The following is a 144,179-nucleotide window of genomic DNA, read 5'->3' on the forward strand; positions in this document are numbered from 1 at the left end:
TCGAATCAAGGTTTTATAGAAATTATTTTTAAAATGTACCTACACTTTGTTTTTTGCTTTCTTTTCATAATTTAATATATAACTGTTCGAATAGGTCGTCTGCCCTTAATTATCCTACAGATGGTGAGCAAATTTGTCCGTAATATAAAACGTTTTAAATATTACACCATGTATACCTTATGCCGAGTTTAGATAACGTAAATTTTATTAACAATAAAATGTCAATAAAATTGCTTCCTCTTATCAATACATCTGTCATCTGTCTGAAGTATTCGTAAGAGAAAATCAATTCCAATTTTGATGACCGTAACAGATTCATTTATATCATAAGTGCGTTGCCATTTATTAGGCCAATAAAACTTATGACATAAATTGATTTGTCACACATTTGAAACAAAAATATTTTTATGGTTTTTAGGGAAACATAAAAGGGACACATGTGATGTAACAAATTTTATTGAACACCGATAGGCTTCAATTGAAGTTATAAACAAATGGAATTTCCATCTTCGTTTATTTTTATGAAAGGAAAAAAATTACTTTAAAGTAAAATTGAAACATTTTGGGGGAAAACACAATTTTGGCAATAAATGTTTTTAAAACTAATTTTTTATGGTCCTTTAAATAAAAACTTTTAACAAAAAAAGCTTTTACAAGCACCCGCAGTTTGAAGAAACATTTCTAGTTAAAATACTTTTAGGGCCACAAGTTTTTTTTACGGAAAATTATTTTCAGTATCAAGTTTTCTTGTATAATTTCTTTTCTCTCTCTCTCTCTCTCTCTCTCTCTCTCTCTCTCTCTCTCTCTCTCTTTAAAAGAAGAGTCCCTGTATAGATATTTCTCTTGGCTTCAGTCAGGCTAAATTAGAAAATGAGCTACAGGGGCCAAAGTTTTCGTGTAGCCCTCATATCTTTGTACCTCCCCATATTCGATATTTTTACGATTTTAGCCACACTTTCTAACATAATAGTTTAAAATTCGGTATTTAAAGTTTATATTGGAGTATATCTCCTCGGACAGAACTTTGTCTTTACTGATCAACTTTCTCCATATAATCGTACCACCCGAAATTGTGTACCTCCCTATATTCAGTAATTTGACAATTTTAGCCACACTTTGTGTATACAGTTCTTAATATGTTCTATCTCCCGTGGCATTACATTGCCTTATAGGTCCACGCTTTTCTCAGTTTCAGTGGAATAGCTTCAAATTCGATATTTAGAGTTCATATTGACTTCTACATCCCGTAGCAGAGCACTATCTCTATAGGTTAACGTCCAATAAACATACTTCCCATACAAAAGTACTTTCCCTACATTCGATACATTGACGATTTAAACCACATTTACTAACAATTATAAAAATCAGAACTATGATTCCGTCATGGGTTCTTCGGTATATAGGTACAGGGTGAGATAAAAAACTGTAACAAGGCCAAACGCCATAATTTTTATACTTTTTTGTTTTTATGTTATTGAATGAAAGCAAAAAATGTCGGAAATAGCATCAAATTTTAGAATAAGTTCAGATTTGTTCGAATTGGTCATCTTTGGAACGAAATCAATGAAACCGTCACTCACTGCCCGAATGTTGCTCTGCGGTATTTTCCATTCCCGGCGAAGCGCTTACTTGCTTTCCAAAATACTCCAGACACAATAGTCCAACGGATTGGTATCCGGAGATTTTGGTGGCCATTGTGCGCTGGATATGATTTTTCATTTTGTAACCATTCTTAGGTGGCGCGTACTGAGTGCAATGGTGCTGAGTCCTGTAGGAATGTCCAAGGTCTGCGGTCAAAATGTCTGCGTGCCCGAGGCTTTAATACACCATCCAAAATATTTTCGTGATAATATTCGGTATTTATTCTGATGCCACGGTCAATTAATACGAGCGGAGATCGACCATCGGCTTCATCACCATGGCCGCCATCCACACCATCACCATGGCCGGCACTTGAGTTTTGGTTGCTAAAATGCAAATTTTCACATGACCTCTTTGGCAAGTAAACAAATTCATTTTGTTTGTTTACAAACAGCTGGACGACGAATGTTTTCTCATCGGAGAAAGCCAACTTGAGCAGTTCACCACTTTCGGCCAAGCGAAGCAACTCTTTAGCTCTTTTGAGTCTATTTTCTTTCTTTTGCGGTGGGAGTTCTTTGGAATTTCAATGGCTATGTTCAGCACACGAGCCATTTTCGGCCACTACGGCGCGGGTTTCGATTAAGTCACTTCATTATTTTTCGAACCATTTCTGCTGATGTTGCTGTTTTCTTCCGTCCACTTCCTTGACGTCGGACTACGCTACCAGTATCACGGTAACGATGGTACGAGACACAAACGATTTATTCACATTTAAATGCTGGAGTGTTCTAACAATAACCACTTGTGGTTTTCCAGCCAAATATAAAGAAATCACACGATCACGCCTGAATTCCATCACGAATAATTTTTTTTCGGGAAAATTCTTACCAAAATGCTTTTTTGCACTTGTAAACAATATAATGAGCTGTCACTGGAATAATTTTAACAGCGGTCGAACGAGTGGCTTAGAAATGACAGTAGTCTGAAGTGGTTGCAGTTTTTTTCATTTCACCCTATATATCTAAATTAAAACCGACTCTCACCAATTTCAATAGGGTTGGTCCTTGGGCCAAACATATATTGTTTGTTGTTTTTGGATAGATTGACGGACTGACATGCATAAATCAACTCAAAAAGTGATTCTGTGAAGATCCTCAAAAGTAAATATGGGTCAATCTCGCTTCCTTCTCCATGTTACAAAAAAAGCACAAAGATGTAATACCTTTACCACTGGTATAATGAAAAGATGATGGACCGAAAATACAAACTCGTTTTGATGAGTGCTATTCTGGTCAAATGCTTTCTCACTCAGATGAAATTTGCCACCTCTACCAAATCCATCAAATAGTTTCATTGAAATATTTATGGCGTATACAGTAGATAAAAAAAGCCCTCTTCACATTTCAATCTGTACCATGACAAAAAATATATTACAATTTATTACCTCGAACAAATAATCATAAATATTGTATGTGATATAACATAGCATATGATTTCATTCAATTACTGTTTTTAATAAAATTAATTGAATATGATTTTATGTCCAAACGCAGGGCAAATAAAATATATTTATATGTCATATCTTGTTCTTCTTCGTCGTCGTTGTCTTTGTCGTCTTTTTTGCTTACAAAAGGAAACTCCAAGAGAGAGCATAAAAACAAATGTTTATTGCATAAAAATTTTTATTACAAAATTTGCAAAAGCACAAAGTGTACTTAAAGGCAATTGACAGACCAGCCACACTTGTGGTCCGGTTTTCGGCAGCAACATACCGCAATGTCCCCAGAGTAGCGCTGGACGGAGATTAAGTTAATCGCCAAAATAATAAAGGAGGCAAGCAGGCACAGAAAAAAAAAAAAAAAAATGACGACAACAGCAACAACAACACACACCAACACCAAAAATTCCACTTCAAATTAAGTTGAGGCTGGTTGGAGAGAGAGAGCACATTGGAGGCAATTGTTTTCATGGTACAGTGGGGTCAAAAAAAAAAAAAGAAAAAAATGCATATTTTCGGAGCACAATTTTATCAGTCATTGTAGAGAGATTCATTAATAATTTTCGGGATCAAGTCACAAAAAATATTTAGGATTCATGAAAAGTTGAAATATCTGCCTAAAATATACGCGAAGTTTTAAAACCCGAACGAATTCAAACTTATCTCTATTTATTTGTTTACATTGCACCACTGTGAATCACACGGCAAGGACAAAGAACATGGTTTGAAACAACAAAAAGTTTCACTATACCGACACCGCCACCGTCCATTTAATAATAAAAGGCAAGGCCGCAGGCTATATACTCTCGTACTCTTGCTCGGAAACAATGCCTCTGTTGCCGTATTACACAGGCAGGCCATCATACAACGAGGAACTTTGAAAGTTGGTAAACATTTTCAAGAAATTTTTGAGAAAGGATGGATGGATGGCTGCCTGCTGGCCTGCCTTTTTGGTTGGTTGGTGTAGCCAATTGTTTGCTTGGATGGTGTGAGCATAACAACAGCAACAACAATACAATGTATTCAGCAGAGCAAAGGGCAAGAGTAAAGCATATTGCTGCCGCCAGAAGACAGCGTAATAAACAAACGAATATTTTCGTACGAAAATATTCAAGCGTAAAATGAGTTATGAAAGATAACGGCTGAAAAAGACACCCCGAAAGAAGAAGAAGATAGCTATTTTTAAAAATAAACACATGGTATTAAGTGGCTTAAACTTGGCAATTTTATTAAATTGTCTCCTCCAGCGAATGTAAGACAATTTTTTTTGTATAAGCTTGGTAGTATCGTACCGTAAAAATTTGTCATACATTTGCCAGAGGAGACAATTATTTAAGTTGTAAAGAAATATTTTAATGAGATATGTGGTTGGTGGTGGTTGTGGATGGGTGGGAATTTCATCTAAAATTATAATGAACCTGTTTTCTGGAGGAAGAGGTGAAGATGATAACTAAATACAAATGTCTTTAAAGAAGGAAACTTCAATTGAATATTTTTTTTGTTTATCCTCCATAATAAGATTGAGGGCATAAATTTTTGGTAACTTTTTTCCCCAAACCTTGAAACATCCATTGAAGGCCTAATAAAGTACATATAATCGTGATCAGCATAAATGACTATGACGATTGCCGTCCATATAGCCGTCTATCCGAGGTTTGTTGGAGTCACAATTTTGAAGATAAGTTCACAAAAAATTTTTATAATCAATCTATATCGATCCACATACCGGTATAACCCCTTATAAAACAGAGCCTTCTCATTTGCATATATGATGGCTATATGAAGACCTGTATCTGCATAGGAACCTAAATTACGGAAATTGAAAAAAATCGTTGAATAATGTCGCTAAAATCAGAAAATGCCGAATATAGGAAGAGACCTGGACCTGCATAGGCGATTTTTGTCACGAGTTAAAGTACTCACCACGAAGTGCAAATACGAAATTTGAAACATTTCCGGTGAATAATATCGCTAAAATCAACTAAATACCGAATACAAGGAGGTTCCGATATAGGAGTGGCTATACGAAGATGTGGACCTGCATAGACAATTTTATGTCACAGGCTGTGGTACCCATTACTAAAACGAAGCCATTCCGAATTTGAAGCCATTTCGGTTAATATATATTAAGGGTCTACTCTTCCAGAAATGATTTTTAAACGACTCTTATTTTAAAACCAAGGGGACATTTTTTTAATAAGGACTTTAAGGACTCTTTCTCCACAAGGGGTATTTTTAAGAAATGGGAAAGAAATTTTCCCCTTTCTCCCAAAACGGACCCTTTCTTACAGAAATTAGACTTTTATGGACTTCCTATTCGTCATATTAAAAAACAAGGATTTCGAAAGGTTGCTATAAGGATCCTTTCTCAACATAGGGAACTTTAAGGAATCTTTCTTTTAACACAGACCTTAATTTAAGGACCTCTTTTCCGGAATGGATACTTTCAAAGGACCTTTCTTCTGAAAAGGATCCATTCATTCAAAAAGGACCCTTTCTTCCAGGACCCTCCTTCTACACAGGTTACTTTAAGGAAAATTTATTTTCACAAAGTCTGATTTTAAGGACCTCTTTTCCAAACTGGATACGTTGAAGGAGCTTTTTTTAGAAAAACCCCTGCCTTTCAGAAAGTATTTTCAGTACTATTTAAGAACTCTTTCCTTCCATATTAAGAATTTCTTCTATAAGAGAGTGTATTTTAAGGACTTTTTATACCAATGAACCGTTTTTAAGAAAATTTGACTTTTTCTTCACTGGAAGATATTTTAAAAAAAGTTCCTCCTGAAAGGGTAATTTTAAGGACGTAATTTCCACAAGGGATGATTTCAAAGAGCTTTACATACAGAAAGGAACCTTTCTTCCAAAAAGGACAAAAGTGGCACTCCCTCCTTCGCATATTAAAGATCTTCTTTTCCAGAAAGGATGTTTAATGACCAATAGGTCTTTTTCCGAAAGCATGCTTTTTGAAGCTCTGCATCACAAATTTAACTTTTTAGGAATATTTCCCCTTTCCATAGGAAGTACTTTTAACGACAATTTCCTTGTGTAAGGATACTTTCTTCTAAAAAGGACATTTTTTCTCGAAAAATCTCCTTTCTTTACAAAAGTATGCCTTAAAGCAACAGTTCTTCTAGAAAGGGTTTCTGAATGAGGCTTTTTGCCGAAAAGGAAGACCATCTCTTTCAAAGAGAATACTTTGTTTAAGAAAACATATTTTAATGGAACTTTTTTAAAAAAATCTGTGATTTGGAAGACAAACAAATCTGCTCCATATACAAAAGTTTTCTTCTGGAAGAAGTGTCCTTAGTATCCATTCTAGAAGAAAACGCGATTTTGAATATCCTTTTTACATGTATTAAAAAGTCTTTTTATCCAAATAAGTTGTAATGAATCCTTTAGGAAAATTGTGCTTCTAAGGACCATTACATCTAAACAATCCTACTTGTAATTCTCCAAGAAAGAGGACTTTCTCCGACAGACAGATGGACACACATAGCTTCATGGACTCAGCTCGGCGAGATAGGAAAATAAAAATCTAGGATCAAATTTCGAGGAGTTACAACCTTTTTTTCCCAATCAAACTTATAATATCCCAACAGTATTGTAAGACATAAATAGATACATGTTAGGTACCACTTCCGGTTCAAGAAATTAAGAACATGAAAAAAATACTTCTACGTTCCATCGATTAGAAATATACATATAATATTTTTTTCTGATTTGACTATAGATATATCGCGAGTTCTACTCTCGGCGAATCTGTTCTCCTGGGTTAATAATATACTGACCTTTGTCTTTCATCTTCGAAAGGAATTTTCTGCTTCAAAATCTTAAAATTATTAATTATCAAGGCTAGTTATTTAAATATAATTTTTTACAAAAAAAAAACAGAGAAAAATACTTGACCAGATTGTGAAGATATCTTTTTCATCTTTATATTGCAAAAACCAAATAATGAGTAGTAGTCTATAATGAACCATAAAGTATAATCTTGTGTCTAGTACTTGTTGCATAGTTTAAGGGTAACCTTTTCTAACATCACGAAAAATTTCGAATTCCATTTGCCTCCCCCAAATGACATTCATTATTTGCCGAACTCACAAAAATCCCCTCACAAAAATTTACCTTAAAACAACAACTTTACCCTCAAGTACGGATTATGGTGTACCATTTCTAAAACACAATATATTTTTGTGGGGTCACAGCTATTCTTCATGCGAATTACACTTGTTGAACATTATTCAAAAGTGGAATGACCCGCTCGAAATACGATCAAGGTTGAATGTACATAATATTTAAAAAACAAAAACATCATTATAAAAATCGTATAAATCACTGTAATTAATTTGAAGTTATAATGACCCGTAATACCCTATTCATTTGTCGGAATGTAACGAAATCTAGTGCAGCTATTCTCATTAGTGGGGGAATTGAAATATTTCTAAAAGAAATAACATAAATTGTCTGAATGCCAAACATGAATCATGATTAAGTGTTGAACTAAATGTCAAACATAAGTGGTGGTTGTGAAATTCATTTAAATGGCGAATGGAAATTTGAGGAGGACAAAGTAACAATTTTTTTTTCGAAAAAAAAAAAAAAAAAAAAATAAAAATGAAATGGGGTCCTTAATGTAATTTGGATTTAAATTAACTTGAGTTTTAATTTCATAGAAATGTGTTGAAATTACATAAAAAGAAGTAAAAAGAGCTAAACATCCACTCACTATTGAGAACCAACATTGTGAAGAGCTCAAGAAAGGGAGAAACTCGTAAGATTTTTTACCTCAATCCAGACGTAAGTGATAGGTAACTATTTTGTATTTGAATAAAAGTGCAAGCAACGTTGAATCCAAATATAGATCAGTCTGAGGTAAAATTAGTAAAATTAAAATAAAAACCCGTAAGGAAAGGTAAAAATTTGGGCCGGGTCGATTATATAATGCCCTACACTACTAAGCGTATTTAATAGAGCTCCCGTAGCAAGAAGGTCCAACTATGAACCTTATTTAAATGCGTATCGTGGCTTTAGAGTAGTCACAATTTGGGAACTATATTCAACTTAGAATCGAATTTTAGCAAATTTAATGGAGGCTTTTGTACATCTAGTGCCAAAAAAATTGCTGTACTATGACTTCCATAAGAATTATATTAATAAATATTTATAGAAGGGCTGATATTACATATATGGTGGACAATAACCGTAAGATCAGAGGGAGATGAATATCGAAGGTATATAATAATCTGCACCGATTTCGATAAAATTTGCAAAGGTATATCAGGTATCAAATATCATTGTTGAGGAGTGCATATTACGCATGTGAGGGACTTTAACACCAAATCGGATAAAACATAAATGTGGGAGCTATAGCTATATCTGAAACGATTTTCACACAAATACAAAGTACTTGCTTCTGGTTTGAATTCCGTCGAAAGTGTCAAAATTCAGTCAATTTGGTCTAATATTGGCCATTTGGTGCACAATAAAACTGAAATCGGATAGAGATATATATGAACCCACTTATTTCTGAACCCACTTATTTCTGAGCTGTATCTGCTATTTGATACCAAATATCATTCTTGTGGAGTGCATATTAGGCATGTGAGGGAATCAAAAAAAAAATATATATATATTGAATGAAAGCAAAAAATGTCGGAAATAGCATCAAATTTTATAAAAAAAAGTTTAGATTTTTTCGAATTGGTCACCTTGGGTACGAAATATGGCCTTCAAACGGCCAATGAAACCGTCACACGCTGTCCGAATGTTGCTCTGCGGATTTTGGCCCATTCTCGGCGAAGAGTTTGCTTGTGGTGATCGACGCTTTGTGTTTTTAGTGCCAACCTTGCTTTCCAAAATACTCCAGAGACAATAGTCCAACGGATTGGTATCCGGAGACTTAGGAAATAAAGCGAGGATCCTCATTTTGTAACCATTCTTGGGTGGTACAAGGTCTGCGGCCAAAAAGGTTTGCGTGCCGAAGAATACCCAGAATATCCAGAATATTTTTACGATAATATTCGACATTAATTCTGATACCACGGTCGATTAATACGAGCCGAGGGCGACAATCGGCTGTTATGGCGGCCCACATCATCACCATGGCCGGCGCTTGAGTTTTGATGGCCAACCAAAGGTGCACATTTTCAGCTGACCTCTTTGGCAAGTGAACACGACCATTTTCTTTGTTTACAAACTGCTGGACAACGAATGTTTTCTCGTCGGAAAAAATCAAATTCGCCAATTCACCACTTTCGACCAAGCGAAGCAACTCTTTAGCTCTTTTGAGTCAATTTTCTTTCTGTTGCGGTGTCAGTTCTTGCACTTTTTGGAATTTTAATGGTTTTACCCCGAGCTCATTTTTCAATATTTGTCGAATAGAATGTTACGATATGTTCAGCTCACGAGCAATTTTTCGGCCACTGCGACGCGGGTGTCAATCAAGTAACTTCTTTACTTTTCGAGCCATTTCTGCTAATGTTGCTGTTTTCTTCCGTCCACTTCGGTGACATCGGTTACGAGCGATGGTACGAGACAAAAAAGATTTATTCAAATTTAAATGCTGGAGTGCTCTAACGATAGCCACATGTGGTTTTCCAGCCAAATATAAAGAAATCACACTATCACGCTTGAATTCTATCGTGCATAATTTTTTTCTGGAAAATTCTCACCAAAATGATTTTGTCGCTTGTAAACAATATAATGAGATTTCACTGGAATAAGGTGTCGGACGAGTGGCTTTGAAAAGACAGCAGTCAGAAGTTAGTTACATTTTTTTTCATTTCACCCTATATATAGGAGCTATAGCTATATCTAAATTTGAACCGATTTTTACCAATATCAATAGGGTTCGAACTTAGGCCAAACAAATATTGTTTGGAAAAATTCATCTCAAATGGATAATAAATGCGGCCTACATTTTGTTCAGAAGAATACATAGACAGATGGACAGACGGACAGACACACATAAATTGACTCAGAAAATGATTCTTCGAAGATCCTCAAAAGTTATCATGGGCCTATCTCGCTTCCTTCTCCATGTTACAGACAAATGCACAAAGACATAATACCATTATGTGGTGTAGGGCATAAAAATTGGATAACGTGGGACTAAGTCATGATTATGCAAATTTTGAACCCTTTTATGGGGGGAGGAAGTGAAAGGAGTGGGCCGATATTGACCATTCCTACTCCTGACCTAGCAGTGATGCAAATATTCGATGTGCTATGCCTGCAACAATTCGGATTATCCCTTTTCTTTATATCAGGTTAAAAAATATCTTGGAGCATTTGGCTTTCTTTTTGGAAAGGTACAAGAAGGAGTATACCGAAGTTGTCCATCGTCTTGCTGGCCTTAGCTTTATAATAATATTACGATGTACCAAGGTGGACAAAGTCGGGTTATATCATACGGACGGACAACACTTGATCGGCTATAAATGTCCTGAAACAGATTTCGTCCAAGGTCAACTAAGGTCTAATACCACTGTTTGCTACATCAAATTTTGGCCTTATCAAATGCAATACCCTCTCTAGCCATAGTGGTGAGGTTATAATGTGAAGTGATAAGATAAGATCTGTTTTAAAATTCCGAGCAATTTGCACAGCAACCAGTCAGGCAGAGGCGAACGAAGTAACGAACCTTGCAATATTTATCACATATGTTTTCAAGAAGAGACTACTTTCAAATTATATACCCTCTGGAACCATTAGACTCTGGGCATAGACAGGCGTGAGCAATGCATGGCCCAGGATTTGGTATAGGCCGAAAGGAAGGGATGTGATTTAATCACATCGACTCTACAGGTCTCTAGAATATCAATTTATGTTCACGCCTTGTCGACATCCTCGAATTTAGTCATCCAAAATATAAAATCTCGAATTAAACATTTTTACCCAAAAAAATCGAAATCATCAGGAAATACCCGAAATATTTAAATTATACAAAAATTCCATTTACTTTTCGGCCAATACATATACATTTCGAAAGCGACATTTTTCTGCCTAAGAAATGAACATTGGAAAATACATTTTCCTTGCGCATTACTGCCATCGCAAAATCCTTACTGTAATCTGGAAATTTATCACAACTTTGTTCGCCCACCCCTCTCAACATTATTCTCATTCTATTGACAAGTGTACAAGAATCTTGACGGCTAGACGCTCTTTGCAGTTAGCGTTGAAGTGGCCGACAAGGATGACAAAAACAAAAATGCCTGCCTGCTTGCCTGCCAGCCGGCCGGGCTGCTTACGTTCTTGCATCTTAATAATCTTTTAAAGAAAATTTATTGGATGACTCTTAAGTACGCTTCCACTCAGATGACCATCAACAAATGATGTACTTTTAAAGAATTTTCAATAAAAACAGGAAAGCTGATATTAAAGGCAATAATTTAGTAATAATGGCAGGCATGCCAAAGTTATGAACTTCAATCAATTTTGTGGAGTGAAAGTAAAAAAAGAGAGAGAGAGAGAGAGAGAGAGAGAGAGAGAGAGAAAAAAAATTAATGCAGTTTAACATTCTTTTTTTTCGGAGAGATTATGGAAAATTATGGCATTGGCATTAAAGAGAAAGTAAATGTACTTGTGTGTGTTAAGCGGAAAAATAATCGGAAATAATAATAATAACGTTCCAATAATGATGTTATCAGCATAAATTTGTTGAAAACACAAGACCCCATAATTGGTAATCAGATAAGAGAAGAAAATCAAAATTTTAATTAAAGTATTACATTACATTCCCGAAGAAGAATGCCAGCTACTGTGGCCATTATCCGATGGAAGTAATAAAATTTATTGTCAATGAAACAGATGCGAACATTAAATTTATGGTGTGCTTTGTGTGTGTTCGTATTTTGTCATACCGGAAAAATCGATTTTATCATCATTGGCTACTTTTTTATTGGCAATAAAAAAGTAAGAAGAAAAAAATTGTAATACAAAAGAAACAAATCGGATAAAGTAAGTTCTTTCTTTTGAAAGAGTCTTTTAAGTGATGGTTCCTTTTGATAGTTTCCGTGATAGGATCTTATGACAGTATTCTAAGAAATAGTTAAGGGAGAATAGTTAAGTAAGTAATATTACATGAAAATCTCAATTTGTAAATCAAAACTTGTCGATATTATTTAGCTACCAGGCAATGAATTTGAGTGGCGTAAGATGTTATGCATTGTCTGCAGTGAGGAGAATGAAGTTTTATTGAATACATTTTTTTAAATATCTTGTGGAAAAAGAAAGATTATTTTTATCTCCCTTGCATAGGGTTCACTACTTATTTAAAGACCTTTAAAGATATTAGTGGGGTATAATACATGTCCATCGAACGAATTAATTCGATTGAACGATTAATTGAATGGAGCGTGTGAACTAAGTCTGTAAATCTACTTTACTGAAATAAGATCAATGATATTACAGGTGCAAATTTAGTTAAGCCGTCCTCTGCGTCACAGCCATTGGGCTGCTTAACAATTCCACACATATCATGCGCATGACCAAAATTTTAGCCATCAAGGTCAAATATTTCGAATGTTAGAGTTATTACCACAGACTGATGGGTTTAATTTAGAATTTTCGACTTATCAATAATTTATACTTTTTTTGATCTTAGGCGTTTATAACGATGTTTAACAAATGTAAGGAAAAAATAAGCAAAGCATCCACGCTCCAAAAAAATGAGATTTTCAAGCAAAATTCAATAAAAATACTCTTGTGAAATAAAAAATTGCCTTAAGAAATATGTGGAATATTAGTCCATATTTTGATATAATTCGCAAATAGTGTGTCGAAACGATTTCAGGTATTTCGAAGACGATAGATGCATTTTCCACAGAAAGTGGCTATACAGGGTGAGATAAAAAACTTCAACAAAGTCGAACGCCATAATTTTTACATTTTTTTTTTTAATTTTATTGAATGAAATTAAAAAATATCGGAAATAGGATCAAAGTTTAGAATAAGTTTAGATTTGTTTAGATTTTTTCCACAGAAAGTGGCTATACAGGGTGAGATCAAAAAACTTCAACAAAGTCGAACGCCATAATTTTTACATTTTTTTTAATTTTATTAATTTTAGAATAATTTTAGATTTGTTCGAATTGGTCACCTTTGGCACGAATTATGGCCTTCAAACGGCCAATAAAAACGTCACACGCTGCCCGAATGTTGCTCTGCGGTATTTTGGCCCACTCACGGCGAAGGGCTTGCTTGAGGCGATCGATACTTTGGTATTTTTTTAGTGCCAACCTTGCTTTCCAAAATACTCCAGACTCAGTAGTCCAACGGACTGGTATCCGGAGATTTTGGTGGTCATTGTGCACTGGAAATGAAGCGAGTAACCTCATTTTGTAACCATTCTTGGGTGGCGCGTACTGAGTGCGATGGTGCTGAGTCCTGTTGGAATGTCCAAAGACAAAATGTTTGCGTGCCCAAGGCCTTAGTACACCCTGCAGAATTATTTGCGATAATATTCGACATTTATTCTGATGCCACGGTCGATTAATACGAGCGTGTTATGGCGGCCCACACCATCACCATAGCCGGCTCTTAAGTTCTGATGGCCAACCCAAGGTGCACATTTTCAGCTGACCTCTTTGGCAAAATAAACACGAAAATTTTGTTTGTTTACAAACTGCTGGACAACGAATGTTTTTTCATCGGAGAAAACCAAATTCGGCAGTTCACCACTTTCGGCCAAGCGAACTCTTTAGCTCTATTGAGTCTATTTTCTTTTTCTTGCGGTGTAAGTTCTGCACTTTTTTGAAATTTCAATGGCTTTGCCCCGAGCTCATTTTTCAATATTTGCCGAGTGAAATATTGCGATATATTCAGCTCATGAGTCATTTTCGGCCACTGCGACGCGGGTTTCGATCAAGTCGCCTCTTTACTTTTCGAGCCATTTCTGCTGATGTTGCTGTTTTCTTCAGTCCACTTCCGTGACGTCGAGCTACGCTACCAGTAACACAGTAACAAGCAATGGTACGAGACATAAAAGATTTATTCACATTTAAATGCTGGAATGCTCTAACGATAGCCACTTGTGGTTTTCCAGCCAAATGTAAGGAAATCACACTATCACGCTTGAAGTCCATCACGAAATACTTTTTTTTCTGGAAAATTCTCACCAAAAAGCTTTTGTACGCTTTTAAACAATATATTGAGCTGTCACTGGAATAATTTTAACAGCTGCAGGACGAGTGGCTTAGAAATGACAGCAGTCTGAAGTTTGTTACAATTTTTTCATCTCACCCTGTATTAAGTTTAAACATTCCTTTTGATTAGAGACTCATAATTAAATTTAATGTAGATATTATATTCCTTCTTCCGACACTTTCCCTAAAGTACCAAATATTAAGGTAGATGTTGTGTCTTGTGGGAAGCATATTCGATTAACAGGAAAAAAGTGAACTCATTATTTCCACTTGTAATATATACATTTTGAAAGTAATTTTGTAAAATACTGCTATATCTAGATATATCATTTAATCTGAGTAAGTCTTAAATATTTCCTATTCTGTGTAGAATGTTTATTTATTAAATTCAATGCAACAACTCGAAAAATGACTAAAGAAAATCTCCAAAAAATAAGAAATAATTTCGCGTTTTTACGACGGTTAATTTTGATTACTTTCTAAGAAGTTATATATTCACACTAACTTATGAATAAACAGTTATCAGAGTGTATACCGTAACGTTCTTTGCTATACACACCTCTCTTTTTAAAATTGAATAATATCCATACATCGTCCTATAAAACCTATTAATTCACATAATAACTGAAAATTATGCATCGACATTATTATTGCAAATATTTTATTAAATTTTTCCCCCATTAAAATAAAGTCAACACATATATATTCAATAAATATCTCAAAAACAATTACCTCCCTACCTCCAACTCTAGCGGGCAGCAACAACACACTCATAGATGTGTTGCTACGAGTATTTATACCGCCTGCTATTCATCATTACAGCCATCATCCGCCGATAATTGTTTATTTTGCATTTTCTTACTGATTTGCATAATTTGAAATTAAACAGAAAGCTATTATTAATTTAATGACAACATTAAATATTGACACTAACTTTGCGAAAAGTTAACTTTCACTTTGTCGCGAGTCGAATCGAATCGAGTCGAATTGAGTTGTGTTGTATTTGTGTTAATTGAAAACAATCAAACAGTCAACTGACTGTCAGCAAATTTAGTCAATTTTTCCGAAGCTCAATTCAAATAAAATTGAATGAGACAAGTGAATGTTTTTAATTGTCTATCGATATGAGTGTGATGTGAGTAGATGAGTGAGTAAGTGATTGACGAAATGGGTGTGTGTGCGTGATATCGCATTTAAATTAAAATTTCAAATTCTAATTAAAGGGCAAACATGTCGATGACAGATGTCATTAAATCTCACTTGAGGCAATGATGATAAAAAATAAATAAAGATTTGAAAGATTTAGTTTAGATGGAAATATTAAATGGAGAATATACATGAATAAGGGTGGGGAAATGGTTTACACTATAAAAATTACTTACATAATATATACTAGGCGATTGTCATATTCTTTGATGCGTAGCTCATAGGAGATTTAAAAATAATGTTAAGGCCTAATTAGGCATGATGTTCAAGTCATATGTAAAGTGATTTTTTTTTTTCTAATTGTTTGAAGCATTTGCATAGCATATTTTTAGACGGGAAAATAATAGTGATTTTATTGAAATGTAGAGTTTATAAAGGGTGAGATAAGAAAAAAAAAACTGCAACAAAGTCAAATGCCGTAATTTTTAAATTTTTTTAAAATTTTATTGAATGAAAGCAAAAAATTTCGGAAATTTTAGAATAAGTTCAGATTTGGTCATCTTTGGCACGAATTATGGCCTTCAAACAGCCAATGAAACCATCACAAGCTGCCCGAATGTTGCTTTGCGTTATTTAGGCCCATTCCCGGCGAAGCGCTTGCTTGAGGTGATCGACACTTTGGAAGTAAAAACGATTATTTTCTTTGTTTACAAACTGTTGGACAACGAATGTTTTCCCATCGGAGAAAACCAAATTCGTCAGTTCACCACTTTCGGCCAAGCGAAGCAACTTTTTAGCTCTTTTGAGTCTATTTTCCCTCTGTTGCGGTGTAAGTTCTTGCACTTTTTGGAATTTCAATGGCTTTACCTCAAGCTCATTTTTCAATATTTGACGAATGGAATATTGCGATATGTTTAAATATATTTTGACTTGTGTTATGATTATTATTACTATTGACCCTCTGTGGAGTAGGTTCGGAATGAATTGCCCAATATTGTCCATTTCATATCGGGGCTAAATAAATATGATATAAATATTACGGCGTACCAAGTTTGGGCTATATTTATTATCTCCTTCACTTTATATGAGATATGTGTTAATTTTTAGGAAATGTGCGACAGGTACCAGATATAGTCAAATAAAAATATTGGTATGAAAAAAATAACAAGAAAATCGGACACTTATATCCAATTTTGTGCGAGATTATAAATTCCATATTCATCTCAGGTTTCGGGTTGAGAGAAATATTTAGGTATAGGAAGTTGTAAAGAATCGCTGACTTGTTTAGCAAGTCAAACAGCGGATAAAAGTATTGAAAGTTGTGACTTTTTGTAGGCGAGGTACCAAAAGGCGTTCGCAGATATATATCATCTTCACAACAGATCTAGCGTGAGAAAATTTTTGGCTGTGTGAAGCTTGAAGAGAGTTGGATGCTCATTTCGCATTCTTTTAGCGTTTTGATTTTCAAAATCTTGAACCCTATATGGGGGAGGTACCAGAAGAAATTGTACGATTTCTACCATATTTAAAGCAGATCTTATGTTGATGGAAATATTGAGACGTACCATGTCTGAAAAGAATCTGATGTTAATAGTGCGTTTTATGATTTTAACGGATATTCAAAATTTTGTCCCTTTGTGGGGGAGGTACCAGAAAGAGTGGACCGATATATTCCATATTCACAGCATATATTGTAGAAATATTGGTATGTGTGAAAAATAAAGAGAACAGAATGCTTATTTCGGATTTTACAATCGTTTTTGGTTATTCAAAACTTGGACCCTTTGTGGGGGAGGTACCCGAAGAAATGGTCCGATCTCTACAATCTGTATAAAAGATCTTGTGTTGATGGAAATATTGAGATGTACCACATCTAAATTGAATCGGATGTTAATTTCGCGTTTTATGAGCTACATGGGTATTCAAATGTTGACCTTTTGTGGGGGAGGTACCAGAAGGAGTGGACCGATATATTCCATCTTCACAGCAGATCATGTGTTAGTTTAAATATTGGGATATGTGAAATATGAAGATAATCGAATGCTTATTTCGGATTTTACAAACGTTTTTCGTTATTCAAAACGTTGACCCTTTGTGGGGCGGGTACCAGTAGGAATGGTCCGATCTCCACCATCTTTATAATAGATCTTGTGTTGATGGAAATATTGAGATGTGCCAAGTCTAAATGGAATCGGGTGTTAATTTCGCGTTTTATGGGCTTCATGGATGTTCAAAATTTTGACCCTTTTTTGGAAGGAGTGGACCGATGTATCCCATCTTCACATCAGCGTTAGTAGAAATAGTGGGATGTGTAGAATATTAAGAGAACCGGATGCTTATTTGGTATTTTATAATCAAATTCAAAATGTTGACCCTCTATGTGAGGGGGGGGGGGGGGGGGTGTACTAGAAGGAATGTTCCGATCTCTACTAAATTTATAATAGATGTTAAGATGTGCCCAGGCTGAGTGATGTCGTAAGTTAATCTCGCGTTTTATGGGCTTCATGGATATTCAAAATTTTGACCCTCTGTGGCGGTGGTACCAGAAGGAATGGTCCGATATCTACCATCTTTATAACCGATTTTGTGTTGAGGGAAATATTAAGATTTGGAACGGGATGTTACGTTCGCTTTTTATGTATTTCATGAATATTCAAAATTTTGACCCTTTGTGGAGGAGGCACTTGATGGAGTGGACCAATATATTCCATCTTCACATCAGACTTTGGTTAATAAAACTACTGTGAAGTGTCCAGTTTGAAGACAACCAGATTCTTTCATCACATTTTATTAGAGTTATGCTTATTCGAAATTTCGACCCTTTGTGGATGAGTTACTGAATGGAGTGGACCGAAATTGTCAATTTTCGCACTGAGGCAAATATTAGGGTTTGTTGGAACCATATCCGATAATCCTTTGCCTTTCTGCGCAGTAAAATATTTTCTTTGAAAATTTCGACCTTATGTGGGGGATACAAAAGGAGTGGACCGATATTGCCCATATCCGAACTCAATCTAAGTTTGATAATAATATTACAATGTACCAAGTTTGGATCAAATTGTATACTCCCTTCGATAGTTATCATGTGCACCAACCAGCCAGACAGGCAGACGGAAAGACGGACGGACATCACTAGATCGATTCCAAATGTCCTAAAACGTAGTTGGTCAATAGAGACCTAAGTCTCTAGGACTAGGTCTAAAAACGTTATTCCGATGATGCAGGTTTTGGGCGTATCAAATGATATATACCCTCTGTAGCCAGGGTATAATTACGACTGAACTTATAGAAATGTATAGATAATAGTGTATATAGTATAACGGTACTTTTTACTTAAAAAATATAAAATTTTAAATATGCCTTTAACATCATGTGTAATCGGGCGTTTAAGTGCTAATTTTCCCATCATATTAGCCGTAATTAAATTATACATATTTTTCAAATTTATATAAGCATACTTTTAGGCGCTGCCAACAAAAACGCTACATTTTTTACCCTGCTACAAAATAATATACCTACAATGAAGCGCCTATAAGTATGCTCTACAAATGTCAAATATAATTGTGAAAATCGTCTTATATACGACTTCCACATGATATGTAAACTAGCCTTAAAGAAGGTCGCTTTAACTTTTTCATAGCTACATATTTTAAGTTTCGAATTTTTTTAGTACATTTTCTATTTAAACAGCAGCTAGAAAAACCATTTTCAATTTACATAAACTAACCTTGAGACATTTGTCGTTCGGTCTGTGTGTCACAACTTTAATTGTCAACTTTGCTGGTGGCCACACAAAGCCAGCCAGGTAAACTTAATTAATAAGTCGGTTTAAGTTGAAAAGAATTTGTTTTGTGTTTTGCTTTTTTTTCCTCCATTCCGCTCAAGAATCCAAACAAAAGAATTAAAGTAGATGGGGGGAACACAAGAAAAAAAAATGGGAAAACAGACAGAATGAACAGAATTTATGAAGTTTGTGATTTCAAGCGAGTACACTTTAGTTTCTGCTTTGCAGTTCCTTTTTCTGTTTTTTTTTTCAAGCTTTTTTAGTCTTTGTCCATGAACCTGCTTTGCATAGTTTTTTTTTTTGCTTTGTTTCATGCATTTTTTTCTCTCCGGTTTTATGTTTGCAAACTCATTATAAATTATCCTTATTGTCGGTGGTCCTTTTAAATAAACCTCACATAGCCAAGGTCATGGAGTTTCCTATGCCAGAAAATGAAATGCAAGGAAGTGGGAAGGGGGAGGTTTTGTTTTAGACATTAACTCTAGCTTTGTGATTAAGTGGAAGAATGTTTAATTTTGTAATTAAAGATAATTTAAATTTTTTAATTCAACACAAAACAAGTAAGCATAGGCTATAGTCGTGCGGGGCCGACCGTTGAATACCCTACAACACTGTAATAAACGATACAGTTTATATAGGCGAGATACTCGAAAGAATTCCACAAGATATTGTGACAAATAATAAAAGAAAACCATCAGGTTTCGTTCTCTAATTTGCGAATAATAGCAACCTTAACTAATTTGCTTATTTCCAATTTATTGGTAGATGTTGCACTTAAATGGTCTTCCTAGATCTGGAACGAATATTTCCCAAAGACCTATAATCTCTCAGAAGTGGCAAAAGATTAACATTTATTATTGGTTTTTGACTGAAACGCATCTATATGAGATACAGTCATTTGACTATATTCTTCAACGAAATCAGCGTTAATGAAATAGTCAGAAGTGCGCCTTTCCTGTATTTGCGAATTCTCCAAAAAGTCACTGAAATGGACATTTTCGTATTTTGTCTACAAAAGTTGGCAGACTCCTTCACACATTGAATATTTTTGGATGACCATCCAAAACTGCTTGGCTTTTGCAATGTCCGGTAATCCTCATTCAAATGTGCGTGAGGATCGGGCGATAATTACGACCTGCTGACAATTTTGCAGTTTTTTGGTCCATTTCAACCCCTAAATATAGGGCGATCATCTCCAAAATGAGTAGTCTTCTATTCTGACCCTCATCTTATCCCCATGCAAAATTTCGTAAGGATCGGGCCATAAATGCGATCTGTATATGATATCCTAACTACTTAGTTTTGTTAGCTGTAGAAATATTGCCAAATGTTTAATTCAAAATGAAAATATGCCAAAAATATGACAAAATTGAAAAAATATGAGAAAATTTTAGAAAATCAATATTTTCATCTTTAGAGAGATATTTTTATGCGATTTTTTTTAGACGTTTTTCCTTTCCTGCCAAGAGGCCATTCTGAATTAATGAGAACTGTCGAAATCAATTCAGCCGTTCTCGACATATATGAGATCTTTCAAGCATATCTCCTTTGATAGACATATATATCGCACATATTTTGCTATATATCCGATTTGTTGGATCTTAACATCAATGTAAAGATCAGAAGTAACCTTGTCATGGCTTTGTGATTTCCGCAGGATGTAAAATATTCGCGGTTTAATGAAAATTTTTAAATTTTTTTTAAATTTAAAAGATATGGTCTATTTTACCCGCTAGATATTATCCGATGACCATCCAAATTGGTAGGCTTCTTCCCCGCCCTAAACTCTAGCTACATGCGAAATTCCGCGTCGATTGGTCTATAATTGCGACCTGTATAGCTACTGCAAAATCCGACATTTTTTTAGTATTTGGTCCATTTCAACCCCTAAACATTTGGCGATCATCTCCAAAAGAAATAGGGTTCTATTCAGACCCTAGCCCCACCTCCATTCTAAATTTCGTGAAGATCGGGCCGTAATTGCGACCTGTAGAGTGATTACAAATTAACATGGACAGACGGACAGACGGACGGACGGACATACATAGCTAGATCGACTCAGCTCGGCGAGATAGGAATATCTATACATACTTTCCTATGTGGGAAATCAATATTTCGTGGTGTTACATAATTTTTGGCCCAATCAAACTTATAATACCCCCAACACCAAGTGTTGTAGGGTATAAAAATAATTACAGGAAATACTCAGTAGACTATGAAATTAGGCTTAACAGGACAAGACAAGTGTATCGGTGTTTATATATTTTTGAAAAGTTGGAAAATTGTTTTGTTTTGAATTCCGTAAATTTTAGAACTTTGAATTCCTATATTGGTGACTTGATGGGTATGATTAAATATTGCGATTTTTGAACTATTTTGCTATGAGGGTACGATATGTACTAAATGGTAAAACCTTATTATTGAAAAAAAAAAAAATCAATAAAAGTTTGAACTTCAAAATTCATTATTTGCGCAAATCGGCTGGCATTTTCGGATCTTTTTGTTTTAAGGTTACGAAAAGTACTAAAATGTGAATTTTTTCCACTATTTTTCTATAAGTATACGAACTGTGCTAAAAGGTACGACATTATTATTGAATGGTCAGTAAGAAGTAGAACTTAAAATATAGCTATTATGCATATTAAGGGTACAAAAAGTACTAAAATGCACAAAATGGGTGGACATCAGTCCTGAAGTAGCAGTTTAAAATAATATGGACATTTTCTTCCTGTATTTTTGTGAACAAAATGCAGGTCGCATTTATTATCCAATTGAGATGAAATTTTCCAAACAATATTTGTTTGGCCCAAGAACGAACCCCAGTGAAATTGGTGAGAATCAGTTCAAATTTGGATATAGCTTCCATATGTATCTTCAACTGATTTCGGATAATTTGTGCACCAAATTGTCAACATCAGTCCAAATAACCGGAATCTTGGTACATCCGACCGAATTCAGTCTAAATGCAAGTGCATCAAATTAGGTGAAAATTGGTTCAGATATAGCTATATGGGAGCTATACATGTTTCATTCGATTTGAAGTTTAAGTCCCTCACATGAGTAATATGCACTCCACAAAAATGATCTATTATTTATTGTGCTCCAAATGGCTAATATCAGCCCAAATGGCAATTCCGACTACATTTATCCTAGAAACAAGTAGTTAAAATTTAGTAAAAATCGATTCGGATATACGTATAGCTCCCATACATATGTTTCATGCGATTTGATGTTTAAGTCCCTCACATGCGTAATATGCACTCCAAAAAAATTAACTTTGGTACCAGATAACAGATGCAGCCCAGCAAAACCTTTGCAAAATTTTACAAAGGTCTGTTCAGCTTTAGATATAGCTCCCACACATTTCTTAATACGATATGATTTTTATTTTGCACCAAATATCTAATATCAGCACAAATAGACCGATAAAATTCAGTCTAAAGGAAAGTACATCAATTTTGGTGAAAATCGGTTCGGATATAGCTATAGTTCCTATATACAGGGTGAGATAAAATAAGTAAAAAATCATTAAGTTCGGCCGGGCCAAACTTTTAATACCCTCCACCTTAGGGTAAAGGAAACATTAGAAGAAATGTGGCAAAAACCATTAAAATGCCGAATATGGGAGGTAGCATTATATGGGAGCTATACCAAATCGTGGACCTACACATGCAATGTTTCGCCAAAGGAACTAGAACCCATTATGACCTACATATACTAATTTTCAGACAAATACATGAACAAATGTGGCAAATTACCGAATATCGGGAAGTACCGTTATATGGCGGCTATACCAAAACGCGGACCTATAATTATAATGACTCGCCACACGAACTGGGACCCATTATAATCTACAACTACCAATTTTCATAGAAATTCGTGAGAAAAAGATGTCAAAAATCATCAAAATACCGAATATTGGGAGGTACCGTTATATGGGGACTATACCAAAACGTGGACCTATACATACAATGTTTCGCCATACGAACTAGCATCCATTATGACCTACAAATACCAATTTTTAGACAAATCAGTGAAAAAATTTGGGAAAAACAATACAAATACCTAATATCGGGAGGTACCGTTATATGGGGGCTGTACCAAATCGTGGACCCATACATGCAATGTTTCGCTACCGGAGCTGGAACCCATTATGACCAACAAATACCAATTTTTAGACAAATCCGTGAAAAAATGTGACAAAAATAATCAAAATACCGAATATCGGGATGCACCTTTATATGGAGACTATACCAGAACGTGGACCGATATATTTCATTTTCAATACCAACCATCCTAGACACAATACAAATTGCTCTGCTAAATTTTGGCGCTCTACGTCAAATAATGTGGGCTGTATCGTGATTTCAACAGACAGACGGAAATCGTTAAATCGACTTAGAATTTTATGCTGATTATGAATATATATACTTTATGGGGTCTACGACGAATATTTGAGGATGTTACAAACGGAATGACAAAGTTAATATACCCTCCTTTCCAAGGTGGAGGGTATAAAAACTGCAACAAAGTCAAACGCCATAATTTTTACATTTTTTTTTTTAATTTTACTGTTTAGATTTGTTCAAATTGGTACCCTTTGGCACGAATTATGACCTTCAAACGGCCAATAAAACCGTCGCACGCTGCCCGAATGTTTCTCTGCGGTATTTTGGTCCATTCTCGGCGAAGCGCTTGCTGGAGGTGATCGACACTTTCGTATTTTTTAGTGCCAACCTTGTTTTAAAAATACTCCAGACTCAATAGTCCAACGGCTGGCCATTGTGGCCATTGTGCTCTGAAAATGAAGCGGGGGGACAACGAATGTTGTCCCATCGGAGAAAACCAAATTCGGCAGTTCACCACTTTCGGCCAAGCGAAGCAACTCTTTAGCTCTTTTGAGTCTATTTTCTTTCTGTTGCGGTGTAAGTTCTTGCACTTTTTTGAATTTCAATGGCTTTACCCCGAGCTAATCTTTCAATATTTGCCGAATGGAATATTGTGATTTCGTAGGGATTATAAATATTCGCGGTTTAATGGATTTTTATTTATTTTTCTCACAGATGTTATGGTCTATTTCACGCCCTAAATACTATCCGATTACTATTCAAATTTTTAGGCTACTGCCCTTCTACTCTTAGTTCTATGCCCATGCAAAAATCCGCTTGGTCTAGAATTGTGGTCTGTAGAGAAACTTTAAAATCAACAATTTTTCAGGTTTTTGTCGATTTCAAACCTCAAATATTTTTCCATCAACTCTAATGGGAAAGGGCTTCTTTCTGTTTCTAACCCTATTATCATGCAAAATTATGGCTCTCTCGGACCAAAAAATGTTAGCTGTATCGTGATTACAAATTAACATGAACAGATGGATTGACGAACGGACATCCATAGCAAGATCGACTCAGCACGGCGGAATAGGAATATCCAAATGCAACATATTATGAGCAGCACCAATATTTCGAGGTGTTAAAAACTTTTTGACCCAATTAAAAATATAAAATCCCCAACACATAGTGTTGCAGATTAAAAAAATATAAATATAAAAAATATAACATTGGTATTATTCTTTTGTCTTCACTTTCCGTATTTGCAATTAATCTGAAAAAAAAAAAAAAAAAAAAATTAAAAATGTACCAAACCGAGCTTTTTCTAAGCTACAAGGATGCAATCTTACTCCAATGTTTGAGCTATCTGAAATAAGTCTTAATTATGTATTTAGCTGACGTAGACTGCCAATTCCAAAGAGTGGTTCTGTTAAGTTAATACTTAGAAAAACATGTATCTCCTAAACTTTTTGAGTTATGAAGACATTTTCATTCTCATGGTTATATTTCCGGCAAACCGTGTATTACACAAAATATTCTTTCTAAACTCCCCAAATATGTCTCCCATTTTACTAAAATTTAACATCTCCATTAAATTTACAAAAATTCCAACATTTTATATTCTTTGGTCATGCAAATGACAACGACCGTTAACAAACCCACATTTGTGTATTTCTACCGAAGAGAAAGGAAAATGTAAATGTCACAACTTGAAAATGTTTGAAACCTACTACCATTCATTCATGCACTCCACACAGACTACACCATTGCTAAGATGATAATGCGATTTGGTCTATGATAATGTGATTGACGCCTACAAAAATAAGAATAAAATCTCCTCGTTTAAGTATTTTCTTCTGTTCTTCTTGTCAAAGACCCCCGGTCCCTGCACACAAAACAATCCATTGTCAGTGGCTCGAGTCATTCAAATGTTTGATGTGCACAAAAATTTGCATGTCATATTGTTGTGGATATTTAAGCTGCAACAATATCCTTTTTTTTGTGGCGAGAAAACATCTGCTCTAAGTAACAGAATATGCAAAATAACTTAAGGATATGACAAGAATCGAAATTTGTAGTCAAAGAAACTAGAATTGTAGTATAAGACAGTTAGAAAATTAAAATGACCATAACTCCTTAAATATTGACATTTCGAGGAGAGGAGGAAAAATAGTATACCCTAAAATGGCCATAACTCCTTAAATATTGACATTTCGGGGATTTTAGCTCTTATTTGTGATCACTTTTTGAAAGAGGAAAAATAGCATATTTTAAAATGGCCATAACTCCTTAAATATTGACATTTCGGGGTTTTTAGCTATTATTTGTGATCACTTTTTGAAAGAGGAAAAATAGCATACTTTAAAATTGCCATAACTCCTTAAATATTGACATTTCGGGGTTTTTAGCTATTATTTGTGATCACTTTTTGAAAGAGGAAAAATAGCATACTTTAAAATGGCCGTAACTCCTTAAATATTGACATTTCGGGGTTTTTAGCTATTATTTGTGATCACTTTTTGAAAGAGGAAAAATAGCATACTTTAAAATGGCCATAACTCCTTAAATATTGACATTTCGGGGTTTTCAGCTATTATTTGTGATCACTTTTTGAAAGAGGAAAAATAGCATACTTAAAAATGCCCATAACTCCTTTTTGAAAGAGGAAAAATAGCATACTTTAAAATGGCCATAACTCCTTAAATATTGACATTTTGGGGTTTTCAGCTATTATTTGTGATCACTTTTTGAAAGAGGAAAAATAACATACTTTAAAATTGCCATAACTCCTTAAATATTGACATTTCGGTGTTTTTAGCTATTATTTGTGATCACTTTTTGAAAGAGGAAAAATAGCATACTTTAAAATTGCCATAACTCCTTAAATATTGACATTGAAAGAGGAAAAATAGCATACTTTAAAATTGCCATAACTCCTTAAATATTGACATTTCGGGGTTTTTAGCTATTATTTGTGATCACTTTTTGAAAGAGGAAAAATAGCATACTTTAAAATGGCCATAACTCCTTAAATATTGACATTTCGGGGTCTTTAGCTATTATTTGTGATCACTTTTTGAAAGAGGAAAAATAGCATACTTTAAAATGGCCATAACTCCTTAAATATTGATATTTCGGGGTTTTTAGCTATTATTTGTGATCACTTTTTGAAAGAGGAAAAATAGCATTCTTTAAAATGGCCATAACTCCCTAAATATTGACATTTCGGGGTTTTTAGCTATTATTTGTGATCACTTTTTGAAAGAGGAAAAATATCATACTTTAAAAAGGCCATAACTCTTTAAATATTGACATTTCGGGGTTTTTAGCTATGTTTTGTGATTAGTTTTTTAAAGGGGAAAAATAGCATACTTAAAAATGCCCATAACTCCTTTTTGAAAGAAGAAAAATAGCATACTTTAAAATGGCCATAACTCCTTAAAAATTGACATTTCGGGGTTTTTAGCTATTATTTGTGATCACTTTTTGAAATAGGAAAAATAGTATACTTAAAAATGCCCATAACTCCTTAAATATTGACATTTCGGGGTTTTTAGCGATGTTTTGTGATTAGTTTTTTAAAGGGGAAAAATAGCATACTTAAAAATGCCCATAACTCCTTTTTGAAAGAGGAAAAATAGCATACTTTAAAATGGCCATAACTCCTTAAATATTGACATTTCGGGGTTTTTAGCTATTATTTGTGATCACTTTGTGAAAGAGGAAAAATAGCATACTTTAAAATGGCCATAACTCCTTAAATATTGACATTTCGGGGTTTTTAGCTATTATTTGTGATCACTTTTTGAAAGAGGAAAAATAGTATACTTAAAAATGCCCATAACTCCTTAAATATTGACATTTCGGGGTTTTTAGCTATTATTTGTGATCACTTTTTGAAAGAGGAAAAATAGCATACTTTAAAATGGCCATAACTCCTTAAATATTGACATTTCGGGGTTTTTAGCTATTATTTTTGATCACTTTTTGAAAGAAGAAAAATAGCATACTTTAGAATGGCCATAACTCCTTAAATATTGACATTTCGGGGTTTTTAGCTATTATTTGTGATCACTTTTTGAAAGAGGAAAAATAGCACACTTTTAAATGGCCATAACTCCTTAAATATTGACATTTCGGGGTTTTTAGCTATTATTTGTGATCACTTTTTGAAAGAAGAAAAATAGCATACTTTAGAATGGCCATAACTCCTTAATTATTGACATTTCGGGGTTTTTAGCTATTATTTGTGATCACTTTTTGAAAGAGGAAAAATGGCATACTTTAAAATGGCCATAACTCCTTAAATATTGACATTTCGGGGTTTTTAGCTATTATTTGTGATCACTTTTTGAAAGAGGAAAAATAGCATACTTTAAAATGGCCATAACTCCTTAAATATTGACATTTCAGGGTTTTTAGCTATTATTTGTGATCACTTTTTGAAAGAGGAAAAATAGCATACTTTAAAATGGCCATAACTCCTTAAATATTGACATTTCGGGGTTTTTAGCTATTATTTGTGATCACTTTTTGAAAGAGGAAAAATAGCATACTTTAAAATGGCCATAACTCCTTAAATATTGACATTTCGGGGTTTTTAGCTATTATTTGTGATCACTTTTTGAAAGAGGAAAAATAGCATACTTTAAAATGGCCATAACTCCTTAAATATTGACATTTCGGGGTTTTTAGCTATTATTTGTGATCACTTTTTGAAAGAGGAAAAATAGCATACTTTAAAATGGCCATAACTCCTTAAATATTGACATTTCGGGGTTTTTAGCTATTATTTGTGATCACTTTTTGAAAGAGGAAAAATAGCATACTTTAAAATGGCCATAACTCCTTAAATATTGACATTTCAGGGTTTTTAGCTATTATTTGTGATCACTTTTTGAAAGTGGAAAAATAGCATACTTTAAAATGGCCATAACTCCTTAAATATTGACATTTCGGGGTTTTTAGCTATTATTTGTGATCACTTTTTGAAAGAGGAAAAATATCATACTTTAAAATGGCCATAACTCCTTAAATATTGACATTTCGGGGTTTTTAGCTATTATTTGTGATCACTTTTTGAAAGAGGAAAAATAGCATACTTTAAAATGGCCATAACTCCTTAAATATTGACATTTCGGGGTTTTTAGCTATTATTTGTGATCACTTTTTGAAAGAGGAAAAATAGCATACTTTAAAATGGCCATAACTCCTTAAATATTGACATTTCGGGGTTTTTAGCTATTATTTGTGATCACTTTTTGAAAGAGGAAAAATAGCATACTTTAAAATGGCCATAACTCCTTAAATATTGACATTTCGGGGTTTTTAGCTATTATTTGTGATCACTTTTTGAAAGAGGAAAAATAGCATACTTTAAAATGGCCATAACTCCTTAAATATTGACATTTCGGGGTTTTTAGCTATTATTTGTGATCACTTTTTGAAAGAGGAAAAATAGCATACTTTAAACTGGCCCTAACTCCTTAAATATTGACATTTCGGGGTTTTTAGCTATTATTTGTGATCACTTTTTGAAAGAGGAAAAATAGCATACTTTAAAATGGCCATAACTCCTTAAATATTGACATTTCGGGGTTTTTAGCTATTATTTGTGATCACTTTTTGAAAGAGGAAAAATAGCATACTTTAAAAAGGCCATAACTCCTTAAATATTGACATTTCGGGGTTTTTAGCTATTATTTGTGATCACTTTTTGAAAGTGGAAAATAGCATAATTTAAAATGGCCATAACTCCTTAAATATTGACATTTCGGGGTTTTTAGCTATTATTTGTGATCACTTTTTAAAAGAGGAAAAATAGCATACTTTAAAATGGCCATAACTCCTTAAATATTGACATTTCGGGGTTTTTAGCTATTATTTGTGATCACTTTTGAAAGAGGAAAAATAGCATACTTTAAAATGGCCATAACTCCTTAAATATTGACATTTCGGGGTTTTTAGCTATTATTTGTGATCACTTTTTGAAAGTGGAAAAATAGCATAATTTAAAATGGCCATAACTCCTTAAATATTGACATTTCGGGGTTTTTAGCTATTATTTGTGATCACTTTTTGAAAGAGGAAAAATAGCATACTTTAAAATGGCCATAACTCCTTAAATATTGACATTTCGGGGTTTTTAGCTATTATTTGTGATCACTTTTTGAAAGTGGAAAAATAGCATAATTTAAAATGGCCATAACTCCTTAAATATTGACATTTCGGGGTTTTTAGCTATTATTTGTGATCACTTTTTGAAAGAGGAAAAATAGCATACTTTAAAATGGCCATAACTCCTTAAATATTGACATTTCGGGGTTTTCAACTATTATTTGTGATCACTTTTTGAAAGATTAAAAATAGCATACTTTAAAATGGCCATAACTCCTTAAATATTGACATTTCGGGGTTTTTAGCTATTATTTGTGATCACTTTTTGAAAGAGGAAAAATAGCATACTTTAAAATGGCCATAACTCTTTAAATATTGACATTTCGGGGTTTTTAGCTATTATTTGGGATCACTTTTTGAAAGTGGCAAAATAGCATACTTTAAAATGGCCATAACTCCTTAAATATTGACATTTCGGGGTTTTCAGCTATTATTTGTGATCACTTTTTGAAAGAGGAAAAATAGCATACTTTAAAATGGCCATAACTCCTTAAATATTGACATTTCGGGGTTTTCAGCTATTATTTGTGATCACTTTTTGAAAGAGGAAAAATAGCATACTTTAAAATGGCCATAACTCCTTAAATATTGACATTTCGGGGTTTTCAACTATTATTTGTGATCATTTTTTGAAAGATTAAAAATAGCATACTTTAAAATGGCCATAACTCCTTAAATATTGACATTTCGGGGTTTTTAGCTATTATTTGTGATCACTTTTTGAAAGAGGAAAAATAGCATACTTTAAAATGGCCATAACTCTTTAAATATTGACATTTCGGGGTTTTTAGCTATTATTTGGGATCACTTTTTGAAAGTGGCAAAATAGCATACTTTAAAATGGCCATAACTCCTTAAATATTGACATTTCGGGGTTTTCAGCTATTATTTGTGATCACTTTTTGAAAGAGGAAAAATAGCATACTTTAAAATGGCCATAACTCCTTAAATATTGACATTTCGGGGTTTTCAGCTATTATTTGTGATCACTTTTTGAAAGAGGAAAAATAGCATACTTTAAAATGGCCATAACTCCTTAAATATTGACATTTCGGGGTTTTCAGCTATTATTTGTGATCACTTTTTGAAAGAGGAAAAATAGCATACTTTAAAATGGCCATAACTCCTTAAATATTGACATTTCGGGGTTTTCAGCTATTATTTGTGATCACTTTTTGAAAGAGGAAAAATAGCATACTTTAAAATGGCCATAACTCCTTAAATATTGACATTTCGGGGTTTTCAGCTATTATTTGTGATCACTTTTTGAAAGAGGAAAAATAGCATACTTTAAAATGGCCATAACTCCTTAAATATTGACATTTCGGGGTTTTTAGCTATTATTTGTGATCACTTTTTGAAAGATTAAAAATAGCATACTTTAAAATGGCCATAACTCCTTAAATATTGACATTTCGGGGTTTTTAGCTATTATTTGTGATCACTTTTTGAAAGAGGAAAAATAGCATACTTTAAAATGGCCATAACTCTTTAAATATTGACATTTCGGGGTTTTTAGCTATTATTTGGGATCACTTTTTGAAAGTGGCAAAATAACATACTTTAAAATGGCCATAACTCCTTAAATATTGACATTTCGGGGTTTTCAGCTATTATTTGTGATCACTTTTTGAAAGAGGAAAAATAGCATACTTTAAAATGGCCATAACTCCTTAAATATTGACATTTCGGGGTTTTCAGCTATTATTTGTGATCACTTTTTGAAAGAGGAAAAATAGCATACTTTAAAATGGCCATAACTCCTTAAATATTGACATTTCGGGGTTTTCAGCTATTATTTGTGATCACTTTTTGAAAGAGGAAAAATAGCATACTTTAAAATGGCCATAACTCCTTAAATATTGACATTTCGGGGTTTTCAGCTATTATTTGTGATCACTTTTTGAAAGAGGAAAAATAGCATACTTTAAAATGGCCATAACTCCTTAAATATTGACATTTCGGGGTTTTTAGCTATTATTTGTGATCACTTTTTGAAAGTGGAAAATTAGCATAATTTAAAATGGCCATAACTCCTTAAATATTGACATTTCGGGGTTTTTAGCTATTATTTGTGATCACTTTTTGAAAGAGGAAAAATAGCATACTTTAAAATGGCCATAACTCCTTAAATATTGACATTTCGGGGTTTTCAGCTATTATTTGTGATCACTTTTTGAAAGAGGAAAAATAGCATACTTTAAAATGGTCATAACTCCTTAAATATTGACATTTCGGGGTTTTTAGCTATTATTTGTGATCACTTTTTGAAAGTGGAAAAATAGCATAATTTAAAATGGCCATAACTCCTTAAATATTGACATTTCGGGGTTTTTAGCTATTATTTGTGATCACTTTTTGAAAGAGGAAAAATAGCATACTTTAAAATGGCCATAACTCCTTAAATATTGACATTTCGGGGTTTTCAGCTATTATTTGTGATCACTTTTTGAAAGAGGAAAAATAGCATACTTTAAAATGGCCATAACTCCTTAAATATTGACATTTCGGGGTTTTTAGCTATTATTTGTGATCACTTTTTGAAAGTGGAAAAATAGCATAATTTAAAATGGCCATAACTCCTTAAATATTGACATTTCGGGGTTTTTAGCTATTATTTGTGATCACTTTTTGAAAGTGGAAAAATAGCATAATTTAAAATGGCCATAACTCCTTAAATATTGACATTTCGGGGTTTTTAGCTATTATTTGTGATCACTTTTTGAAAGTGGAAAAATAGCATAATTTAAAATGGCCATAACTCCTTAAATATTGACATTTCGGGGTTTTTAGCTATTATTTGTGATCACTTTTTGAAAGAGGAAAAATAGCATACTTTAAAATGGCCATAACTCCTTAAATATTGACATTTCGGGGTTTTTAGCTATTATTTGTGATCACTTTTTGAAAGAGGAAAAATAGCATACTTTAAAATGGCCATAACTCCTTAAATATTGACATTTCGGGGTTTTTAGCTATTATTTGTGATCACTTTTTGAAAGTGGAAAAATAGCATAATTTAAAATGGCCATAACTCCTTAAATATTGACATTTCGGGGTTTTAACTATTATTTGTGATCACTTTTTGAAAGAGGAAAAATAGCATACTTTAAAATGGCCATAACTCCTTAAATATTGACATTTCGGGGTTTTTAGCTATTATTTGTGATCACTTTTTGAAACTGGAAAAATAGCATAATTTAAAATGGCCATAACTCCTTAAATATTGACATTTCGGGGTTTTTAGCTATTATTTGTGATCACTTTTTGAAAGAGGAAAAATAGCATACTTTAAAATGGCCATAACTCCTTAAATATTGACATTTCGGGGTTTTTAGCTATTATTTGTGATCACTTTTTGAAAGAGGAAAAATAGCATACTTTAAAATGGCCATAACTCCTTAAATATTGACATTTCGGGGTTTTTAGCTATTATTTGTGATCACTTTTTGAAAGAGGAAAAATAGCATACTTTAAAATGGCCATAACTCCTTAAATATTGACATTTCGGGGTTTTTAGCTATTATTTGTGATCACTTTTTGAAAGTGGAAAAATAGCATAATTTAAAATGGCCATAACTCCTTAAATATTGACATTTCGGGGTTTTTAGCTATTATTTGTGATCACTTTTTGAAAGAGGAAAAATAGCATACTTTAAAATGGCCATAACTCCTTAAATATTGACATTTCGGGGTTTTTAGCTATTATTTGTGATCACTTTTTGAAAGTGGAAAAATAGCATAATTTAAAATGGCCATAACTCCTTAAATATTGACATTTCGGGGTCTTTAGCTATTATTTGTGATCACTTTTTGAAAGAGGAAAAATAGCATACTTTAAAATGGCCATAACTCCTTAAATATTGACATTTCGGGGTTTTCAGCTATTATTTGTGATCACTTTTTGAAAGAGGAAAAATAGCATACTTTAAAATGGCCATAACTCCTTAAATATTGACATTTCGGGGTTTTTAGCTATTATTTGTGATCACTTTTTGAAAGAGGAAAAATAGCATACTTTAAAATGGCCATAACTCCTTAAATATTGACATTTCGGGGTTTTCAGCTATTATTTGTGATCACTTTTTGAAAGAGGAAAAATAGCATACTTTAAAATGGCCATAACTCCTTAAATATTGACATTTCGGGGTTTTCAGCTATTATTTGTGATCACTTTTTGAAAGAGGAAAAATAGCATACTTTAAAATGGCCATAACTCCTTAAATATTGACATTTCGGGGTTTTTAGCTATTATTTGTGATCACTTTTTGAAAGTGGAAAAATAGCATAATTTAAAATGGCCATAACTCCTTAAATATTGACATTTCGGGGTCTTTAGCTATTATTTGTGATCACTTTTTGAAAGAGGAAAAATAGCATACTTTAAAATGGCCATAACTCCTTAAATATTGACATTTCGGGGTTTTCAGCTATTATTTGTGATCACTTTTTGAAAGAGGAAAAATAGCATACTTTAAAATGGCCATAACTCCTTAAATATTGACATTTCGGGGTTTTTAGCTATTATTTGTGATCACTTTTTGAAAGTGGAAAAATAGCATAATTTAAAATGGCCATAACTCCTTAAATATTGACATTTCGGGGTTTTTAGCTATTATTTGTGATCACTTTTTGAAAGAGGAAAAATAGCTTACTTTAAAATGGCCATAACTCCTTAAATATTGACATTTCGGGGTTTTTAGCTATTATTTGTGATCACTTTTTGAAAGTGGAAAAATAGCATAATTTAAAATGGCCATAACTCCTTAAATATTGACATTTCGGGGTTTTTAGCTATTATTTGTGATCACTTTTTGAAAGAGGAAAAATAGCATACTTTAAAATGGCCATAACTCCTTAAATATTGACATTTCGGGGTTTTTAGCTATTATTTGTGATCACTTTTTGAAAGTGGAAAAATAGCATAATTTAAAATGGCCATAACTCCTTAAATATTGACATTTCGGGGTTTTTAGCTATTATTTGTGATCACTTTTTGAAAGAGGAAAAATAGCATACTTTAAAATGGCCATAACTCCTTAAATATTGACATTTCCTTTTTGAAAGAGGAAAAATAGCATACTTTAAAATGGCCATAACTCCTTAAATATTGACATTTCGGGGTTTTTAGCTATTATTTGTGATCACTTTTTGAAAGAGGAAAAATAGCATACTTTAAAATGGCCATAACTCTTTAAATATTGACATTTCGGGGTTTTTAGCTATTATTTGTGATCACTTTTTGAAAGAGGAAAAATAGCATACTTTAAAATGGCCATAACTCCTTAAATATTGACATTTCGGGGTTTTTACCTATTATTTGTGATCACTTTTTGAAAGTGGAAAAATAGCATAATTTAAAATGGCCATAACTCCTTAAATATTGACATTTCGGGGTTTTTAGCTATTATTTGTGATCACTTTTTGAAAGTGGAAAAATAGCATAATTTAAAATGGCCATAACTCCTTAAATATTGACATTTCGGGGTTTTTAGCTATTATTTGTGATCACTTTTTGAAAGAGGAAAAATAGCATACTTTAAAATGGCCATAACTTCCTAAATATTGACATTTCGGGGTTTTTAGCTATTATTTGTGATCACTTTTTGAAAGTGGAAAAATAGCATAATTTAAAATGGCCATAACTCCTTAAATATTGACATTTCGGGGTTTTCAGCTATTATTTGTGATCACTTTTTGAAAGAGGAAAAATAGCATACTTTAAAATGGCCATAACTCCTTAAATATTGACATTTCGGGGTTTTTAGCTATTATTTGTGATCACTTTTTGAAAGAGGAAAAATAGCATACTTTAAAATGGCCATAACTCCTTAAATATTGACATTTCGGGGTTTTTTGCTATTATTTGTGATCACTTTTTGAAAGAGGAAAAATAGCATACTTTAAAATGGCCATAACTCCTTAAATATTGACATTTCGGGGTTTTTAGCTATTATTTGTGATCACTTTTTGAAAGAGGAAAAATAGCATACTTTAAAATGGCCATAACTCCTTAAATATTGACATTTCGGGGTTTTTTAGCTATTATTTGTGATCACTTTTTGAAAGAGGAAAAATAGCATACTTTAAAATGGCCATAACTCCTTAAATATTGACATTTCGGGGTTTTTAGCTATTATTTGTGATCACTTTTTGAAAGAGGAAAAACAGCATACTTTAAAATGGCCATAACTCCTTAAATATTGACATTTCGGGGTTTTTTGCTATTATTTGTGATCACTTTTTGAAAGAGGAAAAATAGCATACTTTAAAATGGCCATAACTCCTTAAATATTGACATTTCGGGGTTTTTAGCTATTATTTGTGATCACTTTTTGAAAGAGAAAAAATTGCATACTTTAAAATGGCCATAACTCCTTAAATATTGACATTTCGGGGTTTTTAGCTATTATTTGTGATCACTTTTTGAAAGAGGAAAAATAGCATACTTTAAAATGGCCATAACTCCTTAAATATTGACATTTCGGGGTTTTTAGCTATTATTTGTGATCACTTTTTGAAAGAGGAAAAATAGCATACTTTAAAATAGCCATAACTCCTTAAATATTGACATTTCGGGGTTTTTAGCTATTATTTGTGATCACTTTTTGAAAGTGGAAAAATAGCATAATTTAAAATGGCCATAACTCCTTAAATATTGACATTTCGGGGTTTTTAGCTATTATTTGTGATCACTTTTTGAAAGAGGAAAAATAGCATACTTTAAAATGGCCATAACTCCTTAAATATTGACATTTCGGGGTTTTTAGCTATTATTTGTGATCACTTTTTGAAAGAGGAAAAATAGCATACTTTAAAATGACCATAACTCCTTAAATATTGACATTTCGGGGTTTTTAGCTATTATTTGTGATCACTTTTTGAAGGAGGAAAAATAGCATACTTTAAAATGGCCATAACTCCTTAAATATTGACATTTCGGGGTTTTTAGCTCCTTAAATATTGACATTTCGGGGTTTTTAGCTATTATTTGTGATCACTTTTTGAAAGAGGAAAAATAGCATACTTTAAAATGGCCATAACTCCTTAAATATTGACATTTCGGGGTTTTTAGCTATTATTTGTGATCACTTTTTGAAAGAGGAAAAATAGCATACTTTAAAATGGCCATAACTCCTTAAATATTGACATTTCGAGGTTTTTAGCTATTATTTGTGATCACTTTTTGAAAGTGGAAAAATAGCATACTTTAAATGGCCATAACTCCTTAAATATTGACATTTCGGGGTTTTTAGCTATTATTTGTGATCACTTTTTGAAAGAGGAAAAATAGCATACTTTAAAATGGCCATAACTCCTTAAATATTGCCATTTCGGGGTTTTTAGCTATTATTTGTGATCACTTTTTGAAAGAGTAAAAATAGCATACTTTAAAATGGCCATAACTCCTTAAATATTGACATTTCGGGGTTTTTAGGTATTATTTGTGATCACTTTTTGAAAGTGGTAAAATAGCATAATTTAAAATGGCCATAACTCCTTAAATATTGACATTTCGGGGTTTTTAGCTATTATTTGGGATCACTTTTTGAAAGAGGAAAAATAGCATACTTTAAAATGGCCATAACTCCTTAAATATTGACATTTCGGGGTTTTTAGCTATTATTTGTGATCACTTTTCGGAAGAGGAAAAATAGCACACTTTAAAATGGCCATAACTCCTTAAATATTGACATTTCGGGGTTTTTAGCTATTATTTGTGATCACTTTTTGGAAGAGGAAAAATAGCATACTTTAAAATGGCCATAACTCCTTAAATATTGACATTTCGGGGTTTTTAGCTATTATTTGTGATCACTTTTTGGAAGAGGAAAAATAGCATACTTTAAAATGGCCATAACTCCTTAAATATTGACATTTCGGAGTTTTTAGCTATTATTTGTGATCACTTTTCGGAAGAGGAAAATAGCATACTTTAAAATGGCCATAACTCCTTAAATATTGACATTTCGGGGTTTTTAGCTATTATTTGTGGTCACTTTTCGGAAGAGGAAAAATAGCATACTTTAAAATGGCCATAACTCCTTAAATATTGACATTTCGGGGTTTTTAGCTATTATTTGTGATCACTTTTCGGAAGAGGAAAAATAGCATACTTTAAAATGGCCATAACTCCTTAAATATTGACATTTCGGGGATTTTAGCTATTATTTGTGATCACTTTTTGGAAGAGGAAAAATAGCACACTTTAAAATGGCCATAACTCCTTAAATACCGACATTTCAGGGTTTCTAGCTATTATTTGTGATCACTTTTTGAAAGAGGAAAAAAAGCATAGTTTAAAATGGCCATAACTCCTTAAATATTGACATTTCGGGGTTTTTAGCTATTATTTGTGATTAGTTTTTTAAAGGGGAAAATAGCATACTTTAAAATGGCCATAACTCCTTAAATATTGACATTTCGGGGTTTTTAAATATTATTTGTGATCACTTTTTGAAAGAGGAAAAATAGCATACTTTAAAATGGCCATAACTCCTTAAATATTGACATTTCGGGGTTTTTAGCTATGTTTTGTGATTAGTTTTTTAAAGGGGAAAAATAGCATACTTTAAAATGGCCATAACTCCTTAAATATTGACATTTCGGGGTTTTTAGCTATTATTTGTGATCACTTTTTGAAAGAGGAAAAATAGCATACTTTAAAATGGCCATAACTCCTTAAATATTGACATTTCGGGGTTTTTAGCTATTATTTGTGATCACTTTTTGAAAGAGGAAAAATAGCATACTTTAAAATGGCCATAACTCCTTAAATATTGACATTTCGGGGTTTTTAGCTATTATTTGTGATCACTTTTTGAAAGAGGAAAAATAGCATACTTTAAAATGGCCATAACTCCTTAAATATTGACTTTTAGGGGTTTTTAGCTATGTTTTGTGATTAGTTTTTTAAAAGGGAAAAATGGCATACTTTAAAATGGCCATAACTCTTTAAATATTGACATTTCGGGGTTTTTAGCTATTATTTGGGATCACTTTTTGAAAGTGGAAAAATAGCATAATTTAAAATGGCCATAACTCCTTAAATATTGACATTTCGGGGTTTTTAGCTATTATTTGTGATCACTTTTTGAAAGAGGAAAAATAGCATACTTTAAAATGGCCATAACTCCTTAAATATTGACATTTCGGGGTTTTTAGCTATTATTTGTGATCACTTTTCGGAAGAGGAAAAATAGCACACTTTAAAATGGCCATAACTCCTTAAATATTGACATTTCGGGGTTTTAAGCTATTATTTGTGATCACTTTTTGGAAGAGGAAAAATAGCATACTTTAAAATGGCCATAACTCCTTAAATATTGACATTTCGGGGTTTTTAGCTATTATTTGTGATCACTTTTTGGAAGAGGAAAAATAGCATACTTTAAAATGGCCATAACTCCTTAAATATTGACATTTCGGAGTTTTTAGCTATTATTTGTGATCACTTTTCGGAAGAGGAAATTAGCATACTTTAAAATGGCCATAACTCCTTAAATATTGACATTTCGGGGTTTTTAGCTATTATTTGTGGTCACTTTTCGGAAGAGGAAAAATAGCATACTTTAAAATGGCCATAACTCCTTAAATATTGACATTTCGGGGTTTTTAGCTATTATTTGTGATCACTTTTCGGAAGAGGAAAAATAGCATACTTTAAAATGGCCATAACTCCTTAAATATTGACATTTCGGGGATTTTAGCTATTATTTGTGATCACTTTTTGGAAGAGGAAAAATAGCACACTTTAAAATGGCCATAACTCCTTAAATACCGACATTTCAGGGTTTCTAGCTATTATTTGTGATCACTTTTTGAAAGAGGAAAAAAAGCATAGTTTAAAATGGCCATAACTCCTTAAATATTGACATTTCGGGGTTTTTAGCTATTATTTGTGATTAGTTTTTTAAAGGGGAAAATAGCATACTTTAAAATGGCCATAACTCCTTAAATATTGACATTTCGGGGTTTTTAAATATTATTTGTGATCACTTTTTGAAAGAGGAAAAATAGCATACTTTAAAATGGCCATAACTCCTTAAATATTGACATTTCGGGGTTTTTAGCTATTATTTGTGATCACTTTTTGAAAGGGGAAAAATAGCATACTTTAAAATGGCCATAACTCCTTAAATATTGACATTTCGGGGTTTTTAGCTATTATTTGTGATCACTTTTTGAAAGAGGAAAAATAGCATACTTTAAAATGGCCATAACTCCTTAAATATTGACATTTCGGGGTTTTTAGCTATTATTTGTGATCACTTTTTGAAAGAGGAAAAATAGCATACTTTAAAATGGCCATAACTCCTTAAATATTGACATTTCGGGGTTTTTAGCTATGTTTTGTGATTAGTTTTTTAAAAGGGAAAAATGGCATACTTTAAAATGGCCATAACTCTTTAAATATTGACATTTCGGGGTTTTTAGCTATTATTTGGGATCACTTTTTGAAAGTGGAAAAATAGCATAATTTAAAATGGCCATAACTCCTTAAATATTGACATTTCGGGGTTTTTAGCTATTATTTGTGATCACTTTTTGAAAGAGGAAAAATAGCATACTTTAAAATGGCCATAACTCCTTAAATATTGACATTTCGGGGTTTTCAGCTATTATTTGTGATCACTTTTTGAAAGAGGAAAAATAGTATACTTTAAAATGGCCATAACTCCTTAAATATTGACATTTCGGGGTTTTTAGCTATTATTTGTGATCACTTTTTGAAAGTGGAAAAATAGCATAATTTAAAATGGCCATAACTCCTTAAATATTGACATTTCGGGGTTTTTAGCTATTATTTGTGATCACTTTTTGAAAGAGGAAAAATAGCATACTTTAAAATGGCCATAACTCCTTAAATATTGACATTTCGGGGTTTTTAGCTATTATTTGTGATCACTTTTTGAAAGTGGAAAAATAGCATAATTTAAAATGGTCATAACTCCTTAAATATTGACATTTCGGGGTTTTTAGCTATTATTTGTGATCACTTTTTGAAAGAGGAAAAATAGCATACTTTAAAATGGCCATAACTCCTTAAATATTGACATTTCCTTTTTGAAAGAGGAAAAATAGCATACTTTAAAATGGCCATAACTCCTTAAATATTGACATTTCGGGGTTTTTAGCTATTATTTGTGATCACTTTTTGAAAGAGGAAAAATAACATACTTTAAAATGGCCATAACTCTTTAAATATTGACATTTCGGGGTTTTTAGCTATTATTTGTGATCACTTTTTGAAAGAGGAAAAATAGCATACTTTAAAATGGCCATAACTCCTTAAATATTGACATTTCGGGGTTTTTAGCTATTATTTGTGATCACTTTTTGAAAGAGGAAAAATAGCATAATTTAAAATGGCCATAACTCCTTAAATATTGACATTTCGGGGTTTTTAGCTATTATTTGTGATCACTTTTTGAAAGTGGAAAAATAGCATAATTTAAAATGGCCATAACTCCTTAAATATTGACATTTCGGGGTTTTTAGCTATTATTTGTGATCACTTTTTGAAAGAGGAAAAATAGCATACTTTAAAATGGCCATAACTTCCTAAATATTGACATTTCGGGGTTTTTAGCTATTATTTGTGATCACTTTTTGAAAGTGGAAAAATAGCATAATTTAAAATGGCCATAACTCCTTAAATATTGACATTTCGGGGTTTTCAGCTATTATTTGTGATCACTTTTTGAAAGAGGAAAAATAGCATACTTTAAAATGGCCATAACTCCTTAAATATTGACATTTCGGGGTTTTTAGCTATTATTTGTGATCACTTTTTGAAAGAGGAAAAATAGCATACTTTAAAATGGCCATAACTCCTTAAATATTGACATTTCGGGATTTTTAGCTATTATTTGTGATCACTTTTTGAAAGAGGAAAAATAGCATACTTTAAAATGGCCATAACTCCTTAAATATTGACATTTCGGGGTTTTTAGCTATTATTTGTGATCACTTTTTGAAAGAGGAAAAATAGCATACTTTAAAATGGCCATAACTCCTTAAATATTGACATTTCGGGGTTTTTAGCTATTATTTGTGATCACTTTTTGAAAGAGGAAAAATAGCATACTTTAAAATGGCCATAACTCCTTAAATATTGACATTTCGGGGTTTTTAGCTATTATTTGTGATCACTTTTTGAAAGAGGAAAAATAGCATACTTTAAAATGGCCATAACTCCTTAAATATTGACTTTTAGGGGTTTTTAGCTATGTTTTGTGATTAGTTTTTTAAAAGGGAAAAATGGCATACTTTAAAATGGCCATAACTCCTTAAATATTGACAATTCGGGGTTTTTAGCTATTATTTGTGATTAGTTTTTTAAAGGGGAAAAATAGCATACTTTCAAATGGCCATAACTCCTTAAATATTGACATTTCGGGGTTTTTAGCTATTATTTGTGATCACTTTTTGAAAGAGGAAAAATAGCATACTTTAAAATGGCCATAACTCCTTAAATATTGACATTTCGGGGTTTTTAGCTATGTTTTGTGATTAGTTTTTTAATGGGGAAAAATAGCATACTTTAAAATGACCATAACTCCTTAAATATTGACATTTCGGGGTTTTTAGCTATTATTTGTGATTACTTTTTGAAAGAGGAAAAATAGCATACTTTAAAATGGCCATAACTCCTTAAATATTGACATTTCGGGGTTTTTAGCTATGTTTTGTGATTAGTTTTTTAAAAGGGAAAAATGGCATACTTTAAAATGACCATAACTCCTTAAATATTGACATTTCGGGGTTTTTAGCTATGTTTTGTGATTAGTTTTTTAAAAAGGGAAAAATAGCATACCTTAAAATGGCCATAACTCCTTAAATATTGACATTTCGGGGTTTTTAGCTATGCTTTGTGATTAGTTTTTTAAAGGGGAAAAATAGCATACTTTAAAATGGCCATAACTCCTTAAATATTGACATTTCGGGGTTTTTAGCTATTATTTGTGATCACTTTTTGAAAGAGGAAAAATAGCATACTTTAAAATGGCCATAACTCCTTAAATATTGACATTTCGGGGTTTTTAGCTATGTTTTGTGATTAGTTTTTTAAAGGGGAAAAATAGCATACTTTAAAATGGCCATAACTCCTTAAATATTGACATTTCGGGGTTTTTAGCTATTATTTGTGATCACTTTTTGAAAGAGGAAAAATAGCATACTTTAAAATGGCCATAACTCCTTAAATATTGACATTTCGGGGTTTTTAGCTATGTTTTGTGATTAGTTTTTTAATGGGGAAAAATAGCATACTTTAAAATGACCATAACTCCTTAAATATTGACATTTCGGGGTTTTTAGCTATGTTTTGTGATTAGTTTTTTAAAAAGGGAAAAATAGCATACTTTAAAATGGCCATAACTCCATAAATATTGACATTTCGGGGTTTTTAGCTATGCTTTGTGATTAGTTTTTTAAAAAGGGAAAAATAGCATACTTTAAAATGGCCATAACTCCTTAAATATTGACATTTCGGGGTTTTTAGCTATGCTTTGTGATTAGTTTTTTAAAGGGGAAAAATAGCATACTTTAAAATGGCCATAACTCCTTAAATATTGACATTTCGGGGTTTTTAGCTATTATTTGTGATCACTTTTTGAAAGAGGAAAAATAGCATACTTTAAAATGGCCATAACTCCTTAAATATTGACATTTCGGGGTTTTTAGCTATTATTTGTGATCACTTTTTGAAAGAGGAAAAATAGCATACTTTAAAATGGCCATAACTCCTTAAATATTGACATTTCGGGGTTTTTAGCTATGTTTTGTGATTAGTTTTTTAATGGGGAAAAATAGCATACTTTAAAATGACCATAACTCCATAAATATTGACATTTCGGGGTTTTTAGCTATGTTTTGTGATTAGTTTTTTAAAAAGGGAAAAATAGCATACTTTAAAATGGCCATAACTCCATAAATATTGACATTTCGGGGTTTTAGCTATGTTTTGTGATTAGTTTTTTAAAAAGGGAAAAATAGCATACTTTAAAATGGCCATAACTCCTTAAATATTGACATTTCGGGGTTTTTAGCTATGCTTTGTGATTAGTTTTTTAAAGGGGAAAAATAGCATACTTTAAAATGGCCATAACTCCTTAAATATTGACATTTCGGGGTTTTTAGCTATTATTTGTGATCACTTTTTGAAAGAGGAAAAATAGCATACTTTAAAATGGCCATAACTCCTTAAATATTGACATTTCGGGGTTTTTAGCTATTATTTGTGATCACTTTTTGAAAGAGGAAAAATAGCATACTTTAAAATGGCCATAACTCCTTAAATATTGACATTTCGGGGTTTTTAGCTATGTTTTGTGATTAGTTTTTTAAAGGGGAAAATAGCGTACTTTAAAATGGCCATAACTCCTTAAATATTGACTTTTCGGGGTTTTTAGCTATGTTTTGTGATTAGTTTTTTAAAAGGGAAAAATGGCATACTTTAAAATGGCCATAACTTCTTAAATATTGACATTTCGGGGTTTTTAGCTATTATTTGTGATCACTTTTTGAAAGAGGAAAAATAGCATACTTTAAAATGGCCATAACTCCTTAAATATTGACATTTCGGGGTTTTCAGCTATGTTTTGTGATTAGTTTTTTAAAGGGGAAAAATAGCATACTTTAAAATGGCCATAACTCCTTAAATATTGACTTTTCGGGGTTTTTAGCTATGTTTTGTGATTAGTTTTTTAAAAGGGAAAAATGGCATACTTTAAAATGGCCATAACTCCTTAAATATTGACATTTCGGGGTTTTTAGCTATTATTTGTGATCACTTTTTGAAAGAGGAAAAATAGCATACTTTAAAATGGCCATAACTCCTTAAATATTGACATTTCGGGGTTTTTAGCTATTATTTGTGATCACTTTTTGAAAGAGGAAAAATAGCATACTTTAAAATGGCCATAACTCCTTAAATATTGACTTTTCGGGGTTTTTAGCTATTATTTGTGATCACTTTTTGAAAGAGGAAAAATAGCATACTTTAAAATGGCCATAACTCCTTAAATATTGACATTTCGGGGTTTTTAGCTATTATTTGTGATCACTTTTTGAAAGAGGAAAAATAGCATACTTTAAAATGGCCATAACTCCTTAAATATTGACATTTCGGGGTTTTTAGCTATGTTTTGTGATTAGTTTTTTAAAGGGGAAAAATAGCATACTTTAAAATGGCCATAATTCCTTAAATATTGACTTTTCGGGGTTTTTAGCTATGTTTTGTGATTAGTTTTTTAAAAGGGAAAAATGGCATACTTTAAAATGGCCATAACTCCTTAAATATTGACATTTCGGGGTTTTTAGCTATTATTTGTGATCACTTTTTGAAAGAGGAAAAATAGCATACTTTAAAATGGCCATAACTCCTTAAATATTGACATTTCGGGGTTTTTAGCTATTATTTGTGATCACTTTTTGAAAGAGGAAAAATAGCATACTTTAAAATGGCCATAACTCCTTAAATATTGACATTTCGGGGTTTTTAGCTATTATTTGTGATCACTTTTTGAAAGAGGAAAAATAGCATACTTTAAAATGGCCATAACTCCTTAAATATTGACATTTCGGGGTTTTTAGCTATGTTTTGTGATTAGTTTTTTAAAGGAGAAAAATAGCATACTTTAAAATGGCCATAACTCCTTAAATATTGACTTTTCGGGGTTTTTAGCTATGTTTTGTGATTAGTTTTTTAAAGGGGAAAAATAGCATACTTTAAAATGGCCATAACTCCTTAAATATTGACACTTCGGGGTTTTTAGCTATTATTTGTGATCACTTTTTGAAAGAGGAAAAATAGCATACTTTATTTGTGATCAATTTTTGGAAGAGGAAAAATAGCAGACTTTAAAATGGCCATAACTCCTTAAATATTGACATTTTGGGGTTTTTAGCTATTATTTGTGATCACTTTTCGGAAGAGGAAAAATAGCATACTTTAAAATGGCCATAACTCCTTAAATATTGACATTTCGGGGTTTTTAGATATAATTTGTGATCACTTTTTGAAAGAGGAAAAATAGCATACTTTAAAATGGCCATAACTCCTTAAATATTGACATTTCTGGGTTTTTAGCTATGTTTTGTGATGAGTTTTTTTAAGAGGAAAAATAGCATACTTTAAAATGGCCATAACTCCTTAAATATTGACATTTCGGGGTTTTTAGCTATATTTTGTGATGAGTTTTTTAAGAGGAAAAATAGCATACTTTAAAATGGCCATAACTCCTTAAATATTGACATATCGGGGTTTTTAGCTATTATTTGTGATCGCTTTTTGAAAGAGGAAAAATAGCATACTTTAAAATGGCCATAACTCCTTAAATATTGACATTTCGGGGTTTTTAGCTATTATTTGTGATTCGTTTTTTAAAGGGGGAAAATAGCTTACTTTAAAATGGCCATAACTCCTTAAATATTGACATTTCGGGGTTTTTAGATATAATTTGTGATCACTTTTTGAAAGAGGAAAAATAGCATACTTTAAAATGGCCATAACTCCTTAAATATTGACATTTCTGGGTTTTTAGCTATGTTTTGTGATGAGTTTTTTTAAGAGGAAAAATAGCATACTTTAAAATGGCCATAACTCTTTAAATATTGACATTTCGGGGTTTTTAGCTATTATTTGTGATTCGTTTTTTAAAGGGGGAAAATAGCTTACTTTAAAATGGCCATAACTCCTTAAATATTGACATTTCTGGGTTTTTAGCTATGTTTTGTGATTATTTTTTTAAAGAGGAAAAATAGCATTGACATTTCGGGGTTTTTAGCTATTATTTGTGATCACTTTTTGAAAGAGGGAAAATAGCATACTTTAAAATGGCCATAACTCCTTAAATATTGACATTTCGGGGTTTTTAGCTATAATTTGTGATCACTTTTTGAAAGAGGAAAAATAGCATACTTTAAAATGGCCATAACTCCTTAAATATTGACATTTCGGGGATTTTAGTTATGTTTTGTGATTAGTTTTTTAAAAGGGAAAAATAGCATACTTTAGAATGGCCATAACTCCTTAAATATTGACATTTCGGGGTTTTTAGCTATTATTTGTGATCACTTTTTTAAAGAGGAAAAATATCATACTTTAAAATGGCCATCACTCCTTAAATATTAACATTTCGGGGTTTTTAGCTATGTTTTGTGATTAGTTTTTTAAAGGGAAAAAATAGCATACTTTAAAATATGGCCATAACTCCTTAAATATTGACATTTCGTGGTTTTTAGCTATGTTTTGTGATTATTTTTTTAAGAGATTTTTTTTTGCTATCCAAGAATTTTTAACCAAACTCCCTGTCTAATTTTCTTAAACCCCTTCTTTTCTTTGTTGTGTTTGGTTTGGATTTCGTGGAACGTCTTTTTATAGCTCTGACATTTTTATATTATTTTAAGTATTTTATCATTCGTGCGGAATAAGGATGACATGAAACTGACAAAACTCAAAAAAAATCTTTTTTTCTTGTCACCCAATTTAGGATTCGTTTACGGCCTCTCCCCTACGAACGTCACACATGTTACAGATTGTCAAACAGCCACACTCAACTCCTGTGACATCAAACATTACGAGATTGACTTTTCCAATGAATTAAATAACAATCGGTATACATTTTTATTACCCTTTGACATTCTATTTACAACTTTTCAATCAAATAATTTTTGCTCTTCGATAAACGTGACTGTGATTGCGCTGTGACTTGGCATCGTACATTTTAGAAAAAAAGAAAGGAAAGAGGGAAAACACTACCACACCTCAAGTGGTGCAGATGGAACCTCTAAAAACAATAAGGAAATGCAAAAACGACAACTGGGTCCGACCCGTGCTATATGAAAGGGCAATTCTATGGAAATAACTTCAGGCACGACACGTATTTGAGTTTTGCAGGGGAATGTAATAAAGACGTGAAAAGACAGCAGCACGTTTGTCCGGTTTCCTTTGCTTTCGTTCGTTCGTTTGTTGGGGTTTTTATTTTTCATTCTCTTTCGCAAAAGATTCAATATCCCTGGGGCTCTCTGGTTATTGGTCTTATTTTCTGGGAACGTATGTGTGTACGTTGTGTTAGCAAACTGCCAATTCAATGAGTGCTTAGCCGCATGAAGGAGGGAGGGAGAGTATTTATTTGAAGCTGTATCACACACACACACACACACATCCAACCACCCACCCACACAATCAATAAAATGGTGTTTATATTAGTTTAGCTGCCAAAGGATAACGCTTGATTTCATTTGAATATAAGGAAAACACTTTCGCCGGGAATAATAGATTTGGGGTTTGTCCACAGCCCGCAGGAAATATTGGCACAATATTTGATTTGATTGCGGTAGGTAGGTAGGTGTGAATATTTCATGACAAATTCTTAATAAAATGAAATTTCTATTAATTTGTTTGTCTATAATCGGAAGGGCAGGAAGGAATGAAGGAAGGAAGGAAATAATGAAGAAAACTTTTCGGACCCAACAATATTTTATTTACATGGATTTGTTTAGGTTGTTATTATGGCCATTGGCCTTTTGGGCGGATTTGGAAGGATTTAGCAAAGTGGTATCATGAAGGAATGACAAGAGACTTGAGTGCCAGATCAAAACTATCACAGGAAAGGGATATGTTTACCACAAATGGGATTCTATACAAATTCAGGTAAATATTGACCCAATTTTTTATACCCTAGACCACATAGTGGTAATTATGTCCTACACCACATAGTAGTACGGGTATTATGTCTTTGTGCTTTTGTGAAGGAAACGAATACTTACTTTTGAGGATCTTTATAGAATCATTTCTTAAGTTGATTTATGCATGTCAGTCCATCTGTCCCTCCGTTTGTCCATGTATTTTTGTGAACAAAATGCAGGTCGCATTTATTATCCGATTGAGATGAAATTTTCCAGACAATATTTGTTTGGCCCATGGACGAACCCCATTGAAATTATTGATAATCGTTTCAAATTTAAATATAGCTCCTATATATCTTCAACAGATTTCGGAATAATTGTGCACCAATTGGCCAATAACAGTTCAAATGACCTGAATTATGGCATATTCGACCGAATTAAGTCTAGAAGCAAGTGCATGAAATTTGGTGAAAATCATTTCTGAAAATATGATATGTTTTATCACATTCGTAATATGCCCTCCACAACAAACAGATATTAGAATTAGGTCAAAATATTTGTCAAGATCCGTTGAGGTTTGGATATAACTCCCATATATATCTTTATTCGATTTCAGATTTTTTTACACCAAATGGCATTTTGGCACTCAGGACCATGATACCCATTCAAATAAGGTTCATACTTGGAATGATCTACTTCACATACAGGGTTAGATAAAAAAATACTGCAGCAATGTCATACGCCATAATTTTTACATTTTTATACCCTCCACCTTGGAAAGGAGGGCATATTAACTTCGTCATTACGTTTGTAACATCCTTAAATATTCGTCTTAGACCCCATAAAGTATATATATTCATAATCAGCATACAATTCTAAGTCGATTTAACGATGTCCGTCTGTCTGTCTGTCCGTCTGTCGGTCCATCTGTCTGTCTGTTGAAATCACGATACAGCCCACATTATTTGACGTAGAACGCCAAAATTTAGCAGAGCTATTTGCATTGTGTCTAGGATGGTTGGTATTGAAAATAAGATATATCGGTCCACGTTCTGTTATAGTCCCCATAGAACGGTACCTCCCAATATTCGGTAATTTGATGATTTTTGCCACATTTTTTCACGGATTTGTCTGAAAATTGGTATTTGTAAGTCATAACGGGTCCCTAAGCATGTGGCAAAACATTGCATGTATAGGTCCACGTTGTGGTATAGCCCCCATATAAAGGTACCTCCCGATATTCGGTATTTTAGTTTTTTTCTTGCCACATTTTTTCACGGATTTGTCTAAAAATTGGTATTTGTGGGTCATAATGGTTTTCAGCTCCGGTGGCGAAACATTGCATGTATGATTCCATGATTTGGTATAGCCCCCATATAACGGTACCTCCCGATATTCGGTATTTTGATGGTTTTGCCTCATTTTTTCACGGATTTGTCTAAAAATTGGTATTTGTGGGTCATAATGGGTCCTAGTTCGTGTGGCGAAACATTGTAATTATAGGTCCACGTTTTGGTATAGCCCCCATATAACGGTACCTCCCGATATTCGGTAATTTGATGATTTTTGCCACATTTTTTTCACGGATTTGTCTGAAAATTGGTATTTGTTGGTCATAATGGGTTCCAGCTTCGGTGGCGAAACATTGCATGTATGATTCCATGATTTGGTATAGCCCCCATATAACGGTACCTCCCGATATTCGGTATTTTGATGGTTTTGCCTCATTTTTTCACGGATTTGTCTAAAAATTGGTATTTGTGGGTCATAATGGGTCCTAGTTCGTGTGGCGAAACATTGTAATTGTAGGTCCACGTTTTGGTATAGCCCCCATATAACGGTACCTCCCGATATTCGGTAATTTGATGATTTTTGCCACATTTTTTTCACGGATTTGTCTGAAAATTGGTATTTGTTGGTCATAATAGGTTCCAGCTTCGGTGGCGAAACATTGCATGTATGATTCCATGATTTGGTATAGCCCCCATATAACGGTACCTCCCCATAATCGGCATTTTAATGATTTTTGCAACATTTTTTCTAATGTTTCTTTTACCCTAAGGTGGAGGGTATTAAAAGTTTGGCCAGGCCGAACTTAATGTTTTTTTACTTGTTTTTTTTTTTTCAATTTTATTGAATGAAAGCAAAATATATCGAAAATAGCATCAAATGTTGTAATAAGTTTAGATTGGTTCGAATTGGTCACCTATGGCACGAATTATGGCCTTCAAACGGCCAATGAAACCGTTACACGCTGCCCGAATGTTGCTCTGTGGTATTTTGGCTCATTCCCGGTGAAGCGTTTGCTTGAGGTGATCAACACTTTGGTATATTTGAGTGCCAACCTTGCTTTACACAATACTCCAGACACAATAGTCCAACGGATTGGTATCCGGAGATTTTGGTGGCCATTGTGCGCTGGAAATGAAACGAGGAACCTCATTTGGTAACTATTCTTGAGTGGCGCGTGCTGAGTGCGATTGTGCTGAGTCCTGTTGGAATGTCCAAGGTCTGCGGTCAAAATGTTTGCGTACCCAAGGTTTTAATACACCCTCCAGAATATTTTTGCGATAATATTCGCCATTTATTCTGATACAACGGTCGAATTATACGAGCGGAGAGTGAGCATCTGCCGATATGGAGGCACACACCATCAGCATGGCCGGCGCTTGAATTCTGGTTGCCAACCTAAGGTGCACATTTTAAGCTGATCTCTTTGGCAAGTAAACACGATTATTTTATTTGTTTCCAAACTGCCGAACAACGATTGATTTCTCATCGGATAAAACCAAATTCGGCAGTTTACCACATTCGGCCAACTCAACTCTTTAGCTCTTCTGAGTCTATTTTCTTTTCGTGGCGGTGTAAGTTCTTGCACTTTTTGGAATTTGAATGGCTTTACCCCGAGCTCATTTTTTAATATTTGCCGAATGGAATATTGCGAAATGTTCAGCTCATGAGCCTTTTTTCGGTCACTGCGACGCGGCAATGGTACGAGACACAAAAGATTTATTCACAGTTAAATGCTGAAGTGCTCAAACGTTAGCCACTTGTGGTTTTCCAGTCATATATAAAGAAATCACACTATCACGCTTGAATTTCAGCACGAGTAAATTTTGTTCTGGAAAACTCTCACCAAAATGCTTCTGTACGCTTGTTAACAATATAATGAGCTGTCACTGGAATAATTTTAACAGCTCTCGGACGATTGGCTTAGAAATGACAGCAGTCTGAATTTGGTTGCAGTTTTTTCATCTCATCTCTAATATCAGCCCAAATTGCATAGATTTTTTCATATTCAACAAAATTTTCGATTTGGTGATATTTCGGTGCGGTATATCTATTGCTTAAATAAATATTTTTTAATATAATCTTTATCAAAGTCATATGATGCTTTATACAGCAATATTAGTTGGTACTAGAGTTACAGAAACCTCTATCAAATTTTTGAAAATCGATTCAGAATTGGATATAATTCTCAAATTGTGACTACTCTAAAGCCATGGTATGCATTCAAATAAGGTTTATATGTGGTATGATCTACTTCACATAAATAAAATACTTTTTTTGTTGCAGAAGGTCTACTAAATACGCATAGAGGTATAGGGTAACATATAGTCGGCACCGCTCGACTTTTGATCTTTCCTTACTATCTTTTTAGTATTTTAACCCATATCCCTCCCCGTCACATATCTACAACACACAATAAATTTAAAATATACATTCCAAAACTCTTTCGCTCCGCGACCTGAATGACAAGCTTAAAGCTTTGCTAATAAATCTGCATTTCCATTTTAGAAATTGTATATCTCAGAACTAAATAAAATTCCCATTAAGTCTGTGATATATATTTTTATTTTGTTTGGATTTTTGTCCACAGCAGCAGTAGCAGCAGTTGTGCAATTTATCATTGTCAGCGAAATCCATGTTTCGTTCTTTGAATGTGCCAATGTGTTAGAGCTGGCGTGTGTGTATGTGTATGTGTTTATGTTTGTTTTTATACCCTACACCACATAGTGGTAAGGGTATTATGTCTTTGTGCATTTGTTTGTAACATGGAGAAGGAAACGAGATAGACCCATAGTTACTTTTGAGAACCTTCATAGAATCACTTTCTGAGTCGATTTATGCATGTCAGTCCGTCTGTCCGTCCGTCCGTCCGTCCGTCCGTCCGTCCGTCCGTCCGTCCGTCTGTCCATGTATTCTTGTGAACAAAATGCAGGTCGCATTTATTATCCGATTGAGATGAAATTTTCCAAACTATATTTTTTTGGCCCAAGGACGAACCCTATTGAAATTGGTGAGAATCGGATCAAATTTAGATATAGCTCCCATATATATCTTCATCCGATTTCGGGTTAAATGTGCACCAAATGTCCACTATAAGCCCAAATCAGCTGAATTTTGGCACACCCAACCGAGTTTGGCCTAGAAGCAAGCATATCAAATTTGGAGAAAATCGGTTCAGATATAGCTATAGCTCCCATATATATCTTTCATCCGATTTCGGGTTAAATGTGCACCAAATGTCCACTATCAGTCCAAATCACCTGAATTTTGGCACACCCAACCGAGTTCGGCCTAGAAGCAAGTATATCAAATTTGGAGAAAATCGGTTCAGATATAGCTATAGCTCCCATATATATCTTTCATCCGATTTGATCTTTAAGCCCCTCACATTCTTACTATGCACTCCACAACCGTGATATTTGGTACCAGGTATTAGATGGAGCACAGAAATAGCTGTTTTAAATTTTATCGAAATCGGTTCAGATTTGGATATAGCTCCCATATATATCTTCATCCGATTTCGGGTTAAATGTGCACCAAATGTCCACTATCAGTCCAAATTACCTGAATTTTGGCACACCCAACCGAGTTCGGCCTAGAAGCAAGTATATCAAATTTGGAGAAAATCGGTTCAGATATAGCTATAGCTCCCATATATATCTTTCATCCGATTTGATCTTTAAGCCCCTCACATTCTTACTATGCACTCCACAACCGTGATATTTGGTACCAGGTATTAGATGGAGCACAGAAATAGCTGTTTTAAATTTTATCGAAATCGGTTCAGATTTGGATATAGCTCCCATATATATCTTCATCCGATTTCGGGTTAAATGTGCACCAAATGTCCACTATCAGTCCAAATCACTTGAATTTTGGCACACCCAACCGAGTTCGGCCTAGAAGCAAGTATATCAAATTTGGAGAAAATCGGTTCAGATATAGCTATAGCTCCCATATATATCTTTCATCCGATTTGATCTTTAAGTCCCTCACATTCTTACTATGCACTCCACAACCGTGATATTTGGTACCAGGTATTAGATGGAGCACAGGAATAGCTGTTTTAAATTTTATCGAAATCGGTTCAGATTTGGATATAGCTCCCATATATATCTTCATCCGATTTCGGGTTAAATGTGCACCAGATGTCCACTATCAGTCCAAATCACCTGAATTTTGGCACACCCAACCGAGTTCGGCCTAGAAGCAAGTATATCAAATTTGGAGAAAATCGGTTCAGATATAGCTATAGCTCCCATATATATCTTTCATCCGATTTGATCTTTAAGCCCCTCACATTCTTACTATGCACTCCACAACCGTGGTATTTGGTACCAGGTATTAGATGGAGCACAGAAATAGCTGTTTTAAATTTTATCGAAATCGGTTCAGATTTGGATATAGCTCCCATATATCTTCATCCGATTTCGGGTTAAATGTGCACCAAATGTCCACTATCAGTCCAAATCACCTGAATTTTGGCACACCCAACCGAGTTCGGCCTAGAAGCAAGTATATCAAATTTGGAGAAAATCGGTTCAGATATAGCTATAGCTCCCATATATATCTTTCATCCGATTTGATCTTTAAGTCCCTCACATTCCTACTATGCACTCCACAACCGTGATATTTGGTACCAGGTATTAGATGGAACACAGAAATAGCTGTTTTAAATTTTATCGAAATCGGTTCAGATTTGGATATAGCTCCCATATATATCTTCATCCGATTTCGGGTTAATTGACCACCAAATGGCCAATATCAGCCCAAATGGCCCGAATTTTGGCACATGTGACCGAGATTAGCCTTAAAGCAAATACAACAAATTTGGAGAAAATCGGTTCAGAAACAGCTATAGCTCCCATATATATGTTTTATCCGATTTGGTGTTTAAGCCTCTCACATTCGTAATATGCACTCCACAAGAATGATATTTGGTACCAGATATAAGATACAGCCCAGAAATAGCTGTTTGTAATTTTATCGAAATCGGTTCAGATTTGGATATAGCTCCCATATATATCTTCATCTGATTTCGGGTTAATTGTGCACCAAATGGCCGATATAAGTCCAAATGGACTGAATTTTAGTACATCGGACCAAATTCAGCCTAGAAGCAAGTATATCAAATTTAGTGAAAATCGGTTCAGATATAGATATAGCAACCATATATATGTTTCATCCGATTTAGTGTTTTAGTCCCATACATTCGTGATATTCACTCCACTACCGTGATATTTGGTACCAGGTATTAGATGGAGCACAGGAATAGCTGTTTTAAATTTTATCGAAATCGGTTTAGATTTGGATATAGCTCCCATATATATCTTCATCCAATTTCGGGTTAAATGTGCACTAAATGGTCAATATCAGCCCAAATCACCTGAATTTTCGTACATAAGACTGAATTCAGTCTAGAAGCTAATACGTAAAATTTGGAGAAACCCGGTTCAGAGATAGCTATAGTTCGTAAATAGTATAGTGCACGATAGAATTAGATAGATTTTGATTTTGTACCAAATATCATAGAGCTCTGAAATGCCCTGTATAAACCTTTTTACGAGAGCTCTACTAAATATGCATAGTGGTGTAGGGTATCATATAGTCGGCCCCGCCCGACTTTTGAGCTTTCCTTACTGGTTATTATTCACTTTAAGGCGACAATTGCATGATATTTTTTCACACTCACTCTCTTTCTCTCGTTGCTGTCAATAGATTTGCTGACATATCGTGAAGTGACGATAAATTAAAAGTAAAGGTTTAATTTGCATAACGAATGATTGTGAAAAATTGCATATGGAGAAGTGTCTCTTAGAATAGGATAAGAACCTGTTTATGTATATCGAAAGAAAATGCTGGGGAAAGGAAAATAATAATTCTATGTGTGCTTTTCAATTTTTGTTTATTTGAATAGAAACAAGTAAGTAGTATCAGTCGGTTTTGCCAATAGATGCATACCCTCAGCCAATGTTCGATTATTTAAATATATTTTGACTTATGTTATGATCATTCAAATTAGGGTAATCAATTTGAATGGAGTAGTTTCCAAAGGAATGGGCTAATATTGTCCATTTCGTATCGGACCTAAATAAATATGATATAAATATTACGACGTACCAAGTTTGGACTATATTGGTTACTGCCTTCACTTTCTATGAGATGTGTGACAATTTTAAGAAAATGTTAGAATGCGCGTGAGTTATCAAATATAGTCGATCGAAGTATTCAATTCCATCAAATATAGATAAAAATATTGGTATGAGCAAAATTACAAGAAAATTTAACATTTATATCCAATTGTCTGGTAGAGAGAAATATTTAGATATAGCCAGTTTGTAAGAAATCGCTGACTTTTTTCGCAAGTTAAGATTGTTAAGACAATTGTGACCCTTTGTGGGTGAGGTATCAGATGGGGTTTCGCATATATATATAATCTTTACAACAGATCATGTGTTAGCAAAAATATTTGCATGTGTAAAATTTGAATAGAGTTAGATGCTTATTTCGCTTTCTTTGAGCGTTTTGTTTTTTAAAATCTTGAACCCTATGTGGGGGATGTAACAGAAGAAATGGTCTGATCTCTACCATCTTTATAAGAGATCTTGTGTGGATGGAAATATTGAGGTGTACCAATTCTAAATGGAATCGGATGTTGATTTCGCGTTTTAAGAGGTTTATGTATATTAAGAATTTTGACTTTTGTGGGGGAGGTGCCAGAACGAGTTGACCGATATATCCCATCTTCACTGCAGATGTTTTGTTAGTAGAAATAATGAGATATGACAAATATAAAGAGAACTAGATTTATATTTCTGATTTTATAATCGTTATATTTTCTCAAAACGTTGACCATTTGTTGGGGAGGTACGAGAAGGAATGGTCCGGTCTTTGCCATTCTTATAAAAGATCTTGTGTTGATGGAAATATTGAGATGTGCCAAGTCTGAATGGAATCGGATGCTAATTTCGCGTTTTATAAGCTTCATGGATATTCAAGATTTTGACCATTTGTGGGGGAGGTACTAGAAGGAGTGAACCGATATATTTCATCTTTACACCAGAACTTGAGTTAATGATAATATTGTGATGTGTGTAAGTGTAAGTATCGGACTCTTACATCATATTTTATAAGTGTTATAATTATTCAAAAAATTTTAATTGATGGAGTGAACCGATATTGTATATTTTCGCACCTGACCTAGCACTGATGAAAATATTACGATTTGCAAAGTTGGAGCAAAATCGGATTATTATTTTTCTTTCTGTGCAGTAAACGTTGACATTTGGTGGGGGAGGTAACAGATGGAGTTGACCGATAGTGCTTGATTTTGACAATAACATTACGATGTCCCAAGTTTGGATAAAATCTGATACCCCCTTCAAAAAGGCGGACAGACAGACGTACGGACATCGATGGATTTGGTCAAAAGAGACATAGTGGTTTTCTCGTTAGCTGAGGACCCACTAAACCTTATGAAATAATAAGAGTAGATATCTCCCTTTTCTGGGGATATAAATCTGATGTTTCATTAATCTTTAATGCTGAATTACAATCTACTCGGGTTGAAATACGAAAAGATAAATATGGAATATAGGATGGCGAATGGACTTCGGAGATGTTCGAGAATTCAAATTAGTGTTGCTGAATTGATGATCGACGTTTACTCGTCTCGTAGGCAAGAAGGTGAACGACTCGTGGCCAATTGGGAACGATGATGTCCGGTTATTCACAATGGGTACTCGTGTGGTTGATGTGATGTGTGATTAGCCGTCGATTCGCGGGGAACCGTCGGATGCTGATTGGTGAGGGAGATCGGAAATTACGATGTTGCGTTCTGGTGACGCTGGCGTTGACGATTTAAAGGTAATCGGGAACGAATACTTGTGGCCTGCCTATGGCAGTGTTGTGTGAATATAATGGTGGTGGTTGGTTGGTTGGGCTAAGGTGCGGTGAGGTGACTTCAGTCGTTGCCAGGATCAACCTAAGGACTCACAAAACTTAAGTAAAACACTAATGCTTATAATTTCAGGATTCTATTTATATTACGACTAATATGTAAATAATATGGAGATGTTTGATATGTATGCAGGCGGAGTTGCTAACGTTTCGGATCTTTCTGGGTCGTTTTTCGGCTAGTCAGTGTTCGTGAGATTGTCGGTTCGGGAATGTTCGGGGCCTCTGAAGTTGTTGTAAGTATTCATGTCGGCTCAAAAGTATTCGGGTTGATGCCGACTCGGAGGTTGTCGGATTGCTGTCGGCTCGAAGGTATTCAGGTTGATGTCGACACGGGTTCTCCGAAGTTTTCGGGTTGCTATCGGGAGAAAATTTGATTAGTGGGAGCGACAAAGCGCTAAGAGCTGGCTATGATCTTGGAAATCGCTATGAACGTGGAGCTTGCTATTAGCTTGGAGCTTGGTAAGGTTATTATGTCTTCACGCATTTGTTTGTAACATGGAGAAGGGAGGAAGATAGAGCTATAGTTACTTTTCGGGATCTTCATAAAATCACTTTCCGTCGTTCCATGTATTTCCGTTAACAAAATACAGGTCGCATTTATTATCCTTGTTTGGCCCAAGGACGAAAAATTTTGAAATTGGTGAGAATTCTAATGGCCAATATCAGTCCTAATGAATTTTTGGCATATCCGACCGAATTCAGTCTAGAAGCAAGTATATAAAATTTGGTGAAAATCGGTTCAGATATAGCATTAGCTCCCATATACATATGTTTTATCCGATTTGGTGTTTAAGTCCCTCATATACGAAATATTTACTCCACAAGAATTATATTTGGTACTAGATATCAGATACAGGTCAGAAATAGGTGCCGTCGATTCGCGGGGAACCGTCGGATGCTGATTGGTGAGGGAGATCGGAAATTACGATGTTGCGTTCTGGTGACGCTGGCGTTGACGATTTAAAGGTAATCGGAAACGAATACTTGTGGCCTGCCTATGGCAGTGTTGTGTGAATATAATGGTGGTGGTTGGTTGGTTGGGCTAAGGTGCGGTGAGGTGACTTCAGTCGTTGCCAGGATCAACCTAAGGACTCACAAAACTTAAGTAAAACACTAATGCTTATAATTTCAGGATTCTATTTATATTACGACTAATATGTAAATAATATGGAGATGTTTGATATGTATGCAGGCGGAGTTGCTAACGTTTCGGATCTTTCTGGGTCGTTTTTCGGCTTGTCAGTGTTCGTGAGATTGTCGGTTCGGGAATGTTCGGGGCCTCTGAAGTTGTTGTAAGTATTCATGTCGGCTCAAAAGTATTCGGGTTGATGCCGACTCGGAGGTTGTCGGATTGCTGTCGGCTCGAAGGTATTCAGGTTGATGTCGACACGGGTTCTCCGAAGTTTTCGGGTTGCTATCGGGAGAAAATTTGATTAGTGGGAGCGACAAAGCGCTAAGAGCTGGCTATGATCTTGGAAATCGCTATGAACGTGGAGCTTGCTATTAGCTTGGAGCTTGGTAAGGTTATTATGTCTTCACGCATTTGTTTGTAACATGGAGAAGGGAGGAAGATAGAGCTATAGTTACTTTTCGGGATCTTCATAAAATCACTTTCCGTCGTTCCATGTATTTCCGTTAACAAAATACAGGTCGCATTTATTATCCTTGTTTGGCCCAAGGACGAAAAATTTTGAAATTGGTGAGAATTCTAATGGCCAATATCAGTCCTAATGAATTTTTGGCATATCCGACCGAATTCAGTCTAGAAGCAAGTATATAAAATTTGGTGAAAATCGGTTCAGATATAGCATTAGCTCCCATATACATATGTTTTATCCGATTTGGTGTTTAAGTCCCTCATATACGAAATATTTACTCCACAAGAATTATATTTGGTACTAGATATCAGATACAGGTCAGAAATAGGTGCCTAAAATTCGGATCGATTCAGATTTGAATGTAGCTCCTATACATATATTTTATTTTTTTTGATAACCGGTTTTTAGTGCACCATATGGGTAATATCAGCTCAAACGTACTGAATTTTGGCACTTGCGACGGAAATCATCCCAGAAGCAATTACTTCAAATTTTGGTGAAAATCGGTTCAGATATAGCTATAGCTTCCATATATATGTTTAAGACGACTTGGTATTAAAGTCCCCCACATGCATAATATGCACTCCAGAACACTGATATTTGATGCCTGACATCAGATACAGTTCGAGAATACCTCTGCCAAATTTTATCGAGATCGATTCAGACTTTTATATAACTTTTCTATACATCTTCTACTGATTTTTCGGTTATTGTTCAACATATGTATAATATCAATTCAAATTGAATATATTTTATTTTCGCATTCAACCGAAGTTGTCCATTTGGTGTGACTCGGTCCGGTATAACTATTGCTCCAATAAATAATTTTTATACCCTACACCACAAGGTGGTCAGGGTATTATGTCTTTGTGCATTTGTTTGTAACAGGCAGAAGGAAACGAGATAGACCCATAGTTCCTTTTGATGATCTGCATAGAACCACATTCTGAGTCGATTTATGCATGTCCGCCCGCCCGTCTGTCCGTCCGTCTGTCCATGTATTTTTGTAAACAAAGTACAGGTCGCATTTATCCAGATGAAATTTTGCAAAGATCTTTTGTTTGGCCCAAGGACGAACCCAATTGAAATTGGAGACAATCGGTCAAAATTTAGATCTAGCTCCCATATATATCTTCGTCCGATTTGCTTTTTATTGTGCACCAAACATTACACGCCCGAATTGTATGGAATTTTGCATATACATCCAAATTAGGTCTGAAAATATGTATGCCAAATTTGATCGAAATCGGTTCAGATATAGCTATAGCTCCCATATATATTGTTCATCCGATTTGTTATTTTTGTCCACCGCCGCCGTAATATGCACTCTGTAACAACAATATTTGGGGAAATATATCAAATACATCTCAGAAATACATTTGCTAAATTTTATCGAGATCGGTTCAGATTTGGATATAGCACCCATATATAACTTCGTCCGATTTAATTTTTATTGGGCACCAAACGTCTAATATTTGCCCAAATGGTATGAAATTTGGCACTTACGACCGAATTGAGTCTGGAAGCTAGTATGTCAAATTTGGTGAAGATCGGTTTCAGATATAGCTATAGCTTCCATATATATTATTCATCCGATTTGTTATATTTGTTACCCACAACCGTAATATGCACTCCGTAACAACGATATTCAGGGAAATATATCAAATACAGCTCAGTAATATCTTTGCGAAATTTTATCGAGATCGGTTCAGATTTGGATATATCTCCCATATATATCTTTTTCCGATTTCAAATTAATTGTGCACCAAATGGGCAATACAATTCCGAATTTAAAAGATACAAATGCTTCGGCATATTTAGTCCTTTGAACTTTAAATTATAATTATAATCATAGCGTGTATGATTGAATTCTCCCATAAAAACTTTTAATTGTTATGTGGAGCTCTACTTAATTAGCAAAGTGGTGTAGGGTATCATAAAGTCGGCCCCGCCCGACTTTAAGACTTTCTTTACTGATTTTAATACAATTCTTATCGAAGTCAAAGGTGCAAAAGCCTCTGTCAAATTTGTTGAAAATCGATTCAGAGTTGGATATAGTTCTCAAATTGGGACTATTCGTTTATTTTTTTGTTTTGTTACGGGAGCTCTATTAATACGCGTACTGGTGTAGGGTATTATATAATCGGCCCCGCCAGATTTTTGACCTTTCCTTATTGGATCATATTATCGACTTCGTCAAAAATTTTGTAATATCTAAATCAGTGTCCTTACTTTTCTGAAAGAAGGATCGTACTATAATTGAAAGTTCAAAAGGATTAAAATTTCATTTTTTATTGACACTCAGTAAATAGCCTTTTGTCCTTTGAGGGCATTGGATAATATTTCTTTGAATATCATATCCATCACAATCAGATCTTTTTCTTTAAATATCATAAGCACGGCTTTATACCTCCACAAAAACGTTAATTTTTTGATGAGTGATTTGTTTTTTCAACAGGAAACTCAGCTAACGTCACATCACAGCCATTCACTTTCAGATGCAGCTTGTTGGAAAAACGAATTTCCATAAAGAAGAAAAATAATTAGCCCATTCGTTGTTATTTCGTTTTCTTATTTTCCAAAAATTCTAATTATAAAGAAATCCAAAACAGATGAATGAAAATGAAAATCTTTCAAAACAGATGAACTCTTTACCATGTCGGTCGGCATGCAGCTGTAGAGCGAGTTTTTGTTGGTGCCTCTACCAATAACGTTTAAAAATAACTTCTGTTGCCAAAAAGGCAAAAACAAAAAAGAGAACAACACAATTTCTTCTCGGTTTTTGTGGTTCTACGCAATTGCCTAAATAATGAGTGGCTTCCACTTTGCTAAACTGAAAGTTATATTAACTGCTGTTGTTAGCCTGGCGTTGAGCGAAATTGTTTTTGGCAACTGCTCACATTGGACCAACATCGATGGAGAGCAGCCGTGTGGCACAGTTGTGGAACATGGCACCAAGTATTAGCTGCTGCTGCATCAAATTGAAGTCATTCGAAATTATTTTCAAGCGAATACTTAACCACAGCCTTTTGCTGCTGCTCAGTTGTTTGGTTATCTGGCGATGGGATAAACGACCAGTAATTTAAAATGAAAGTGATTCCAAAGCGTACGAATCCATGGTGGTTGATTTTGTTCGCCTCAATTTCGGGGGGTTTTTTAAGATTTCGGCTGATTGGGGCCATAATCCTGTTTTGCTTGTGGGGCAGTATGCAGCATATAATTATTAAATCTTCAGCTGGATTTAATTCCATCTTCTTCGTAATGGCACTTCGGCACTTATGCAAATTGCGGGCAGGATGAGGAGATGTGTGTACAGATTGCATATTCTACGAATTTGCCAGTGTTCAAATTTAATTAAGAATTTCCCAAACATCATGGGTGGCATACCACGAGCAACAACGACAATTACGTCAACATCATTGTCATGGGGAGTAGTTTCACATGTCCGGGCACCGATCACCTTGGGAAATCTGACACGTTTCTAATCACTTGTTTGTATTTATGCAATGTGTTATGTGGCTTCCAGCAGTTAATACTTCGAGAAACGTTTTGCGATGCAATTGTTGCGATTTTTCTTTCTCTCCGCTCTCTCCCTTCTTCACCCTCTGTGTTTGATTGAGCAAAGTTGAATGCATGTTGTTAGGTAGCCATTGACACTAACAGTGGTCAAATATGGAATTACATTCTCAATGAAAGGTAGTTCCAAGGACTAAGGACTATGAGAAAACCTTAAGGACTTTTATGGGAAGACTTTAAGGACTTCTATGAGAAAACCTTAAGGACTTCTCGGAGAAGACCATAAGAACTTCTAGAAGAAGACCTTAAGGACTTGTATGAGAAGACCTTAAGGACTTGTATGAGAAGACCTTCTGGTCTTCTATACGAAGACCTTTTGGTCTTCTATACGAAGACCTTTTTGTCTTCTATGAGAAGAAGACCTTCCAGTCTTCTGTGAGAAGAAGACCTTCCAGTCTTCTGTGGGAAGAAGACCTTCCAGTCTTCTGTGAGAAGAAGACCTTCCAGTCTTCTGTGAGAAGAAGACCTTCCAGTCTTCTGTGAGAAGAAGACCTTCCAGTCTTCTGTGAGAAGACGACCTTCCAGTCTTCTGTGAGAAGAAGACCTTCCAGTCTTCTGTGAGAAGAAGACCTTCCAGTCTTCTGTGAGAAGAAGACCTTCTGGTCTTCTGTCAGAAGAAGACCTTCTGGTCTTCTGTCAGAAGAAGACCTTCTGGTCTTCTGTGAGAAGAAGACCTTCTGGTCTTCTGTGAGAAGAAGACCTTCTGGTCTTCTGTGAGAAGAAGACCTTCTGGTCTTCTGTGAGAAGAAGACCTTCTGGTCTTCTGTGAGAAGAAGACCTTCTGGTCTTCTGTGAGAAGACCTTCTGGTCTTCTATGAGAAGAAGACCTTCTGGTCTTCTATGAGAAGAAGACCTTCTGATCTTCTATGAGAAGAAGACCTTCTGGTCTTCTATGAGAAGAAGACCTTCTGGTCTTCTATGAGAAGAAGACCTTCTGGTCTTCTGTGAGAAGACCTTCTGGTCTTCTATGAGAAGAAGACCTTCTGGTCTTCTATGAGAAGAAGACCTTCTGGTCTTCTATGAGAAGAAGACCTTCTGATCTTCTATGAGAAGAAGACCTTCTGGTCTTCTATGAGAAGAAGACCTTCTGGTCTTCTGTGAGAAGACCTTCTGGTCTTCTATGAGAAGAAGACCTTCTGGTCTTCTATGAGAAGAAGACCTTCTGATCTTCTATGAGAACAAGACCTTCTGATCTTCTATGAGAAGAAGACCTTCTGGTCTTCTATGAGAAGATGACCTTCTGGTCTTCTATGAGAAGAAGACCTTCTGGTCTTCTAGGAGAAGACTTTCTGGTCTTCAAGGAGAAGTGGACAGAAGAAAACAGCAACATCAGCAGAAGTGGTTCGAAACGTAAAGAAGCGATTTGATCGAAATCCACGTCGCAGTGGCCGAAAAATAGCTCGTTAGCTGAACAGATCGCAATATTCCATTCGGCAAATATTGAAAAATTAGCTCGGGGTAAAGCCATTGAAATTCCAAAAAGTGCAAGTACTTACACCGCAACAGCACCAGAAAGACAATTGACTCAGAAGAGCTTAGAGTTGCTTCGCTTGGCCGAAAGTGGTGAACTGCCGAATTTGGTTTTCTCCGATGAGAAAACATTCGTTGTCCAGCAGTTTGTAAACAAACAAAATGATCGAATTTACCTGCCAAAGAGGTCAGCAGAAAATTTGCACCTTCTGTTTGCCACCACAACTCAAGCGCCGGCCATGGTGATGGCCGCCATAACAGCCGGTGTGGGCCGCCATCAAAATAAATGTCGAATATTATCGCGAAAATATTCTGGAGGGAGTACTAAAGCCTTGGGCACGCAAACATTTTGGCCATAGACCTTGGACATTCCAAAGGACTCAGCACGCGCTACCCAAGATTGGTTAGAAAATGAGGTTCCTCTCTTCATTTCCAACGCATAATGGCCACCAAAATCATCGGATACCAATCCGTTGGACTATTGTGTCTGGAGTATTTTGGAAAGCAAGGTAGGCACTAAAAAAATACCAAAGTGTCGATCGCCTTAAGCAAGCGCTTCGCCCTCTGGTCTTCTGTGAGAAGACCCTCTGGTCTTTTGTGAGAAGACCCTCTGGTCTTCTGTGAGAAGACCCTCTGGTCTTCTGTGAGAAGACCCTCTGGTCTTCTGTGAGAAGACCCTCTGGTCTTCTATGAGAAGACCTTAAGGACTTCTATGGGAAGTCGTTCTGGTCTTCTATGAGAAGATATTCTGGTCTTCTATGAGACGACTTTCTGGTCTTCTATACGAAGACCTTCCGATCTTCTATATGAAGACCTTCTGGTCTTCTATACGAAGACCTTCAGGTCTTCTATGAGAAGACCTTCTGGTCTTCTAGGAGAAGACTTTCTGGTCTTCAAGGAGAAGACTTTCTGGTTTTCTAGGAGAAGATTTTCTGGTCTTCTCTGAGAAGACCATCTGGTCTTCTATACGAAGACCTTCTGGTCTTCTTGTATTCTATTAGAAGACCTTCAGGTCTTCTATGAGAAGTCCAACAAGTCTTCTATGAGAAGTCCAACAAGTCTTCTATGAGAAGACCTTCTGATCTTCGATAAGAAGACCTTCTGGACTTCTCTGAGAAGACCTTTTGATCTTCGATAAAAACACCTTCTGGTCTTCTATAAGATGATCTTCTGTTGTTCTATGAGAAAACGATCTGGTCTTCTATGAGAAGATTTTCTGGTCTTCTAGGAGAAGATCTTTTGGTCTTCTAGGAGAAGATCTTCTGGTCTTCTAGGAGAAGACCTTCTGGTCTTATAGGAGAAGACCTTCTGGTCTTCTTCTGGTCGATGACCTTCGGGTTTTCGATTAGAAAGCCTTCTGGTCTTCTATTAGAACACCTTCTGATCTTCTATGAGAAAACCTTCTAGTCTTATATGGAAAGACCTCCTGGTTTTCTATGAAAGACCATGTGTATGAGAAGACCTTCTCGTCTTCTATATAACAGCTCCTCGCCTTCTCTGAGAGAACCTTCTCGTCTTCTTCTTCTTTTAAAAACCATTAAATCCACCTTCACCAAATATATGCATATCATCACATGCTTAGCTCCTTGCTCAGAATACTGTCTAGATCAACGGATTTTGTGCAGATACCACGAAAACTCAAAAGGCATTCTGATGCAAGTGCAACGGCAGCAGTATGAGACTTGTCATAGACGTTGTGGAAACATCAAATGCCGGAATGATACGGAACAGCGGCTGTGAGTGACACTTTAACAAGTAACAAAAGACACATAACGACAAGCATGACAACAATAACGCTTTAACGAGATAAAGTCTTGAATACTGCGGTTCTGCTCGTGGTGGTGACGGTGCATGTGGGTTTGTGTTGCTGCATCGTTGTTAAATATTCTAATGCCCATAAGAATGTCTGCCTCGTTGGATGAATATAATGTATTCATACACATACTCATATGAATGCAAATGTATGTGCGTATTGGCTACTTAAGGGCTGATAATATAGTAGGTATATGGCGAATAACACTTGTATAGGTGGCTGATGGCTGATACATTAGCGGATGCTTGTGCGGTTTGGTTTTTAAAAGAATGTTGGCATGTGAAGATCCATTTGATGGTAGCAGAAGATTTGCACAAATAATCAGTAATGGGTTCTTGAGATTTTGCTAATTATGCTCTGTTGTGAGTCATTATGGGTTTGATTTAATCAAAAAATTTGATATAGAGGGTGAGATAAAAAAAACTGCAACAAAGTCAAACGCCATAATTTTCACATTTTTTTTTAAATTTTATTGAATGTATTTAAAAATTGTCTAAGCATATAAGGACAGGCAAGGGCAGTCTCAAGCAGATTATTGAAAAGATTTTTGTAAGAGAGGTGTATGGACATTCTTATTTGAAATTGCATGATTATTCAATTTTTCCTTGAACGAATATCCTTCAAAATTCCAAGAGCAATGGTATGTTGATCCATTAGGAAATACTCTTACAGATTCATGATAAATATTATTTTTTTCATCCACGACAGTCGCTCTATTGGTCCTTGAAAAAAAGATTATCTTAAAAAATATGTATAATTTGAGGTCTTGAAAAAAAAAAGTTATGCAGAATTCCGCTAAATTCGTTGAAACGATATCATTTAAGAATGCACTATTGTAGGTTCATTGGTGACTGAGGAAATATATTATGCAGTGTGCAAAATATTAGTCATTGAAGAAATATTTAATTTCGGCCAGACCGAATTTTTATACCTAACCCATTTGGGAGGAACTAGCAAAATGTTAAAAAATTCCGTTGAAAATGCCGCTTTAATTTTAAGAATTCTGATTATCAGCTATGTGGGGATATACGAAAACGTGGACCCTAACAACACAACGTAAGTGAAATCATCAAAATACCGAATATTGGGAGGTACCATTATCTGAGGGCTATTCGAAGGCGTTACGAACTCCTAATACCAAATTTGAAACGATTCCAGTGAACATTTTTAAAATTGTATGCTGATCCAGAATACCATAATTTTTAAATTATTTTTAATTTTATTGAATGAAAGCAAGAAATGTCGGAAATAGCATCAAATTTTAGAATAAGTTTAGGTTTGTTCGAATTGGTCACCTTTGGCACGAATTATGGCCTTCAAAAGGCCAATGAAGCCGTCACACTCTGTCCGAATGTTGCTCTTCGGTATTTTGAACTATTTCCGGTGAAGCGCTTGCTTGAGGTGATCGATCCTTTTTTTAGTGTCAACCTTGCTTTCTAAAATACTCCAGACATAATAGTCCAACAGATTGGTATCTGGAGATTTTGGTGGTCATTGTGCACTGGAAATGAAGCGAGGAACCTCATTTTGTAACCATTCTTGGGTAGCGTGTGCTGAGTGCGATGGTGCTGAGTCCTGTTGGAATGTCCAAGGTCTGCGGCCAAAATGTTTGCGTACCCAAGGCTTTAATACATCCTCCAGAATCGCGTCGCGATAATATTCGGCATTTATTCTGATGACACGGTCGATTAATAAGAGCGGAGAGCCGCCGCAACCATCACCATGGCCGGCGCTTGAGTTCTGGTGGCCAACCGAAGGTGCACATTTTCAACTGACCTCTTTGGCAAGTAAACACGATCAATTTGTTTGTTTACAAGCTACTGGACAACGAATGTTTTCTCATCGGAGGAAACCAAATTCGGCAGTTCACCACTTTCGGCCAATCGAAGCAACTTTTTAGCTCTTTTCTTTCTGTTGCGGTTTAAGTTCCTGCACTTTTTGGAATTTCAATAGATATACTCCGAGCTCATTTTTCAATATTTGCAGAATGGAATGTTGCGAGATGTTCTGCTCACGAGCCATTTTTCGACCACTGCGGCGCGGGTTTCGATCAAGTCGCTTCTTTAGTTTTCAAACCATTTCGGCTGATGTTGCTGTTTTCTTCCGTCCACTTGACGTCGGGCTATGCGACCAGTGTCACGGTAACTCAGCGATGGTACGAGACACAAAAGATTTATTCACATTAAAATGCTGGAATGCTCTAACGATGTCCACTTGCGGTTTTCCAGCCAACTATAGAGAAATCACACTATCACGCTTGAATTCAATCACGAATAACTTTTTTTCTGGAAAAATCTCACCAAAATGCTTTTGTACGCTTGTAAACAATGTAATGACCTGTCACTGGAATAATTTTAGTAGCTGTCGGACGAGTGGCTTAGATATGACAGCAGTCTGAATTTGGTTGCAGTTTTTTCATCTCAAGGTGTATTGTTCCTAGAGCCACTGTATAGCATATCGATGTTCCTATCTCGGCGAAGTCTGAAGTTACTGAGATACAGGACCAGGAGATACCGTGGATTAACCACCCAAAAGTATCTCAGAGACAATTGGCCGAAGCTTCCGCTGAGCAAAATGCTGAAGAATCTGTGGAACAAGGTTTCTTGTAATATCCCAAAACCTCTGTTGAATATCTCTTCATAGCTTCTGTATGAATGACAAATAATTAAGTAATTAGCCATTTTAAAAATTCACTCGTAGCATGGGGATTATGACCACACAATATATTGCATCTCCGAAAAATCAAAAGTGAGGGATCTCCCTTGCAGAATTCAATGAAACACCTCTTTACCTCCTCACATTTATATCCCCATGATTTCCAATCACTGCATTTCACATATCCTTTGATGTAATATAAATCATAGCATATATTTCGAATCAATATGAAAGTGTTTTTTTATTGTTTTTGGATTTTCATTTCCATCAACCAAAACAACAACAACAGCATTCCCATTGTCATCAATTAATACAGAGATTGGTTTCTTCCTTTGTCGCTCATTTTCCCATGTGTCATATGAGGTTTTTGTGGCCGGATGAAAATGATTACAATCTCTCTCCCTTTCCCTCTCTCTCTCTCTCTTTTTCGCATTTTTCATTTAAAATTCACACCTATATCCCAAAAGTCATTGACTATTTTCCCTAAAGTAACTTTACACGATTGCACACAAAAGAAAACACCAACCAACAAACCTATCAAAAACACACGCACAGCAACAACAACAACAGCAAACATGTTTACAAAAGGAAGTGTATTTCGATAAAGCTATTATAGAGTATGGTTTTGATATGGATTCCAAATTGATGAATGAGGGGGGTTTATGTGAAATGGGAAGTGGATTTTAAAAAGATGCGATAAAAAATTGTTTAATCGGATATCAATGGAGTGGGAATTGTTCGATGTTGTTCGAAGGAAACCTTTAAATGTGAATTTTTTGGGGATATATTTGGCCTAGCGGATACAATTCGAAGGAAATCAGTGAAGCAGGAGAAAAATCGTAGTAACAAAGATCGATATTTAATGGGTAGCCTTTAGAGCGGCTGAACTTTGATATTGGACCTTTATACAGCCTTAACCATACATAAAAGACCCCAATAAGCCACATTTTATAAAGCTTAAACTAGAGTTTAAACTTTGAGTTTAGGACAAGACATAAGCCTAGGATTTTGGGTGGTCATCAGACAATATTAAGCGGATAAACCATGACAAAAATTTATAAACGTGAATACTAACAACTTTAATTTATGAGCTGAAAATATTCGTTTAAAATATCAAATTTTAATATTCCAACAATGTTTTTATAAAACCGCAATTGCAACCCAAACAAGATTTTGGATAAATATGAAGTACTCATTGTAGACATTTCAAACTTTAAATTTTTAATTTTTAGATCGAATGTTATGTTTAGTGTTTAAGATCAACCCAACCCAACCTTCTTCATGTTACAAACAAATGTACAAATACATAATACCTTTACCGCTATGTGGTGTAAAATATACATATATTTTCCTTCATCACAGAGGGTATTATGTCTTTGGGCATTTGTTTGTAACATGGAGAAGGAAGCGAGTAAGACCCATGCTTACTTTTAAGGATCTTCATAGAATCACAGATATATAGGGTGAGAATATAATTAAAAATGTAATTTTTACATTTTTTTTTTAAATTTTATTGAATGAAAGCAAAAAATATCGGAAATAGTCACCTTTGGGACGAATTATGGTCTTCAAACGGCCAATGAAACCGTCACACGCTGCCCGAATGTTGTTCTGCGGTATTTTGGACCATTCCCGGCGAAGCGCTTGCTTGAGGTTATCGACAATTTCTTTTTTTATAGTACCAACCTTGCTTTATAAAATACTCCAGACACAATAGTCCAACGGATTGGTATCCGGAGAGTCCATGCTGAGTCCTGTTGATCTGCGGCCCAAATGTTTGCGTGCCCAAGGATTTAATACACCCTCCAGAATATTTTCGCGATAATATTCGGCATTTATTCTGATGCCACGGTCGAGCGACCATCGTCTGTTATGGCGACCCACACCATTACCATGGCCGGCTCTTGAGTTCTGATGGCCAACTGAAGGTGCACAATTTCAGCTGACCTCTTTGTCAAGTAAACACGATCATTTTGTTTGTTTACAAACTGCTGAACGACGAATGTTTTCTCATCGGAGAAAACCATATTCGGCAGTTCACCACTTTCGGCCAAGCGAAACATCTCTTTAGCTCTTTTGAGTCTATTTTCTTTCTGTTGGGGTGTAAGTTCTTGCATTTTTGGAGTTCTCATGGCTTTACCTCGAGCTCATTTTTCAATATTTGCCAAATGGAATATTGCGATATATTCAGCTCACGAGCCATTTTTCGGCTACTGCTATGCGGGTTTCGATCAAGTCGCGTCTTTACTTTTCGAACCATTTCTGCAGATGTTGCTGGTTTCTTCCGTCCACTTCCTTGACTTCGGGCTACGCTACTAGTATCATGGAACGATTGATGGTACGAGACACAAAAGATTTATTCACATTTAAATGCTGGACTGCTCTAACGATAGCCACTTCTTTATATCAGGTGTATTGTGCACTGATGGACTGTATTTTGGCAACCAGTACTTAAAATTTGGTATAAATCGGTTCATATATGGATATAGCTCCCGTATATATCCTTAAACGATTCCGGTTTATTTTTGCATCAAATAGCCAAGATCGGTCAAATGACCTGAATTCTGGCATATCCCACCGAATTTCGGCTCAGATATAGCTATAGCTCTCATATATATGTTTATCCGATTTGGGGTTTAAGGTCGCTCACATTCGTAATATGCATTCTACAACAACCACCTTTTATCAAGATCGGTTTAGATTTGAATACAGCTCTTATATATATCTTCAACCAATTTCGGGTTAATTATGCATCAAATGGCCAATATCGGTCAAAAAGTCCTGAATTTTGTGCATACGACCGAATTCAGTCTAGAAGCAGGTACATTAGATTTGGAGAAAATCGGTTCAGATCGGCTCCCATATATATGTTTTATCCGATTTGGAGTTGAAGTTCCTCACATTCGTAATATGTTTTCGACAACAATGATATTTGGTAAGAGATGTCTTATAAAGCTCAGAAATACCTTTGCCAAATTGTATAGCTCCCATATATAGCCTTAAACCGATTTGATTTCATTTTTTAATATAATCCTTCTTCAAGTGATACTATGCACTCTATAGCTGATAGGTGGTATGATATACTTGAAATGAATTATTTTATTATGTGACGTATACTAAATATGCGTAGTGGTGTAGAGTTTCATATAGTCGATCCTGCCTGACCTTTGACTTTATTTGAAGAGCATGGTCTTCAAATAAATCCCAGTTATATTTTTCTTCGATTCATCCATGTTCAACAGTGAAAATTTCCATGCCTCCATTCATCAATCTTCCTTCTTCCCATTATTATTCATCCCTCCAAATTTCCCAACAATTCCTAAACCTATTTAGTACTACAACTTTCACTAAAACACTTTGATTTTCATTTCCTGAAAATTGAAATTTTATTTGAAGTAATTTTGTTTTTGTTATTCACACTTTAGACGCGAGTTGATATAGCAGAGTCGCACACACACACTCACACCCAAACACACAGCTCAACCTCCAAGTGTCATCACATGCAACGGCAAAGTTGTGAAGATGATCCAATTTTACACTTCAATTGCCTTTTTCGCTGTCATTGTCACACATTTCGGTTAGATTTTTGTTATACTTTTCGCTGTCATGTCCTTGTTCAGCTTCATTCTGCTTTATATTAAAAACTTCTGCAGTTTCTCTCTTTTTTTTTTGGTCGTTATCGCTGTTGCCGTTGTTTTTTTTTTTTGCTCTCGTTTTTTGAGTAAAATAAATGGTAAATCAACTGACAAATGAAAGGATGCCGTAACGAGATGAAGCTGTGCATGTGTTACCCTCCTCCACCAAAAAGGAAAAGTGAAATGTTTAAATACATATACGTATGTGTATGTATGGATAGGAGCTATGTGTGAGGTATAGGAGTGTCGTGCATGAATAAATTTAAATTGTGATGACAATGTTACATTTTAAGCCTTTAAGAATGCTCTTAAATTAAAAATAGAAATTGATAGTGTCTAGAATGTCGTAATAGATCTTGCATCATGAGCTCAATGTCGGCAGTGGTAGGCATAGTCACGTGCAAAGGTATATCCATAGGGAAATTTTCTAAAAATGGGTTAGTTATTTGAAACATTTCACTGAAAAATCTTGTGGAAATAATCAAAATATCACAAGCGATCTTAATACCTACTCAATCAAGGCCCTACAAGGATATAAAAAGGAACTACATTAAGAGACCTTAATGGGGAGTTAAGCGAGCTTCTACAAGGACAAGAACTGATGCTAATACTAAATACTAATACAATTAAAGGATACTGCTGCGAAATACCCTTATATTTAGCAAGAATCTTAGAGAATATTAGGTTATTTCTGGGAGAGGCCTTATTAACACTAAAGCAAGGTTTTGCAAGGACATGTATTTGATACTATAAAAACCCGAGAGGTGTCCTAAAATGACAGGCAAAGAAACTACTAAAAGGGACTTTATTAAGCACTTAAATGAGTTTCCAAATTGACAAAATTTGCAAGATGTCCTCATCAGCACTGAAGAAAGGCAGGATACTACTACAAGAGGCCTCAATTCAGGCTCTACAAAGACAATTAAGAATAATACAACGAGAACCCTTAATCAGTACTCAAACAAGGTTTTTTAAGGATATGCTACGGTAAGGTACATTCATTAGTACTTAATAAGGCTACAATGATACGTAACGGTTCGATCACTAGTGTACTCTAAGACAGGATGTTGGAGGTTATTTTCAGCAACTTTCTGGGCCTTCATTTATAGCCTCAGCATCATGGTTGCCGAGGGTATATTTCATTTGATACGCCCAAAACGTGCCTAAGGGTAATAACGAGTTTAGACCCTGGCTCTCTTTGGACGGAATGGTGGCCACGATATCTTTCAAAGTGAGTATCCGATTTTATTCAAACTTGCTACATAGCACTTATTATTATCAAACTTCTAAGAAAATATTTTACCTCCAATTAAGAGAATGGATCATACATGGTTACATTTTGCAAATATTAAAACTTGTGCAGGTGGAAAAATGGACAGTATCGACCCATACCTTAGTACCTTCGCCATAAGCGGAAGAAATATAACTCCTATAAAATATGTTCCTACCCTGAAAAAGATGAAAATGTTAAATGAAAATATTTTGCCTCAAAGAAAGGGAATTTAATGTACTTGCTTCTGGACGGAATTCGGTCGGATGTATCAAAATTCAGGTAATTTGGACTGATATTGGCCATTTTGTGCACAACTAACCAAATCTTATCCGATGTCGGTGAAATTTGCGGAGGTAGTTTAAAGCAGTATCTGATGAGTGGTACCAAATATCATTCTTGTGGAGTGCATATTACGTATGTAAGGGACTTAGGTTGGATGTAACAAAATTCAGTATTTTTGGACTTATATTTGTAATTTGGTGCACAATTAACCCGAAATCGGTTAAATAAGTATGGGAGCTATATCTAAATAATAATAATATGTGGTGTGGGGTATGAAAAGCCCAAACGAAATATATTCTTCGATTCCATTTCACTCTTGAATAAATTTCGAGCATCCATTCTTTTTTTATCCAAAAAAAAAAAAAAAACTAAAAAAATAAAAAAGCTGTATGTTCGGCCGGGCCGAACTTTGAATATCCTACACCATTTGGTACAAAATACCGAATGTAACCTTATATTAGAGTCTATACGACGACATGGACCTGCATAGGCATCTTTTGTTACAAGCTGTTACAATATTCAAATGCGAAACTTGAGAAAAAAAATCTGTTTATAATGTAGCTAAAATCATCAAAATACCGAATATAGGGAGGTACCATGGGGGTTATAACACGTGGACCTGCGCCGACAATTTTCTGGCATAGGCTGTAGTATTCATTATGAAATTCAAATACCAAATTTGAAATAGTTAAGGTAAATAATGTCGCTAAAATCATCAAAATACCGAATATCGGGGGTACCGTTATATGGGGGCTATACGAAGACGTGGACCTACATGGTTTTTCTGTTTTATGCTGTAGTATCTATTACGAACTTCAAATACTAAATTTGAAATAATTTCGGTAAATAATGTCGCTAAAATCGTCAAAATACCGAATATAGGGAGGTACCATGAGGTTATAACACGTGGACCTGCGCAGACAATTTTCGGGCATTTAACAAATTTCATTCATTATGAAATTCAAATACAAAATTTGAAATAGCTCCGGAAAATAATGTCGCTTAAATGATCAAAATACCAAATATCAGGGGGACCCGTTATATGGGGGCTATACGAAGAGGTCTACCTACATAGCCCACTTTCAATACCAAAAGTCCTCCAGACGTAATACACATTTGAATAAAATTTAATTTTATCAACCTACTTCATTTCGTTCGGAAACTAGAGTGATTTCCACAGACGGACAGACGGGTAAAAAGATAGACGGACAGACGGACATTGATAAAAAATTATGCTGATCAAGAATATATATACAAACGGAATGACAAACTTAATATACCCTCCATACTATGGTGGAGGGTATAAAAAACTGAACTAGTGGAGAAGACAATTTTTGTATAACTCATATCCATTTTCTCTCTCGATTAAAATCGGACAAATCTTAAATGCCCTTTACCATTTGTGGCAAGGGTTGTTCTAAATTATCTCAGATTCCTAGAATTTTAAAAGGAATATTTTAATATCCCCGTTTGTATTTTGTATTCAATATTCTTACCAAAAACATTTAACAAGTTTCAAAATGAATGACTTAAAATTTCAATCTTTTGTTTAGACAATTTAAACATCATTCTGATAATTGAGTGCTTTTGTAACTTTTCCAAGATAAATTGTTTAAGTGGTCAAGACATTATCATTCAAGCACAACGAGATCGGAAGACTAGAGGAAACCTGTAACACTTTTCTGTTTTTGAAAAATGAAAGTGTTTATATCCTGGCTTCATAAGACAACAAAATATAGTCAGGGTACCCTTACCTAACTCAAAAACTAGCATTTGTTGTCGGTGGTTTGTTAAAATAATAAATTTATCATTTATATCTGTAACCGACAGAGGTTGCAATATTTCACAACACTTCAAATGGACATAAACACACTCACTCACACTTACACTTCGTATTGGGAATGGGCCACACTTAGCCAGATTAGGATATTTGAAAAGTGTGAACGACTAATAGTCCTAAACATTCGTAATTACCTTTGTTAATTGGCACTTGTTTTGTTGCGATGGTCTCTAACCTCAATCTTTGACCCCAATCTTTTTGCGAAAAGCCTCATTGTGAATGTATGACTGTGTGTGTGTGTGATTGGTCAGGTTTTTGTGGTGGATGTGTAAATAAAATTAATGAATATTTCCTAGTTTCTGGTTATGGATTGGAGGGTGTGGGGTGTGGGTCAAGCACATTCACCAAACTAGGAAATGTATTTAAATATTTTAAGTATTTACAGCTCATTAATTTTAGCTCAACAAAAAGGAGAACATGTGCAGGTGACAGGTAATTTGTCGTTGTCCAGGGTTTTTGTGTGAATACAAAATTTAAATCCATTCAAAAATATTGAAATTGCTTTGAATAAAATGTGCAAAATATTTAAGTTCATAACTTCCAAGGAATAAACAATTATTCCATTAAGGATTTTTTATACCCTTCACCATAGTATGGAGGGTATATTAAGTTTGTCATTGCTTTTGTAACACCTCGAAATATACATTTTAGACCCCACAAAGTATATATATATTCTTGATCAGCCCAAAATTCTATGCCGATTCAGCAATGTCCGTCCGTCTATACGTCTGTGAAAATCACTCAAGCTTCCGAACGAAATAAAGTGGGTTGATAAAATTTTACTCAAATGTGTATGATGTCTGCAGGACTTTTGGTATTGAAAATGGGCCATGTAGGTCCACGTCTTCGTATAGCCCCCATATAACGGTACCTCCAGATACGCGGTATTTTGATGATTTAAACGACATTATTTACCGGAATTGTTTCAAATTTGGTATTTGAAGTAAATAGCGGATACTTCATCCCAAGACAGAAAATGCGCCATGTAGGTCCACGTCTTCGTATAGCTCCCATATAACGGTACCTACCGATATTCGGTATTTTAATGATTTTAGCGACATTATTTATTGGAATTGTTTCAAGTTTGAACTTCGTGATAGATACTACAGCACAATACAGAAAATGGGTCATGTAGGTCCACGTCTTTGTATAGCCCCCGTACAACGGTACCACCCGATATTCGGTATTTTGATGATTTAAACGACATTATTTACTGGAATTGTTTCAAATTTGGTATTTGAAGTTCGTAATGAATACTGCAGCCTATGACAGAACATTGTCTGTGCAGGTCTACTCCTTCGAATAGTCCCCATATAACGGTACTCTCCGATATTCGGTATTTTGATGATTTTAGCGACATTATTTACCGGAATTGTTTGAAATTTCGCATTTGAAGTTTATAACGGATACTACAGCCTATGATAAAAAATTGTCTGTGCGGGTTCACGTCTTCGTATAGCCCCCATATAACGGAACTTCCCGTTATTGGGTATTTTGATGATTTTACCGACATTATTTACTGGAATTATTATGCCCTCCACATTGGAAAGGAGGGAATATTAACTATATCATTCCGTTTGTAACATCCTTAAATATTCGTCTTAGACCCATAAAGTATATATATTCATAATCAGCATAATATTCTAAGTCGATTTAACGATGTCCGTCTGTCTGTCTGTCCGTCTGTCCGTCTGTTGAAATCACGATACAGCCCACATTATTTGACGTAGAGCGCCAAAATTTAGCAGAGCAATTTGCATTGTGTCTAGGATGCTTGGTATTGAAAATGAGATATATCGGTCCACGTTCTGGTATAGTCCCCATATAACGGTACCTCCCGATATTCGGTATTTTGATGATTTATCCCACATTTTTTTACGGATTTGCCTGAAAATTGGTATTTGTAGGTCATAGCGGGTCCCTGAACGTGTGGCAAAACATTGCATGTATAGGTCCACGTTGTGGTATAGCCCCCTATATGAAGGTACCTCCCGATATTCGGTATTTTAGTTTTTTTGCCACATTTTTTTCACGGATTTGTCTAAAAATTGGTATTTGTGGGTCATAATCGTTTCCAGCTCCGGTGGCGAAACATTGCATGTATGGGTCCATGATTTGGCATAGCCCCCATATAACGGTACCTTCCGATATTCGGTAATTTGATGATTTTTGTCACATTTTTTCACAGATTTGTCTGAAATTTGGTATTTGTTGGTCATAATGGGTTCCAGCTCCAGTAGCGAAACATTGCATGTATGGGTCCATGATTTGGTATAGCTCCCATATAACGGTACCTCCCGATTTTCGGTATTTTGATGTTTTTTTTTTTTGGTTCGTGTGGCGAAACATTGTAATTATAGGTCTACGTTTTGGAATAGCGGTACCTTCCGATATTCGGTAATTTGATAATTTTAGGTGCATTATAAACAAATTTTTTCAAGTTTCGAATTGAATATTGTAATAGCGTATAGGGTATAGGGTACATACGTCGTCGTATAGACCCTAATGTATGGCTACATACGGTACTTTTAAGATTTTAACAGAATTTTTTACGGATTTTATTTTTTTGAAAATTGTCAAATTTGTACCAAATAGTGAAGGGTATTCAAAGTTCGGTCCGGCCGAACTTACAGCTTTTTTATTTGTTTTAATTTACACCTTGATCAATTTCATTTCTTACCCATATTTGCATTCCATTTTTTACATGATATTATTTACTTGATAATATCCACAATAACTGGCAATGCAAATAAAACTGCATATTTACTTTTACAAACCAGAATTTATTTCTACGGAAAATATATTTTTTTATATTTCTTTATTTGTTTGTCTATGTGTTATTTTTCCATTTTTTGAATTATTTACATAAAAGTTTGTTTGAGTACTATTTGCATTGTATGCTGTAACAATTTTAGATTCCATTTTTTTTTTCTTTGGAAAGATAACAAAATATTTTGTAAATATCCAATAGTTTTCTCTGCTAGTTTTTTAAGTGAACAATGATTTAGTATTGTTGTAAGCATTGCCTAACCATAGCTATTGTCAAAATGTCAATTTCCGTAGCAATTTAGACTTGTCCGTTTCCTTGTGCACCAACAAATATTTCCATAACAAAAAAATAAAAAAGAATATATATATATATATGAAAATGTTTTCCATATCCGTCGGTGATTGTTCCAGCAATTTTATGCAAAATTTATACAACGGACAAAGATTTGTTCAGTCGCTTTGCGTACTTTTTTTGGCTATAGTCAAGAATTTATAGTTTAAGTGGTGATTTATTAGAGTGGGTAAAACAAACAGAATCAGTCGGTTTTGCTGACAAATGTATACACAATTTGTTGACACTCTATGGGGTAGGATCCCAAGGAATGGGCCAAGATTGTCCATTTCATATCGGATAATATATATTCCGAAGTGCCAGATTTGGACTGTATTGGTTACTTCCTTCACTTTATATGCGAGATATGATAATTTTTAGAAAATATTAAAAGGTGCGTGAGGAATTAGATATAGTCGACCGAAGTATTCCACATTCATACTCATCTAATATAGATAAAACCAGTAAAGAAAGTCCTAAAGACGGGCGGGGCCGATTTTATGATACCCTACACCACTTTGCTAATTTAGTTGAGCTCCATATAACAATTAAAAGTTTTTATGGGAGAATTCAATCATACACCCTATGATTATATTTATATCGTATCGTTTAAATTTTGACTTGTATTGCCCATTTGGTGCAAAATTAATTTGAAATCAGACAAGTAAGCAAAGGCTACAGTCGAGCGGGGCCAACCATTGAATACCCTACAACACTATAATAAATGATACTGTTTATATAGGTGAGATACTCGAAAGAATTCCACAAGATATTGTGACAAATAATAAAAGAAACACATCAGGTTTCGTTCTCTAATTCTCGAATAATAGCAACTTAAACTAATTTGCTCATTTCCAATTTATTGGTAGATGTTGCACGTAAATGGTCTTCCTAGATCTGGAACCAATATTTCCCAAAGACCTATAATCTCTCAGAAGTGGCAAAAGATTAACATTTATTATTGGTTTTTAACTGAAACGCATCTATATGAGATACAGACATTTTTCAACGAAATAGTCAGAAGTGCGTCTTTCCTGTATTTGTGAATTCTCCAAAGAGTCACTGGAATGGACATTTTCGTATTTTGTGTACAAAAGTTGGCAAACTATTTCGCACATTGAATATTTTTGGATGGCCATCCAAAACTGCTTGGCTTTTGCAATGTCCGGTAACCTCCATTCAAATGCGCGTGAGGATCGGGCGATAATTACGACTTGCTGACAATTTTGCAGTTTTTTTTTGTCCATTTTAACCCCATAATATATGGCGATTATCTCCAAAAAGAGTAGGCTTCTATTCTGACCCTCATCTTATCCCCATGCAAAATTTCATAAGGATCGGGCCATAAATGCGATATGTATATGATATCCTAACTACTTACTTTTGTTAGCTGTAGAAATATTACCAAATGTTTAATTCAAAATGAAAATATGTCAAAAATATGACAAAATTGAAAAAATATGAGAAAATGTTACAAAATCAATATTTTCATCTTTAGAGAGATATTTTTATGCGATTTTTTAGACGTTTTTTGTTTCCTGCCAAGAGGCCATTCTGAATTAATGAGAACTGTCGAAATCAGTTCAGCCGTTCTCTACATATAAGAGATCTTTCAAGCATATCTTCTTTGATAGATTTGTTGGATGTTAACATCAATGTAAAGATCAGAAGTAACCTTGTCATGGATTTGTGATTTCGCCGGGATTTAAAATATTCGCGGTTTAATGAAAAATTTTGAATTTTTTCAACAAAAAATATATGGTCTATTTTACCCGCTAAATATTATCCGATGACCACCCTTCTACACCGCCCTAAACTCTAGCTACATTAGAAATTCCGCGTCGATTGGTCTATAATTGCGACCTGTATAGCTACTGCAAAATCCGACATTTTTTCAGCATTTGGTCCATTTCAACCCCTAAACATTTGGCGATCATCTCCAAAAGAAATAGGCTTCTATTCTGACCCTAACCCCATCTTCGTGCAAAATTTCGTAAGGATCGGGCCATAATTGCGACCTGTAGCGTGATTACAAATTAACATGGACAGACGGACGGACGGACATAGATAGCTAGTTCGACTCAGCTCGGCGAGCTAGGAAGATCCATATATACTTTCCTATATGGGAAACCAATATTTCGAGGTGTTACATAAATTCTGGCCCAATCAAACTTATAATACCCCCAACACATAGTGTTGTAGGGTATAAAAAGCTATATTTTTTAAGAATCAAATATTGATGATTTAAAATTCTCCAAAGAATTTCATTCAAATTGATGACGATTAATAATACAAAATGTACTCAAAAAATCTTCAAAAGATCACCAAAAATTTTGGTAAATGTGCCTCCCTCCTCCATAATTTTGCATATATTCAGCTTAAAATAATTCTGAATTCGTTGGTATTAGCTATGCAGTGTAAAAATACGAGGTCGAAAATGGAATCATAGCAAGTCACAATATTCTAAAAACGAGGTTAAAAGTATCAGTCGGTTTTGCCGACAGATCTATACCCTCAGCCAATGTTCGATTATTTAAATATATTTTGACTTCTGTTATAAATATTAAAACTGTTGGCCCTTTATGGAGTGGCTCCTGAAAGAATGGGCCAATATTGCCATTTCGTTTCGGACATAAAGAAATATAATATAAATATTGCAATGTGGCAGGTTTGGATTATATTGGTTACTTCCTTCATTTTATATGCGAAATGTATTTTTTTAGAACATAATAAAGTGTCCGTGAGGTACCAGAAATAGTCGACCGAGGTACTCCATTTTCGTACTCCATCTAATGCAGATAAAAAAATTGGTATTGACAAAATTACAAGAAAATCGAACCTTAACATTCAATTTTATGCAATTTCATAAATTCCATATTGATCTCAGGTTTCCGGTTGAGAGACATATTTAGATGTAGCATTTTTCGCTAATTTTTTCGCAAGTTATGACAGGTAAAATAGTTGAAAATTGTGACACTTTGTGTGTGAGGTACCAAAAGTGGTTGGCAGATACAGGATGAGATGAAAAAACTGCAACCAACTTCAGACTGCTGTCATTTTTAAGCCACTCGCACGACAGCTGTTAAAATTATTCCGGTGACAGCTCATTATATTTTTTACAAGCGTAGACAAGACATCGGTGGTGAGAATTTTCCAGAAAAAAAGTTAAGGTTCAAGTACATAAGAAGCATGCAATCATGGCTAGGCAAATTAATGTCAAATTATAATGGAATACAACGGCAGGATTTTAGTGCGGCTCTGTAATTTCTTTATAAAATGTCACAAAATATGCCCAGCCATGACTTCAAGCTTTTTACGTACTTGCACCTTTGTTCGTGATGGAATTCATGCGTGATAGTGTGATTTCTTTATATCTGGCTGGAAAACCACAAGTTTCTATCGTCAGAGCTCTCCAGCATTTAAATGTGAATAAATCTTTTGTGTCTCGTACCATCGCTCGTTACCGTGATACTAGTGGCATAGCCCGACGTCAAGGAAGTGGAAGCGGACGGAAGAAAACAGCACCATCAGCAGAAATGGTTCGAAAAATAAAGAAGCGACTTGATCGAAACCCGCGTCGCTGTGGCCGAAAAATGGCTCGTGCGCTGAACATATCGCAATATTCCATTCGGCAAATATTCAAAAATGTGCTAGGGGTAAAGCCATTGAAATTCCAAAAACTGCAAGGATTCAAAAGAGCTAAAAGGTTGCTTCGCTTGGCCGAAAGTGGTGAACTACGGAATTTGGTTTTCTCCGATGAGAAAACATTCGTTGTCCAGCAGTTTGTAAACAAACAAAATGATCGTGTTTATTTGCCAAAGAAGTCAGCTGAAAAATTCGGTTGGCCACCAGAATTCAAGCGCCCGCCATGGTGAGGGTGTGGGCCGCCATAACAACCGATGGTCGCTCTCCGCTCGTATTAATCGACCGTGGCATCAGAATAAATGCCGAATATTATGGGGAAAATATTCTGGAGGGCCTTGGGCACGCAAACATTTTTGCCGCAGACCTTGGATATTCCAACAGGACTCAGCACCATCGCACTCAGCACGCGCCACCCAAGAATAGTTACAAAATGAGGTTCCTCGCTTCATTTCCAGCGCACAATGGCCACCAAAATCTCCGGATACCAATCCGTTGGACTATTGTATCTGGAGTATTTTGGAAAGCAAGGTTGGCACTAAAAAATACCAAATTGTCGATCACCTCAAGTAAGCGCTTCGCCGGGAATGAACCAAAATACCGCAGAGCAACATTCGGGCAGCGTGTGACGGTTTCATTGGCCTTTTTGAAGGCCATAATTCTTGCCAAAGGTGACCAATTCGAACAAATCGAAACTTATTGTAGAATTTGATGCTATTTTCGATTTAAAAAAAAAAAAAAATAAAAATTATGGCGTTTGACTTTATTGATTTTTTTTTTTTATCTGACCCTGTGTATACTACAATTGTCCGAAGGAACTGAATGGTACTGTATTGGGTGAAGGGATAGAGATAGAATTCTGAAATTGCATATTTAGTTGAATAGCTGTGGTTGAGTTTTGTCGATGGTTTGAAAACGCGTCCTACATTTGCACGAAAAGTACTAAATGGCACTAAATTTGGTATTGAATGAAAGTATAGGTCTAGAATCCTTAAATTTGATATTGAGGTCTCTTTTGGTTTCTGGAGTAGAGATATGGAGCTCGTTTTGTACACGTGTACTATAATTGTATGAAATCTAATAAATTTGGTATTGTGTGAAGAAATAGAAATTTGATATTGAAGACTTTGTTGGTGTCTGGGATTGAGATATGCTGGTGGCTTTTGAAAATATGTACTTCAGTTGTTTGAAAGGTACTAAATTTTGTCGTAATTGAAGTGATAGATATAATATTATTAAATTTGATAATTGTTGATAACTGTTGGTTTCTGAGGTTAGGATATGGAAGTGGGTTTCGGAGATGCGTACTATAGTTGTTCGAAAAGAACTAAATTGAACTATCTTTGGTATTGAGTGAATTTGTAGAGCTGGAGACCCGAAATTTGATATTGAGGTCTCTGTTGGTATCTGGTATTGAGACCTGGTGATAATTTTTTCAAATGCTTGGCATAATTGTTCGAAAAGTACTAAATTGTACTGTTGATGTCTAGGATGAGGAGCTGTAGATTGTTTTGGATATGGGTACTCAATGTTACTTAATTTGGTATATGGTGAAGGGACAGGGAATTCTGAAATTTAATATTGAGGGTTTACATATGGAAACGTATACATACCAAATTTTGCGTTGGTTTAAATATTTAAATGTGCGAAATTTGATGGCAATCGGACCGTTATTTGGTATTTTATGAAGAATATAATAATCGAAATTTAACTCGTGAGGTACCCGAAGAAGTAGGTCGATATTGTTCATTTTCACACCTGACCTAGCACAGATGCAAATATTACAATCTGCAAAGTTGGAGCAAAATTGGATTATCCTTTCTCTTTCGCTCCAGTAAAATATTTTTATAAAAATTTCGCCGTTTTGTTTGAGACGTACCAAAAGAAGTGGACCAATATTGCCCATCTCCGAACTCTATCTAAGTTTGATAATAATATGACGATGTACCAAGTTTGAACGAAATCGGATACTACATTCGAGAGTTATCATGTGCACCGCCAAATGTCTTGAAAAGGGTTTGGTCCAAAGAGACCCTAGGTCTAAAATCATTATTTATATGAGGCACGTTTTGGCCGCATCAAGTGCTATAGATACACTTTCTAGTCTGTAAAATGTAGTGAAAAATCGGCGTTAGGCTTCTCAAAAATCGGTGTTGTCAAAATTTCGCAACATTTCAAACATTTCGTGATATTCCTTCAAAAAATTATGTTAACATTCAGAATGGTCCTTAAAGGAAAAAATTATTTTTACGAATGTTGTTACACTGATGGTCCGTCAAAATATATTGCTAAAATCAAAATGTACAACAAATATACTTCAAAAGATCGATTTTATTCCTTTTAAATAAAATTAAAAATACGCAACGACCACTTAAATGTTCCCTAAAAATCTTCGATGGTCGTTTTAATAATAATCATGAAAATATCGCGAGTATCAACCCTGTGGTCTAATAAATAACCCTTAATAATCACGTAGTATAACCGTGATATTCTTCAGAAAATATTTTCAAGAAGTCACTATTAGAAATTTAATGTTCTCAAATGAAATATCGTGACTTAGTCCCGAATGATTTTTAGAACAGTCTTTCAAATAGTGTTTTTAACAAATTCACCCATATTAATGTTGCCTTCCCTTTGGTGTTTAAATCAGCATCCAGGATTTCCAAAATTATTCTCGTCCATATCTCCATATGGCATGGCCATAAAATTATTACTATAGATACTTAAACGAATCCAAAATAAATTCTTTCTCTCCTTAAAATTCACTTGGTAATCATTTCACAATGCAGTTACAATAACTTTTTTTCTTTTCTCATGTCATCAATGGGTGAAACACAATAGGAGGTCTCCCGGATTATTTTTACACTTTGCCACCATCAGCACCAAGCAACGACAGGCAGCACGTCCACCACAAACGGTGCCGTAAATCATTCTCAAATCCTTTAAGTTTTGTTAAATGTCCTTTCGTGTTACTCTCACCAGTTTTACAACAAACAAAACAATAGCTCTCTTTTGTTGTATTCAATAGCTGTTAGTGGAGTTTGGCATTTATTTCAATTCGATGCCGGGGGGAAAATAGGAAGTCGAAAGTGGCACATCGTTGTGAAAATTTTATGACTGCAATGGATGGATGGTGTGTGTGTGTGTGTGTGTGAGTGAGGGTTTGTGTGCGGTCATCGGTTATAAAACGTATAATCCCGCGTTCAATATGTATTGATGTTAAACCAAGTGAAAGGGAATAGGGTTTTGATTTGAAATATTTGCAAAGAAACAAAAATGAATGGATTGGAAAGTTATGTGATTTCATTGAAATGGTGTGTTTCGCGCCAATTTTAATAGATAGGACGGGAAATTTTTTTTACATTTGTTTGCTGAATACATTAATATGTATGAATATTATCTTTTCTCCAATCCAATAGTGGTGTAACTATGTCTGGGTGAGAAATTCCAAACCACAAATGAAGTCAGAAGACTATGGTGTTTTTCGAAGTTGTAGGTCTCTCCAATTCATATTTCCAAGAAAAGGATCAGCAAGAAGACGACAATTGTCTGGCGGATCTGTCTATATGATACCCTACAGCACTAGGCTTATTTTATAGTTATATTCGTAAGAAATTTACCTTTATATAGAGAATTTGTGAGATGTAAATCATTCCAATTATCATCCTTATTAACTGCCATTTAGGGCTTCAGATCTTTTGATCTGTAAAATCAGTTGGAACTAATATTATATTAATATTAATTCATCTGAAAAAAATTGCACTAAATCATCTCACCAAGAGTGACCCAAAATTTCTCTCAATCGCTCAATGAGAACACTGAACTTTTCAGTATTTTACATACATTTAACGAAAAATCCAGCGCCACTTTATCTCTCTGAACCCCGAATAACCCTTACGCAAAATGTCAAAATCCCAACAGCATTCAGTTTTGTGCCTTTTAGTACTTTTCCTTTCCTTGAAGTATAAATTTTCAAGCATTCAGGCATATCTAAAGCTTTCGCGGCAAAATTGATCCTTATCTAAATTTTCAAGCGTCAATATCTGACAACGTTGTTTTTTTGGAACCTATTGCATATTTAAAGTACAAATTCCAAAAAATTCCGCACTATCTGAAAAGGTTTTCAACAATAAGGACAATTGTACCTCTTAATTACAAATTGTTAAAAGCCCTCAGACATATGCCTACCTAGGGTATACATCATTTTATACCGCCAAGGAATTTTAGACCCAAGGCGTCTTTTGATAAAATTCCGGACATTTCAGGACATTTGGGGTTGATCTAGGGGTGTCCGTCCGTCTGTCTGCCTGGATGATGCGGACGATAACTCTCGAAGGGAGCATTCGATTTGGTTCAAACTTAGTACATCGTAATATTATTATCAAACATAGATCGAGTTCAGAGATGGGTAATATCCTTTTTCTGGTATCTCCCACACAAAAGGTCAACATTTTCACAAAAAAAGTAAGGAAAAGTCAAAAGTCGGAGTCGACTATATGATACCCTACACCACTATGCATATTTTTAGTAGAACTCCCGTAACAAAAGAATTTATTTTACATAGAGCAGCTTTAGTTTGGTTTCAGGGGGCACGAATAAATGGGAGGCACATCCACTTCTGAATCGATTTTCACTAATTTTGAGAGACATTTTTATCTTTCATACCAATTAACATTGCTATAGAGTGCATGACATCATTTAGAGAAGGATTATATAAAGAAATATATATCGGAACCGCGTTCGGCCATATGGATATGTACGTCCCGAAATTAACTCTATTTGTGCTCATATTAGCGATGATTTGCACAAAAAAAAACATGAAATCGGATTAATGATATGTATGGTATATGGGTGATAAAATTTGGCAAAGGTATGTCCGATGCCTATAGGATATCTGGTACCAAATATCATAATGAGCTCGGGGTAAAGCCATTGAAATTCCAAAAAGTGCAGAAACTTACACCGCAGCTAAAAGAAAGTAGACTCAAAAGAGCTAAAAAGTTGCTTCGCTTGGCCGAAAGTGGTGAGCTGCCTAATTTGGTTTCCTCCGATGAGAAAACATTCGTTGTCCAGCAGTTTGTAAACAAATAAAATTATCGTGTTTACTTGCCAAAAAGGTCAGCTGAAAATGTGCACCTTCGGTTGTCCACCAGAACTCAAGCGCCGGCCATGGTGATGGTGTGGGCCGCCATAACAGCCGATGGTCGCTCTCCGCTCGTATTGATCAACCGTGGAATCAGAATAAATGCCGAATATTATAGCGAAAATATTCTGGAGGGTGTATTAAAGCTTTGGGCATGCAAACATTTTGGCCGCAGACCTTGGACATTTCAACAGGACTCAGCACCATCGTACTCAGCACTCGTCACCCAAGAATGGCTACATTTCCAGCGCACAATGGCCACCAAAATCTCCGAATATCAATTCTTTTGGGCTATTGTGTCTAAAGTATTTTGAAAAGCAAGGTTGGCACTAAAAAATACCAAAGTGTAGATCACCTCAAGCAAGCGCATCGCCGGGAATGGGCCAAAATACCGCAGAGCAACATTTGGGCAGCGTGTGATGGTTTCATCGGCCGTTTGAAGGCCATAATTCGTGCCCAAGGTGACCAATTAGAACAAATCTAAACTTATTCTAAAATTTGATGATATTTCCGACATTTTTTGTTTTCATTCAATAAAATTTAAAAAAAAAAATGTAAAAATTGTGGCGTTTGACTTTGTTGCAGTTTTTTTTTTTATTTCACCCTGTATATTCATAATCAGCATAAAATTGTAAGTCGATTTAACTATGTCCGTCCGTCTGTCTGTTGATACAGCACACATTATTTGGAGTAGAGCTTCAAAATTGGACTGAATAATTTGTGTTATGTATATTATGGTATATATTGCAAATGAGACATATCGGTCGATGTTTTGGTATAGCCGTCATGTAACGGTACTTCTTGATATTCGGTATTTTGTTAATTTTTGCAACATTTTTCCACGAATTTGTGCAAAAATTGGTATATGTAGTTTGCAATGGGTTCTAGCGCCGGTGGCTAATCATTGTATGTAAAGGTCCATATAACGGTACCTCGCGATATTCGGTATTTTGATGATTTTCGCCACATTTTCTCACGGATTTGTCTAAAAATTGGTATTTGTAGTTTGCAAGGGGTTCTGGGTCCACGTTTTGGTTCCGATATTCGGTGTTTTGATGATTTTTGCCACATTTCTCCATGAATTTGTCTAAAAGTTGGTATTTGTAGTTCATACTGGGTTCTAGCTCCGGTGGCCGAACATTGAATATTTAGGTCTACGTTTTCCTGTAGCGCACATATATCGATACCCACCGATATTCGGTATTTTGATAACCCTATTCACATTTACCCAAGAATCCTTGAAGTATAAAATTGTCTATAGAGGATCCCGTTTTGGTATGGCCCTCATACAACTGCCTCGCCGACTTTATGATTTTTTGAAAAGTATAACAGCGTTATGTAAACGGTCTTACTGGAATTTGTAGTTTAAAGTGAAACACGTTTGAATTCAGATTCGTTCGCGTAATAATAATGATACAATATACTTATACCCAACACCACAAGGTGGTCAGGGTATTATGTCTTTGTGCATTTGTTTGTAACAGGCAAAAGGAAATGAGATAGACCCATAGTTCCTTTCGATGATCTGCATAGAATCACATTCTGAGTCGATTTATGCATGTCCGTCCGTCTGTCCATGTATTTTTGTGAACAAAGTACAGTTCGCATTTATTACCCGATCCAGATGAAATTTTGCACAAATCATTTGTTTGGCCCAAGGACGAACCCTATTGAAATTGGAGATAATCGGTAAAAATTTAGATATAGCTACCATATATATCTTCGTCCGATTTGCCTTTTATTGTGAACCAAACGTGTAATATCAACCCGAATAGTATGGAATTTCGCACATACAACCAAATTATGCCTGAAAATAACTATGCCAAATTTGATCGAAATCAGTTCAGATATAGCTATAGCTCCAATATATATTGTTCATCCGATTTGTTAATTTAGTCCTCCGCAGCCGTAATATCCGCTATGTAACAACAATATTTGGGGAAATATATCAAATACAGCTCAGAAATACCTTTGCTAAATTTTATCGAGATCGGTTCAGATTTGGATATAGCTCCCATATATAATATCGTCCGATTTAATTTTTATTGTGCACCAAACGTCTAATATTTGCCCAAATGGGATTAAATTTTGCACTTACGACCGAATTGAGTCTAGAAGCTAGTATGTCAAACTTGGTATTCAGGGAAATGCATCAAATACAGCTCAGAAATATATTATCTAAATTTTATCAAGAACGGTTCAGATTTGGATATAGCTCCAATATATATCAAATGGGCAATACAAGTCCTAATTTAAAAGACACAAATGCTTCGGTATATTTAGTTTTTGAACTTGAAATTATAATTACAATCATAGGGTGTATGATAGAATTCTCCCATAAAAACTTTTAATTGTTATGTGAAGCTCTACCAAATTAGCAAAGTGGTGTAGGGTATCATAAAGTCGGATATGCCCGATTTTAAGAATTTCCTTACTGTTTTTTTTTTTTTTGTTTTGTTTTTAGTACTCTTTTGATATGAACTTCTAAAAAATTAACAGTCCTAACTCGCAGCTCCGCCTTAAGATTGATCCTCATCCAAAATTTGGTCGATTATGAATTTATGATGAATTTTGTGTCTTTAAACCTTATTACCATCCCTGGTGGTAGGATAGCGAAAAATATATCTTTTTTTCTTTTACACATTATAAACAAGTGAGTTTGACGTAGGTTTTCAAAATGTCGACCCCGTCCTGCATAACATATATAGGTAACTTTCAAACACAAAATCCAGTACTTTTCGCACACTTTCTGTGGAAATTTCTTAAAAAAAACTTTGCTACACCCTAGCAGTGACCACAATAAATCTACTCCTATTCGTTCTCCCAATAAAAATGGTAGTATTGATTGCATTTTTTGGATTTTTTGTACCCTTCTGGTACGAACTTCTTACACCTCAGACCTATCTCGCATTTCCGGATCAAGGTTGACCTTCACCCAAAATTTTGATATTGCGTCTTTAACCCCTATTACCATCCCTGGCATGGTGATAACAAAGACTCCCTCCTCTTTCTTATTCCACATTACGAGAAAGTGAATTTTGTTTAGAGTATCAAAATGTCGACCCCGTCCTGACATAGCCTCATTTATGTAATTTTCAGACATACACTCAGTACCAACTTTACCACTTCCATTTCCCAATTGGTCAAGTTATATGGTTTTGAAATATAAATAACCACAAGTTTACAAAAACTCTCTCTCACACACACACGCACACACATTCCAACTCACAATGTTTAAAAAGCCTCAAACCATATGGATGTTCATTCACACATAAAATGTTACAAGTGTTTGCTCTTCTGTTTTATTTTATATACTCACACACATACATGCACATATACATTTGCGAATATGTAAATAATAACAATGTTTTCTAATCACAAAGGATGTCATCAGCCATAAACAGTATTTTATTGTTGTTAGTTTTATTGTTATTTTGTACAATATACATACATACATACAAACGTACGTACTTTTGCGGTGGATTAAAGAAAAACAAAGAAGTTTTTATTTGCATTCGAAACAAAATTATGACTGCTTACAGAGCAAGCGTTTGCTTTTGTCTATGTGTGAGTGTGTATTTTTCTGTTTGACTGGCTACACAAAAGAGGAAAATATGTAAATTTAATGGACCCCGGGAACTAAATGTAACACCACAACCACCAAATAGTTTGACATTTTAACCCAGCTAGCACTAGCCTTTGGAATTTTATCATCTTGTAAATTTGTGATTTACAATAATTTTTTTTCGAGGGAAAAACATGAGGAAATTTATTTTTCTGATCATAAAATCTTATGATCCATAAATATGATGATATGTGTAGTTCTCAGGCTTATGAGGCCTGGAAAATATGAAGCATAATTTTTAAGAAGTAATTTAAAATATACAAAAAATTCTTTTGATGCTCAATCAAGATTAGGGAAGTTATTTGATGATTGTAAAGGATTAGTTAGGGTTAAATGGAGATTTCCTTCCTTTGTTTTACTAGGGCAGGATATAGAGATACGTTACGATTTGTTAAGAGATTGTAAAACTTTATGATTTATAGGGCAATTTTTTATACCCTACACCACATAGTGGTAAGGCTATTAGGTCTTTGTGCATTTTTTGGTAACACGGAGAGGGAAGCGAGATTGACCCATGGTTACTTTTGAGAATCTTCATAGAATCTCTTTCTAAGTCGACTTATGTATGTCAGTCCTTCTATCCGTCCGTCCGTCTGTCCATATATATTTGTGAACAAAATGCAAGTCGCATTTATTATCCGATTGAGATTTCCAAACAAATATTCGTTCACCCAAGTACGAACCCTATTGAAAATGGTGATCATCGAATCCTAAATCTGATCCGATGATCACCAATTCACCAATAGCTTCCATATATATCTTCAACCGATTTCGGATTAATTGTGCACCAAATAGCCAATATAAGTCCAAATGAAATGAATTTTGATACATCTCACCACAGAAGCAAGTACATCAAATTTGGAGAAAATCGGTTCAGATATAGCTAAAGCTCCCATATATATGTTTCTGCTGATTGGGTTTTTTAAGTCCCTCACATGCGTCATATGCACTCTACGAGAATGATATTCGATACCGGACATCAGATTTTGCTCAAAAATATCTCTGTCGAATTTTATCGAGATCGGTTCAGATTAGGATATAGCTCCCACATATATATCTTTATTCGACATCAGGTTTATTGTGCACCAAATGGCTAATATCCATCCAAGTATACTGGACTACTGAGACTGAATTTATCCTAGAAACCAGTACTTAAAATTTGGTGTAAATCGGATCAGATATAGCTATAACTCGGATATATATGTTTCTTCCGATTTGGTGTTACAGTACCTCACATTCGTAATATGCTTTCGTCAACAATGATACCTGGTACCAGATATCAGCTATAGACCAGCAATACATCTGCCAAATATTATCGAGATCGGTCCAGATTTGGATATAGCTCCTATATACATCTTCAACCGATTTCGGGTTAATTGTGCACCAAATGGCTAATATCTGCCCAAATTACCTGAATTTTTGCATATCCGACCAAATTCAGTACATAAGCAAGTAGAAAGCTCCCATATATATGTTTCTTCCGATTTGTTGTTTAAGTACCTCACATTCGTAATATGCTTTCGCCAACAATGATCTTTGGTACCAGATATCAGCTATAGAACATCAATAACTCTGCCAAATTTAGATTTAGATATAGCTCTAAATTCAGATTTTGATTTAGCTCCCATATACATCTTCAACCGATTTCGGGTTAATTGTGCACCAAATAGCCAATATCTGCCCAAATGAAATGAATTTTGGTATATCCGACCGAATGCAGTCTAGAAGCTAGTACAACATTCGTAATATGCATTCGATAACAATGATATTTGGTACCGGATATACTATAGGGCTCAGAAATACCTTTACCAAATTGTATCGAAAACGTCTAAGATTTGAATATAGCTCACATATACAGGGTGAGATAAAAAAAACCCGCAACAAAGCCAAACGCCATAATTTTTAATTTCTTAAATTTTTATTGAATGAAAGCAAAAAATGTCGGAAATAGCATCAAATTTTAGAATAACTTAAGACTTGTTCAAAATGGTCACCTTTGGCACGAATTATGGCATTCAAACGGCCAATGAACCCATCACACGCTGCCCGAATGTTGCTCTTCGATATTTTGGCCCATTCCCGGCTAAACGCTTGCTTGAGTTGATCGACACTTTGGTATTTTTTAGTGCAAACCTTGCTTTCCAAAATACTCCAGACACGATAGCCCAACGGATTGGTATCCGGAGATTTTGGTGGCCATTGTGCGCTTAAAATGAAGTGTGGACCCTCATTTTGTAACCATTCTTGGGTGGCTCGTCCTGAGTGCGATGGTGCTGAGTCCCGTTAGAATGTCCAAGGTCTGCGGCCAATATGTTTGCGTGCTCTTTAATACTCCCTCCAGAATATTTTCGCTATAATATTCGGCATTTATTCTGATGCCACGGTCGATTAATACAAGCGGAGAGCGACAGTCGGCTGTTATGGCGGCCCACACCATCACCATGGCCGGTGCTTGGTTTCTGGTGGCCAACCGAAGGTGCACATTTTCAGCTGACCTCTTTGGCAAGTAAACACAGTCATTTTGTTTGTTCACAAACGGCTGGACAACGAATATTTTCTCATCAGAGAAAACGAAATTCGGCAGTTCACCACTTTCGGCCAAACGAAGCAACTTTTTAGCTCTTTTGAGTCTATTTTCTTTCTGTTGCAGTGTAAGTTCTTGCACTTTTCGGAATACCAATGGCTTTACCCCGAGCTCAGTTTTCAATATTTGTCGAATGGAATATTGCGATATGTTCAGCTCCCGAGCCATTTTTCGTCCACTGCGACGCGGGTTTCGATAAAGTCGCTTCGTTACTTTTCGAACCATTTCTGCTTATGTTGCTGTTTTCATCCGTCCACATCCTTGACGTCGAGCTCACGCTTGAATATCATCACGAATAACTTTTTTTTTTGGAAAATTGTCACCAAATTGCTTTTGTACTCTTGTAAACAATATAATTTTAACATCTGTCGGACGAGTGGCTTAAAAATGGCAGCAGTCTGAAGTTTGATTGCAGTTTTTCATCTTAACCCGATTTCGGTTTAATTATGCACCAATTGGCCAATATCAGCCCAAATGACCTGAATTTTGATACATCCGACCGAATGCAGTCTAGAAGCATGTACATCATTTGTAAAATGCATTTGACAACAATGATATTAGGTACCAGCTATATTATAGAGCTCAGAAATACCTTCGCCAAATTTTATCGAGAACAGCAAAGATTTGAATGTAGCTCCCATATATATATCTAAAATGTGTGTGTGCAAATAAAGGCTAATATCAGCCCAAATAGAGTGACTTTCGGGACGAACGTTTCTATTTGGTAGAACTCGAATCCGATATATATTTTTTTAATATAATCCTTCTCGAAGTGAAATCATGCACTCTATACCTATGTTATTTGGTATAAAAGATTAATATGCCTCCGTTTAGTGAAAATCGATTCAGAATTGGATATGCCTCCCAACCAACCTGTGAATCCAAACTATAATTGCTTTAAAGTCAAATGATGATAGGTGGTATGACATACTTCAAATAAATTCTTTTGTTCAGGGAGCTCTACTAAATATGCATAGTGGTGTAGGGCATCGCTTTTTTTTTTTTTTTTTTTTTTTTAAATTTGTATGTCCAAATATTTTAGAGTGTGCTTGGTAATAATCCTTTTTTGAGGAATATCTTTTTTAAAGTTTTATGGAACAATTTTATTGACAATACCAAAAATATCCTCCAATTAAAAGTAAGTGGATTAATGTCAAGCATTCCATCCAATATTCCGACATTAGCACTTCCCCACAACAATCGTCCATAAATCATCAACTTTTCCAAATACCTAAATTATTACTTTTCAATTAATATTGTAAAAGAAAAAAAACCTGAAATTGTCTTTAATGAAACATTTCGGGATTGCGTACAGTGACCGTAATTAGTTAAAAGCCAAAAAAAAAATTTTCTCCCTCCCCATTGAGCCTTTTTAATTAGGGACACATTTTTCTTCCCATTTTTTTATTTCATTTTATGTTTCGTAAAAATCAGTTTCCAAAGTGCTATTCTCCTCTGTATTACAACAATAAAAAAAATATCTGCAGAAAATGTTATTCATAGTCCGTTTTTTTGTCCATGTCTTCTTCCATCTGCCCTTAATGTTAAATAGAACTCAGAGCAATTAAATTGGAAAACATCGCTGTTGTCTATTAAATGGACGTTGGACAGTGGTTAGAGATGGAAAGAATTTGGAGACTTTAAAATAATTGAGTTGAAAAAATATCGTTAACATTATTGAAAAATCAAATATCGGGAGGTACAGTTAAAAGGGGGTTATATGAAAACGAAAATTTCCATAATTTTGAGCAGTTACAAATGGAATGAAAACTTAATATATCCTCCATACTATGTTGGTGGGAATAAAAAAGGAATGAAAGGGATGAAGGACTGATCTACCAATACCCAGGTTAAACGGCTAAACCTAGAATCTGAAATGTTTGTTTGTTACCTGGGTTTTTAGAAATTGGAACCATAATTGTACTAATGGTACTAATAGTCTTAATTGGAGATATACAAGAAAAATGCCCTGATAAGTGTTCTAAAAGTTCTATTTGGTAACATTTGTTATCACGCCAACGGATATAATATAAGAATTAAACTTAGGAAAGGGGGTTAGTAAGAGGAAATGGTTGGGGAAATATGTACTGAGTGTAAGAACTGTACTAAAAAGTACTAATTTTGGTACAATTTAGGTTTTTGTTAAACGGATGTAGCTGGAACTTTGAAATATTGTTATTGGGCTCACTGCGGATAGGGAGGGTTAAAATAAAGAATTGGTTTTGAAGCGCGTAAACAAGTATACCTCCATATGCCAACCCTAACTTCATATAGATGGATTTGAAAATAGAAGAAATGTAAAATTTTGAGTGAGGTTCCAAAGGGGGTTTCGCAGATATGTATCATCTTCACAACAGATCTTGTGTTAGCTAAAATGTTTGCGTGTGAGAAAATTTTAATTGGCTTTTTTGAGCGGTTTGATTTTCAAAATATTGGACCCTATTTATAGTGGAGGTACCTGAAGAAATTGCCCGATCTATACCATCTTTATAACAGATCTTGCAAACATTCGGATTTGCAAAGTTGGGACAAAAACGGATTATCGCTTACATTTCTGTGCAAAAACTATATTTTTTGAAACTTTTGACCTTTGTAGGGAGGTACCAGAAGGAGTGGACCGATATTGCCTATCATCGAAATCGATGTAAGTTTGAAAAAAAAAAAAAAATATTACGATGTACCAAATCAGTTATCGTGTGCACCAGCCAGACAGACAGACGGGCGAACTGACGGATTTAAATTAGTAAAATCCGTCCGTTCGTCCAAACCCAAAGAGCCAAAGAGACCTAGGTTCTAAAGTCGTTATTTTGACTAGGCACGTTTTGACGGTATCAAATTATATATACCCTCTTTATGGCTGAGGGTACAAAAAGTGCAAAGAGGTACTCCATATGTGGCCATCCGTAAAGAGCGATCCCAAAAAGTTGGTTGGTCATAGAAGACCAGAAGGTCTTCCCATAGAAGACCAGAAAGTCTTCCCATAGAAGACCAGAAAGTCTTCCCATAGAAGACCAGAAGTTCTTCCAATAGAAAACCAGAAAGTCTTCTCATAGAAGACAAGAATGTCTTCTCATAGAAGACCAGAAGATCTTCTCATAGAAGACCAGAAGGTCTTCTTAGAGAAGATCACAAGGTCTTCTCAAAGAAGATTAAAGATCGGAAGTTATTCTCATAGAAGACCAGACGTTCTTCTTTCAGGATGTCCTTTTTTAGAAGACCTGAAGGTCTTCTCATGGAAGACCAGAAGGTCTTCTCATAGAAGACCAGAAGATCTTCTCATAGAAGACCAGAAGGTCTTCTCATAGAAGACCAGAAGGTCTTCTCATAGAAGACCAGAAGGTCTTCTCATAGAAGACCAGAAGGTCTTCTCATAGAAGACCAGAAGGTCTTCTCATAGAAGACCAGAAGGTCTTCTCATAGAAGACCAGAAGGTCTTCTCATAGAAGACCAGAAGGTCTTCTCATAGAAGACCAGAAGAAGGTCTTTTCATAGAAGACCAGAAGAAGGTCTTCTCATAGAAGACGATCAGAAGGTCTCCTCATAGAAGACGACCGGAAGGTCTTCTCATAGAAGACGACCAGAAGGTCTTCTCATAGAAGACGACCGGAAGGTCTTCTCATAGAAGACCAGAAATGTTATTAGGCCAAAATATCTTGTCATAGAAGACCAAAAATGTCCTCATAGAATACCAAACGGTCTTTTCATAGATTGCCAAAAAGCCAGCTTATAGAAGTTCAGAAGGTCTGCTGATAGAAAACCAGAAGGTCTTTGAATAAAAGACCGAAAGGTTTTTTCGTAGAAGACTCAAAGTTCCTCTCACAAAAGGCCGGAAATTCTTCTCACAGAGGACCACAATGGCCTTCTTATAGAAGTTCAAAGCTTTTTCTCATGGTAGACTTACACGACATTTTATAGAAGTCCAATAAGTTCTTCTAATAAAAGACTGAAAGTTCTTCTAACAGGGGACCAATGAATCCTCTCACTTCTTCTTCTCCTTGAAAGTGTACCACTGTCTTTGGCCGTCCCTTTTTTCCCAATGTGCGTGACAATTGATGTACGAGTTTTGGTGCTGAGCAGTAGCACTTCATTGTCGTAAATTTTCCACAAAATGCTATATTTTACAGAAATGTCTGGGAAAAAAATATAAAGATTTTCATTGTACGGCACTCGCAATGACCATACATGATTTAGGGCATAAAAATGTCATGAATAGAATAGCTGGTGCTCCCGCTGTTGCTGCTGCCAGTAAAAGTTATTTTATGCCAACCGGAGAGCAATGACTTTTAGAGTACTTTAAATATTTATTTTATTTTCAAGTTTTGTCATTGAGTTATGGTGTCTCTTAAAGTTATGAGGAGGAATTCCTTAAAGGGCAACAAGTTGGTTTATTGACGTATGAATATATCTGTGTGGTGGTGATGTCGATTGTCGGTATTACATTTTATGAGGAGTACTGGTATTCATGGGATGTAATGGTGGATGGTGTCATACAAGGAATTATTGGCAGAGTGGGGGAGGATCATAAAGTGAAAAAATTTTAAACTGAAATATAGATTTTGATTCAATGAATTTGCCGTTTTGCTTTCTATTTAATTTATGCTTCCTTAAAAGTAAGCGATTTAGAAATGCTTGCATTTTTTATTAAGTAAAAAATTATTTAGGCGTCCTCTAACACGTACCGGAAAATAATAAATGATAATATTGAATTTACAGATGAAACACTCCAAATCTCTTGAATTTCATAGGCAATCCTCTGAATCGGACTAAATTTATGAATTCTTTTTTTCCTTTCTTCAAAAAAAAAAAAAAAAAAAAAAAAAAAAAAAAAAAAAAAAAAAAAAAAAACACAATCACTTTGTGTTATCAGTTTATGTCCATAAAATTAACTGACTTAGCTTCAAATCAACTTATCTTCTAAGAAAAAGAAGAATATCCATTTTCTATTTTTGTTTTTCTCTTCTTTTTTCCCAATACGTATTTGAATTGACCTCTAAATGGCCTTTGCAGACTGACATAATATGTTCTTTGGGGGAGAACAAATTATTGGCAATCGAAGGGTGTTACAAATTGCGAGAGAGATAATTTTGGCGTATTCCATTTTTCAATATTTAAGGCTAAAAGGAAATCAAGATAACCGACAATATGGGCTATGACTTGGACGGCAATAAAGGACGGGAAAACAATAATGGACAAACTGAAGTTGAAGCGTTAGAAATAGAGAGAGAGAAAAAACATCAAGCAAATGAAAGGGAACAGTATTTGATAACTTCTGCCAATTCCACAGTCAATAGGTTGGGAAGAAATTGCCCATAGGAAGAGTAAAAAAAAAACATGAGGCATAGAAGAAAGGCGTAACTGAAAAATTGAAGATTTAAACCCTAATAATGGCAGGGAAGATTGAAGACCTAAAATCACAGTTTTTTCAACTTTTTAGTACATTTATCCAAAAACCTAACCTTATCTTACCGCTACACATCAACATTGACCCACATGCTAAATTTAAAGAATCTAGCTCAATCAGGCTCTCACGGAAATACACGTTTCAAAATTTAGCTCATGAACCAATACAAATACAGGGTTGCCCATATTCGACGGACCCATAACTTTTGACAGAGATGTCACATCGCTTAATTACATACCGCGTTTGAAGCGTCAGTCCAAGCAGATTTTTACCATGAACCAATACACGCCACGCGAGCGCTCTGAAATAGTTGAAATTTACATTCAACAGAAGAAGTCAATTATGAAAAAAAAAATGTGAGAAGAGCGTCTTCTAAGAACACCATTAAGCGTTTATACGAACAATTTTCGACTGGTAAGGCTCTTTCTAATCCGAAGAGGCCATATAAAAGTCGACCAATGCGATCGGCCGAGAGTATCGCTGCCGTACGAGCCAGTGTTGAGAGGTCCCCAAGAACTCAAAAACGTCCGTCGAATATATACAGGGTGAGATGACTATAACTGCAACCAACTTCAGACTGCTGTCATTTCTAAGCCACTCGTCCGACATCTGTTAAAATTATTGCAGTGACAGCTCATTATATTGTTTGCAAGCGTACAAAAGCATTTTGGTGAGAATCATCCCCGAAAAAAGTTATTCGTGATGGTATTCAAACGTGATAGTGTGATTTCTTTATATTTGGCTGGAAAACGCGCAAGTGGCTATCGTTAGAGCACTCCAGCATTTAAATGGGAATAAATCTTTTGTGTCTCGTACCATCGCTCGTTACCGTGATACTGGTAGAGTAGCCCGACGTCAAGAGGTAGGCCGTGTCGAAGAGGTCGAAAAAATAACATGTCGCAATATACCATTCGGCAAATATTGGAAAATGAGCTCGGAAATTAAATGGCTTTACAATTGAAATTCCAAAAAGTGCAAGAACATTCACAGCAACAGCAGGAAAATAGACTCAAAAGAGCTAAGGAGTTGCTTCGCTTGGCCGAAAGTGGTGAAGAACCGAATTATATTTTCTCCGATGAGAAAACATTCGTTGTCCAGCAATTTGTAAACAAACAAAATGATCGTGTTTACTTGCCATAGAGGTCAGCTGAAAATGTGCACCTTCGGTTGGCCACCAGAAATCATGGGCCGGCCATGGTGATGGTGTGGGCCGCCATAACAGCCGATGGTCGCTCTCCGCTCGTATTAAATTCTGGAGGGTGTATTAAAGCCTTAGACACGCATTTTGGCCGCAAACCTTGGACATTTCACCAGGACTCAGCACCATCGCACACAGCACACGCCGCCTAAGAATGGTTACAAAATGAGGTTCCTCGCTTCATTTCCAGTGCACAATGGCCACCAAAATCTCCGGATACCAATCCTCTGAACAGTTGTGTCTGGAGTATCTTGGAAAGCATGGTTGGGACTAAAAATATACCAACGTGTTGATCACTTCAAGCAAGCGCTTTGTCGGGAGTGGGCCAAAATACCGCAGAGCAACATACGGACAGCGTGTGACGGTTTCATTGGCCGTTTGAAGGCCATAATTCGTGCTAAAGGTTACCCATTTGAACAAATCTAAACTTATTCTAAAATTTGATGCTATTTCCGACATTTTTTGCTCTCCTTCAGTGAAATTAAAAAAATGTAAAATTATAACGTTCGACTTTGTTGCAGTTTTTTATCTTACCCTGTATATATGCAAATATAAACGTTGGTACTGATGTTACATTTTATACGAAGCTTGCAGAAACGAATTTGGTTAACGCTTTCCAGAGAACATCAATGATTAACACAATGCCGCATATTTATACCCTACATCACATAGTGGAAAGGGTATTATGTCTTTATGCATTTTTTGTAACATGAACAAGGAAACGAGATAGGCCCATAGTTACCTTAGAGGATCTTCATAGAATCCCTCTCTGAGTCGATTTATGCATATCAGTCCGCCCGTCCGCCCGTCCGCCCGTCTGTCCATGTACTTTTGTGAACAAGATGCAGGTCGCAGTTATTATCTTATTGAGATTAAATTGTCCAAACAATATTTGCTGGCCCAAGGACGAACCCTATTGAAATTGGAGAGAAAAGTTTCAAATTAAGCTATAGCTCTCATATATTTCTTCAACCGATTTCGGGTTAATTGCACACCAAATGTCAAATATCAGTCCAAATGACCTGAATTATGGCACATCCAACCGAATTGAGTGTAGAAGCAAGTACATCATATTTGGAGAAAATCAGTTCAGATATAGCTATCCGATTTGGAATTTAATGTCCCACACACACGTAATATGCACTCCACAAGAATGGTTAGAAGTACTAGACTCGAAAATACCTCTGTCAAATTTTATCAAGATCAGATTTGGATATAGCTCCCATATATATCTTTATCCGATTTCGGGTTAATTGTGCACCAAATTGCTAATATCAGTCCAAATAACCTGAATTTTGGCACATCCGACGGAATTCAGTCCAGAAGCAAGTACTTCAAATTTTGGTGAAAATGGGTTCATATATATATTTCATCCGAGTTGGTATTAAAGTCCCTTATATGAACTCCAAAAGAATATTTTTTCCTACCAGATATCTGATCTATCTGTTCAGACTTTTATATACCTTCGATATACAACTTCATCCAATTTTACGGCTATTGTATTCCGTGTATGTAATATCAGTCCAAACTGGGTAGATTTCTTCATATTCAACCGAATTTTTCCATTTGGTGAAACTCGGTCCGGAATATCTATTGTTTCAATAAATATTTGTATACACTCATGGCTTATGGCTGGAGAGGGTATATACCATTGGACACGGCCATAATGTGACTCATCGAAATAACAGGCTTAGACCCTAGGTCTCTTTGGACCAAATCTGTTTCAGAATATTTGGAGTCGATAAAGCGAAGTCCGTCCGTCCGTCTATCTGGCTTGCTGGTATGTATGACAACTCTCGAAAGGAGTATCCTATTTGGTCCAAACTTCGTATATCGTAATATTATAATTTAATCTGGTACATCTCTCAAAAAAGATCGACATTTTCGAAAAAAATATTTTACTGCACTTTTAAAGATAAATGGAAATCCGATTTTGCTCAATTTTGGCAAATACTAATATTTGCATTATTGCTATGTCAGGTGCGAAAATTGACAATATCGGTCGACTCCATTAAGTACCTCCCCTCACAAAGGGTCAAAATTTTGGATAATTCTGAAGCTCATAAAAAGCGAAATTAACATCCGATTCCATTCAGACATGACACAACTAAATATTTCTGTTATAAAGATCGTAGATATCGGACTATTCCTTTTTGTACTGCCCCCACAGAGGGTAAAAATTTAATAACAAAAAGGAGCATAACATACGAAATAGGCATAGTGTTCTCTTCAAATTTCGTAAATCCCATTATTTCTACTAATACAGGATCATCTGTGAATATGGGATATATCGGTCCACTGCTTTTGGTACTTCCCCCACAAACGGATTAACATTATGAATATCCATGAAGCTCATAAAACACAAACTTAACATCTAATTCCATTCGGACTTGGTACATCTCAGTATTTTCATTAGCACAAGATCTGTTATGAAGATGGTAGAAATCGGACCATTTCTTCTGGTACCTCCCCCACATAGTGTTCAAGATTTAGAAAAACAAAACGCTCCCAGAAAGCGAAATAAGCATCCAACTCTCTTCAAATTTCACACATACACACATTTTGCTAACACGAGATCTGTTGTGAAGATGATGTATATATGCGAAGCCCTTCTGTTACCTCATCCACAAAGGGTCACATTTTCAATACTGTTATCTGCAATAACTTGCAAAACAAGTCAGCGATTATTTACAGCTTGCTATATCTAAATATTTCTATCAACCAGAAATCTGAGATGAATATGAAATTTATGATTTCGCATAAAATTCGATATTAATGTTCGATTTTCTTTTAATTTTGCCATACTAATATTTTTATCTGTATTATATGAAGTATAAAAATTGAATACTTTGGTCGACTATACCTCAACCACATTTTATTATTTTTTAAAAATTATCACATCTATATATATAAATGAAAGTTGTGTTAGTTACTACGCTTATAACTTAAGAACCGCTGAACTGATTTTAATGATTCATACAAATTCGGAATTGTCTCTTATCCGAAAAGGATAATATCCAAAAAAAAATCGCGTAAAAATGTGATATGTTAACATTTTCATTTTGACTTTTGAAATGTACAATAGTAATGTTTTTTTTTGCATGATTTTTTCCATTTTGACTTACTTTTTTCTAATGTACATTTGTAGTGTTTTTTATATTTTATTTTTGAATTCGAATATTAATACCAATTTATTTAATTGACTTGATTTCTTGAGAACTGAAATTGATAACGGGTTACATGGAAGTGTAGTACCGAATTATGTGGTGGCGAAACGGAATAGATGATACCGAAATAATTTAATGCGGTCACACCAAAGTTAAAAGAAAATTACTTTTTCAAAATCGTTAAAAAGAAACACGAAAATAGAGATCTCATTGCAACAATTCTCAAAACGGGAAAATATCGAAAAAAAATTCCAATGGAATTGAATTTTAAAATAAAAGTACATTCTATTGACAAACTTTGTAAGGATCTTTAAACAGTTGCTGTAAAAAATCAGCGAACAAGTTAAAGATTTTTTCAATTTGTTATTCTTCTTTTGTCAATTTTTTTCAATTTGTAATATCATTTTGAATTCAGTGGATTTTTTGTGAACAAAATAAAGAATAATTTTTCACTATATACAATTTTTCACCAAAAAAATGAAATAAGTGCGAAATACGATGGTAACTGACATCTACCTTTCAACTCCAGGGCCTACATCGTGCTTCAGCTGGAAGATGCGCAGACATTTAAACAAACAAAAATGACCGAAAAAGACTAATGGGGCTTATTTCAAAGCGTGGCCCTACTTCTTTCATGTGACAATAATCCGTCCAATGAGAGCTCAAAATGCAAAAATTTTTGGGAGTACAATCAGTAAAATACCAAATATAAAGGGTGCAAAATAGTAGAGCGAATGGGACTTTTAGTAAGGAAAGGATTTCTATCCTTCCAAAAATTCTGCCTGAACATTTAAGATACCTTAAATCGCTTTAGCAGGTCATGATATCGATCATAAATAATCATCGTATGATTTAAGCCATTTTTGGAGCCTTCGCCATTTTCTTCTATTTTTGGCCCTTATTTGGCATCTTTGTTTCTAAGGGGGGTAGAGAACCTCTTCGCATACAATTTTCGGAGTAGGGCCCATATTGGTCTTGACCACTAAAAAATTTTATTTATGCTACCCTGGGGTAAGGAACCATCGTACAGATAATTGCCACATAGAAATCTATTCATGTAAAGTTCCCACATTGGAGTATCCCCAAGTCCACTTTCACATCTAATGTGTGGTCAGAAAAGAAAAATTTGTATTCTATTGAATTTGTAACCCCCAAGAGAATATTGGTTGGGAACGTAGATTTGGGATATACATCTATATGAAATAAATTGTGAAAACATGAACAAATTACAAATATAAGAAAGTAACACGGGACCGAATATTTGTTGAATCGTCATTAAATTATACTATGATGAAAAATATGGACTCCAACTTACAATTTAAATGGCAAATAAAATTAATTCCCATCTTACGGTAATGGATGTAAAATAGCTATATTTTTGATTTGGCCTCTATTTGTCATCTTGGATTATAAGGGGTGAAGAAAGTTTTCAATGTAGGTCGATGTTTCTCATTTTACCATATTTCAAAGGATTTGGCTAAAAATGAGTATTTGGGGATGAAAATCTTACACAAAAATTTCAACACATCTACAAATTTTTGGATTTTCTCCATGTAATAGTATCCCCTCAAGTCCACCTTTTGGCGGACAAACAGACCGACATGGTTAGGGGGACTTATGAGGACTCTAATGCACAATCTGAGGTGCTAATGGGTTCAAAAAAGTAATTAACTTTGCATATTCTTAAATCAATTAGCCCTCAATTACGAGTTGTACAAAGTACAGTAAATTCCAAATTACTGCTCATTTGACTAAAAATTAAAAACTAATCGACCAGTACGTGAACATTTATAACATTCATATCTTTGAATAATCATGCTTTGACAAATATGCATAATAGACAAAAACTATGGGCCGGCAACGCGGACCGGGCCAGCTAGTAAATTATATAAATTGAAGGAAATAACCAATATAGTCCAAACCTCATAATATTTATATCATATTTATTTAGGTCCAATACGGAATGGAAAATATTGGTCCAGTCCTTCGGAACCTACTCCACATAGGGTCAAACATTTGAAAAATCACAATAGAAGTCAAAATATATTTAAATAATCGAACATTGGCTTAGGTTATATATCTGTCGGCAAAACCGAAAAATACTTTTTAAAATGTTTTTTTTAAATTTCTATAAAAAAAATTCCACCAAACAACACCATCCAACCCCTCTACCCCCTCTTTTCAATTCGATCCACCAAATGATACACTATTACCACACATAATTAACAGATTGTTAATGTTGCCGTTAATATCTGTTATGAAAACTGTTAATTTAATTGCCTTTACCCCTCTTTGTGTGGTTCGTACACAAAACACGTGCTTCTACTTTTAATGAATGAAATATGATGTGTGCGTTTAGTTTTCAAACTCATTATGGCACCAGTCATGGCAATTACAACGCTTCGTCTACTTCTTCTTCTTCGTCGTCGTCTTTTTGTTGTATTAATACTTAGATTACCAATTAAAAGAGTATCGTCTTAAATGGCACAATTTGCCGAAGTGAATTGTTACCGCATCAATTACAATGAAAGAATCGACTCGTGTTCTAATCCCAAGAGTGCGGTATTGAAATGAATTTATTACAATACGCTCGAATCGAATTTGTATGAGTATGATTAATGATGGGGCTCATTAAAGGGGGATTTTTTTTTCTGAACAATTGAAGGGATTAAATGGAAATAAAAGTTTATTAATTCCATGAAAATGTTGAAAGGAGGAAAGAAATTTAGAAATTCATTTTTAACGTTGAAAAAAAAAAATCATCCAAAAAATACAAAGGCTTTAAAGATGCAATGAACCTATGTGGCGTATAAGTTACATAAAATAATCAACATAAAGTATACGCTACATGGACCACAATTAATTGGCGATAATTAAACAGTAGTTGTAGAGAACAGTATTTATTGATCGTTTAACTATTTAAACATTATTGCTGAAGTTTGAAACATCATTTTTGATAGTTTAAAATTTGGTCTGGTTTCCACAGTGCATTTTTTTAAATCCTAAGTAAAGAAAGAATTTTGAATATTGCAATAATTAAACAGTTATTGCAGAGATCAGTTTAGACCGTCTAATTATTTAAATTTCATTGCTGAAGTTTGAAACGTCATTTTTGAGAGTTTCAAAATTGACCCGTTTTCGATAGTCGCTGTATTTGTTTTACATCCTAATTAAATAAAGAATTTTGAATAAGAATATTATTGGCGCTTTAAGATACTAGAAAAAGGTTATCGAATAATATTTATTTTGCCAAAATTAAAAAAAAAAAACGGATGAGACAGTATTAGTCGTTTTGGAAGTATTTTGTTTTTGGAGATGTTCGCTACATTTTTAGGGCATATAATAAATAAAAAACAAAAATGTTTAAGGATTTTGAGGAGGTTTTTCTATTGGAAAACTTCTCCAATACACTCTTTAACCAAAACCAGGGAATATTTTTAAGTCGAAATGCGAAAATTTGGTAAAACTAAATGGAAAATATTACAAAAACACAAACAACTCTTGAAATCGGCATTTACCCTCATAACAGGTCACATCACGAGGTCCCATTTGTATACCATACACCACAAGGTGGTCAGGGTATTATGTCTTTGTGCATTTGGGCAAAAGGAAACGAGATAGACCCATGGTTTCATTTGATGATTTGCATAGAATCACATTCTGATTTGATTTATGAATATTCGTCCGTTCGTCTCTCCATGTATTTTTGTTAACAAAGTACAAGTCGCATTTATTGCGCCATCCAGAAGAAATTTTGGCTAAATAATTTGTTTGACCCAAGTGCGAAACCTATTAAAATTGGAGATAATCGATTCTTGTACGATTTAAGTTCTATGTTGCACCAAACGTGTCATATTAGCCCAAATGGGATGGAATTTGGTACAAACGACCAAATTGAGTTAAGAAGCTATGATGTTAAATTTGGTGAAAATCGGTTCAGACATAGCTATAGCTCCCATATATATTATTCATCCGATTTATTGAATTAGTCCTGCACAGCCGTAATATGCAGCCAGTAATTACGATATTCTCGAAAATATATCAAATACAGCTCAGAAATACCTCTGTCAAATTTTATCGAGATCGGTTCCGATTTGGATATAGCTCCCATATATATCTTTATCCGATTTCAATTTAATTGTACCACGAAACTTAGTGTGCCGACAAATTTAGCAGAAATCGATTCTGTTAAAATTATTCCAGTAACAGCTCACTATATTGTTTACAAGCGTACAAAAGCATTTTGTTCAGAATTTTCCAGAAAAAAAATTATTCGTGATGGAATTCAAGCGTGATAGTGTGATTTCTTTATATTTGGCTGGAAAACCATAAGTGGCTATCGTTAGAGCACTCCAGCATTTAAATGTGAATAAATCTTTTGTGTCTCGTACCGTAGCTCGTTTTACCGTGATACTGATAGCGTAACCCGAAGTGAAGGAAGTGGGCGGAAGAAAACAGCAACATTAGCAGAAATGATTCGAAAAGTAAAGAAGCGACTTGATCCAAAACCCGCGTCGCAGTGGCCGAAAAATGGCTAGTAAGCTGAACGTATCGCAATATTCCATTTGTCAAGTATTGAAAAATGAGCTCGGGGTAAAGCCATTGAAATTCCAAAAAGTACAAGAACTTACACCGCAACAGAAAAAAAATATACTCAAAAGAGCTAAAGAGTTGCTTATCTTGGCCGAAAGTGGTGAACTGCCGAATTTGGTTTTCTCCGATGAAAAAACATCCGTTGTCCAGCAGTTTGTAAATAAATAAAAAGATCGTGTTTACTTGCCAAAGAGGGCAGCTGGAAATGTGCACCTTCGGTTGGCCACCAGATCTTAAACGCTGGCTATGGTGATGGTGTGTGTCGCCATAACAGCCGATGGTCGCTCTCGGCTCGTAATAATCGACCGAGGCATCAGAATAAATGCCGAATATTATCGCGAATATATTCTGGAGGGGGTATTAAAGCTTAAGGAACGCAAACATTTTGGACGCTGACCTTAGACATTCCAAAAGGACGCAGCACCATCGCACTCAGCACACGTCACCCAAGAATGGTTACAAAATGAGGTTCCTCCTTTCATTTCCAGCGCACAATGGCCACCAAAATCTCCAGATTCCAATCCGTTGGACTAATGTGTCTAAAGTATTTTGGAAAGCATGGTTGGCACTAAAAAATACCAAAGTGTCGATCACCTCAAGCAAGCGCTTCGCCGGGAATGTGTCAAAATACCGCAGAGCAACATTCGGCCATCGTGTGACAGTTTCATTGTCCGTTTGAAGGCCATAATTCGTGCCAAAGGTGACCAATTCGAACAAATCTTAACTTATTCTAACATTTGATGCTATTTCCGACATTTTTTGCTTTCATTCAATAAAATTTAAAAAAAATTTAAAAATTATGCATTTGACTTTGTTGCAGTTTTTTTATCTCTTCCTGCATACCTGTGAGGGAACTATTTTAAATTTGGTATTTAGATTTCGAAATGAGCACCAATTCCTGTAGCAGAAAATAACCCATACAGGCCCACAAATTCGAATAGCTTCCATGTTTATGTGCCTCCCTATATTTTTTACTAACAAATTTTTTATTTGATATTTCGAATAAGAACTATGTTCTGTGTTGGAAAATTACCTACACAGTTTTGTATAGTCCAAAGTAGCTACATTTTATAACATAATTATCGCAAACTTTTTATTTGAAATTCGTATTAGATACTGCCTTCTTTGGCAGATAAGTGGCTAGAGAGGTCCAAATTTTCGTGTAGTCACCATGTAGCTGTTATTCGGAATTTTAGTTAATTTAACGGCATCTTTCGATGTTTTGTTTACAGATTTAAGGTACGGCATTTGATGCATTCTGGGACACAGAATATAATTATTTGAAAATAATTTTATAGAATATTTTGACTTGGTTCGATCCCGTTTAAAGGGAGTCTTGAAGAGCATGAAAAAAGTACCCTCCACAATTTGGAAGGAATTTTCAAAATCTTCAAAAAAAAAAAAAAACATTGAAAAATACATCATAAATCATTAAAATACCGAATATAGGGTATATATTTGAGCCTATATTTAGACGTGGTCCTGTGTAAGCAAATTTTTGTCATAGGCAATTACGATATTCCAAATCGAAATTTGAAACAATTCCGTTGAGAAATTTTGCCAAAATCATCAAAATCCCGAAAATTAGGAGGTACCGTTGTATGGGGGCTGCACCAATAAGTGGACCTGACTTGAACATTTTTTGCAATGAGAGTACAGACCTACCAAGAACCCCAATTTTTAAGTTTCAGCTAATTTAGTTGGAAAATTCTGGTAGAAACCTTCAAAATGGCGGGAGGTACCCTTTAATAGGGGCTAAACAAATTAGAGGTATTGCAAACTGAATGACTAATTTAATATACCCTCCATTGTAAAGGACCAAAAAGACCAAAAAGACCCCATTTTTGATTTGCTTGAGAATTTAAATTTTCTAGCGAAATAATCCTCTCAATATACCCAATATTCACGGATTCCAAGGAACTTTAGTCCAAAAATTTAAAAAAAAAAATTGAAAAATTGAAAGTCGAAGCATTTTTCGCCCTATATAAGTTTCTTTTCATGTGAACTTTCACAACGTCTATACCCGTGTCATATATTTTCAGGTCTTCATTCATAATCTACTGGCGGTTTTTAAGTTATTTTGTAAAAAAAGATTTCACTTTATTGCAAAGTTTAATCTTTCTTTTTTGTTTAAATGTAAATATTTAAACATTTTTCCCAGTAAATCCTACTGGCCCACAAAAATGCAGTCCCAAAAACTTTTGCTTGTTATCATGATCCTTCCGAAAAATTAATGATGGTCTTGATTTTTAATTTAAAATGTTTCCAGATTACGATCTAAAAAAAGTAAATTTATTTATGTTTTGTTTTTTATTTTTCTCTTGTGTCATAGATTAGGACTTAGTATTACAAAAACACTCACACTCATACACTCTTGCCAATCTCCTCATAGGAAGCAACAGTAATTCATTAATCATTTTCACAGGTGATTTGTCGTTTAGTTTCACAACTCCAACTTATATCGCATTACAGCTGCCCGAAAGCTGGGTGTGTTGCTGAATTAAATATTAAAATATTACCTTTTAAAATACTTCTTCTTCTTCTGCTTCGTCTTCTTGTTGTTGAGACTTTTTAAAGTGCCATTAGGTTTTTTTTGCTCTCAGCTTCTGTTTTACAGCAAGGAACAATGTTAAAAAGAAATTTTTCAAAGAAAAAAAAAAAAAAAAAAAAAGAAGAAGAATGTTCAACAAAGAAAATACTGTACTTTTCGCAGTATTTATTTTCTTTGTTAAGCGTATTTTTGCAAGAAGTTTCTTTGGTACACCAAAAAGTTTTTTCGTGGAGGAGGTCTTTTTTTTGGCAATTTGCGGACAGTGTCGAAATCTAGCGGAAGTCCTAAATCGACACAATGAGAAGATTACTTTTTTGCGAAGAAAATAAACATTTGCAAATATTAAAAGCATTCATAATAAACGTTATTTTCTCTTAGTTAGTAAATCAAACTTTAGAAGTACTAATAGTACTAACTTAGTTCAAGTTCGTTGTTTCTGATTAATAGGTCTCTGTATTGAACTTTAAGTACAAAGATGATTAGAATTGGATTTGTTCGGAATCGATGTGAGGGGACTGCTTTGAATAAGATTTGATATGTTTTTATACCCTCAGCTATATGGCTGCAGAGGGTTTATATTATTTGATGCAGCCAAAACGTGCCTCATCGAAATATCGGTTTAAGATCCCAGGTATCTTGGACCAAATACATTTCTGGACATTTGGAGATGATCAAGGGATTTGGGTCTGCCTGTCTGGATGGCGCGCGCACGATAACTCTCGCAGAGAGTGTGCGATTTTATCCATACTTGTTACTTCGTAATATAATTGTCAAACTTCGATCGAGTTCGGAGATTTTTCGGTTCATTGCTTCTGGTACCTCCCCCACAAGGGATCAATAATTTCACATAAAATATTTTACCTTAAGAGACATGAATGGATCATCCAATTTTGTGCAAACTTTGCAAATCGCAAAATTTTGTATGAGTTCTAGGTCAGGTGGAAAATGGACAATATCGGTCCACTTAAACATGTACCTCCCACACAAAAGTCAAAATTTGGAATAAAATCTTATTAAAGGTGAAAGAAGCATCGAATCTTCTTCAATTGTTGCACATCATAGTATTTCTACTAACAAAATATCTCGTATAAAGATGGAATATATCGGTTCACCCCTTCTGGTATATATATACAATATTTCTATCAGTACATAATCTGGTGTAAAGATGGAATATGTGTGTCCACTGCTTCTGGTACCTCCCCCACAAACGGTCAAGGGACGTGTCCTGGAATGGTCCTGATGGGAGGCAAGGATTCTGCCTTCCAGCGGCTTAAGAAACTCGCTGGCTCAATTATGGGGGTCCTACGTTAGGTTGTGGAACCGTGGGTACGCGGTTTCTCGTGGCTGTCGAATTCGCGGGAATAGATTTCTCTAGTGTCGTCCGTCCTTTCAAGAGTGGGTTTATTTCAATTCACTCTTCTGTGGAGCAACCTGGGGCTTCTAGGAATTGGAACCCTTTCTCTGAGTGGCGTAAAAAAACTCACCCTTAATGTTTAGTGGCCGAGAGTCTTACCTGTCGTAAACTAGTGTCCTCCTTGTTTATCGTTCCACGGTCTTCTCCCTCGTGTTACCGGTTTTCAGTACCCATGAAGCTCATTTAAAGCGAAATTAACATCCAATTCCACTTAGACTTGGCTTATCTCAACATTTCTGTCAGCACATGATATGTTATGAAGAAGATAGAGATCGGATAATTCCTTCTGGTACATGCCCCACAAATGGTCCAAATTTTGAATAACAAAAACGATTTTAAAATCCGTAATAAGCATCCGACTCTCTTTATATTTCACACACCCCGTTATTTCTGCTAACTAAATATCTGCTGTAAAGATGGGATATATCGGTTCAATCCTTCTGAAACCTCCCTCACAAAAGGGTCAACATTCCCAATATCCAATAATCTCATAAAACGTAAAAATATTATCCAATTCCATTCAGAAGTGGGATATCTCAATATTTATATCAATCCAAGATCTGCTTTAAGGGTAGGAGAGATGGGACCATTTCTTCTGGAACCTCCCCCACAAAGGGTCCAAATTTTGAATAACAAAAACTATTTTAAAATCCGTAATAAGCATCCGACTCTCTTAATATTTCACACATCACAGCATTTTTCCGAACAAAAAATCTGGTGTGATGATGGAATATGTGGGTTCACTCCTTCTGGTTCCTCCTCCACAAAAGGGTCAACATTTCCCATATCCAAGAAGCTCATCAAACGCAGGTATATCATCCAATTCCATTCAGAATTTGCACATCTCAATATATCTATAAACATAAGATCTCTTATAAAGATGGTAGAGATCGAACCATTCCTTCTGGTACCTCCCCCACAAAGGGTCAAAGTTTCGAATAACAAAAACCATTATAAAATCCGAAATAAACATCCCGTTCTCTGCATATTACATACATCCTATTACTTCATCTAATAAAATAACGGCTGTAAAGATGGGATATATCGTTCGACGCCTACTGGTACCTCCCGCACGAAGTGTCAACATTTTTAATATCCACGATACTCATAAAACGTCACAATATTTTTATCAACAAAAGATCTGCTATAAAGATGGTAGAGATCAGACCATTTTCTCAGGTACCTCCCCGAAATAAGCATCCAACACTCTTCAAATTTCAAACATGTAAACCTTTTTGCCAATACAAGATCAGATGAAGATTATATATATCTGCGAACCCCTTCTGGCAGCTCACCCACAAAAGATCACTATTTTCAATAGTTTTATCTGTCATAACTTGTGGAATAAATCAACAAGATTCGTTGACTTGCAATATTGAAATATTTTTCTCAACCAGAAATCTGAGGCGAATACGGAATATATTGGAATATAAAATTGGATATAAATGTTCGATTTTCTTGTAATTTTGCCCATACCACAATTTTTGTCTGTATTAGATGATGCATGAAAATGGAATACTTGGGCCGACTTTATCACGCACATGATAACATTTCCTTCATTACATATCTCATATAAAGTGAAGGAAGTAGTCGGTATAGTCCAAACCTGGCACGTCGCAATATTTATATCATATTTGTTTAGGTCCGATACGAAATGGTATATATTGGCCCATTCCTTCAGAACCTATTCCATAGAGGGTCAAACATTGGAATAATCATAACAGAAGTCAAAATATATTCAAATAATTGAACATTAGCTGAGGGCATGTACCTGTCTGTCCTATTCTATAGAGGATCAAAAATGTGAATAATTATAACAGAAATCAAAAAATATTTAAATAATCGAACGTTACCTGAGTTTATATATATATCTGTCGGAAAATTCGACTGACACTTTTTACTTGATTTTTTTTTTTTAATTTTAAAACTTTGCTTGTGGATTGGAGGACAATATATCGCCCCTTCTCGTCTCTATCCCTCATGGCAATTTCTTAAATTTTACACCATGTCGTTATAATTTATAATCGTTTTTAGGCCTCTGTTGACAATAAAGACAACAAATTTTGTCTTCCATCATCATTTTCATCGGTGGCATCATTATTGTCACTCTGGGGCTTGTTGTTGTTGTCTATGTGTGGCATAATTTAGATAAATGACAACGCAATAATTACCCAATATGGCCGGGGGCAGCAGAATGCCTGTTTTGTTAAATTTGATGAAAACAAATTGATCTAGAAAATATTGCCATTATAGGCACAGGGAGGACAGTGGAGTATACATTCCATGAAAAATAGCCAAATTCTCATTTGAATTTTAATAAAAAAGAACATTTTAATTTTTGACTTAATTAAGCAAGATGAGTCTCCCAATACCCAACAATTCATTTATATCAATAATTTGTAGGAGAAATGCAAATTTAACATCTACATTATGTGGAATTTTCACAGAAAATGTCGAAATAAAGATTATGGACTAATCCCAATGAGATTAGACAGACCATTATTTGTTTTTATTATGTGAATGATGTATATTTAATGACAGACCAAATAGCTGTCGCTCAAAACCAGCCTAGAACAGCTAAGAAAATATAACAAATCTTATAATGGGTCATAAAGGAGTGACAATGTTGGGCAATTAAATGTAATTAATTTTCAAGGGTAATTACATTTTTAATATTGGCTAAAATCACTAAAGATTGCATTGAATTTTTAATTATGAAGTAAACTTTGGGAATTATTTTTAGGATTGAATTAATAGGGAAATTATGGAAATGTGCTCTACAAAAATTCTTACAAATTTGGCATTGAACAAAATATTTGCTTCCACTTCTGATGGAAAAACACATTTGAAGCAAAATCTATAGATACAAAGTGATACTGTCAAATAATTTTTTTTTAATTTTTTTCTCGAGTTCTGATATATTTACAAAGCCGTTAAAATTAAAAAAAAGGAAGCAAAGGCTATAGTCGTGCAAGGCCGACCATGTGATACCCTACAACACTGCAATATGTAAGAAGCCTCTTTATGTCCAAATCCATTTTGGAAGATTTCGCTTTTGAAATTGTGTCATAGATATTACCCTTAGCCTTTTGACCAGGGATATTTGTCCAATATTTACGCACTCTGTCGTGCAGTTAGTTGTTGTGGTCTATTTTAAAGGTAAATATAATCCAATGCTCATCGAAAATACTAGACTTCTCTGCTGTCCTTAACACTCTTCTCATGCAAAATTCTATGTCGATTGGTCTAAATTGTGTGATAAAGAATATTTTTTTGGTTTTAGAACCCCTAAATATTTTGCGATCATCTCCAAAAGCAAGAGGCCCCTCTGTATCTCCAAATATTGTCTCAACTATATGATTAGCTTGTCTACGATATTTGTCTATATTCGTCAACGAAATCAGCATAACAAAGCCAGAAGGTCGCCTTTTGCGTATTTTGGATTTTGCCTGTAAGTTATTTTCAGCGTTTCTGCAGAATGGAAATGTTGGTATTTTTTTCACACAAAATAAGTGGTCCATTCTACCTCTATTTCGTGTTCTTTAGTTTCTATTTGTGGCCTTTATAACAACTGCAAAATCAGGAACATTTTAAGTTGTTGGTCCATTCCTACCCCTAAATATTTTACGGACATCTTTAAAAACAATAGGCCTAGCCCTTATGACCCTAACCCTACCTTTGTGAAAATTTTCGTGAGGATCAGACGATAATTACAATCTATTTATATATTATACCCCAACCTGTGTTGTAAGATGAAAAAATATTACAAAATGTATACTTCAATATTATAAGTCAAAATGTCAAAAATATCGCATGCGATAAAAGATATTAAAAATTAAAAAAATGTAACAAAATACTACAAAAGCTATATTAACATCATTATTAGCATCTTTTTATCTGATTTTTTTAGATTTTCTTCTTTTATGCCAAGAGGGCATTTTGAATTGACAAAATTTGTCAAAATCGGTCCAGCCATACTTGAGATATAAGCATTTCCTTTCCTTTGTACATACATATTGTGCATATTTCGCTATATATATCCGATATATTTACTATCGGCATCTACGTAACGGTCAGAATTGACCTGTTCGTCTATTTGTGATTTCGCCGGGATTAAAAATATTCGCGGTTTAATGGAAAATTTGACTTTTATTTAACACAAATGTTATGGACTATTTCACCCACTAAATATTACCCGATGACCATCAAAATTGGAAGGCTTCTGCCCAGCCCTAAGCTCTAGCCCCATGAAGTCACCCCACCTTGATTGGTCCATAATTGTGGAGCATCTGCAATATCAGGAAATTTTTCAGTTTTTGGTCCATTTCAACCCCTAAATGTTATGCGATCATCTCCAAAAGAAATAGGGTTCTATTCTGACCTTAATCCCACCTCCATTTTTAATTTCTTGAAGATCGAGCCATAATTACGACCTGTAGAGTAATTACAAATCAGCTCGGCGAGATAGGAAGATCCATGTATACTTTCCTATGTGGGAAATCAATATTTCGTGGTGTTATATAATTTTTGGCCCAATCAAACTTATAATACCCCCAACACATAGTGTTGTAGGGTATAAAAATAGCAAGTTGTAAAGAATCGCTAAGTTGTTTCGCAATTTATGACAGATAAAATTATTGAAAATTGTGACCTTATGTAGCTGAGGTGACAGAAGGAGTTCGCAGATATATATCATCTTCACAAGAGATCTTGTGTTGACGAAAATGTTTGTACGTGTGAAATTTTAAGAGAGTTGAATGCTTATTTCACTTTCTTTGAGCGTTGGTTTTTATCAAAATCTTGAACCTTATGTGGGGGAGGTACTAGAAGAAATGGTCCGATCTGTACCATTTTTATAACAGATCTTGATTGATGGAAATATTGAGATGTGGCAAGTCTGAATGGAATCGAAATTTAATTTCGCGTTTTATGAGCTTCATGGATATTAAAATTTTTTGCCGTTTGTGGTGGAGGTACCAGAAGAAGTGGACCTATATATTCCATCTTCACAGCTGATCTTGTGTTAGTTTAAATAATGTAATATGTGAGATGGAGAACCGGATGCTTATTTCGAATTTTACAATCGTTTTGGTTATTCAAAACTTTGACCCTTTGTGGGGGAGGTACCAGATGGAATGGTCCGATCTCTACCATCTTCATAACAGATCTTGTCTTAACAGAAATATTAAGATGTGCTAAGTGTGAATGGAATCGGAAGTTAATTTCGCGTTTTATGAGCTTCATAAATATTCAAAATGTTGACCTTTTGTGGGCGAGGTACTGGAAGGAGTTGAACGAAATATCCCCTCTTCACACCAGATGTTGTGTTTCTAGACACATTGGGATGTGGAAACTTACTTCACATTTTATAAGAGTTAAAATCACTCAAATTTGTTACCCTTTGTGAGGGAGGTACTTGATAAAGTGGACAAATATTGTCTGTTTTCACACCTGACCTAGAACTGATGCTAATACAAGGATTTGTAAAGTTGGAGCAAAATTGGAGAACCGGATGCATATTTCGAATTTTAAAATAGGTTTGGTTATTCAAAACGTTGACCCTTTGTGTGGGAGGTACTTGGTGGAGTGGACCGAAATTGTCTATTGATGATTGATGCAAATACTAGAAAGTTGGAGCAAAAATGGTTTATCCTTCTCTTTCTGTGCAGCAAAATATATTTTTAAAAATGTCGACCTTTTGTGGGGGAGGAGGGAAGGGACCGATATTGCCATCTTTGAACTCGACCTAAGTTTGAAAATAATATCACGATGTACCAAATCGGATACTCCCTTCGAAAATTATCGTGCGCACCAGCCAGATTGGAAGGACATAGCTAGATCGACTCCAAATGTTGTGAAATGGATTTGGTCCAAAGAGACGTAGGTTATAAGACCATTATTTCGACGAAGTACGTTTTGGCCATATCAAATGATATAAACCCTCTCTAGTCATGTGGCCGGGGGTATAAAAATTTTACACAAAATTTGTGGTTAATTTTATCCGATGGTCATCCTAAATTATCCGATGGTCATCCAAAATTATCCGATGGTCATCCTAAATTATCCGATGGTCATCCAAAATTATCCGATGGTCATCCAAAATTATCCGATGGTCATCCAAAATTCAAGTCTTCTGCCCTGTCCTAAATTCTAACCTCGTGCACAATTCAGTGTCGATTGGACTTTCATTTCGACCTGTACAGCAACTAAAAACTCAGGAAAATTTTCAGGTTTTATTTCATTATAGTCCCTAAAAACAATAGGCTTTTATTCTGTCCTTAAACTTAACTCCATGTAAAATTTCGCGAGGATCGAGCCATATTTGCAACTGTGGCGTGAATACAAATTTACATGGACAGATGGACGGATAAAGTTGAATTCCTTAATCATTTTACCCAAATTTAATATATACCAATTAAAAAAGCAGCTAAGTTCGGCCGGGTCGAACTTTGAATACTCTCCACCATTTGGGCTGAATTAGGAATTAAAAAAAAAAATCATTAAAAATTCTGTTAAAAATTTAAAAATACCGAATATCGGAAGGTGCCGATATATGAGGGAATATACGATAATGTGGACCTATATAGAAAATTTTATTTCAGGGGATAAAGTGCTCACACGGAACTCCTTGTGTGCAATTTCAGAGAACTTCGTTGAAAAATGTGGCTAAAATCATCAAAATACTGAACATCGGGCGGGATCGTTATATGGGGCCTATACGATATCGTGGACCTATAAATATAATTCTCTTCGACGGGATTTAATACTCACAAAGAACTCCTTGTGTGAATTTTCAGACAATTCCGTTGAAAATGCGTCTAAATTATCACAATATCCAAAATCGGGGGGTACCGTTGCATGGAGGCCATACGATATCGTGGACCGATATAGGTAAAGCCCATCTTCGAACTTGACCTGCCTGCAGACAAAAGACAGATCTGTGCAAAATTCTCTCTTAATTCGATTTGAGTGTAGCGTGATTACATCAGACGGACAGGGCTGAATGTCTTAGAATTTTACGCTGATCAAGAATATATGTACTTATTTGAGTCTAAAATTATTATTTCGATGAGTTACAAACGGAATGGCGAACTTAATATACCCTCCACACTATATATGGTTGAGGGTATAAAATGCCCCATCATAGCCATTTATGTTTTATGTAATTATTTTGTTTTCCTAATTTTTCAAATTTGTATAACCTTTTTATATATTTTTTAATCGAAAAATTGTTTGATAGTGGTATTTCAAGGCTTTGACTTCTTGATTCCTCCTTATTCTTTACATCAATGCTTCAAAATATCTTATGATATAAATTTCGTTCTGCTCTCAGCAATTAGGTAATACATCATCTAGTAGCAAGGATTTTTTATTTCAATGAGCGACTATTAAATAATTACACCTTTTAACTCATTTTCACAATTTTCGAGCCCCTCCTCCCTTTGGAATAAATGCCCATTCAATTATTAATTCTCTCTGAAAAATATCCAAATTAGACCTCCTCCAAGGAATTTTCATTGTGGCGGCTGTTAGTCTGTGAACTTGATTATTTAACATGACAAACATTAGAATATACAAGTCATGCCGAAAATGTTTTTGGTACCCTTGTCAACAGAATAAATACAAAACAGCAGCAACAACAACAAAAAACTCAAAAAATATGTTAATTGCATGCACATATATTAAAATTTTGCCACTTTGTGCGGGATACAGACATGGGTTGCCCATGTTACTGTGTGACACCATAGCCATGTTCTTGTTTTGTTTTCTGACATTTTCATGTGTTCTGTTTGCCTCTAACATTCTTTATTCATTTCACACTCAACACTTTGGCATTTCTAATTGTAGCACTTTTCGAACAAGAGGGGTCTCTTTATTGAATTTGCATAAACAAATAACTAAAGTGTTGTGGAGGTTTTTGAGTTATCTTTTTGCAGGGGAATAAGAGTGGGGGGGGGGGATGGGTGCTGAGAGGACGATGAAGTAAATGAATTCATAATTGAAAAATATGTGCAAAATTAATACGAATTGTATTCCCCCAGAGAGGGAATAGAGAAGAAGAAGAGAGAGAGAGACAAAATAGAAAATTGTGTTTATTTTGCTAAGTTGCTAAGCAATAATGTGTCAAAATGTGTTGTATGAAAATTAATTTATTGACATATATACATACAACAACAGATTTTTTTTATATTATTTAACATACACATATACATATTTATATATGTTTGTATAAATGTAATGAACTTATATTTGATATCGCAGAGTATCTGTGAAAATAATCCAATGTAACAGTAACACCGTCTAGACAAATAGAATTTTTGTAATTTGTGAATATCGTGCTGTCATCCAATTGTCATTTTCTATTTTTATATTCAAGATCGATTTCGTTTTACAAACGAGTATCATATTCGTGATTAATAAAATTCAATTTTTAATTAAATGAAATTAAATTCACAGAAAGCAAAGAGAGAGAGAGAGAGAGCAAAGTTGATGACAGCAATTGAAAAATTGAAATGGAAATTGTTTCAGATTAAATTCGATGTCGTTGTCGATGGAGCATGATGGAACATATATTGCGCATTTGAGTTGCAAAAAGTTTAGTTTAAATAAGAGACTACGCTCAGTATATATGATGTAAATTAAAGCTATAATGTAGCGAGACTGATATTTTTTAACATCCACAAGAATAAGATGTGTATATTAAATTTTTAATTTCGTTTGGCACTCATCGATATATCATTTTTAATCCCACAAAAATATATATTCTCGATCAGTGTAAAATTCAAAGCATATTTTTCGAAACTTTAAAAATTTAATTTTTTTTCTCACTTCTGGCTTCTATTTATTTATTTATTTTTTTATTTCTGGCTACATAATATTTTTATACCCTCAGCCATATAGTTAGGGAGGGTATGTATCATTTAATACAGCCAAAGTGTGTTTCATCGAAATGACGGTTTTATACCCAAGGTTTCTTTGGACCAAATCGGTTTCAAGACATTTGGAGTCGATGTCTATCCGTCCGTCGTTTTGTCTAGGTGACAGTCTGGCTGGTGTGCAGGATAACCCTCGAAGGGAGTATCATATTTGGTCCAAACTTAATACATCGTAATATTATTATCAAACTTAGATCAAGTTCGGAGATGGGCAATATCGTTCTACTCCTTCTGGAACCTCCTCAAAAAAGTTCGAAATTTTCCAAAATAAATAAATAAAAATAAAATACTGCATAGAAAGAGATAATGCGACTTTGCTCAAACATTTCAAATACTAATAATATATGTATCAGTACTAGGTCAGATGCGAAAATGGACAATATCGGTCCACTTCTTCAAGTTCCTCCCCTACAAAGGATCAACACTTCTTAATAATTTTAACTCTTATAAGATGATGTAAGGTCGGATTGCCTTTAAATTACACACATCACAATACTTATATATACCTGACCAAGTTTCACCGAATGGTAAAATTCGGTTGAATATAAAAAATCTATCCAATTTGGGTTGATATTACATATATGGTGGGCAATAATCGTAAAATCGGATGAAGATGGATATCGAAGGTATATAAAAATCTCGATAAGATTTAGCAGAAGTATTTTCGAGCTGTACCTGATATCCGGTATCAAATATGATTGTTGCGCATATTACGCATGTGAGGGACTTTAATACCAATTAGGATGAAACATATATATATGGGAGCTACAGCTATATCTGAACCGACTATCACTAAAATTTGAAGTACTTGCTTCTGAACTGAATTCCGTCGGAAGTGGATAAAGATATATATGTTAGCTACATCAAAATCTGAACCGATCTTCACAAAACTGTAAACACTTATTTCTGAGATGTATCTGATATCTGGTACCAAAGACTATTGTTCAGAAGTGCATTTTACGCATGTCCCTCACAAACCCCAAATCGGATAAAACATATATATGGTAGCTATAGCTATTTCTGAACCGATTTTCACCAAATTTCAAGAATTTTGTTTCTAGGATGAATTCAGTGGGAATTGCCAAGATTCAGTTCGTTTCAGAAGATATTAGCCACTTGGTGCACAATAAACCTGTATCGGATAAAGATATACATTGGGTCGGATGTGCCAAAATTCAGATAAATTGGACCAATATTTGCTATTTGGTGTAAACTAACCCGAAATCGTTAGAAGATACATATTGAGTATATATTTAAATTTGAAACGATTCTCACCAATTTCAATAGGGTTCGTCCTTGGGCCAAACAAATATCGTTTGGAAAATTTCATCTCAATTGGATAATAAATGGGACCTACATTTTGTTCACAAAAATACATGGTTCAGAAGTGTGATTCTATGAAAACTCAGAAAGTGATTCTATGAAGATACTCAAAAGTAAGTATTGGTCCAACTCGCTTCCTTCTCCATGTTACAAACAAACATAATACCCTTACCAATATATGGTGTAGGGAATAAAATCGATCAAAAAGACTTGTTTCTTGACTCGCTTGAGGGTTACAATTTTTGACCAAAATATTCCTCGTACTTTTATCTGTAATATTGCCGGAGATGGTATATACATAAAATGCACGGATTCCCAGAAAACTTAATCCGAAAATTCCCAAATGTATGGAAGAGGGGGATGCAATCTTTCAAAATGCCGATACACAACTTTTCTTCCCCGTAATTATTGAAAAAATTGAATTTTGTCGCACAGTGTATGTTGTTATCATAATTTATAGTTATTATTTTTATACCCTCCACCATACTATGGAGGGTATATTAATTTTGTCATTCCGTTTGTAACTCCTCGAGCTACTCATGTCAGACCCAACATATATATGTATATATATTCTTCATCAGCGTTAAATGCTAAGACGATTTAGCCATGTCCGTCAGTCTATCTGTTGTAATCACGCTATCTTTCGAACGAATTGAGATAGAAGGCTAAAATTTTGCACACAGGTATATTTTGCCAGCAGGCAGGTTAAGTTCGTAAATGGGCCATGTAGGTCCACGTCTTCGTATAGCCCCCATATAACGGTACCCCCCGATATTCAGTATTTTGATGATTTGAGCGACATTATTTAACGGAATCTTTCCAAATTTGGTATTCGAAGTTCGTAAAAGATACTGCAGCATAAAACTGAAAATGGGCCATGTAGGTCCACGTCTTCGTACAGCCCGCCCGGCCGAATTTACAGTTTTTTACTTGTTTTTTTTTTTTTTTTTTTTTTTTTTTTTTTTTTTTTTGTTTACCGACATCTATTTCCAAACTTAAAGCCTTTAGTTTTGTAACCGGACACGCATACTTTATGTAGCCATAACTCATTGTTTGGTAAGGAATAAAATTAGTTTGTTAGATAGCAAACCATTATTTTCCAGATACTGGTAATGTAGTATGGTCTATTCGGCTATTCGTAATGTGGGGCGGCTGGTACTTGTCAATATTATGACAATGTTACAAAGTCGTTACTTCCACACAAACGAATAATATTATTGTAAAAAGGCTTGACATGCCTAACCCTCTGACATCCAAACCCCCCATTTCATTATCATATTCACAGCAGTTTGGCCTTCCGAGCAATAACAATACTTTAGCTCTGGCTCCTGGCCTTGTTGACCTATCAATCAGTTAGTCAGTTTATCATTATTAATCTTTATTATATAAACACACATATGTACCTCACTCTGATATTCAGCAAACGCATAACAATTCTTATTCGAACAAATATTTCTTGTAACTTCCTTCAGGGTCATCATCATGGCATAATTATTTTGTCAATGACATCAGCACAACTGTCACTTTTGATGGAATTTACTGTTTTGTTTTTCTCAAATCTCTATATTATGTGCAATGATTTTGTACCATTTTTTGGATAACAAACTGCTTTTTTGGCCTGATGACGTTGACATTTATTTATCTGTGTTGTTTTGCCTGCAAATCTTTTGCTTAATCTCATAATGCTACAGGACACACGATGTCCTGTGCGAAATCAATTTGGCACGGTGGCCATTTGACGCCATGAAAACAATTAAATTTGATTGATATTTGACATTGAATGTCTGACCGATACCAAGAATCACCTCCTCCCTTAAAACAAAAAATATTATCAATGTCGCTTTTCTTACTAATCCTTTTGATGTGTGTCGACATATTTACACATGTATGTATGTGTGTACATGCCATTGTGCACATGTTTACACAATATTATACAGAACTGTTTATTCGTCTGTTTTTCTCTTTCGTTTTTTTTTGCGTTTCATGGTGAATTCATTAAAAAATAGAACAGTGCGAATAAAATAAAATCTTAGTTGATGGGGGAATTGCAAATATTAACCTACAAACTCATTTGAGCATAAATAATTGGATATATTTTACAATTGTTGCAATATTTTTAAATGCATATATCATAAATTGTTGGGGGTTTTTTAATCGATTGGCCCCCCATTTGTTGTTAACGAAAATCAAAAAAATTATCTTCTACATAAAAATGAGTTGCAATAAAAAAAATAATTACAGGGAATATCCACCAGATTATGAAATTAGCGTTAAAATTAAAGGACATGTGTATCGGCATTTTGAAAATATCCATAGGAGGAAAATTTCCTCACTCTTTAAAAATATTGGAAACTGATGAATTAAGGGTGGGAAGACATAAAGCGCATATTTGGCTGGCTTAAGTCATCGGCTGGCTTCTTCGTAGAGGAACAAAGGAGTTTTAGGTTGAATTAGTTCGGTGTTGGCCCCAGGCTCCGTTGTTGATTTCCGAAGAAGTCAGCCGATGTAGGTCCCGTAGTAATGGGCCAATATTGTCCGTTTCGTTTCGGACCTAAACTAATGTGATATAAATATTGCGTCATGCCAGGTTTGGACCACATGGGTTACCTCGTCTACTTTATATGAGATATTTAATTTTTATTTTGCTTTCTTTGATCGTTTTGTTTCAAAAAATCTTGAACCCTGTGTGGGGGAGGTACCGGAATAAATGGTCCGATCCCTACCATCTTTATAACAAATCTTGTGTTGATGATAATATTGAGATTACGAAGTCTGAATGGAATCGGATGTTAATTTTGCATTTTTTTAACCTCCATGGTTATACAAAATCTTGAACCCTGTGTGGGGGAGGTACCAGAAGAAGTAGGTCGATATATTCTGACTTCAGAGCAGGTCTTGTGTTAGTAGAAATAATGTAATGTGTGAAATATGAAGAGAGCTGGATGCTTATTTCGTTTTTTTTTTATAATCGTGTTGGTTATTCAAAGCTCTGATCCTTTTGTAGGGGAGGTACCATAAGGAATGATCCGATATCTACCGTTTTTATTACAGTTCCTGTGTTTGTCGAAATATTTAGGTGTTCCAAGTCTAAAAGGAATCGGATGTTAATTTCGCGTTTTATTAGCCTAATGGATATTCAAAATTTCGACCTTTTGTGGGGGAGGTACCAGAAGGAGAAGACCGATATATTCCATCTTTACACAAGATCTTGGGTTAAAAAATATTGGGATATGTGAAATTTTAAGACAATTATTCGAAATGTTGACCCTTTGTGGGGGATGCACTTTGTGGAGTAGACCGATATTATCCATTTTTGCACCTGACCGAGAACTTAAGCAAAAAATATATTTTCAGAAAATATATTTTCAGAAAATATATTTTCTGAATTTCGACCTTCTGTGGGGGAGGTACCAGAAGGAGTAGACCGATGTATTCCATCTTAACGCCAGACCTTGGATTAGTAAAAATATTGGGATGTGTGAAATATGAAGACAATCCCACGTTTACATCACATTTTAAAAGAGTAGTAATTATTGAAAATTGTTGATCCTTTGTGAGGGAGGTACTTGATGGAGTTTATCGATATTATCCATTTTCGCACCTGACGTAGAACAGGTGCAAATATTAGGATTTGCAAAGTTGGAGCAAAAACTGATTATCGTTTAGTTTATATACAGAAAATATATTTTTTGAAAATTTCGATCTATTGTGGGGGAGGTACCAGAAGGAGTGCACCGATATGTCGGTATAATCATTAAAATACCGAATATCTGGAGATTGATTTATAATTTTGGCTATAAGCAATTTTCTGTCATATAATTTAGAACCCATTTGAAACATATCCGGTGAAAAGTGAGACACAATACACCAAACACTGATAATTTGGAGGTAGAGTTGTATGGGGACTATATCAAAATTTAGGCCTACATTGACAGCCATAATAGTAGCATTTTATGCCAATTTACAGCAAAGTTGTGTTAAAGCTGTGACTAAAACAGGCAAAGAAAAAAAAAAACATTATTGTGTCTGTACAATCATAAGGGAGCTATACCCGAACGTTGACCTCAATAGAACATTTTCAATACCGAATGTCCCACAGAAAAAACACACATCTGAATAAAATTTGATTAACCTACTTCAGATCGTTTAAAATCTAGAGTCATTTCCACAGACGGGCAAATAGACAGACGGATAGACATAACTAAATCGACATAGAATTTTATGCAGATCAACAATTTTTGTACTCTGTGGGGTCTAAAATGTATATTTCGAGGTATTACAAACGGAATAGCAAATTTAATATACCATACCAACATAATTCTTTCAGATTTGCCAACAAACATTTCCATTACCAAAGAATGGATTTTCCAACAATTGTTGGTAATTGTAACTACTTACGAATCAACCTACTTACTTAGATAGCTATATCTTGAGTACTAAAAACAAGTACAAAAAAATAAAAAAAAGTTTTATTTTTACAATTAATGTTACGTATTACCACAATCCCCTCTTTTACCTTATCCTCTATTGGATGAACTCGCAAACTTATTATTTGTATATAAGTATCACAGAAAAACAAAACTGCTGTGGAGGGGAATATTTCCCCATTCTATTTTTTATTAAAATGCATGGAAATTCTTTCCAAATCCGTTACCGAGAGGCAAGCTAAGGTCGCCTACGAAGTATAATATATTCAATTTAATTCCTAGGAATGAGTAAACATTCAAATGGTTAAGTATATCTGCAATGAAACTTCTCAATATACCTAAGCAACCGCCAAAAAATTCTAAAACAAAATTTACCGTCTATAGAAAATAAGGCGGTTATCAATTCTGTTTATTTCCCAGTCACCCACTACTATTAACAAATTTAAATGTTTTTCATTTCCCACAAATAAACAAACCCACGCCTCATACCTTTAAAAAAAATCCCACCCACATATTTGCTTTAATTAAAAATCTGCAAAGTTACGGTGGGTACTTGAGTGTGTGTGCATGTGTGTGTGTGGAGGGCTCTTAAGGAACATGTAAATTAACAACGTCATTAATTCCTTTTGCATGTCATGAATCTCAAGTCAGTTTTTTCTGCCTCCTTAGTCAATGACTCTCCCCTCCTGAAACATAGATCTTGTGGTATTTTTTAAGCCATGGCAAAAAAATATGTTGTTGTTAACATCTGTTAACTGAATATAATTTGCTGTCAATTACATGCACGTTTGTTGAACCTTTTTCTTGGTAATGGCGAGGCAAAAATAGGGAATTTCATAAATAATTTGCGGAAAAAAGTGCCACCCTAAATATGGAAATTAACAAGAAGAGGCATATGATGTTTATTTTTAAATACGAAAAAAATCGGCTGCCTTTTTATAGGGAAACATTTAATGTGATAACGATGTAAATGATAATTATTGAATTAAATTAAAAAGGTTGTAATTCCAATATTTGGGTCAGTAACATTAAAATCGCAGCAGGAGATTGGGAGTAAAAGCTGCTGTGCATGGATTTATTTCTGCTTAATATCCATAAACTCAGCTATTTATTGAGCTTCCAAAAAGTTTCTTAATAATCGCCCTACACTAAGAGACCAAAATTTGGAAAATATTTTTGAATAATTTTTTTATCGTAAAATCTAAAAAAAGCAGCGATATAAAGAATATTGCAATTCCGTTCCGAAAATAATTAAATTTTGAAATTTTCAAAAAAAGTTGTTATCAGATGTCTTTCTTTAATGCATTTCCACCATAGGAGGCTTAACCTTATAGGTTTGATATTAGGAGTTGCTTTGAAGAAATTTTGCAAATCTTTGTTTACATATTCCCATTAAACGCAGGCACCAAGTTTTAAACGAAATCACTCAAACCACGGGAATGACATGGGGTCGGACATATTGTATAAAAGTGAAATCTTAAGGTGGACAAATGCATTTTTCTCCACTTAGAAGCCAATGCGAAGAAAGGGTTAAAATGTTGAAATATTTCAATATTCTTCGGTTTATTTTTACACCCTACAACACTATGTTTTGGGGGTATTATAAGTTTGATTGGGCCAAAAATTAGGTAACACCTCGAAATAGTGGTTTCCGACATAGGAAACTATAAATGAATTACCTATCTCGTCGAGTTGAGTCGATTTAGCTATGTATGTCCGTTGCTCTATAGGTCACAATTATAAACGAATCCACGCGAAAATTTGCAAAATAAACCATATCTTTGATGTCCAAAAATACGACACTCTACTTAACCGCGAATTTTTGATCCCAGCCAAGATATCGGATATGTAGCAAAATACGTTCAATATACAGGGTAAGATAAAAAAAACAAGTAAGCAAAGGCTATAGTCGTGTGGGGCCGACCATGTGATACCCTGTAACACTACAATATCTTCGAAGCCCCCTTATATCCACATCCATTTTGGAAGATTTCGTTTTTGAAATAACGTCAAGGAGCCCCGCCCAGAGGTTACTCTGTTCATTAGTTTTTTGACCCGGAGAATTTGGCCAATATTTATGCACTTCGTAGTGTTGTTAAGTAATCAAAACAATTTCACACGAAAGTTGTGGTCCATTTTACAGTCAAACAAAATGCTGGACTTCGTCCCTGTCTTTAACTCTCTTCTGAAGCGAAATTCCGTGTTGATTAGTTTTCAATTGTGGCCTATAGAAAGACTACAAAATTAGAAAAAATTTAATTTTTTTTTAGTCCATTTGCACCTTAAAATGTACATCTTAAGAACAATAGGCTTTAATTCTGACCCTAACCCTACCCGCATGCAAAATTTCTTGAGGATCGGACGGTAATTGCGATATGCATATAATACCCTCAAAATGTAGTGTTGGGGGTGTAAAAATTTAGAATTCAAATTTGTAAGTCAAATTGAAAAAATCGCATGCGATATAAAATATGACAAAAATTGAAAAAAATCGACAAATAATATTCACTTTTTTATTGGTATATTTTCCCGCGATTTTCTTAGATATTATCGTTTTCTGGTAAGAGACCATTCCGAATTGATGGGAATTGTGAAAATCAGCCCAGCGGTTCTTGATTTATAAACGGAATAAATAATATCAATTCTTTTACATATATATTGTACCTATTTTGCTATATATCCGATTTCTTGGCTATAAGAATCACTGTAATGGTCAGAAGTGAACTTTTAAAGTATTTATGATTTGGCTGGTATTGAAAATATTCGCGGTTTTGTGGAAATGCTCTTAGGTAGGTTTCTGCCTACTCATAATCTCTAACCCCATTGCTTCGTAATTGTGGGCTATAGAGCAACTGAAAAATCGGGAAATTTTTCTGTTTTAGGTCCATTCCAGCCCCTAAATATCGTGCGATCCTCTCCAAAAACAATAGGGTTATATTCTGACCATAACCCCACCTCCATCTTCAATTTCGTGAGGATCGGTTCATAATTGCGACCTGTAGCTTGATTACAAATTAACATGGACAGACGGACATACATAGCTAGATCGACTCATCTTGGCGAGATAGGAAGATCCATATATGCTTTCTTATGTTGGAAACCAATATTTCGAGGTGTTAAATAATTTTTGGGCCAATCAAACTTATATAACCCACAACACATAGTGTTGTAGGGTATAAATACTGCAAGAATGTCAAACACCATAATTAGTATTTATTTTTTAATTTTATTGAATCAAAGCAAAACAAGTCGAAAATAACATCAAATTTTAGAATAAGTTTAGAATTTGGCACCTTTGGCACAAATTATTGCCTTCAAACGGCCAATGAAACCGTCACACATTGCCCGAATGTTGCGGTATTTGGGCCATTCCCGGCGAAGCGCTTGCTTGTGGTAATCGACACTTTGGTACTTTAGTGCCAACCTTGCTTTCCAAAATACTCCAGACACAATTGTCCAACGGATTGGTATCCGGAGATTTTAGTGGCCATTGTGCGCTGGAAATGAAGCGAGTAACCCTATTTTGTAACCACTCTTGTGTGGCGCGAGCTGAGTGCGATGGTGCTGAGTCCCGTTGGAATGTCCAAGGTCTGCGGTCAAAAATGTTTGCGTGCCCAAGGCTTTAATACACCCTCCAGAATATACTAGATCTGTTGATCTAGCCTGACTATGGAGAGGCCCCTGTTTTGGGTGCAACGCGGTGGTTGTGGTTTATACCCAAATCGCGGGTAGAGCTTCGGCTCGATGTGGTGTTGCATTCTCAACCGGGTGCTGCGACCCATAGAGCAGCAGAGGTGTAAGATAGTCCTCAACCCCTTACCAAGAGGGAAGTGAAGCCCATATAGCTGATCTTCGAATTGGTACCTGCGGAATAGACCTAGAACTCCGTGGAGGGCTACCACTCTCTAAGAGAACTCTGGGTAATTCCAAAGGGGCGCTGGCCGACGCATCGTATCGCGACCCCTGTGCAATGATGCATCATGGTTGAAGCCGTCAAGGCGATAATCATGTAAAACCCCTCGACTTCCCTCCAGAATATTTTCGCGATAATATTCAGCTCACGAGCCATTTTTCGGTCATTGTAACGCGGGTTTCGATCTAGTCGTTTCTTTACTTTTCGAACCTTTCCTGCTGTTGTTGTTGTTTTCTTCCGTCCACTTCCTTGTTGTCGGGCTGCGCTACCATTATCACGGTAACATGCGATGGTACGAGACACAAAAGCTTTATTCGTATTTAAATGCTGAAGTGCTCTAACGATAGCCACTTGTGGTTTTCCAGTCACATATGTAAAGAAATCACACTATCACGCTTGAATTCCATCACGAATAACTTATTTTCTAGAAAATTCCCACCAAAATGCTTTCGTACGCTTGTAAACAATATAATGAGCTGTCACTGGAAAAATTTTAGCTGCTGTCGGATGAGTGGCTTAGAAATGACAGCTGTCTGAAGTTGATTGCAGTTTTTTCATCTCACCCTTTATATCGTAATATTTATAGAAGGATTAATTCAGGCACATAAATAAAAGATATTGGCCCACTCCTTCGGTACCTGCCACTTAAGGGGTCAATATTTTAAATTATCATAAGGCAAGTCAGAATTAGTTAAAATAAATGGACGTAGGCTGACTGCATACATATGTCGACAAAACCGATCGAACTGTATTTGCTAAGGAATATCTAGTCTATAATCCCACATTTTAATGACTCTTAGTTTTTCTTATTTATTCAAAAGCTTTTGGATCTACAATCTGCAATTTCTAAGAGCTACTTTGCAAGGACGGGCCTTTAATCTTGATTTTTTCGAGGCATTAAAAGCTACAATTTTAACCCTTTTTCTAAATTTTCGAGGAATCTTGGAGTTATAATTAAAAATTTCTTGACAATATTATTTCCAGGACTATTTTTATTATTTTTAAGTCTTTTAAGAATATTTTTTTTTTAAATATTTTTTCAGATTTCAATAATTTTACTGAACGCAGAATTTTTTCCTTTTGACTTTAATTTTATATCCTTTAAAAAATTTCTTTAAAAAAATTCCATTCAAATGCTATAATCCAGTTTTGTAGAAATAAATTCTTCCGTTTTCCATAACATTATTCGCGTTCAACCTCAATATGCTAGAAATATTTACATTTTATACCTACATATTTACCTCCACATATACGTACACATCTTCGCATGTATATTTCATGTTCTTCTACGTGGAAACATATGTATGTATAGCGTCATAATGTTGAGATTTCACACAAACACTCACACACAAAACCGTTTGTGCTTGCCTCCACCACAGTCTGCTAAGGTCAGGACAAGAAATAGTGTACATGACCTTTGGCCGCACATACCTTAAAACCTACATATACAAAATCCGCAATCAATAGTTGTGTGTGTTTTGAGTTGGTTTGATGCTTTGCCCTACATACAGTTATGCTGTGGCATGTGTTTTGAAGTAGTTATATGTGTGTATGTGTGGGTGTGTGAGTGTGCGGATATGGCCATATTGTGTTACCATAAAAGTGGAAATTGATGTGCTCTTGCACTTAAACAAATTAACTGGGAATATGTAACAACACAATACATGGATGATTGCTGGACAGTGTGTGGACATTGCAAATCGTTGGTCATGATTAAGAGAGGGAGAGATAGAGAGAGGGAGACGGAGTGAAGGAGCCATCGACAAGCATTGGTCATGAACAATATAGTGTTTGAAAAATGTAAATGAACCTCTACAGCACAATTTTTGTGCTACCTCGAGTTTCGTTTTGTCATTCCGTTTGTAACTCCTCGAAATACTCATGTCAGACCCAACAAAGTATATATATTCTTGATCAGCGTAAAATTCTAAGACGATTTAGCCATGTCCGTCTGTCTGCCTGTGGTTCTGTCTGTCTGTCCGTCTGTCTGTCTGTTGTAATCACGCTATCTTTCGAACAAATTGAGATAGAAGGCTAAAATTTTGCAGTAGGCAGGTTAAGTTCGTAAATGGGCCATGTAGGTCCAAGTTATCATATAGCCCCCATATAACGGTACCTCCCGATATTCGGTATTTTGATGATTTTAGCGACATTATTCACCGGAATTGTTTCAAATTTGGCATTTGAAGTTCGTAATAGATACTACAGCCTAAGACAGAAAATAATCTGTGTAGGTCCACGACTTCGTATAGCCCCTATATAACGGGTCCCCCCGATATTCGGTATTTGGATGATTTTAGCGACATTATTTAACGGAATCGTTCCAAATTTGGTATTTGAAGTTCGTAATAGATACTGCAGCATAAAACGGAAAATGGGCCATATAGGTCTACGTCTTCGTATAGCCCCCATATACCGTACCCCCCGATATTCGGTATTTTGATGATTTTAGCGACATTATTTACCGGGATTGTTTCAAATTTCGCATGTGAAGTTCGTAATGGACACTTCAGCCCATGCCAGAAAATTGTCTGTGCAGGTCCATGTCTTCGTATATAACGGTACCCTCTATATTCGGTATTATGATGATTTTAGCTACATTATAAACAGATTTTTCTTCAAGTTTCGCATTTAAATATTGTAATAACTTATGACAAAAGTTGCCTATGCAGGTCCACGTCGTCGTATAGGGATTCGGTTTTTTTAAGATTTTAACAGAATTTTTAACGGATATTTTTTTTGAAATTGTCAAATTTGTACCAAATGGTGAAGGGTATTAAAAGTTCGGCCCCGCCGAACTTACAGCTTTTTTATTTGTTTTTCTTCATTTCAAAAACTGAACGACTATTGCCTAGACTGACAAAAATGGCCAAAAAGGTTGTAGGCTACCATATAAAGGTTGTCATATTTCACACTTCTTGTTCTGCCATGGGCTGATATTGAAAAGCTAGAACGTCAAAAAAGTAATTCCATTGGATTTAGTTAAGGCTAAGGCCACAAAAAGGACACCGGGTACTTATCGTATTTGTTTCGCTTGTCTGTTGTGATTTCATAAATTGTCGACAGGGATTTTAAAGAGAATATTGAAAGTATTTGCTTAAGAGTCGTATAAATCTATATAGCACGTGTTATATGTGTAGTTGTCCTGGAACAAATAAGGATGGAAACCATAAAGGATTTGTTTAATGGCAAGGGAAGAAATTGAAATTCAATTGTCATTGACTTTGGGGAAACTAAAAAAAAATGTCTGAAAGAAAAAATAAAAAGGAAGATTTGAATGTTATTCAAAATTAATTGGGGGGGTGTAGGGTAATTTAATGAAAAGGGGGGCACAGCTGAAATGGTAATTAGATTTAATTGGAAATCACAAGACCAGATAACTCCAGACTTGTTATCTGGTCTTCCAATTAAATCAAATTAACTTAAATTTATAACCTAAATATTTATAACATTGTGAAAAACACAAAAATACTTTCAGGGAAAATCCTGCAGATTATGAAAGAAGATCTAAAAAAGAAGACACGTGTCGGCCTTTTGAAAGTTTACATTGAAAAGTAACTTTGAAGAGGGGCCAGTTCCCCCTCTTCATTACTTTTAGAAATTTTCGGATTAAGATTCCACGAAATTCGGCATTATTGAGGACATACGAAGAATATTTTGGTGAAACATTTAACCTTCAAGCGAGACAAAATAGGGGTCTTTGTGGTACTTTTTCTAAATGTTGTTAAAAAGTCAAAATGTTCTACAAAATTATTTGTCATAAAATTCTACTATGGGTTCTAGAAGACTTTAAGGGTCTAAATCTTACCTAAACTCCAGCAATTCATATATAATAAAAACTCATTTTAGGGCTAAAGCTGTACTTTGGATGAGTTGGTGCTATAATCTCCAACAAATCATCGTTTTAGAATAATGACGTTAACATAAGTCACAAAAGTAAAGAAATCTCAATTTGTACTTCAAGCTAAAATGTTTTCGCATCAATGACTGAAAAAAAAAGAAATAACTGAAAATATTCCCTTAAAAAAAAAAACATAAAAGTATATTTTTAACCTTGCCCTACAGCTCCAGTCTTCAACATTAAGGAAATCAACAAATTTTTTTCCTATTATAAATTTAAATTTTATTTTTTTTTTTCATTGGAAATATTCCCAAATTTTGGCCAAGCGGTGAAGGGGTGGGCCGCCATTACAGCCGATGGTCGCTCTCCGCTCGTATTAATCGACCGTTGCATCAGAATAAATACCGAATATTATTGCGAAAATATTCTGAAGAATGTATTAAAGCCTTGGGCACACAAACATTCTGGCCGCAGACCTTGGACATTCCAACAGGACTCAACACCATCGCACTCAGCACCCGCCACCCAAGAATGGTTACAAAATGAGGTTCCTCGCTTCATTACTAGCGCACAATGGGCAATCAAATCTCCGGATACAAATCCGTTGGACTATTGTGTCTGGAGTATTTTGGAAAGCAAGGTTAACACTAAAAATACCAAAGTGTCGATCATCTTCAACAAGCGCTTCGCAACATTCGGGCAGCGTGTGACGGTTTCATTGACCATTTGAAGGCCATAATTCGAAGGTGACCAATTCGAACAAATCTAAACTTATTCTTAAATTTATACCCTCCACCATACTATGGAGGGTATATAAACTTTGTCATTCTGTTTGTAACTCCTCGAAATACTCATGTCAGACCCAACAAAGTATATATATTCTTGATCAGCGTAAAATTCTAAGTCGATTGAGCGATGTCCGTCTGTCTGTTGTAATCTCGCTATTTTTCAAACGAATTGAGATAGAAGGCAAACATTTTGCACACATGTTTATTTTTACAGTAGGCAGGTTAAGTTCGTAAATTGGCCATGTAGGTACACGTTTTCATATAGCCCCCATATAACGGTACCTCCTGATATTTGGTAATTTGATGATTTTAGCGACATTATAAATCGGAATTGTTCAAAATTTGGTATTTGAAGTTCGCAATGGATACTACAGCCTAAGACAGAAAATTGTCTGTGCAGGTCCACGTCTTCGTATAGCCCTCATATTCGGTTTTTTGAATGATTTTAGCGTCTTTATTCACCAATTTTTTTCAAATTACGCATTTAGAGTTCGTAATGGAAACTCCAGTCTGTGACAGAAAATTGTCTATGTAGGTCCAGGTCTTCGTATGGGCCCCATATACCAGTATCCTATATTCGGTATTTTGACGTGTTTAGGTACAATACTCACCGAAATTATTTGAAATGTCGTATTTGAAGTTCGTAATGAATGCTACAGCCTATGACAAAAAATTGTCTACGCAGGTTCAGGTCTTCGCACAGCTCCGATATAACGGTACCTCCCTATATTCTATATTTTGATGATTTTAGCTACGTTATTCACCGTTTATTTTATGTTCCGAATTTGAATTTGGTAATGACCTATGACAAATAATGCCCGTGTGGGTCCACGTCGTAAAGGCACCAATATAACGGCAATATTCGGTATTTTTAAAATTTTAAAAAAGTTTTTTGATGATTTTATTTCCAAATTCGTTCCAAATGGTGGAGGGTATTCAAAGTTCGGCCCGGCCGAACTTACTGCTTTTTAAATTGTTTTTTTCTCACCCTGTATATGTTTTATCCGATGTGGGGTTTAAAGTCCCTCACAAGCGTAATATGCATTCCACAACAATGATCTGTGGTACCAGATATCAGATACAGCTCTTAATTAAATGTATCAAATTTCATCAAGATCGGTTCAGAATTGGATATAGCTCCCATATATATCCTCAGCCGATTTCGGGTGAATTGTGCACCAAATAGCCAATATCAGTCCAAATGACCTGAATTTTGGTACATCCGACCGAATTGAGCCTAGAAGCAAGTATATCGAATTCGGAGAAAACCGGTTCAGATATAGGTATATTTCCCATTTATATGTGTAATCTGATTCGGTGTTAAAGTCCCTCAAATTCTTAATATGAATTTGACAAAAATGATATTTGATACCAGATATCTTATAGAGCTCGGAAATGCCTCTGCCAAATTTTATCAAGATCGATTCAGATTTGGATATAGTTTCCATACATATCTTCAACCGATTTCGGATTAATTGTGCACCAAAAGGACAATATCAGCCAAAAGTCCTGAATTTTGGTACATCCGAATCGAGTCTAAAAGCAAGTATATCGAATTCGGAGAAAAGTTGTTCTGATATGGGTTTTTATCCCATTTATATGTTTTATCTGATTCGGTGTTTAATTGAGGGACACATATGCATTCGACAACAGTGGTATTTGGTACGAGATATCTTATAAAGCTCGGAAATACCTTTGCCAAATTTTATCGAGAACGTCTAAGATTTTGATATAGTTCCCATATATAACCTAAATCCGATTTCAGGTTTACTGTGCAAATAATGGCTAATATCAGCACGAATGCAGTGAATTTTGGGACGCACGTATTTTGTGCATCTCGGCTCCGATATATGGCAAACTCTTAGTGCTCTAAAGCCTACTTGAAATTATTTCTTTTTTTGCGGTAGCTCTACAAAATATGCATAGTGGTGTAGGGTATCATATAGTTCCTTACTGGTTTTGTCTGCAATATTGTCGATTACAATTTATACCAAAAATCCACAGATTTGTGATATAGACTTAAAATAGCCGAAAGCACTTCTTTTTAGCTCTACTTTCATAATCAGCCATATTGAATACATCCTATTACCTTTAAAACGTCTTTGGAGGGACTCCCTGCTACCCTTTGTCTTTTGTTTCGGTCGTCCTCTTTCTGATGGGTTATCCTTATCCAAGTAATTAAAGAAAATCAAAATTATTCTTTTAGTCTCTTTTGAAAATTGTTTTCTCTTCCACTTTTCATCTCAAGAGTCAATATTCTTCAGATCGCCTCTTTCTGATGATTTATCCTCATCCAGGTAATTAAAGAAAATCAAAGTTCTTCTCAATTTTTTTTTTTTTTTTTTTTTTGAAAATTGTTTCCTCCTCCTCGTCGTCTAAGAGGATTTTCCACTTCAGAGCGTCTGTACTGAATTTCTCTTCCTTATGGATTTACATATGTATGTATTTCATGTAGTTGCTTTTCTCATATGTCTGAAGAATCCATAACAAGCATATTACTGCATATAAACTATAATAGAATTTGCAATAAAGAACTTTGTAAACAATTTCAATTTGAGACGTGTATGAAGACAATTGTAAATACGAGAACAGTGAGAGAGAGAGAGAGAGATAGAGAGAGAGAAGGAAAGGAAGAGAGAGAAAAAAACACTTTTATTTGAATTTCACATATGGAAAATGTTCAATAAATATTCTTTTGTTTCGGCATTTTTGGCAATACACAGTGGCATTATAATTCATTTTTTGTACATGCACAATTATTTGGTAAAATGGATTAACTGGGCTTAAACAAAATTTCACAAAAAGTAAATTTTATACCGCATCCTTCTTCAACCTTTCGATAAGCAATGAGTTCTATGCAAAACATAAAGTTTTTATATATATTTTTTTCTAATTTTCAACAAAGTGACTTAGTTTGTTTTTAAAGGAACGTCCTTCACATTCACACTCCACATGTTCGACAGAACAAATTTCTACAAATTGACACAAGTGGTAGTTATTGTGCATATGTATGTATGTGTTTTTTTTTTAACATATGCTATTTATACTGAACTTAGCTATATGCTAGAGTTTTTCTTTCTACCCTGGCAATGTGTACTATGTGCAACTTTCAAATTTGAAAGTTAACAGACAAATTGAATTCGGTTTAGACACTTTTTTATAACACCATACTATATTTTGAATATGTGTGTGTATGTATGTCAGAAAAACTTATACTGATTATCCTATGTGATGTTGTTAGTTTTAGATAATCTTAAAAAGTGTCTGAAAAATGAAGAGAAACAAAATACATTAGCAAATTATGAGAAATTTATTGACTAATTTCTATGAAATAAGCAAGTAGATATATAGCTGATATAGAACTAGAGGAGATCAGTGTGAAGCGTAGAATAGGGTAAATTTCACCAAATATGCCTAAATGATATATATCGATCGACCAAATTCCGGTGTTCAATATGTGGAACCACACTATCAAAAGTTTGCACCTCAATATGTTTCTATGAATGAAGTCAATTACCATGCGAAAAGTAGCATCGAAGTTAATGGTGAGTAAGGTCAGTAAGCGACAAATTTTTGCCTCAAAGATCTATGACCAAAAAATTAGTTAATACCTGACACCAGAAATGCTTCAAAGCCATGACAGTAATGACATAATTACCAATGAAATCGTCAAAAATTATTACAAGCATAATACAGGGTTGCCAATATTCGACGGACCCATGACTCTTTGGGCCCATTCCAATCGACGAGGCTTGTCCGCAGTCAACATTCTTTACGTCAATTGGATTTTGTACGGGAACAAATGCAAATCAATGCGAATAATCCGTTGTAAAGTGGACTGAGCCATGCCCAACTGCTGAGAACGGCGTTTTTGGGATGTTCTTGGGGACCTCTCAACACTGGCTCGTACGGCAGCGATATTCTCGGCCGATCGCCTTGGTCGACTTTTATATGGCCTCTTCGGATTAGAAAGAGCCTTACCAGTCGAAAATTTTTCGTATAAACGCTTAATGGTGTTCTTAGAAGGCGCACTTCTCACATTTTTTAATGTTGAGTTGAGTTTTCACAATTGACTTCTTCTGTTGAATGTAAATTTCAGAGCGCTCGCGTGGCGTTTATTGGTTCATGGTAAAAATCTACTTGGACTGACGCTTCAAACGCGGTATGTCATTAAGCGATGTGACATCTCTGACAATAGTTATGGCGTTGCCAGATGGGTCCGTCGAATATGGACAACCCATAACACTGCAAGCAAAGGGCAACATGTTAGAATACTCGCAGGCGCTCATTTTCAGAGTTACATCACAGAGGCCTTTGTTTCTTCTTCGAACGAATCCAAATATGCTATGGACTGGGCTGTAGGCCAGGCGTGGCGGAAATATAAACAACACACAACTATTGAGAAGGTTTAACAATAAAACAGGATAAAACATATACAGGGTGAGATAAAAAAAATCAACAATAATTTTTATTTTTTTAAAGATTTTGTTCAGTGAAAGCAAAAAATTCGGAAGTAGCATCAAATTTTAGAATAAGTTTAGATTTATTCGAATTGGTCATCTTTGGCACGAATTATGGCCTTCGAACGGCCAATGAAAATGTCACCCGCTGCCCGAATGTTGCTCTGCGGTATTTTGGCCCATTCCCGGCGAAGCGCTTGCTTGAGGTGATCGATACTCTGGTATTTTTAGTGCCAACCTTGCTTTCCAAAATACTCCGGACACAAAAGTCCAACGGATTGGTATCCGGAGATTTTGGTGGCCATTGTGCGCTGAAATTGAGCCCTGTTGGAATGTTAAAACTCTGCGGCCGAAATGTTTGCGTGACCAAGGCATTAATGCACCTTCCACAATATTTTCGCGATAATATTCGGCATTTTTATACCCCACACCACAAGGTGGTCAGGGTATTATATCTTTGTGCATTTGTTTGTAACAGGCAAAAGGAAACGAGATAGACCCATAGTTCCTTTTGATGATCTTCATAGAATCACTTTCTGAGTTGATATATGCATGTCCGTCCGACCGTCCGTCCGTCCATCTGTCCATGTATTCTTGTGAAAAAAATGCAGGTCGCATTTATTATCCGATTGAGATGAAATTTTCCAAACAACATTTGTTTGGCCCAAGGACGAACCCTATTGAAATTGGAGATAATCAGCAAATTTAGATATAGCTCCCATATATATCTTCGTCCGATTTACATTTTATTGTGCACCAAACGTGTAATATCAGTCCGAACAGTATGAAATTTTGCACATACAACCAAATTAGGCCTGAAAATAGGTATGCCAAATTTGATCGAAATCGGTTCAGATATAGCTGTAACTCCCATATATATTGTTCATCCGGTTTGTTATTTTTGTCCTCCGCAGCCGTAATATGCACTCTGTAACAACAATATTTAGGGAAATATATCAAATGCAGCTCCGAAATACCTTTGCTAAATTTTATCGAGATCGGTTCAGATTTGTATATAGCTCCCATATATAACTTCGTCCGATATACCTTTTATTGTGCACCAAACTTCTAATATTTGCCCAAATGTGATGGAATTTGGCACTTACGACCGAATTTAAAAAATACAAATGCTTCGGCATATTTAGTCCTTTGAATTTTAAATTATAGTTATAATCATAGGGTGTATGATTAAATTCTCCCATAAAAACTTTTAATTGTTATGTGGAGCTCAACTAAATTAGCAAAGTGGTGTAGGGTATCATAAAATCGGCGCCGCCCGACTATAGGACTTTCTTTACTGGTTTCATCTCACTCTGTATAAATCCTAATACACAGTCTGTCGTATTTTAATATATTCGAATGAACTTCTCATGGTTTTCCATTTATAGATGCCCCTCAGCTGGTCTCTTGTTCCGACAATCGCCCATACACTGAATGTCTTTTAATGATCTTTTAATCGCCTACAATTCACAGACTTTATACAAAAATATTTATTTTTATATTATTTTTCTTCGAATGAATACAAGACATTTTTCATAAAATATTCATTAGTTATTTTAACATTATCTGATGCTGTTGGCGGATGTTATCTCTTTTGCAAGCGGAAATCTGAGAATTGGCCTTAAGAAGCAACAAAGTCATTTGTTATAAAAAAAAACGTTATAATTAAAACGTCACGCTACTGTGTTTGGCTTTAATACAAACGTACATGAAAGCACACACACCCACTCACTCACTGACATGCATTCGTGGCAGAAGACAGTTCCCCTAGGCCTTGTCTGGAAAATCTACTTAAGGCATGCCACGAAAAAATGAGCAAAATCTACGTAAAATTAATTATATGCTTTCATTCTTTCGTTCGCTTTGTTTTTTTTTTTTTTTTCGGCTCAGCTTAGAACATAAATTGATAAGAGCAACAATAAAGCTTTTGACGGAAACAATGTCTTGGAAAATGTAATTAAGTGTGTTTTGTAGAATGCAAGTGACATGAAATGGTAGCAGTTGTAGGTTTGGTTATATAAAAAAAGTGGAGCATTTTTTTGAAAAATATATATGTATATACAGGGTGAGATGCAAAAACTGCAACTAAATTCAGACTGCTGTCATTTCTAAGCCGCTCGTCCGACAACTGTTAAAATTATTCCAGTGACAGCTCATTTTATTGTCTACAAGCATACAAAAGCATTTTAGTGAGAATTTTCCAGAAAAAAAATTATTTGTGATGGGATTCAAGCGTGATAGTGTGATTTCTTTATATTTGGCTGGAGATGCACCAGTGGCTATCGTTAGAGCGCTCCACCATTTTGATGTGAATACATATTTTGTGTCTCGTACCATCGCTCGTTACCGTGATATTGGTAGCGTAGCCCGACGTCGAGGAAGTGGTCGGAAGAAAACACCACCATCAGCAGAAATGGTTCGAAAAGAAAAAACTTGCTCGAAGCCGTCACATCGCAGTGGCCGAATAATAGCTCTTGAGCTGAACATATCGCAATATTCCATTCGGAATATATGGAAAATATGAGCTCGGGGTAAAGCCACAAAATGATCGTGTTTACTTGCCAAAGAGGTCAGCTGAAAATGTGCACCTTCGGTTGGCCACCGGTGGGCCGGTGGTGATGGTGTGGGCCGCTATAACAGCCCATGGTCGCTCTCCGCTCGTATTAATCGAATAAATGCCAAATATTGTCGCGAAAATATTCTGAAGGGTGTACTAAAACCTTGGGTCCGCAAACAATTTGGCCGCAGACCTTGAACATTCCAACAGGACTCAGCCACCCAAGAATGGTTACAAAATGAGGTTTCTCGCTTTATTTCCAGCGCACAATGCCCACCAATATCTCCGGATACCAGTCCTTTGGACTATTGAGTCTGGAGTATTTTGGAAAGCAAGGTTGGCACTAAAAAATACCAAAAAAAAATCCCCTCAGGCAAGCGCTTCGCCGGGAATGGGCCAAAATACCGCAGAGCAAAATTCGGGCAGAGTGTGACGGTTCCATTGGCCGTTCGAAGCCATAATTCTTACCAATGGTGACCAATTCGAACAATTCTAAACTTATTCTACAATTTGACGCAGAAATCAAGCGCCGGCGATTGTGATGGTGTAGATCGCCATAACAGCCTATGGCCACTCTCCGTTCGTATTAATCGACCTTGTACTTTCCAACAGGACTCAGCACGCGCCACCCAAGAACGGTCACAAAATGAGGTTCCTCGCTGCATTTCCAGCTCACTATGGCCACCAAAATCTCCGGATGCCAATCCGTTGAACTATTGTGTCTGTAGTATTTTGGAAAGCAAGGTTGGTACTTAAAAATACAAAGCGTCGATAACCTCAAGCTAGCGCTTCGCCGGAAATGGGTCAAAATATGACAGAGCAACATTTGGGCAGCATGTGACGGTTTAATTGGCCGTTTAAAGGCCATAATTCGTGCCAGAGGTTAACTTATTCTAAAATTTGATGCTATTTCCGACTTTTTTTGGTTTCATTTAATAAAATTAAAAAAAAAACAAGTAAAAAAGCTGTATGTTCGGCCGGGCCGAACTTTGAAAACCCTCTACCATTTGGAACGAATTTGGCAATTCTCAAAACAAAATCCGTTAAAAATTCTTTTAAAATCTTAAAAATACCGAATGTAGCCGTATATTAGGGTCTATACGACGACATGAACCTGCGTATGTAACATTTGTCATAAGCCATTACAATATTCAAATGCGAAACTTAAAAAAAATCGGTTATAATAAAATCAAAATACCGAATATCGGGAGGTACCGTTATAACGGGGCTATACGAAGACGTGGACCTGCACAGACAATTTTCTGCCATTGGGTGTAGTATCCATTACGAACTTCAAATACCAAATTTGAAACAATTCCGGTGAATAATGTCGCTAAAAACATCAAAATACCGCATATCGGGAGGTACCGTTATATGAGGGCTATACCAAAATGTGGACCTACATGACCCATTTTCAAAAGTTCAGCAGACATAATACACATTTGTGAAAATTTGTATCAACTTAGTTCATTTCGTTCGGAAACTAGTGTGATTTCCACAGACAGAAGGACATCGCTAAACGACCTAGAATTTTATACTGATCATATATTCTTGATCACTTTGTGGGGTCTAAAATGTGTTTTTCGAGGTGTTACAAATGGAATGACAAACTTAATATACCCTCCATACTATGGTGTAGGGTATTATATAAGAGTACTAGCTGAACCCGGTGCGCTTCGCTACCCCTTTTGATTTTATATGCATTCAAAATTTTATTTACGAATATATGTTGGTTAAAAAAAAACAAATTTAAAAATTAAAAAAAATATATTGCACTAATTTAATGCGTTAATAAACAAAATCATTACAAAAGCAGTAACATGACATG

The sequence above is a fragment of the Musca domestica genome, unplaced genomic scaffold (assembly GCF_030504385.1).
Source record: "Musca domestica strain aabys unplaced genomic scaffold, Musca_domestica.polishedcontigs.V.1.1 59, whole genome shotgun sequence".
NCBI lineage: Eukaryota > Metazoa > Arthropoda > Insecta > Diptera > Muscidae > Musca > Musca domestica.